General features: G+C 44.5%; 1 protein-coding gene across 4 annotated transcripts; it reads right to left on the bottom strand.

The window, feature by feature from the left end:
* Positions 1 to 1,007: 1,007 nt before the first annotated feature.
* FMNL3 (formin like 3) lies at positions 1,008 to 112,387 on the bottom strand. Of its 4 annotated transcripts, XR_006388183.1 has the most exons (28): positions 112,140 to 112,387; positions 43,136 to 43,219; positions 41,283 to 41,363; positions 40,357 to 40,433; positions 22,938 to 23,021; positions 22,434 to 22,586; positions 21,667 to 21,778; positions 21,503 to 21,579; positions 17,953 to 18,046; positions 17,583 to 17,657; positions 17,391 to 17,501; positions 17,148 to 17,297; positions 14,066 to 14,167; positions 13,403 to 13,700; positions 11,863 to 11,928; positions 11,660 to 11,784; positions 10,752 to 10,954; positions 10,175 to 10,409; positions 9,613 to 9,681; positions 9,439 to 9,519; positions 9,215 to 9,344; positions 7,296 to 7,456; positions 6,601 to 6,702; positions 5,635 to 5,727; positions 5,418 to 5,541; positions 5,113 to 5,223; positions 4,583 to 4,629; positions 1,008 to 3,734 (listed from the first exon to the last, which is right to left on the bottom strand). XR_006388183.1 is itself a non-coding variant. In XM_044284535.1 (27 exons), exons 1-26 carry the CDS (start codon positions 112,245 to 112,247, stop codon positions 5,132 to 5,134), a joined length of 3,087 nt encoding a protein of 1,028 aa, XP_044140470.1. In that variant the 5' UTR covers positions 112,248 to 112,387; the 3' UTR covers positions 1,008 to 3,734; positions 5,113 to 5,131. The 4 variants fall into 4 exon arrangements, 3 of the variants coding, with proteins under 3 accessions (XP_044140470.1, XP_044140471.1, XP_044140472.1); XM_044284535.1 differs by lacking the exon at positions 4,583 to 4,629; XM_044284536.1 differs by lacking the exon at positions 5,113 to 5,223.
* Positions 112,388 to 122,329: the final 9,942 nt, after the last annotated feature.

Here is a 122,329-nt window from a genome sequence, read left to right as displayed (position 1 = left end):
TTTAAGATGACATCACTTTTAGCTATTTTGCGGCTCTTGTGCAAAAGTGGCAACTCAGGAGATAAATATAGAGAAAAAAACACCTTGTGCAGGACGTATCAGTAAAAGAGTTTGTTTTATTCGGTTTTGTGAGTATAACCAAATGTATACTGTTCATATTATATCAGATTCCACCTTTCATTTTTCACAGCTCCTTTGAAAAATGAAAGGTGGAATCTGATAGGTTGCTATGGGCAATTAAGCCAGTTCTACTTTACCCCAGTTTTATAAATCTTCCCCAAAGGGTCTAATTTATCATAAATATATGCCAGTTTCTAGCGTGACAAATTTGCAAACGGCATCCAAGGGCACAAACCAGTGCTGACCATAAACAAAAAGGCTTGTACCAATTGCCAAAAAGCATCTAGATGACCCCCCCCCCCCCCCCCCCCCAAGACTTTTAAGATAATATTCTGTGCAATGAAGAGCCAAAGGTGGAACTTTTTGGAAGACATAGCTCCCACTACATCTGGCGTAAACCCAACACTGCACTCCAGCATATGATCATCATACCAACAGTCAAACATGGTGGTCAAGGGATGGTCTGGGGACTGCTTTGCTTCTGTAGGGCAAGGACAACTTGTCATAATTGATGCAACCAGGAGTTCTGACCTCTTTCAGAATATCCTAAAGGAGAATTCTCACCTGTTAGATTATGGCCTAAACCTCAACAATGATCCTAAGCACACAAGTCCACCACTGAATCGCTTGAAAGAAACAAAATTATTATTATTATATAAAATTATTCAAATTTTTGGACTGGCCGAGTAAAAGTCCTGACTGGAACCCATTTAAGATGCTGTGGCCCCCACAATATACCTGGAAAAAAAAAAAACATCTTGCAAAGTTCCATTGGATAACTTCTTGTTTCTGGAATATCCCTTTAAACTATTGTATCTATTGACTTTTTACCTAGGGTTGACATATGGTGATGATACAGACAGGTGCACACAGAGAGGGACACACAATAGGGCTCTGCACATTTATTGTCGACAAAATAAAACACAATAACATAAGAGAGCTAAATAATTTCCTGAAATCTGACCAGATGTGAAATGAAAAGAAAAAAAAAAAGACCTGTAACAGACAAGTACTGGCATCTAACATACTGTACAAGATTAATACACTGAGAAAAGGCACTGGAACCTCTCCATAGCCAGAGCGGCTGCACCGCAATGGAGGCGGCTCGGAATGTATTTCACATGCACAAGTTACAGTTTTATACCATGGAATGATTACAATACATGCTGGATGACACAAAGGTATAGTTGGCCGCCGGCCTTTATGGCTTGGCTACATAGTAGTGAGTTAACAATTATTTCAACTGTCATTTCTGGCCAAGGAGACAATGCCAAATCTGATACAATATTATAAAAGGTTTTATAAAACAGATTCCAGATGATTTACAATGGTGTAAAATATAGGGCGACATAAGGCGGCCCTAGGAGCAGATAGACTGTCTAGCAGGAGCATAAGGTGCATGTCTACATGGCTCCTACCACCATCCTTAGTCAGCAGGGTTTGGTCCCTAACCAACATTTGCGCATGGTGCTGGCCTAACTTCATATACCTTGACATATATGACCTAAACCTGCTAAAAGCTTGACAAAACATAACTAGATAAAGCAACTAACACATAGTAAGCCCAACATGACAATGTGCTCGCTGCTGGTGACGGGACGCAAATATGGAATGTCACAGAGACAGGATGAGAACGTCCTGGCTCTTTACTATAATTTGGCCCCTTAACCTTACTACAAATCGCTGCTTCACCTTACCCTCTTTCTTAAAAAGCTAAATGTGTCACTTAAAAGTCGTAGCCCCCTTTTTCTTCACCTATTAAAATACCTCTCGCTTAGCGCTATATTAAAAATACAATTCTTTTTAGGAACTGAGCAAACTGAAAGAAGACTTTGGCAATTAGTGTCACTGACTGCCTGATGTCCAAGAAAAGCTCCAGGCAATTACAGATCACATTCTGTTCTAAGACTGTACATATAAAGCTCCAGGTTTGGACAATTTAGAAATAAATTAACTTTACCAAAATTAAAAAACAGGGTAACGCTACTGCCCCCTAGACACAGACATAGGGTAGCACATCAAATCATAACATCCAAATCCCAAACCTACCGAAATATAAAGAAAAACTTCATTGTGAAGTATGTATGGGTAGGAATGGGGCAGCATTGCTAGATACTCAGTTCAGCTAAAGCTAAAATACATATATATAGATTTTGATATATAATTATTAAAATGTGTGCAGACTGGAAATATCACTGTGTATAGGTCTGAGGTCTATGCATCGTGGATTCTAAAAGATAGATGTCCAATTTACTAAACCTTCTTAGCATTGCTTTTATTCCCAAAGGTATAGTAACAGGGTGCCATGCATTGTCTCCCCAAGTGACGGTAATGGTGGGCTACACTGCCAGTGTCAGCAGGCAGGATCGCGCAGAAGCATGAAGACCTGAAAAAAGTCAGGCAGGACACATATACAGTTACATCTGAATGGGGGGCAATGGTATTTCCTGTTTTCATAAATCTTTTGATATGTCATAGAGCAATGAAAAGTTTTGATGGGTGGAAGTCTGAGTACTGAGAGCCCCATCGATCACTTAAAAGAGGAGAGAGAAGTGCTCTCATAGTGCACTCTCTCTCCTCACTGCGGGCCCATAGGCTTTCTATTGAATCCATCTTGCGTCCTCTCCTGCACTGAGGAGAGAGAGCATGATATGTGAGCCCCTCTCACCCCTCGTACAAGTGATTGGTGGGGGTCTCAGCACTCGGAACCCCATCAATCAAAGCCTTTGATAAGTCTCTATGTCAGTGACCCTTCGAGGGTTATAAAAACAAATGCTACGTAATGATAGTAAAGTAGACATCTATGATATCCTGATACAAGAAAGCTAGCGTGAGCGGCGTTCTAATATAAACATTCACAGGCTTGAATATACCTTATGCCATGCATATTCTGATTCTACGGTAAGGAATGGCATCTGATAGGTGTCCTCACCACCGCCTACTTACTATTATCGCCATTCCCCTTAGATCTTCATGTGAATTTCTACATCTGCCTACTTGCCACACTTGATAGATCACCTCACAACATTCTGAAGCAATCATGGCAAATTCTCTACTTGTTCTCTACCTTCTCCAGTCACCATTACCAATTTCTTGGGTGATGTGAATCTAGTTCCAATGACCACGTCACAACCAGACCCTTATAAAACATAGCCAACCCCTCCACTACACGCTAACGCTTCAGTCGCTGCATCACTTTAGTGTTCAGACTATCCACCTGCAGGCTTAACACTTACAAGGCACTTTTTTTTTTTTTGCAACAATTATTGCCCACAGCAGCTAGGACAGATTCAGCAAAGAATATTACAAACTATTTACAGTTTTAACAATAAAACATTAAAAAAATATATAAATAGTAAAAGAAAAAAAAAAATAGTTCTATAATACTGTAGCAATAAGGCACTTTTCTCCTCTCTAAAGTGTCCCAGCTTCTTCATTTCCCTTACAATGTGGAATGGCGGGAGGAGTGCAGCGTAAACTGGTGAGTTCTATCACTCTGACGCATCGTGGGGGCAATACACAGCCCAGCCGACTTCTGAACTGGAAGTGCTAGATCCGTCGCCAGGCGTTCCGGAGGACCGCGTCTGCTCTTCTGTAAGGCTGATTGCGGAGGTCTAGAAGATGGAAAGCAACAGCTGATGAGTCCAAGAAAACACTTTTGAAGATGGAGGAAAGCAGATTGGCGGAAGCAGTTAGTGGCGGTTATTAAGTATTCCGCAATAGAATGTGCTTAAGTGTCCGAAAAAGTGGGTTAAGGGGGAGGAAATATTATATACAATGACAAGCAGACCTCAACCTCCTTACTAGTCATATACTGACCTCTTACCCAGTGCCCTCTAGGCTGGGTTTGTGTACTGGGGCAATAGTTATAGCAATTGCTGCAAAGCCAGCAAGTTAGTCCTGCAATATAGTCGCAGGCATCAGGTTGGTGGTATGTGGTACTGTGATGCAATGCTATTAGACAACCGGTATCCTTGTCATATGTGCTATATTCTTTATCCCACAGAAGATGCCTACACAGATAGCACTTTCATTAAGTGGTCATATTATCGGCCTGCTCTACTTATACCTAATGAAGGACCACCAGTGCACTAAGTGGCATCTGTTTCTCTGTCAGCGCTGGTATAGTCGCTCAAGGCGAGATATGTTCAAGTACGACTTATTTTCATTTTGACTCCTAGGGAGTCACTTCCACAAGATGGGGCTAGCGAGATTGTTCTCCTTCCTTGGGAGATACCTCTTTACATATTCTTTTCTCATGGAGCATTGCCAATATGTCTCCATACCATGGAGCAGTTCCAGTAGGTCTCCATACATAGCTGGTCTCTTTTAGGAGATCCAGCACCCCGCCTAAGCCGAGTACCCAAATGAAGTAAACACAGAGTGAGCCCTCTCTTCAAGCAGAAGCAGCATAGCCTGCATTAGCTGAGGCACATAGAGCTGTGGCTGGACCGTTGCTTACCCTCTACCATAGGAGGGATACTACAGATGAATCTTCATGGGTCTAATCTGAGAGATAAAATGGAACATGGGTGTGTATATGTTCAAGAACAACCCGTTCTGGTCCTAAAGTCGAGACCATCAGCATGCAGAGAGTTGTCGTCACCACTGAAATGCAGCATCCCGTAGAAGCACAACATGGAGGGAGACGGTTCAGATACACTAACGCTGCACTTACCTTGTCAAACTGTGCGGCACCTTCCCTCATCCTAGCTGTGCTTCACATTTTGAGAAGGATAAAAGCCAGTGTATATGTAAGACATCGTAGACAGTTACATATACATGAGGTGGCTACAGAACATAATGGATATGTTCTCACAGGTGGAAATCTCCAGGTAGGAGAGTCACATGCAGTCAGGTGCATTGCAGATGATTAGTAAAGTGGCTATAAGGTTAAAGCATAGAGCCTGGGCATGCATTCAGTGCTGTCCAAGAGAGCCGGCCATGGCCGAACAATGCATGCAGGAGGAGAGGGCAGATACTTTTACATACTTTTTAAAGGGCACTGGGCTTAACAGTTTGAATCCTCAAAAAGGGATGTATCACAGAAGAACCGAGAGCCTCTCTTGGCCGTTCTGGCTGTGAAGGGGACACTCTTCAGGACTGCAGCCATCAATATGGGTTGGGGAGACAGAGAAATACACATACATGGTCAAATAAGAGCAATTCTAAAAAATCTATTCACAAGGAGTAGACATCCCCAAGAGTCTGCGGTAGGACACGGAAGTAAGTCCATGGGGTGTCTGAGATTGCTGTAAAAAAAATTGTACAGAATTCATTGTGTAAAAGAAGCCCACCTGTGATTATGTCCTCAATGGTTCCATCCTTTCCTTCATACACCGGGCGATGGTCCTTGGCCTGCCGCCGCCGCAGCTCAGCTATCAAGTCTTGTTGCTGACGCTTATTTTTTGGCACTGGAGCCTGAAGAAAGAAAGATTTGCTGAGTTGGCCACGGACTACATATAACTATATACATGGCTGCTGTATGCACATGAACTGAGAATCTTTCCATACCTTAGGGTCCATCTTCTTTGCCTCCTGAGCTAGTAATTTCTCTCTCATTACCTCCTCCTGCTTCTTCCGCATCTCATTCCCTTGCTCGGCATCCTAGTTGGAAAACAGTGCCTTGTAAACCAGTTATACCATCAAGCATACGACAATGAACACCTCACAGGACCCTCACTCTCCATATTGGTTAGGGAGCCATGTGCAAAGCTAAACCAGGCCGTAAAGGGGGTCACTCCATCATTAATTAAAAAAATATATATTAAAATTAGACATCATATAGTACATGACAATACCTTTCCAACAAAGCTACAACAGCCATGTACTACACATGGAGCCAGATATCTCCCCATTCAATGCTGGAAATGCTCTTCTAATTTAACTTTAGGGGGCGACTCCTTTCTGCTGCAGTGCTCTCCCCATCACAGTTCACTTTCTGCTGTTAATCTTTCCCTGTAACTGCCACAGGCTAGTAACAGTTGAAGATTAAATCAGAGTGTGTGCGACCACCTCAGTGAGGTGGACAGAGAGATAAGCAAAAAAACTAACAGCAGGGGGCGCTATACAGATACATTTTATTGAATAGCTCAGTGGTTATACTAAAATTTAAATTATATGCAATTGCAAATGTAGTCAGGTCCAGGTGCTGGTTTGAAAAATGCAGAGTACTGTACTATAAGTGCTCAACATGCCTGTATACCATGTCATGACGCACGGTATGTACAGTACGATTTGTACACTACATTCATTCTGTAGTAGAATTATCAATGGAGCAATATGTTGTTTGTCTATTCTGAATGTAGTCCCACTTACGGGACAAAGCCGTTACTGCGCAGGTGACCACACCCTAAAGACCTTTTCCTGCTGGAACAATCACAGGAAAGAGCTTTTCTTTTGGCTTTTCAGGACACACATTAAACCCACAGGTGCTTCGGCAGCGTCCAACAGGCTTGCACACTAGGTTCATTTCTGTACCTTATATGATTTGATGAATCTGGCGAACACTGGAAAGAAAACAGAGGGTGGCGTTGTCTTTGGACTTTCTCCAAAATAATGCACCACAGCTGCGTATGCTTCCTGCAGAGGAGAAAAAGAAGAGATCTGGAGATACTGTCCTCTTCTAAGAGCACACAGAACTTCACAAGTCTATGTTTCCTGCAGGCACAGAGGAGGGAAGGGTGGGAGGGAGGAATCACAGTGGGATGGATAGCTATAAATACCCAGGCAGAACAGTCACATAAAGCAGGAAAAAACAGCTGATGGAGGAAAACAACACAAAAAGTGGTAGAAAACAAGAGAAGCAACACTGGAGCCTAGCGCCACAGACAAGATGGACATTCTGGCTGAACTGTGGCCAGAGACAGCACTTCAAAGTCAATTATTGGTGCTGCCAGAGCAGCCAGACAAATGCAAACAATCATGTACAAGATATTCTCTAACAATGCCCACAGTAGTGTCATAAATATGGATGCAACCAATACAGTGGGCGTCATGTTGTTGGTATTCCCTAGCAATGCCCACAGCAGGGTCATAAATGTGCATGCATCCAGTACAGTGGGCGTCATGTTGTTGGTATTCCCTAGCAATGCCCACAGTAGTGTCATAAATGTGGATGCATCCAGTACAGTGGGTGTCATGTTGTTGCAGTCACCTTCTCCTGATGTACTTACCTCCGCAGTCCGAGCATCCTTCTGAAGCTTGTCCAGTTTCCCTTCATTTGTGCTGACAAAACTCTTCAGTACGCTGTGATCATGGTGGCTGCTCTCCTTGCGGATCAGGTCCATCCCCTTCCCCAACTCTCGGACATCTAGTAGCACATTTTCTAGAGACACTGCGAACACAAACAGAATGAGGTATCAGAATCTATTTCTTTACAGGACATCAACCATCTGCAGTAAGTCTCAGTGCTGCATCTGCTACTAAGTCATCAGACTTATTCTGTCCTGTCTTATTCTGTTGAAATGAAACCTGCTCAGTCCTTCTTTCTCCCAACATGGGAGATTTGGGACACCCCCATACACATCAAATTGACAGCTCCCGGTGGATGCTAAATGAATAAAACATCGTTTATTAATCTATTATAATCATAAAACCTCGATAGATTCCAATTTGTGTATCAGTAATTAATAGGGCCCGTGGTGTGCTCTGGTATGTCTTTTTCCATTAAAGCCTTGCCCTTAAAGGGAACCTGTCACCGGGATTTTGTGTATAGAGCTGAGGACATGGGTTGCTAGACGGCTGCTAGCACGTCCGCAATACCCAGTGCCCATAGCTCTGTGTGCTTTTATTGTGTAAAAAAAACCTATTTGATACATATGCAAATTAACATAAAAAAAGAGTCATATCTTACTTGTGTGACCAGAGAAGAGTCATATTTTCAAGCTCTGACTCGGTTTTATACACAATAAAAGCACACAGAGCTATGGGGACTGGGTATTGTGGATGTGCTAGTGGCCATCTAGAAACCCATGTCCTCAGCTCTATACCCAAAATCCCAGTGACAGGTTCCCTTTAAGGAAAAGAATTCACTGGCATAAGGTTGCCCTTTATTCGATTTTACAATAACAGTAGCATAATCTCTTCATAATAGACGGATGACTCCTGATCAAGGTCCTACTGCCACAAAGGATTCCTGTATGCCTCAGGCAATTGTAAGAGAGAATGGTCTACACAACAGAGAGCAAACAAAAAAATGTGATCCGATTGTTAGACAGTAGGCATAGAGATCAAAGCAGCCGCAGCGATGCAATACATGTGCAATACACTGAAGAGTGAAGATTGGACCTAATGACCTGTCCCCTCTTCTGCCATGCCTGTTAGTATTTGTCTTTACCATGAAATAACAATTCAGGAGCATCTTTTCATATAAATCTATGTTGTTCCGTTCCTCAGTTATTGTTACTAGAAATATATTAATGATTCTGTAACTGGTTGTTTCGGGGGTGAGTCTGACATTGGCAGCACTGATTGGACAGTGTCAGGATCCTTTTACATGGACCGATGATGTGGCAGATTACTGGGGATAAGCTTTTGTATAAATGCTTGGTCTCGATAATCTGCCAGTGTAAAAGGTGGTGTTCGTTGTGTGATGGCGTCATTCTGCCGGCACCGAAAATCTGTGTTCCTGTTCAGCAGATCGTGCTGTTCAAACACCGATCTGCTGAGCTGGAACTATGATTTTCTATGGGGACAATCGATTGCTGTATTAATCTGTTGTCCCCATACAGCAGAGGGGATTGCTGCACGTAAATGCAGCCCTCATCTCCGCTGATGATCTGGCAGGTATTGGGATTGTTTGCTTGGTTCCCAATAATCTGTCAGATCATCGGTCCATTTAAAAGATGTGGAGGGACAAAACCCCAAATGGTATCATTAATAAACCTTTAGAAGCAATAACCAAGGAAACATAACAACATACACTTATATGAAAAGATGATCTGGAATCATTCCTGGAAAATAATTCAGTAAAAAAAAAAAAAAAAAGACATAGCAGGAATGGCAACAAATCCCATTTAATTAGAACTACAGATATAAAAAAATCTGTCTTCTTCTTATTTCAGAGATGAGGTCATCAGACCGATGTTCTCACCTGCTGCTGCCTTCTCCACAAAGTGAAGCTCATTGTAGAAAGTGGCCACCTCTGAATACTTCTCCTTGCAGATCAATGCAATGTAGTTTAACAGGGTCATCTTCCTGTCCGTTGACTTTGTGTCTTGCAGCTAGAGCAAACACATCATTAGACATCAGAATATCATACAGTAGTAGACTCCGGTTCAGTGCTAGTCAGATCTTCAGGGAGGACAACAATCTTACCAAGTCCAAGCTCTGCAGTTTGAACCCGTAAACGGATCCTCTTTTGCTGCTGTTCATGTAATTGCCTAGAGCGAGGATAATCTGATCAGAAGGAAGACACAGAGGAGTTAGTTCAGCACTTACATCACAGCGCATTTAACACCGTTTACACTTTGTCCTAAGGCTCTCACCCACCTCCAGCATTTGCTTCAACTTTGGAGAGGATTTCACTGAAGCAGACGCTGCAATCACCGCATTAAGTTGCTGTAAAAGTTAGAGAATATATCAGTTGAAGTAATCTATAAATGCATGACCATCCATGTGTACATTGTGGAACTCTGTATCTAAGGCTCTATTCAAATCTGCGCTGTGGTTTCCATCATAAACTGCAGCGACTGATGGACCCCACTGACTTAAAACAGGGTCTGTCTGGTTCTGCTGCAGGTCTGTGTTTGATGGGAAAAGACAGCACAGCATCTAGTGCTATCCTTTCCATCAAAAACAAGGGAATCTACAACATTAAGTGAACCTCAAACAAAGATGTGAACAGAGCCTAAGAATACTGAAAGGGAAAAATGTTGAGGATTAAATAAACTCAGTTATAAAAAGTATCATGTTATAAAGGTAAAGTATTTCTGATGGACCCTTGAGTCTCCTCTGGAATTATGTGCTTAGTCACCAACAGTCAATAATGATCGGTGAAATGACCGATCATTATTGATGCTGAACTATGTTGTGATGTCTACTGTCTTCATACCGGTGTCAGCAGCTGCAGGTTCTCATTGAAGTTGCCCATGAAAGTCATGATGGACATTCTCTGGGAGAGACGTTCCACTTTGCTGAAGAGCATCATAAATCGATCTTCATCAGAAAGGTCCTCCAGAGGCTTCCGCTCCCTCTCATACTGTCTGAGTAACTTAACTTCTGCTTCTGTGGGAAGGAAGCGCACCAGACACTCCACAAAATCCACAGGGATTGTCCGCAAGTCGAACCTGTAATGAAGCCGAACCGAGGGAATTATTTTTTGAATTTGTAAAAAACCCGAATAAATACAAAAGATTTTATGAAAAAAATGTTTAGGATTCATATAAAAGCTAACAGGAGATTGTTCTAGATTTGCATGGGTATGTTCCTGTTGTTCACACAGCTGTCTACGGCTCCATTCGGTGCCTCCCTTGCCACATTTCACTGCAAGAATGGCGCAGTACTACAGAACTATAAGTCAATTGGGTCAATCAGGATCCGTTGGTATCCGGTGTAAACGGCAGACATGAACAAAACCTGAAATGTAGATGATCAGGCGCATCATATTATGAATGAAATGAGAATCTTACGTTTGGATGGCTTTACAGATCTCTTCCGATGTCTTTCCAGCTTTTCGCAGAGTGATGGCCAAGTTCTTGGCTCGGTTTGCTTCTAGAAGAGTCACTTTGCTAACAGATTTTTGAGAAGACTTGTTCTTGGAGCAGATCAGGTCTACGGGAGCCCCCTGTGCTTTGGTTTTGAAGATGTCTTCAAATTTATCCATATCCAGATCCTACAAAAGACATGAAGTAGTTGATAATGAAGCCTGGGACCAGTAAACCTACCTCCTGAGTGAGGTGTATCAAACGGCTTATCTTATTTGGTTAGAAATTATCACATTCATTTGGAAATATCTGCAGCCAGAATACAAATAATCTTCACTCTTTGCCAAATGGGTCCCATTTTGTAATACAACTAACCTCACCTGCCTCCTCCATACGTGGAGATAAGGAACAAGAGTCGGGCAACGAATGGAGGACTGGAAGATGGTACAGGGGGTTACAGCTGCTATTGGTTTATAAAATTAAATCGGTAAATGGGCATACTAATTACAGGTTGTAGGAAGCTACTGGTCTATTCCAAACAAGTGAAGTATAGGCCCAATGAACTGGGGATCTCCATTGGTCTACATAATATCTGCAAATTAAACAACTCACAAAATAACTGCATTGAATAACTCAATTTTCTCTTAAGCAAGGAGAGGCCTCCTTTGAAGCGCAGAACAATCAGCAGTCATATTACCTGTCTGGATAAAATGCATAGAATAAGGCTACTTTCACATCCGTAAGGAACAGCCTGCTGGAGTTCACCATATCCGGCATAGCTAGATAGGGCCATGCACCACCGGATCCCCATTGACTACACTGGGATCCAGCAGGGATCCGGATGGTTTCTGGTACGAATGCAAGGTTTCGGCTGGACAAAATCAAGTTATCACCTGTAAAATGCGCTCATCATCAAGATCGCTGAACACCGTCCCACTAATCTGGTTGGGCTTGAGTGCCGTCCAATTGAACACAGGCAGGCGAAATTTAGTTTTTATTGGCTTCTTGATTCTGATCGCTGAAATAAAAATGTTTCAATAAATCATAGTGTCAGATCTGTGATATAGCCATATAATATTCTGTCCACTGTGCTTACCAGATAATCCAGTTGTGATAATGACAGGACAAGAGGATGGAAGTGGCGGTGGGGGAGGACATTTGTCTAGGAGGAGTAAATTAAACATACTTTCAAATTAATATATCTACACAATGTCATTAGAAAATTTCTAGAAGACTGGCTGAAATTTCACATATAAATGACATCTTGATAATGGACACAATCATTATCAGAACTGAAGAAAAATGCAGGCGGTCTTGGGCTTAAATAGTTTCCTAGTTTTGTATATTATGCAGGATAATCACAGTACCGTACTGGGAATCCAACATATTGAGAACACTAAAAATGAATGAGGAGGGGGGCACTGCAGTGGGTTTTGCAGTATATAACTGTTTCCAAAGAGTTTTACACTTTTTGAAACAAATATCTGCAGAACTAGGTATAGAGTGTTTTCCCAAATAAAACTAATACTTCCTCACACATGCGTTGGCAGAAGCTTCCAGGGTTTGTAAACGATACTTATTGCATATAGCTATCACCTCTGGACTGGTTTGTGTTCCTTGGTACCCATCTACTATGCCAGGATTAGCTGCTCCTGCTTCTGCCTACTCCGCTCAGCTAAGAAAGCCGACATGCAGTTCTCTAAGCTGAGCGGAGCAGGCAGAAGCAGGAGCAGCTAATCCTGGCATAGTAGATGGGTACAGGGTACCCATGTGCTATGCCAGCAGTTAGTAATAGTCCCGGGAGCACAGGCAGGAGCAGCAATATGCGCTCCTGCCCATACTCCCTGCGCTGCTGCGGCCCCATTCATAAAAGGAGTACTCCGTACACGGCTGACAGCTCAGCGGTGTAGGGAGAACTGAGTTTTAGCGCACCAGTGAATGGTGCGCTTTAGGGATGAAAAAATATGGTAAAAATAGAAAATGAATAAACTATATTACAAAAAGATTTTTTAGGGGGTTAGGGACAACATATTAAAAGTTAGTGTAAAAGTTTAGTTACTCTTTAATGTTTGAGGGTAAGAATTGTTCTAAAGCACATCCAGATCCGTTCATGTTAATATGGAAAAACTTCCATTCTCCTGCATTAGGCCTCATGCACATGGCCCCTATCCAGTTGAATGGGCCTGGATCCGTCTGCGGCAACCGCACGGATGTTGCCCGTGCATTGGGGGCCGCAACTTGCGGTCCCCAATGCACGGAACAGCCAGCACACGTTCACACGCATGAGGCCTTAGGAAGATCTAATAAGTAGTAGCTGATAATAAGTGCAGAATCATGTCATAGAGACATATCAAAGGTTTTGATCGTGGGGGTATGAGCACCGAGACCACCACTGACTGCTAGAATGAGCTTCTCTCACCTCACCGCAGGAGAGGGAGCGAGACCGACTCAATTCTGTCTCCCGCAGCCAGTGCTTCTCTCTTGGTTCTAGGGTTCGGTGGGGGTCTCAGCACTCAGACCCCCGCCAATCAAAACTTTTGATATGTCTGTATGCAAAATCCCTGGTTATGTTGAGAACAGCATCAAATGGATATGCAAATGAGCAGTCATATTTTCAATAACATTTGCACCCTTACTTTGCATAAGTGGAGGGGGTGGGGGAGGAGGAGGAGGCGGAGGTGGAGGTGGAGGCGGTGCTGCTGGAGCCGATGCAGGAGCAGGTGGTGGTGGGGGAGGTGGAGGGAAATCTGCAAACATGGACAAGTCTCCACCAGAAACCCCGATAGGTGCCAGCACAGTGCCCGTAGAGCCCTGCTTCTGCTGCTGCAAAGCGTTGGCCTGTTCCAGCTGGCGAAGATGTTGAACTGCTTCCTCCTTTTCTTTTACGATTTTCCTTAGTGTGTTCACCTGGTGGCTTGTTTTCTCATACGTTTCCTACAGAAATTGGCAGAATGACATTAACAGGAAGCCTTCATTCAGTCCTACGTTAGTTGTGGCATTTGCTGACTAATAGGCTTGGATCAAGAATCTATTTTCATTGTAAAAGTGCCATTCAGGACATCAGCTGGGGCCGATTCCAACATAAAAGCCATGGGAATTCATACATAATTTGTATTCTGTGTTATAATTGTACAATGTACATAACGTACGCAGTGTATCTTGCAAATATAAATGATGGAAAATAGATGGAATACAAATCCCTAGCCCTCACACTTGTACTGGAAGGGCACAGAATTTACTCCATTACAGATCTATCCAGGAAAACATCCCACGTGCAGTCATCATCCTCAGTGTCTCACCCTCATGAGCTCCAGGTCCTTTTCCCGTTGTAACAGCGTTTTCTCAAGTTCGGCCACCCGCATCATATTCTCATTCTCCAAATCCAGCAGCTTTTCAGTCATCTGGTGGAAAATCATGGCTTCAATAATTAGATGTGCAATGACTACTATTCAAAGGCAACTCCGTTCTCCCCATCACAAACTGAAACTTAAAAGAGGTCTCCGTTGCTTTTTTTTTTCTTTTTCCTCGACAAGATAATGGAAAAAAAAAAACACCCTTGAAAATTACCAAACATTCCAAAGAGGAACGGTGAGATCACGCGCACGGCTTTCACTTTCACATGTGTAGTGCTGAAAACGACAAGCGCTGTGAGGATCACCCTGAGTAATCGCTAGACTACCGTGTGGTTTCCAGAAATCTCATCATGAGGACAGTTTAAGAAAGGAGAAACAATCACATAAACTGCAACCAAAATAATGGAAATGGTACACAGACCCCATAATGAAGAGCATGATGAATACAAAGTACACATTCCAGCCAGAGGACAAGGTTGCATGAATGGTAGGACCCTGGTCATTATTCTTGTTACAAAAAAGTCAAATTAGTTTTTTTTAGTACAGACTCAAAAATTCTTCACTTGCTCCAAGAACCTAATGCTGGCTGTAAACATGAGATTTATTTGGTGGAACCACTGAGAACTACATGTCTATGGGGGCAGCTTCCTAATGTCTGCCATTGGGAAAAGCTGAGATCAGACAGGTTGTCCTTCAGTCCATTCAGTCATATGCTTGCCCTGAGAAAAGTGGGGTCAGAAGAAGTCAAGTAGCCGCTCACCCCGTGCTTAGAAGCAATTTGGCTGAGGAAGAGAGATGTTGGCTGACTTAAAGAAGTTATGCCATGATTGATGTAAACAATTAAAATCAGACATCATTTACATGCCAGTCTAATAATTACATGCCACTTTCACACTGGCGTTTTGAATTCCGTTGGTGAGATCCGTTTCAGGGATGTCACAAACAGTTCAAAACGGATCAGTTCAGCCCCAATGCCTTCTGAATGGATAAGGATCCACTCAGAATGCATCAGTTTGCCTCCGTTCCGCCTCCATTCCGCTCAGGATGCGGACACCAAAACGCAGCTTGCAGCGTTTTGGTGTCCGCCTGGCGATGCGGAGCCAAACGGATCCGTCTTGACTTACAATGTAAGTCAATGGGGATGGATCCGTTTTCACTGACACAATATGGTGCAATAGAAAACGGATCCGTCCCCCATTGACTTTCAATGTAAGTCAGGATGGATCCGTTTTGACTTAGACTTAAAAAAAAAAAAAAAGAATAATGCAAACGGATCCGTTCTGAACAGATACAAGTGTTTGCATTATAGGTGCGGATCCATCTGTGCAGATACCAGACGGATCCGCACCTAACGCAGGTGTGAAAGTAGCCTAAGGCTACTTTCACACTAGCGTCTTGGCTTTCCGTTTATGAGATCCGTTCAGGGCTCTCACAAGCGGTCCAAAACAGATCAGTTTTGCCCTAATGCATTCTGAATGGAAAAGGATCAGCTCTGGAGGCGGAAACCAAAACGCTGCTTGCAGCGTTTTGATGTCCGTCTTACGAAATTGAGCCAAACGGATCCATTCTGACACACAATGTAAATCAATGGGGACGGATCCGTTTTCTATGACACAATAGAAAATGGATCCGTCCTTCATTGACTTTCAATGGTGTTCAAGACTGATCCGTCTTGGCTATGTTAAAGATAATACAAACGGATCCGTTCTGAACGGATGCATGTGGTTGTATTATCTGAACGGATCCGTCTGTGCAGATACATGGCGGATCCGCACCAAACGCGAGTGTGAAAGTAGCCTTACAAAGCTAGAACTAGTCCTGTACTTCACATGGATCTCCCCATTAATGTTGTTCTACTAGATTTATTTCATGGATGTCCTTTCTCAGGGGGTGTGCCCAGGGTTACCCACCAGAATGTCTTTTTCTGGACAACTTATCTCAAAATCACGGATGGCCAACATTTTTTACAGACAAAGTGGAAAGCCGTAATGAATGATAAAAATTATAAGGAAAACCTGTCTACAGCTCAATATACTGATCAGAGCTCATTATCAGTATTTACTGTGAGTTGTGAAATGATGATAATAATTACTACCAAAGTAATCTAGTCAAGTATCACCAGCCTCCAAAAAATTAAGAAAAGATCTATCATTTTTTTTTCACGTGGAAAAAAGTTGCCTATTTCTGGACGGCTGGCAACCCTGGGTGTGCCCTTTCTCCTGTATCTCTTTCCCTGTAACTGCCATAGCTTCTTGCAGAAGATATGGCTGGTAACAGTTGAAGATTTAAACTGAGCACGTGCCACCATCTCAGTAGGGTGGACAAAAAAATATGGAAAAGAGCAAACAGCAGGTGGCGCTATACAGCTACATTTTATTGAATAGCTTACTGGCTATACAAAATTTTTAATAACATGCAATTACAAAAATAATCAGATCCACATGCTGGTTTTAAAAATGTTGAATATTTTTCCTGGCACAACCCCTTTAAAGGGAACCTGTAACATGTTGTCTGAGCTGTAGGCAGCATGTTATAGGAAGAGCTGAGCAGACTGATATATAGTTTCATGGGAAATAATTCAGTTTAACTTTCTGGGCTTTGAAGTCAGGTAGGTGGTCCTGTTAGTGACTGACAGCTATATGTGTATGCACCGTCATAGAAGGAAGGCTGTCAGTCACTGATAGGACTGTCTATTTGACCTCAAAACCCAGAAGCAGGAATTTAAATATCTGAATTACAAGTTTTATTGAATCTTTTCCCATAAAACTATATATTTGCTCAGCTCCCCCTGCTCTATACCATGATACCTGCAGATTATTTTGCATTTTCATGGTGACAGGTTCCCTTTAAGAAAATTCACAGTGAAGTTTATGATGAGGAACACTGTATGTGTGTACAAGTCCATATTTCCATTAAAAAATGATAACAGATGGGTGAATGTCTCCACCCGGTAGAAGTCTCCACTACTGGGCACTAAGGTAGGTATGTCCTTTATCAAAAAGAAGACGACCTGCATCGATTTACTCACATGAGACAAATGTTCCTCCAACTCTTCCACCTTCTCAAGTGCAACATTCTTGGTTTCGGCATCTTCCAGTAGACCCCCAACATCAAATACATTGTCCAGGTAGGCCTGAATCTGAACCAAAAGCTTCTCACTCTCTGTGTGCTTAGATTTCTGTTGAGAAATAATAAATCCGAGTTTGACATCAGATCAGGAGGGGTCCGTGTCCTCTTGATGGGCGTCCAGAAAATACACTTTCGTCCTTACCTCCAGAAATTCTTCAAGGCCCAACTTGGTGAACTCATATTGAAGATGCACACGGAAATTCATGTCTTCCACAGAATGGACAACAATGTTAATGAATTGCATACAAGCGACCTGTGGGGACAACAGTTTATTAGCTTCATAACTAAACTGATTTGGTATCACAATAAGTCAGAGAATAGCTCCTTCACTTACCATGAAATCAATGTTGCTATCTTCATTCCTGAAATATTCCATGAGCTTCTCAAAACGATGCTTCTCCTTACAGACCTGTAAAGAATGGATGAGATTCACTACAGCCTTGTGTTATCATTAGACAATCCAATGTATGATTAGCTCAGATAAAGAGAAAAAATATGGTAATAAAAGGAGGGGAATTTTGGAGCACACGTGTTTTAACATAAGGAGTGTCACCTGAACAGCCTCCAGTATGTGGCATGAAATGACAGACTAACATATAAAGCAGAACAGCTTTGACATAAAACTGCTAAAAATGTGTTTAGGGGTCTCCATACAGAGCACACTGAAGACCCCTCTTTCTAATATTTAGAGTCTTTATTCTAACCTCTTTAAAGTTGTCAAAAGCAGAGAGGATGATTTCATGACCTCCTCGGACAAGACACACCGCCGCCAGTAGTTCTAAGACCAGTGCTTTAGTCCTAAGTAAAAAATAAAATAAAATAATAATAATAATAATAATATATATATATATACTTTAAGGCACTAAAAAGTAAATGTCAAGTATTACTACAGTGCAGTACAGGGAGTGCAGAATTATTAGGCAAGTTGTATTTTTGAGGATTAATTTTATTATTGAACAACAACCATGTTCTCAATGAACCCAAAAAACTCATTAATATCAAAGCTGAATATTTTTGGAAGTAGTTTTTAGTTTGTTTTTAGTTTTAGCTATTTTAGGGGGATATCTGTGTGTGCAGGTGAGTATTACTGTACATAATTATTAGGCAACTTAACAAAAAACAAATATATACCCATTTCAATTATTTATTTTTACCAGTGAAACCAATATAACATCTCAACATTCACAAATATACATTTCTGACATTCAAAAACAAAACAAAAACAAATCAGTGACCAATATAGCCACCTTTCTTTGCAAGGACACTCAAAAGCCTGCCATCCATGGATTCTGTCAGTGTTTTGATCTGTTCACCATCAACATTGCGTGCAGCAGCAACCACAGCCTCCCAGACACTGTTCAGAGAGGTGTACTGTTTTCCCTCCTTGTAAATCTCACATTTGATGATGGACCACAGGTTCTCAATGGGGTTCAGATCAGGTGAACAAGGAGGCCATGTCATTAGATTTTCTTCTTTTATACCCTTTCTTGCCAGCCACGTTGTGGAGTACTTGGACGCGTGTGATGGAGCATTGTCCTGCATGAAAATCATGTTTTTCTTACCTTGCAGACTTCTTCCTGTACCACTGCTTGAAGAAGGTGTCTTCCAGAAACTGGCAGTAGGACTGGGAGTTGAGCTTGACTCCATCCTCAACCCAAAAAGGCCCCACAAGCTCATCTTTGATGATACCAGCCCAAACCAGTACTCCACCTCCACCTTGCTGGCGTCTGAGTCGGACTGGAGCTCTCTGCCCTTTACCAATCCAGCCATCTGGCCCATCAAGACTCACTGTCATTTCATCAGTCCATAAAACCTTAGAAAAATCAGTCTTGAGATATTTCTTGGCCCAGTCTTGACGTTTCAGCTTGTGTGTCTTGTTCAGTGATGGTCGTCTTTCAGCCTTTCTTACCTTGGCCATGTCTCTGAGTATTGCACACCTTGTGCTTTTGGGCACTCCAGTGATGTTGCAGCTCTGAAATATGGCCAAACTGGTGGCAAGTGGCATCTTGGCAGCTGCACGCTTGACTTTTCTCAATTTTGAATGAAACGCTTGATTGTTCGATGATCACGCTTCAGAAGCTTTGCAATTTTAAGAGTGCTGCATCCCTCTGCAAGATATCTCACTATTTTTGACTTTTCTGAGCCTGTCAAGTCCTTCTTTTGACCCATTTTGCCAAAGGAAAGGAAGTTGCCTAATAATTATGCACACCTGATATAGGGTGTTGATGTCATTAGACCACACCCCTTCTCATTACAGAGATGCACATCACCTAATATGCTTAATTGGTAGTAGGCTTTCGAGCCTATACAGCTTGGAGTAAGACAACATGCATAAAGAGGATGATGTGGTCAAAATACTCATTTGCCTAATAATTCTGCACGTAGTGTATAGTTAAAGGGGTTATCCGATTTCTCAAATATCCCCCCAATGCCCAGGCCCCTTTTCTGGATTATACTCACCTGCTTCCCGGCACCTGCGTCGCTCCGGGCCGCCACTCGGAACAAAACATCCGGCAACTCGGGGGAGCAGCCAAAAGCAGGCTGCCACAGTGACCAGCCTCAAGGAGGCTCGTCCCCGTCGCAACCTGCTGTTGACCGCTCCCCCCATCGCCAGATGTTCTGATCCAAGCAATACGGAAATGCAGCGGGGATCAGGTAACTATAATCCATAGAAAGGCCCGGGAATTGGGGGGATATTTTAGAAATAGGATAACCCCTTTAAAGGGATTGTGCAAGAATGGGGGGGTGTGGTGCAACCGGGAGGCAACCCCCCCCCCCCCCCCACACACACACACACACACACACACACACATACACACACCCACCTACCCATCTGGCTGAACCTGTAAAGGAAAATTACTTACCTATTCCTTCTTCCCCAGACCTGCAATCCTCCGCTGGGCTCCCTTGCTGTAAACATCTGGTTTGAGATCAACACAACCAATCACTGGCCGCAACAGAGACAGGATCTCCTTGAATCATGTGACCATCCAAACTGGATGTTTACAATGACGGAGTCCAGTAGAGCATCGCAGGCCTGGAAGAGAAGGAGTGGGTAGCCAGCGCTGAAAAGCAAGTAAGTAATCTTTCCTTTAGGGTCCATTCACACGTCCGCAAAATGGGTCCGCATCCGTTTCAAATATGTCCTATTCTTGTCCGCAGCCATGGACAAGAAAAAGCATTTCTATATAGTGCCGGCCATGTGCGGTCTTCAAAACGCAGAACACACATGGCCGGTGTCCGTGTTTTGCGGATCTGCACTTTCATTATACTGCAATATACAAATACAGTAGCACTGCGAAAAAGGGATCTTTGGCTGTGTGACATGTGTCACAGTCAAAGTCACCATGTAGTCATGGCCTAAAGGAGAGTAAAGAGAATCTCAGGGCAGGATATGAAGACACAAAGTATAAAGCAGAGGCAAGACATGGTCCACCAAGACAGGGATAGCCAAGCACTTCTCTTTCCAAACAGAAGCCTACCTATTCTTCTGAAGCCCCAACGACCAGGCTCAGACTGGCCCACAGGGGAACAGGTGAATCCCCCGGTTGGTCCCTAGTCCCTCACCTCCTGGCACAGTAGACTGCACTGTATGTAGATAAGCAGCAGACAGCACCTCAACCATCCTACCTTCATGTAAAAACTTGGTAGATTATTCAGCAAACTACCCGGTGGCTGAGATTACTGTTAGGTATAGCTGCAGGTCAGCCAGCATCCTCTATACCCAGGGACCTACCTTCTCAAAATCAGGGACCCACCTTCTCAAAATCAGGGACCCCTATAATCAATCATTTTGTAGCATCTGGCTGTAGCAGTATTGGGCCCCCAGAATGAGTCCTGTTGGACCGTAGGCACCCCAGTACAACACTGCCAATGACATTTATTCCAGCATGTCTGAATGAACCCTGGGCTTCAAAGTGACAACTTGTGCAAAACGAGTTTTTCTGAATACAAAAGTGGTGGAAAACAAAAAAAAAACCTCCTACCTGGCACTGTTTTAATGTCTGAATATGTTGTACTCTGAACTTGCGGAGAAACTGGCGCACAGCTTGAATGGTGCAGTAACCCAACCCCCCATCCCTCGTCTTTTGCGCCAGTCCCATAGCTCACCATTTCCTGGTGGAGGAACTGCTTATGGCACATTTCACTAAATGAGAGTCTCAGCTGCTGCTTAACATTCTCTCCTTTATGCACAGGTTACTGGGAGACTGAAATATAAAAAAAACAAAAAAAAACGGGTGGTCTGCAGGTTACCTGGGATTCTTGTTGTTCAAGCTCAGAGCGATTTCATTGACCGCATGAGGATGAGACATGACCAGATTGAAGCCATACTAGAACAAATGGAAGAGAGGACAAGTCAGAGCCCAGACGCCCAACTCAAGACAAGACGTGGGCATAAAGAGCGTATTCTTTCTTACCTGGTAGTTCATAATGGCGCGGAGGCACATGATGCACACGTGGACGTCGTCCTTCTGACTGACCAGCCTGGAGTTTTTCAAAGCTTTCTTTCCAGGCAATGTATTGTAGCTGCTATTGGGAGAAAGTAATTTGACAATAACTAAGTGATTTTGGCTTAGTCGACCATCATCAGGACATGTTTCAGCCTTCTCTAGCCGCACAAGCCTACAACAGTAAATGAGATTACAGAGAAGTGCTGGTTAAAACATTTTCATGGTATTTAGCTTCCAACGATGGCACAGCCTGAAGAAAGGTCATGATTATAATGTGGTGGGTTTCTTGTGGCAGTAACACCCAAAAAATAAAAGGAGTTCTAGGATGTAAAAAGAATCTGCAGCATCTGCATACAATATTTTTGATCAATTTATATAAGGAAGGAGGGACGTGGGGAGCACTGCTCACCATCCGGATGGACAGCACTGTGCATGTGCCACTTTCAATCCCGCTATTTATTGGTCTGCCAACAGGGGGACTAGGGCTGGGTTGGAGGTGAATGGTGACCCATGCACACAAGAGGCAGACCAGTGCTAAATACAATGAGGACGCCAATAATATAACCTGCCCACCATTAAGGATGTGGAATGGACAAAGACCCTTTTTATTTCCAGGTGCTACGTGCTCACATGTTCATGAATGGATCAGATATGGAGGGGGGGGGGGGGGGTCACAAACACGGCATATTGACAGGCTAGTTGCAGGGACAAGGAGCTGGCACACAAATACATACCGGAGCACAGACTGGCGGGCAGAGCGAGCGAGGCCGTTGGTGAAAGGGGCAGGGAGGGCGTTGGGATTCTGCAGATCCTCGATGGATCTGCTCCACGATTTTGACTTTTCAACCAAGCCATCCTCCCCGTTTTCCAGGCCATCAAAATCAAACCTACATCAAAAAGGGATACAGAAGAAGCTTGAGCGGCCGGGGAGCACAGACGGGACTGGATAAAGCAAAGCTACAAAGCAGCAGAATGGTTTCCAGACTGAAAATGTGCAATGGCTGGAGCAGCTGGGACCAAAAACATAGACAACTGCAAACTCCAGATGGAAGGCGGTGCAGGGTGGGAACGGTTATTGGGAACACATGCTTCTACTTCAGCACTGGGAGACAGAACTGTACAATGGATCATCATCGGTGGTCAAGGGGTAGAGATCGCCTCCTCATTGTGACACCTAAGTCTAAACCCTTCTAACTTCTCCCCCATGAATATCCCTGCAAGGTAAAGTCTATACTTACATAACCGCACACTGGGCAAACGAGAGATACTCCACCAGCACATCCAGGCCCTTGTTGTCATTGTTCAAAAATTCTCGAACCCATCTGCAAAGGAAATCATGAGCCTGTGTCATAAAAGAGAATATGCATACCCAATTGTATTAGGCTTTGGTCAGAAAGGCTTCTATACGGTCACATTAAGGCTTCATGCACACGGCCGAATGTATTTTGCTTTTCTGCAAAATAGAGACACTGTCCGTGTTGCATCCGCATTTTGCGGCCAAGTATATGACATGCCCTATCCTTTTGCGAAATGGGCATACGGATGCAGAAAGCACACAGATCATGACTGGGCTTTCCATATCCGTATGTATGTTCCGCAAAAATAACAGAATAGCTCTGAAGCCAAATGCAGGCGTCAATAAAAAATACATGCAAATTACTGCTGTAAAATAGTATTATTATTATTTATTATTATTAAAGCGCCATTCATTCCATAGCGCTGCACATATGATAAGGGGTGCACATACATAATACAGGCAATTGCACTAAGCATGAACAAGACGAGCTACAGGAGAGAGGGCCCTGCCCGTGAGGCTTACAATCTACATGGTACGGGAGAAGGATAAGTCTATACACCGTACACACAGATCACGCCGTATTACTCACATCTGCAGGTTACTTTTCAACTGCAGACACTCAACTTAGTCCCTCTATGAACGGATTGTATAGCCGCATAAAAGCTACATAAAAGGGTCTCTTACAGGGCTCGTAATACAATAAGGTTCAGTGTTTGACACCTCGGGTAGGACAACCCCCAGTCTGTGCACGGACGGGGGTGATAGTACATGAGGGCCTCAGCTATGCCAGGAACGAAAATAAACAGACGTGAGCGCTTCTTGCCTTGTGTTTTGTCTGGGAGGCTCCATAATTACCCGGCAGCTCCAGTCACAGGATTAGTCAGCAGTTCAATAGCATAACATAATGATACCAGTATGCTTAAAGGGGTCATCCAGGACTAGAAAAACATGTCTGCTTTACTACAAAACAGCCCCACAGTCCATGAGTTGTGCCCGATGCTGAATCTCAGCTCCAATAAAGTGAATGGGGCTGAGATGTAATACCGCACACAACCTGGAGGTAGGAGTGGGGCTGTGTTTCCCCCCAGTTCTGGTCACCGTTCTGTCAATGTAGTGACACAAGAAGATTTCTAGACTTTCCAACAATTTGTCAGAATAACGGCTCTGCTGGGTTTATGGATAAATTACTATACGGGAAGTCTTCAAAGAGGTTAGACCAGGAAAATGATTCTTCACCTAACCATGGGATTGTGGATAACGTATTGTAAGGAGTCCGACTGCTGGGATTTCCCTGAGAATGAGGGGTCTCTGAGTCCCCTCTCTGAAGGGAGCAGTAGTGTGCACGTCAGTCCACCGATGCATTCATTTTTATGGGTCAGACGGAGCGCCATCTACTTGAGCCCTTTAAAAATAAATGGGGCGGTGGATGGACATGCACACTACTGCTCCATTAAGAAAAGAGATTCAGAGACCCCTCGTTCTCAGGATCACGGAGGGTCACCAGCAGACCCCCCAGAATCCATCCTTCATCACCTATCCTGTGATAATTTTAATAACTTACCAGCAGAGGAAAACTGGAAAATGTCCATTTTATGGGAGAATTCTTGGGACACATATAGAGAATATGACTTCTAGATGGGTTTAAAGGGCATCTGTCAGCAGATTTGTACCTACGACACTGGCTGACCTGTTACATGTCCACTTGGCAGCTGATGACATCTGTGTTGGTCCCATGTTCATATGTGCCCGCATTGCTGAGAAAAATTATGTTTTATTATATGCAAATGAGCCTCTAGGAGCAACGGGGGTTTTACCATTACACCTAGAGGCTCTGCTCTCTCTGCAACTGCTGCTCCCTCTGTACTTTGATTGACAGGGCCAGGCGTGATGATGTTTACACTGCCTGGCCCTGTCAATCAAAGTGGAGAGGGCGCAGCAGTTGCAGAGAGAACAGAGCCTCTAGATGTAATGGTAACGCCCCCGTTGCTCCTCAAGGCTCATTTGCATATGTGCATGCATTTTCTCAGCAATGCAGGCACATATGAACATGGGACCAACACAGATGCCTTCAGCTGCCAAGCGCACATGTAACAGGTCAGCCAGTTTCATAGGTATAAATCTACTGACAGATGCCTTTTAAAAGACTGGTACTAATTTATTCATAAACCCAGCTGATGTGCATGAGAACAAAAACAAGAACACAAAGTAAACCAAGTGAAGAACCTACGAGCACCACAACATCTGACATAATTAGTAAAGTTAAGTACACAAAGAATGAGATTCTACAAAAGGAAAAGTCATGAGGGTGAAAAGTAAGTGTAGGTTAAAGGAAACTCGGAGGCAGGAGGAAGGTGTTCACACCTTGTTCACCTTCTGACAAGTCACTATGGGGGCTGCGGTGGGGAATGTACGCAGTAAATTTGTGACAAGGATTGACATATTAGTCATCTGTTGATGTTGGGGTGGATGTCACCTCTGTAGGATGATCCACTGGTTATTTTATACAAAAGGACAGTTTCACACGAGTGTATTCGACTCCAACTGACGGCTGCATCTCCTGGACTGAACCAAAGTCATAGGATCATGGTGACTTACGATGCTGTGAGTTCCTTGCCTGGAGGTCTACGGTACTGATATAATACTGTGAGTACAGTGCAGTAGAAGCAGGTAATGCACCTAGCATTTGCTTCCCAAACCAAAAATGCTCATGTGAAACTGGCCAAATCCCTATTCATGAGATTTCAATAATAATGTCAAAAATGCATTTTAGTAAGAAAACCATAGAGCAAACTAGAACAATGAGGTTAGGTTCAGGTTTTAAAAAAAATGTACATCAGTCGCCAAAGAAAAACGCCACCAGATGGGAACATAACTGTGGTCATGGCAGGGAGGATAAATGGTTAAGTGCAGAGGGAACATAGGAACATGGCGGATGGAGTGTATACAGGCTTGTGGGTACGGGAAAGGAGCCAGTAATGATCAAAGTCGGGGGAGAAAGGGATCAGGCATGTTGACTTTTAATGCCCAATCGTTTGGGTTCTTCTGGGACATAGACCACCACCAGAGGTGTCTGGCAGCAGCCTTCACATCTCTCTCCACCGAGCATGTAGGTGTATGGGGGAGTCAGAAGAGATAGCTGCTGGATGTACAAGTGTTTGGCCAACAACTATTGAAGGAGTATGGGCACCTTTTTATTCACAGGTCAATAGGCAGATTCTGCAGTATCAAAAATCATCATTTAAATAGAAGATTAAACCAAATAAAACATTTCATTTAGTCATAAATCAGCTGAGAACTTTTTCCAAGCAGCAGCTCTCGCTGTAGACGGCTCCTTGACTTTAATAACCGGTGTCGCTGAAGATTTCCATCACGTGTCTATGGCCAGCCCACCACCATTTTTGCACAGATATGCATATATACCATACTTCCTAACAGTCCCTCTTTGCTCCTTAACTGTCCTTTTTTTTTTTACTTTGGAAATAGATATACATAAATACACTTATGATATTGCTCCATAACTAGTTCCTAAATATATATATTGGACCCCAACTAATATATATAATTTCATCATTTGGTGTTGTTTGAATAGAATCTGTCACCACTATATTCACTGTTAAAGGGGAATTCTACTTATATAAAGTTATCCCCTATCCACAGGAAAGGTGTTAACTCTTAGATCAGTGGGGGTCCTGCCGCTATGACACACAGTGATCGGGAGAATGGGGGTTCCATACACTGTGAAGCGCCCCCCCCCCCAAATAAACGGAGCATGCACACTGCCACGCCATTCATTCCTATGGGACTTCCAGAGCTAGCCTAGTACAGCGCTCAGCTATCCCTGGAACTTCTGTAGAAATGAATGGCGCGGATGCGTGCAGGTCTGCCTGGCCCGTTGCTCCTAGAGGCTCATTTGCATATATTAAAACATACTTTTTCTCAGAAATTCGGGCACATATGAAAATGGGACCAACACAGATGCCTTCAGCTGCCAAGTGACATGTAACAGGTCAGACAGTTCCATAGGTACAAATCTGCTGACAGATGCCCTTTAAACATGTCTATATTCAGATTATTTTTATTACTGTGTCCTTTTTATTGTGTTTAAAAAATGATTTTATAGATATGTAAATGAGCCTGGTAAGGAGCCCAAGGGGCTGTACTAACCTTCTTGGTGCCCATCCACGCCCCCCTGTGAAGGAGTCCAGCACCGACCGGGGCCTCCGAATCTCGTCCTTTCTTCACAGTTAGATTGCCAAAATCTCACGATGTGCAAGCTCGCGCATGCGCAGTTTCTTCCCTGAGGCTAATGCCAGCACAGGGAAGGAACACTATACCGGCACTGCACATGCGCGAGCTCGCACATCGCGAGATTACGGTAATCTAACTGTGAAGAAAGGAGGAGATTCAGAGGACGCAGGCGGTGCTCCTTCACAGGGGGGCGTGGATGGGCACCAGGAAGGTTAGTACAGCCCTTACCAGGCTCATTTACATATCTATAAAATCATTTTTTAAACACAATAAAAAGGACACAGCTTTATGGGACAGGTATATTGCAGACATGCTAGCGGCGATCTAGCCATGCATGCCCGCAGCTCTATAGGCTAAAACGAGGCGACAGAATCTCTTCAAGCATGTGGATATGCAAGATAAAATACAGCTCTGGAAAAAATTAAGAGACCACTCCAATTCTTTTCTTAAACCAGCATCTCCACGTGTATGGCAGCCATTCCATTCCCATGTTTGTTGAGTTCCATTATAGGCACACCTCATTCCACTTACTGAGGTGCCGATTAGGTAATCACCTACACCAAATCTTGTTTAACGAGCAATAGTATAAAAACCACTCCAGTTGCCATCACTATTCTCTTGTTATAGAACCAGCTGGATGGCAAAAGCAGTGCTAGTAGTACCCAAAAGTGTGATCAAGACATGACTACAGACCATGCCAAAAGAGTTGAAAAGAAAAGTTCTGAGTGAGGAGAAGGAGGGTTTAATTCTAGCTTCACTTGCAGAGGGATACAGCGAGCGTCAGGTTGCTTTCATCCTTAAAATTTCAAAGACAGCTGCTCAGAAGAACAAAGTCAAGCACTACAGCCTGGCCGAAGGCGGAAACGGCTCTATTCTGACCGTGATGACCGCCACCTCATTCAAATCTCACTTAGGCTACTTTCACATCTGCGTTTTTCCTTTCTGGTATTGAGATCTGGCAGAGGATCTCAATACTGGAGGTAAACGCTTCCGTTTTGTCTCCATTAATTGTCAATGGCGACAAAACTGAAGTGAACGGAATGCACTCTGTTCCATTTGGTTGCGTTGCCATACCGGACAGAAAACCGCTGCAAGCAGCGTTTTGCTGTTTGGCATGGGATGCAGAGAGTAACAGAGTACATTTTGGAGCATTCCTTTCATTTCAGTTTTGTCGCCCTTGACAATGAATGGGGACAAAACGGAAGCAGTTTCCTCCGGTATTGAGATGTCACGTGACCATCAGACTTTCCAAATAACACAGCATCTTATGTGTGGACAGGAAGCCAGTTTCCTATGGGAGCCTCAATGTCAGTCTCATAGGAATGAATAGAGAAGTAACTGACTTCCTGTTCTGTGTCACTTGGAGAGCAGAATGTTGCCCACAAGAAACAGCAGAGGATCAGAAGGGAGGTTATAACTCACTAATACATTCTCTGGTAAGAGGTTTACCTTCACTAGGGATTACATCATGTATCTTTCTAACAGGTCAGAGAATAACCATGGGATGACATCAAGTGACCTACGAAAAGAATGGCAAGCGGGAGCTGGGGCAAAATGCATGGCGAGGACAGTTCAAAACAGGCTACTAGAGGCAGGGCTGAAGTCGAAGCTAGAAAAAAAGCCCTTCATCAATGAGAAAGAAAGAAGAACCAGGCTAAAGTTTACAAAAGCAGAAACAAATGAAAAGAGAGCTCATATTACCAAAAAATATATAAATTTTATTATCATATATTTAAAATAACAAAAAGAGATAAATAAATGCATGGGATGCCGTGAAACAAGGTGATGAGGGCGGAGAAAAAGCAGAGCGCCACCCTGGGAAGAAAGGTACACACGGAATAAACATAAAAAGATCAAAGTACAATCATGTCTAACATGGGAAAGAAGAATCCTGGGTACAGTGCCCAACCCATGGAAAGAATATGTGAATAGTAAAATACAATATTAGGTAGAGCAAGGTCAGCTCCTGCATCCCCACTGGATAAAGTTGCAGAAGTAAGTAGCATGAGGGACAAAGTGTGAGTAGACACAAATGACCACAAGACCAGCGGGGGGCAGGGTGAACCAGAGCTCACCTGAGAAGACCGTGTGCAAGAAGACCCAGGGTGGCGCTACCCCAACGCGCGTTTCGGCGTACCTTCGTCAGGGGGTCAAAGTTTACAAAAATACAATTAAAATTTAAATTAGAAATGAAAATTAATATGTAAAAAAAAAATATATATATATATATATATAAGCATATAAAAAAGAGACGGATCCATGAGTATAAATGGACGAATCAATAGGTAAAGTAATTTTGTTGGGTTAAAACAAAGACGAGAAAATAGTATAAGCATAAGCATAAGTATAAGCATAAGTATAAGCTTGCATATAGAGCGTGTAAAATGATATAAAAATAAGGAATAAATGAATAGTACATTCCGCTATTCGAGCTGAACAACCCACAGCGAGAAAAGAAGACCCCCCACAGGACCCAGGCTTGGATATCACTCTACACACTGAACTCAAACCAAAATCCACTTTCAATCCCATTTACCATAGAGGCAACCACATAAATACATTCTTTTCCCTCGTTTCCAAAGAAGTCAGAACCATCAACAAAAACACCAACACCAAACCGAACCTCACTAAGAAAGAAAAAGACGCTCTGAAAGAACTAAGCACTAACGACAACATCATAATAAGGAGTGCGGACAAAGGAGGCGGGATTGTACTGCAAAAGAAATCTGACTACATCAAAGAAGCACACAGGATCCTGGAAGACACCTCTTACTACAAACCCCTCACCTTTAACCCTCTCACCGAGGAGACAAAGGAACTCGGAATACTACTAAAACAAGCTGAAGACAACCACATACTAAACAAAAAAGAAAGGGAATTCATCACCATTGATCACCCAACCACAGCAACATTTTACCATTTACCAAAGGTGCACAAAAACATCAAAAACCCACCAGGAAGACCCATCATATCAGGAATCAACTCCCTGACCAGTAACCTCTCACACTACGTCGACCTTTTCTTACAGAAGCATGTCACTAATCTCCGTTCTCACCTTAGAGATTCCGCCCAACTCATTTCCCTACTAAAGGATATCAAATGGAACCCTTCGTACTGCTGGATGACACTAGACGTAGCATCCTTATATTCAAACATTCCACACGAAGCAGGTATCACAACATCTCAACATTACCTGGATACGGATACTCAACTCTCCTCAGAACATAAGACATTTGTCACAGATGCCATCCGTTTCATCCTAACCCACAATGTGTTCAACTTCGAAAACTGTCTGTACAAACAGCAGAAAGGGACCGCCATGGGGACGCGTTTCGCGCCGAGTTACGCTAACCTCTACATGGGACGTTTTGAAGAACAACTAATCTACAATAACCACAACTGGAACGACATGATCATCTTCTACAAACGATACATCGACGACCTCATCATAATCTGGGGAGGAAGCATTAAAGAGGCAGAGGCATTCATTACATACCTCAACACCAACACCTGGAACCTCACTTTCACAGCCAATATCTCAACCACTTCAATTGAATACCTGGACCTACTCTTATTTCCCTGCAATGAAAACATACAAACCAAAACCTTTTTCAAAAAAGTAGACGGAAACAACTATCTGGACTTTAGGAGCGCGCACTACAGAAAATGGAAGAACAACATTCCATACAGCCAATTTAAACGCATAAGGAGGAACTGTTCTACCAAAGAGGACTTCATCACCCAAAGTACAATCCTACAGAACAGATTTAAGAATAAAGGATACCCGAGTAAGATCGTGGAGAACGCCTTCTCCCGGGCAAACAACCTAAGCCAAGAGGAATGCCTGACAATCAAAACCAAACCTAAAAAAGAAACAGAAACTACAAATCCATACAAAACATCACTGATCACCACCTACAACACTAACCACGAAACTTTAAGGAAGATCCTGATGAAACACTGGCACATTTTAACGAATGATCCATACCTCAAACCCAACATACCACAGAAACCACAAATCACATTCCGAAAAGCAAAGTCACTAAAAAACATCCTGGCCCCAAGCAAACTGAAAAAGAAAAAAACAGCCTCATCGAGTACTATCAGCGGGACCCCTGCCCCTGTTGGCAGCTTCAGATGTGGCCATACCCGATGTAAATGCTGTACCAACATTTCCAACAAAACACAGACCTTTAGGAGCAAAACCACTGGCGAAGACTTCAAAATAAAGAATTTCATCAACTGTGCAACATCATACGTGATCTACCTATTGGAGTGCGATTGCGGCTTACAGTACGTTGGCAGGACAATCCAGGCCCTAAGGGAACGCATCAACAAACATAGATCCAACATCACCAAGGGATACCTAAAACATAGCGTCTCCAGACACTTCCTGGCTACTCACAACCAGGACCCCTCCCAACTATCTATCACCCCCATAGAACACATCGAGGCCCATTGCCCAGACAGATACAGGACCCTCCAAAGACGTGAAATGTTTTGGATATTTAAGCTCCACACACTTGAACCCAATGGACTAAACGAGAGCATGGAAAACCAGTGTTTCTAGCACCTGCGCTGTCACGTTCCACCCCGCAATTCCCCCCCCTCACCTCCAGTTCCACACTCTCCCACCCCTGCACCACACACCAGGACACTCGGTCTGACCCCAGGACCCATCACCCATCCCGCTGACACCCGGCCTCACATCCCATCTCCTTCCCAGCTACACACCCCATCCGGACCTCCGGTCCACTCTGCACACCACCGGTCCACATCCCCATCCCAATTCCAGTCACCCCCACAACTCCAGACCACACACCAATACACCCACCTCACCACACATTTCATCCACATCAACACCCCTACACCTCCCCTTCACACCCCACACACCCCCACTTTCCCCTCCACATCCCACATAACCTACCACCACCCCCAATCATCCTCCTCACAAAAGTTTTTCCCCCCCCCACCACTCCAGAACCCCCAAAACCGAGCCAGTCCCCCCCTCATCCTCCCACATCAGTCCCCCTTCATTGGTCAACCCACACCATTCATCCACCCTCCGTCTCACATTGCAACAGCAGTCACCACTGCATCCACCGACCACTCAGCATCACCAGCCATAGGACCGCCCCCCATCACGCCGCCCTCTGGCCACCCAGTCTTATCATCTCCCATCCCGTTTCCCCCCTCCAGCAGTAACAACACACCCCAACATCGGCATCCACCAGCCCCTCACAAGGCAGGCTCAACACCCTTCCTCACTCCGGACTACCCGACCGCGTCCCCAGCAACATGCCCCGCCCATGTCCTCCACGCCCGCCCCCACCATCAGCTAACATGTATCTTCACCACACCCCGTCCAGCCCGCTGCTGCACCGCAACGCCGCCCCGCCCACCACCACCACACACACCCAGGTCCGGCTCCCCATCACGCCCACTGCCACGCCTCCGCCTGCATCGCTACAGCCAGCCTCCTCCTCCACCACCAGGAACCACCGCCCACCCTCACTCCGTTCCACACCGGCTCCCCACCATGCCCGCCCCCTCTCCACCCACCGCACTCAGCCCCGCCCCCCGCTCCAGTGCACACAGTCACAGCCATCACCACCCACCCCCTCACCACACACGCCCCGGCCACGCCCCCGTCACCGCCCCCATAACCCCTGGATAGAGCGCGCTTCTGCACACCACTGGCCACACGTGCAGAAGCATAGTGCAGAAGCGCCATCACTGGAGGACACTCACCGGCCGCATCCAAAAGGTAACCACCGCTATCCCCCACATCCCACACACGCCATTGTTCACTGCCCACCACAAATCCACACCAAGTCCGGACCCAAGCCCCACATTATTCACAGCTACTCCCCCCATGCCTGCCACTCATCCACGTCCCCCAGCATACTATTCCCCCCAGAAACATCCAACAAACTACACAGCCCAACCAGCAGACCACCTTCCCCCATTAACCCCTTACTGCACAGGTACCCCCTGCTCATCCTGCCCCCTCCATCCCTTCACATAACGCCACTGCCACCCAGCCACCACCACTATCCCCCACATCCCATGCACACCATCACTGCCCATCGATCACTACCCAGTGCCTATCGCATCCTGCATCAAACCCGGATCCCTGCCTTACATCACTCACAGTCACTCTCCCCACACCTGCCACCCACCCACGTCCCCCAGCAACCAAATAATAATAAAAACCACCACAACCCGAACAATCAATACCAACCATGCTACATAACCAAACCAGCAGATTCACATATCCTCACATTCTCTCATTAACCCCTCACTCACCCTGTCCCTCCCATCTCCACATCCAAACGCCACCCCACTAAACATAACTTTATCACCCACCACAGCAGTGCGGACCGCAACATAAAACCCCCCCCCAAATAAGGGATCTCCAACGAGAGTGACCTCCAATTAGCCTACGGTGACAAGGATACAGGTAATTATATTACATTATAATACAACTTATGACCCACACACAGCATCCCATACATGACACACTCACTCAGCAACACATTTGTCTTTTGGAAGAAAAAAAGAGAAAAAAAGAAAACAACTCTTTTTCCACACATTGATCAGTCGAAATTCAGACCATACAACCAAACAGAATCACCCAGCACCAGATACACATACAACCGCTCACATCTGTAGAAATTAATATCCGTCTGCATTATGTACTATTCATTTATTCCTTATTTTTATATCATTTTACACGCTCTATATGCAAGCTTATACTTATGCTTATGCTTATACTATTTTCTCGTCTTTGTTTTAACCCAACAAAATTACTTTACCTATTGATTCGTCCATTTATACTCATGGATCCGTCTCTTTTTTATATGCTTATATATATATATATATATTTTTTTTACATATTAATTTTCATTTCTAATTTAAATTTTAATTGTATTTTTATACATATTACATCATCAAATTTTGTGTTGATCCTTTTAGACCTGATAAAGGGGTCTGCGTACCCCGAAACGCGTCGTCTTTGCTAATCAAAAAATAAAAAATATTTCGTATCCTCAACTGGGTTGTGAATTGCGCCTTGTGTCCATCCGCTCACTGCATGAACCCAGTGCAGACGAGCAACCTCCCCATACACCACAATTCGCACCAAAGTGGCGGCTTGGCTCCCGCCCATGGTCAACTTGGACGTCAATCGGCTGCACCAACCCACAACACCCCACGTTTTTACCACCACCAGAACTGTACTACCAAAAAGTACAAACTAACCAAGGTGAGTAGCAACCACTCACCCTGGCTAAGAACAAGTAACAACATCTCTTGTCAACCACCACCTATGAGCGCCTTCTCCCCTTTTCTCTTTTGCCATTTAACCAAAGTTTACAAAAGACCATAAAGATTGGACTGTAGAGGACTGGAGTGAGGTTATCTTCTCTGACGAGTCCAATGTTTTTGGGCTTTGCCCAACACAGGTTGTATAATGGTTAGAAGGAGACCTGGAGAGGCCTACAAGCCACAGTGTCTCGAACCACTGTGAAATATAGTTTGGGATCGGTGATGATGTGGGGGTGTTTTGGCAAGACTTGAATCGGGCAGATTTGTCTTTGTGAAGGACACATGAATCAAGCCACATATAAAGTTATCCTGGAAGAAAACCTGCTTTCTTCTGCTCTGACAATGTTCCCCAACTCTGATGACGTTTTTTTTTTTTTAGCAGGACAATGCCCCATGTCACACAGCCAGGTCAATCAAGGTGTAGATGAAGGACCACCAGATCAAGACCCTGTCATAGCCAACCTAATCTCCAGCCCTGAATCCCATGGAAAACCTCTGGAACGTGATCAAGGGGAAGACACTAGGGACACACTAGTCATCAAACAAAGCCGAGCTGCTTGAATTTCTGAGCCAGGAGTGGCATAAAGTCACCCAAAAGCAATGTGAAAGCATGCCAAGACGTATGAAAGCGGTGATTAAAAATCAGAGTTATTCCACTAAATAGTGATTTCTGGACTCCAACAAAGATGAAATATTAGTGCTCTGTTGAACTAATGCTCTAAAATACAATATTTATATATGGATTTTGGGGGAAAATTATAGTAGTACAGTAGTTTATAGAATAAAACAAATAAATCAAAACAGCTCATTTCAGGCAAACACAAACCCATGACAATTTTGCAGTGGTCTCCTTATTTTTTCCAATGTTGTATATCTTCCCTCTTAGGAAGTATAAATATATATCTCTCTCTTTTAAAAGTTGATATTATCGGATTAGTGTCATAAATGACGTCACACTTTTGCCCTGATTATAAAAAATAATTGGCAAGACCTAGTTTTCTGCTGTACTCCAGCACTAGGGCTCCGGTGACCTCCTGATGGATGACACTTTTAAACAAGGAAGGCCACAGCAGCGTCTCACCAATATTCTTCTTTATTAGAACAACACCTGAGGTGTTGTTCTAATAAAGAAGAATATTGGTGAGACGCTGCTGTGGCCTTCCATTTTTCTCTACATGCCCTTGGACCGCGTTGGATCCGCGATCCCCTGCCCAGCTGCTGCGTGGCCACCATTTTCGCTCTTCATAAGCCGTTTGTGTGCTGCGCCTGAACAAACCTATCCTCTCCACTTTTAAACAAGGAAGACCAAGTAATGCCAAACATGACTCATACACTTCCCGTTCATACTTTATACAATACTTATCACGTACATGCACACCGTACAGTCTATATGCACTATGATCATATTAATATTGTCTGTAACTACTACGGCTGCCTTATTTCATGCTCCTTAGAAGCTGCAGCATCTCCGTCGTGGACACAGGCTCTGGCCCATGACTCAGTCTGACACTGGAGATGTGTAGCGACTTTTTCCTCTCTCCAGCCAGCAGCCCGCCTATTTCCTGTCTGCTGCGTCTACCGTCCCCCCACCAACTCCTGCACATTTCCTGTCTGACTACATGCTCTATTTCTGGGGTTGCTTACAGCTGACGTAGGCCTGAATCCCACCTAAATGATGCCAAGAAGCATTCTTTTTTTTTTCTCCTCCAAATTTGCTTCTGCATGTGTTCAGGTTATTTTATTCCCACAGGCTACTGGTCCGCCATGCTGGTGAATTTCCAACCTTGAAAGACTGCGGCCAAAAATCTGCTATGTAATCCATCTTTTACAGGCTGCACTACAGAAAAGCACAATACATTAGCGAGCTGGAATATTCTTGACTTAGGGCTCGTTCACACGAACGTGTGAAGCCCGTGCTGTGAACCGCAAATTGCGGTCCACAATGCATGGACACCGTCCGTGGGGCAGGAGCATGGGGATTGCAGACCCATTTACTTGAATTGGTCCGCGATCCTTCTATACCGCAAAAAGATAGAACTTGCTCAATCTTTTTGCGGTGCGGAAGCACGGAACAGAACCCCAGAAAGCACTCCGTAGTGCTTCGTTCCGCATCTCCGGATTTGTGGACCCACTGAAATGAATGGGTGCGCATCCGTGATGCGGAATGGCCACAGAACTGTACCCGTGTTTTGCGGATCCACAATACGGCAACGGACATCACACGTTCGTGTAAACGATCCCTTATACATTAACCCTTATATACGGTATATCTTCAACTGCTGCAGAACTGCTTCAAAGGAGACCGCTTCCTGTGATTACTGGCTGAATAATATGAACCACTCCAAAATGAGGTTCTGCATCAGCAGAGGTGCGTAATAAGGCTACTTTCACAGGTCATGTGGGGTCATGAAATGTGGTCCACGTGACGGCGAAATTTCCTAGACTGTCTGCCGTTCATGTGAGCCGAACTCACAGCATCATAGTGATCTATCATGCTGAGAGTTCAGGTCACATGAGCCGTGGTTGTTCTGGGAAATGCTGATGTCACATGGACTGAAAGGAGCCTTAGGCTCTGTTCACATTTCCATTGAGAGCCTCCAGCACGGGATTCTGTCCTATTGAACGGGAAGCATAGCGTAGCAGACAGCATCATAGTGTTCCCGTCTAATTGACAGGCACTGGGACGGAACCCAGGGGACCCCAATATAAGTCAATGGGATGCGTCGGGCGCCTCGTGTCTGCAATATGACAGATGCAGTGCTCCTCTGATGGAACAGAAACACGTATAACACACATACAATCCATCCACAATCAATGTGCACGGACGCCCTAATGCAGGCATGGCCAACCTGTGGCTCTCCAGCTGTTGTAAAACTACAATTCCCACCATGCCCTGCTGTAGGCTGATAGCTGTTGGCAGTCGGGCATGCTGGGAGTTGTAGTTTTGCAACATCTGGAGAGCCTCATGTTGGTCATGCCTGCCCTAATGGATGCATATAGCACTGGCAATAGGACAGGCCTGGAACAGTGTCCCATGGAAGAACAGATACGATATGCAGGAAGTGTTCCTGTCATTCTGTTTCCTTCCCAGTTGGCCCCTCTCGGTCTGCTGTGCCAAGACCCTTCAGAGAACCTCCTGTAAGTCTACATACACCTGAATCTTGTGGTCTTCTCCTATATATTGTGCAGCGTTTTTAGACAAACTTAGGTTTCAGGAGTGTGAAGGTTTTGAACAAAAATGTAACAAAATTGGTGGTACACACAGTAACGGGCCCTGCCCCTAGATAATGGCAGCCCTGTGCCCGTATACTATTATCTAGTGCAAAAGATCCATTTGTCCCCGTAAACACAGTGGGGGCAGATTTACAATCCTGTGCAGTATTCAGACCAGACAGATTTATCACACCGGCTGATGCTGGCACATCTTTAGTTTACTCTGAAATATAGTTTTGGCACATTTATGTGATGCCCCCGTCCAATGAAGCTGTACCCCTTTCCGCTAAACCATGTCCCTTGTCGGTAGAGAAGGAAAAAGTGTCTAAAACTAAACAGTTAATAAAGGTGGCGTAAGGCACACAGGACGTTTTTTTTTGCGCATTTCAATAGTAAAACTGCCCTAAAAAACCCTTTCACAAGCAGCTGAAAAAAATCTGTACAGATTAAAAAGGCATGCTACAGATTTCCAGATCCACAGTATGCCATGTCTGCCCAAATCTGCCACGGATTTCACAGACGTTGCGCAAAAGGTAAAGGGTATGGCAAAATGTGCATCAAAATCTGTGTGTTACAACTTTCAGGCAATCTGCGAGTCAGTATGATTTTAGATGAAACATGGAAGAGAGGTATCATTATTTCGGTACATTTACACAGGACGTAATTTCTGGTGGCAAAATCCGCATCATGCTGATTTGTCATGGATTTTACCTTCTGCCTTGCAAAGGGTGAAATCCGTGGTCGAATTCTGCAGCATAAATTGACAATTGTCCACAACACAGGACAAAATAGATTGCAGAATACGGTACATGCTGCAACGTATGAATGCCAGTGATTAAATCTCATCCACATTGCTGGTAGTGTAAAATGCTGCAGCCTTTGAGTCTTGGGTGGACAAACCCTTTATATTCTCCTGTTCAAGGACAACTGTATAGCTTCTCTCTCACTTAAAAGGCATTTAAGAATATGTAGATGCCATAAACCAGGGATGGTCAACTTGTGGCTCTCCAGCTTCTGAAGAACTACAACTCCCAGCATGCCCAGACTGCCTACAGTAGGGCGTGGTGGGAATTGTAGTTTTACAACAGCTGGAGAGCCGCAGGTTGGCGATCCCAGCCATAACGTGTGGACTAGTGGAATTAGCACGTAACATGACCGGAACAGAAGATTTCACTTGGACCTGGTCAAGAGGTCCAGGTTTGCCACCGTGTTTCTCTGCTTTACAGAATTGAAGCAAATTTGAGAATCCCATCGGATTGTCAACCCTACAGGACAATAACATCTCCATTGGCTTCACTCGCAACTACTTACAAGAGACAGACAGAGACTTAAAGGGGTTGAATGGCCTAGGAGCAGGCTTAAAGGGATTATCTCACTTCAGCAAGTGGCATTTATTATGTAGAGAAGGTGCATACAAGGCAGTTACTAATGTATTGTTATTATCCATAATGTTTCCTTTGCGGGCTAGACTCATTTTTCCATCACATTATACACTTCTCGCGTCCATGGTTACGACTACCCTGCAATCCAGCATCGGTGGCTGTGCCAGCGCCTGCACACTATGGAAAAAAGCACTGGCTTCTCTGGTGGCAAGGAGCATAGGAGCACACATAGACCAGCGCTTTTTCCTATAGTGTGCAAGCGCGGCCACCGTTGCTGGATTGAAGGGTAGTCGTAGCCATGGAAACAAGTAGTGTATAATGTGATGGAAATTTGAGTCTAGCCAGAAAAGGAAGCAATATGGACAATCACAATACATTAGTATTGTGGCTTGTATAAACTTTCTCTACATGATAAATGCCATTTGCTGAAGTGAGAGAACCCCTTTAACCTCTTCCAATAACGTGCAACAAAAATAATGCACCGACCTGTCTACAGTGCTGCTGTTCCAAAGCTGCAGCTCCATTCCCGTCTGGACCAGAAGTGGCTTGCCTCCATGACCCCTGCAGCTAAAAAAAAATCGCTGGCCACCGCTGTCACCGTTCAAACAATGTGACCACTGAGGTGATCTGCTCACTCGGACAACCCCTTTAATGGGCCTCTCTACCCCTTAAAATACTGCTCAGTAGGGCAACCCTGGCACTTGTGACATAGGAACAGCATTTAGACCATTTAAAGGGGTTGTGTCACCTCAAACATTGGTGGTATATTACTAGATTATGCCGTCAATGTCAGAGAGATTCGGGTTCCAGAGATGGGATCTGCACCCATCTCTAGAACGGAGCTCCCAAAGTGAACAAGAGCACACCGTGCATGTGCGGCCGCCCTACATTCATTTGTATGGGAGTGCCGAAAATAGCTGAGTGCTGGTTCGGCTATTTCCACCAGTTCCATAGAAGTGAACGGAGCGGATGGCCGTGCTTGAGCATGCCACTCGGCTAATTTCCACACTCCCATAGAAATTAATGGAGGGCAGTCGTGCATGCACAGTGCGCTCCTCTTCATTTTGGGTGCACCGTTCTAGAGATGTTTGAGGTGACACAACCCCTTTAAGAATAAAAAATAAAATAAAAATAAAAATAAAAAAAACACACACAGGGACACAGATTGCTGCTGGATGTCGTCCTCACCCTATGTGATTTGTCCTTAGAGATATTTCCAGTTCTCGCAGCACTTTTGTAGACTCTTGGACCCGTCTTCTGAATTTCTGTCATGTGCAAGGGGGGAAAAAAAGTTCTTCAGAAGGTTAACAGTTCAAATTAGAGGATTCCACATCAGAATTAATAGAATACGGATTTGAAAGTCCACATTGGAAATCTGCAACTAATTTGCAACATGTGAATTCACCATAACAGGGACTGAAAATCTAAAATAAAATAACAATTTGTATCTACTCTGGTCAATTCTGAACATTTACGGTATTTTCACACTAGTTCCGTCCTAGGGGCTCAATACCGGAAAATAACTGATCAGGCATATCCCCATGCATTCTGAATGGAGAGCATTCTGTTCAGGATGCATCAGGCAAAAGATAAAACTGTAGCATGCTGCGGTTTTGTCTCCGACGAAAAAAACTGAAAACGTGCCGGAATGCCGGATCCGGCATTTTTCCCCATAGGCATGTATTAGTGCATTCAAAATACTGCAAAGCCGGATCCGTCCTTACGGTCTGCACATGCGCAGACCGGTAAAAATGTGAAAAATATACACAACGGATCCATCTTTCCCATGACAAGCGGAGAGACAGATCCGTTCTTGCAATGCATTTGTGAGACGGATTCGCATCCGTCTCAGTCTCACAAATGCTTTCAGTCACATGCAGATCGGCGGATCTGGTGGGCGGTTCCGACGACGGAACTGCCCACCAGTTCACAGGAGGCGAAATCCAGCACGGCCTTCCATTGAAAACAATTGGAGTTTTCAAAATCCGCTGTGTGAATGGGCCCTTAAAATGACTACACATGGATGTCCATGTTTTTTATTCACCATTACTCCAAACTATCAAAAGAGGAAGAAAAAGCACAAATACAAGCATTATACTGGAATCCATCATTACCTTACGTGTCACTCCTGGGTCCAAGAAAGATTGTAGCTTCTGGATATACGTGTGCGGGGGATTTTTTACTTGAAACCGTTCCTAAATATAAAACGGTAAAAAGATAATAAGAGATAAATAACGCGGAATTACAGGTAACTTTAAAGGGGTATTCACCAGCCTGTCATGGCTGAGAAGGGCATAACCTGAGTAAGCTGGGGGTTAGAGTTACATCTGATCTGACTGCAGATCAACTCTCATACACAGCAGTGAATGGGGGGCTACGCCAACAAGGTTAGACAGAGAGCTACGATTTTTCCCGTAACTACGTAGTTTGCGCACCAACCACTCACTGGTATGAGCGCAGCACACTCGGTCACTTATTCCGATCTCGGCTATAGAAGGCTGAAGTGAAAGTAGCCCTTTAAATATAGGAAAGTTCTGTATGACAAAAGCTCATTGTCTACCCCCGGTTTATTAGGCTCTGTTCATATCTGTCAATGGCGGATCCATCACAGTGTGAATTCTGTTTTTCCATCCCTATGATGGAACAGAGAAGGGAACTGCTAATGTAGCAATATGTTCCCCTCATAGCAGTGATTTGGGGGCTCATCTTGTCTCTCTGAAGGCGAACAATGACAGCGCTGCGGACTGCTCTGGCAGGAGATCTTTCAGAGCACCCCCTGCACCGTTCCATATACCACCTTTCTCCCTCTATTTTTTATTTAGCAGAGGTTCATTTTAGATGTGAACACACTTTTCGGGATTTTTCCCAGAGTGAAATCACTTAAAAAACCACAATGAAACTGCAGTAATAACAGACACGAAACAGAAAGCCGTTTCATGAGAAGATAATCACAAGACGTACAAGTGACTAAAACTACACATCAGCACTTCTTGCTGGAGCCAGGAAGGTGGAACTTCCTATCTTAGGCCTCATGCACACACCGTTGCTCGGCCGCTCCGTGCATTGGGGACAGCAATTTTCAGTACCCAATGCAAGGGCACAAGCCGTGCGGCTGCCAAGGCGGGTTCAGACCTATTAAACTCGTGGTGTGCAGTGCCTTCATTCAAGTGAATAGGTCCGCATATCCTGGGGATAAGCCATCAATATTCTACTCCCAGAAAACCCCTTAAGGATGACAGCCATACATGTATGGTGGAAGTCCAGGGTTTACACATGGCACCCAATCAAAAGCCGAGCTAGCGTCATGGCCGCCGGGTTGCTGCTGTTTAAAACAGAAGACACCTGGAGGTAATGTCCATGATTACCGGTATTGCAAATCATGGACATTTAACCTCTCAGATGCCGTGGTCAGCTTGGATGCCTCCCTCACGCCGAGACTGAGGAAGCCGTTTGGTTGCTGTGGTAGCCTTGGGTCCACTGAAGGATCTGAGGCCTGCCACAGCTATGCTCCTATGGGCTCCATAGGAACATAATGAAACTCCCACAGACTGCCAGGTAGAATGACAATAAATGGTAACTCCTATATATACTTAACACAGGATCTCATTATTAGTAGGCAAAGGGGACAACTCAACTCCTGCTCATTGCGCAGTGACCTTTGCAAATGTCACAGAGCATGCCCACAACGCTCCCACAGAAGTCAACGGTGAGAAGACACGTGGTGAGCATACTCCTCATGAGCCACAGCACGCACGAGCATACAATGCAAGTGTGCCCACGCGGGCAGAAGGGCGGAGAAATGGCTGTGATATACAGCTGCAGCCCTGATCCAACAGTGGAAATTATGGAACGTCTGAAAGCTTGATTGTCACTTACAGATGTCTGAGATGACACAACCACTTTAAGCCCCATTCCACACTGAATATTCAATTTTGCGTCGTCAGTAGATTCAGAAACATGGCCATACCTGGTCACAGATGAGATCCCACTTTTTTTCATTGTCATACTGTCGCAGGAGCCGCGCCTTGTCGGGGGGAAGGTTCATGGAACTCTGGAAGAAACAATCAAGAAAAAGGAACCTGTCAGTCAGATGAAGAACCAGAATTGCACATCTCAGTACAGTTATCAGACATGAACTGGATTTCATTTCCTACTGATGCTCGTATTCTGCTGCCAACGCTCCAGAAGTCTGTATGTAAAATGATGACGTTGGTTTCTTAGTAGATGGCTGTGCCCAACAAGGAGCACGTAAAACCTTTCATGCATTTTAACGCGTCTGTACACTTCTACATGTCACCAGGTTTACAGTTCAAGTGAACCTGTCCTACTGGGAATGCAATACGTTCTAGATCAGGAGGAGCTGAGCAGACTGATATATAGTTTTATGGGAAAAGATTCAGTATAACTTGCATTTTATTCATTTCAATTTCTGCTCGTTCTAGGCTTGGAGTCGGTCCTATCAGTGACTGACAGCCTGCCCTCCTATGACTGTGTATACAGAGATAGCTGTCAGTCACTGATAGGACCACCTACCTGACTTCAAAGTCCAGAAGGAGCAGGAATATAAATGAATGGAATACAAGTTTGCGCATGACTTCAAGGTTTTGGCTACACTGCGATCCTGAAAGGTGTCGCGCCCAAGTATCGCAATGTAATAGGGCAGCCATAGAAATGAAGAGCGTTGCATGTGCAACCAGCACATGTGCCGCCAACGTGACCTCAGAAATCACAAAACATCCAGCAGGTTTGGATTTTTTTGTGATTCTGGGGTCCCAGTCCCGGGAAATATGTGCAAGTTGTGCTGCGACCCCATTTATTTCTATGGCTGCCCTGCTACACTGTGATACCTGTCAGCGACACCCGTCACACAACCAAGATCACTGTCTAATCGAACCCTTACTCTACTGACTTTAATGTAAACCACGTACGGTACGCAACTCAACTGTGTACACAAGCAACAGCTGTGTGTCACGCGGCATGTCGCCTTGTGGCCGTACCCCTACATTAAGGCTACTCTGACACTAGCATTTCTCTTTTCCGGTATTGAGAAAAATGCTTCCTTTTTGTCCCCATTCATTGTCAATGGGGACAAAAAGTAACTGAACAATGCTCCAAAATGCATTCCGTTCCGTTTGGTTGCGTTCCTATACGCGGTTTTCTTTTAGACACAATAGACTTTCAATGGCGTTCATGACGGATCCGTCTTGGCTATGTTAAAGATAATACAACCAGATCCGTTCATAATGGAAAACCAAAACGAACAAGTGGAAATGATGTATAAAAGTATAAATTTATTATAAAGTATAAAGGATGGAACAAATACAGATAATGCAAGGATACGGAGAAGCGCAGGGTCACAGACACCACAAAACACCAATGTATCTGTGGGTTATAACACAGAGATACATTGGTGTTTTGTGGTGTCTGTGACCCTGCGCTTCTCCGTATCCTTGCATTATCTGTAGTTGTTCCATCCTTTATACTTTATAATAAATTTATACTTTTATACATCATTTCCACTTGTTCGTTTTGGTTTACCTTAGATGTTTTATGAGTGGTAATCGTAGCTGTCTGGTTGACAGGTGGCCTTTTGTAGGTTAATACCGTTCATAATGGATGCAGATGGTTGTATTATCAGTAACGGAAGAGGTTTTTGCTGAACCCTGCCGGATCAGGCAAAAACTCAAGTGTGAAAGTAGCCTAAGAATGAGAACATTTAGAGTTAAGTTTTTTTATAGAATAGGCTTGGCACACAATGAACACCCCACAGTATGGTTTTTCACAAATTTTCAGCATCAAAATAGCTGTGACTAAAGTAATTGTAGATGATCAGCGTAGGTCATATACACGCAGCGAATATCAAGTCCTAAATACATAAAATCCCAGCATGTAAACCCTCTCATTTCTCTTAGAATGAAGCTACGGCTAAAGGTCTGTAATAAAGAGCATGTGATAATCATAAGCGCTCCACTAAACTATGAATGGACGGTGGACCGTATGCGCCCCACACGTCCCAGAAGCAGGAGAGGATTCTTCTCCCTGGTAAAGATTACAGAAGGTCCAGCTCATCCTCAGCTCACACGCCCCAAGCCCTGCTCCACATTTAGAAAAGCGTGGTTTAGTTTGTGCCTCGCCTCGGATGAGGGATGTTATTAAGGCTGAAGAGGGAGTTTCCTGGCCGGAGCTACCGCCCAAGGTTATCAGCTCCATCACCACTGCCTCTAAAGCGGATAGGAAAGGTTCCCACACTGACACATACATGGGTTCACAGGATGAAAATGAGGGTGCCAAGCATCCTATCATCAGAACAGAATGCGTATACCATATCTGGACTAGATCCACTTTTAGAAGCTCCTGAGGTAAAGTGAAACCTTTCCACAATACTGCCTCATATTCAGAACTGAATTCCAGTGATAGATTTTCAGTTCCATCTTATATTGTGTACACTGACCATATTCTTTGTGAAGAACACTCCCCAGAAGACCACTTTTCAATGTAAGCTTGGGTGATCACCACAATGAGGTTTCTACAGGCTATAATTCAGCATGTATCTTTTTATACATCTAGGTTTGTCTGAAGGCAAACCATTGCAGGGTAAGGGCTCATGCACATGGCACGTGTCCCCCGTATCGACAAAAGTTTATCTTAGCGCGGCAGGAAGAAGAAGAGGGTTAGACACCAAACTCAACGGTGGGGACCAGGTGTGTATGATCTCCGCTGCAGGTCAGCTAGTCTTGCCAGTCTGTGTTACTCTAGGAAAGCCACTTTAAAAGCTCCGTCCAAGCTCCGATTCAGAATATGCACCAACAAAAGTCCACTGAGCCATAATGCTCTTCTATAGACCACTGATTTCATAGAGAATAAAATGTTGGCGTATTACAGAGGCATTGCTTCTAGGTAAGAATGTCTCCATAATAAAGTAACGCAGAGACTCCATTCACTGTGGACCATACATAAGAGAAATGTCTTCTAAACCTACCAATTTTGGTAGGATCGGAGGACCATCTAATGTGTATGGGAGCCTCCTGACTCTCCCCCACCAGCAGATGTTGGGAGTGATAATATTCTTGAGAAGATAAGCCACTGCCAGAGGCGTCTGGTGGTGCCAAGGGTACATGTGTATAGGGAGGTCTACCAACAGCTCTCTCATGTATATGACCATAGGAGGTTGGTGGACAGAGACTGTAGATGTACTGTAGTGAGGTGAAGCATTGCGGAGAACCTTTTAGATGTGCAACAGAGGCTTGGATATTACACTAGAGGAAACAGACCACCTTTGTAATGGCAGTGACATTAGTATGAGCATTAGACAGAAACCAGTGTATATTCTAATTAATATCACGACTGGGGGCAGATAATGTCATTATTGGGTTCGAGAACATAGTGTACAGATGAGAACAACTGATCCTGCCACTATGCATGCACACAACACACTCACGGTATAAATGTGCCAATGTCACAACATTCCTATAAAGTTATTATTGCACTTTAGGGCAGGTGCCAAACTGAGGAGTGAGCTCTCCTATGGTGCAGCCCGTCACATTTCCACACAATGGGGTGTTAAAGAGTTCTGGCTGCTAACCAGAATTGGGGAAAAATTAGGAATGAGAGCAACTTCCAACCTTTTTAGCAATTTCCAACACTATTTATAGCGATTGCTAAGTGGGTCAGTGAAACTTTATTTGAGATGGCAACAGAGATGGAAATTTAGCTTGGAAATTCTTCACACCGTACAGAATGTGACCACGTTTGGCTTAATAACCTGCTAAAACTGAAAGCACAGAGTGGTCAATGACCACATACAACTAGTACAAACGTTTGCCCCAAATAAGTGGAAAATATTCTTTGCAACCCAATTACACCCACCCTTCATCCTCAGATTTTCAATCACCTCGGATACCATATAGGGTATATATACCCTTAATGACCAGCACCATAGTGAAAAAAATAAAAAATAAAAGTTTTCATTCTGACCACTGGGCCTAAAATATGTCAAAACATCCTGCTCTTTGACAGCAGCCACACAGACACAAAGGACTGGAGGAGGCCCTATTGACTTCTATGGGAGAGTTGTGCTGTGAACTATGCAGAGATGGGAAGGGAGTAGATAAGCTGTGATATCACATATTGTAAATAATGGATTGTGTATTATCTATACAGAGGTGATATCTGTCATTGTAATCCTACTTGTGATAATTATTCAATAGCTACTGAGAAGTTACCTGTACAGAACAGGACGTCTTAGGCCGTCATATCTGCGCAGTGACCTCCAGCACTGTAATCCGGCATACATGCCGGACAAAAAAATGCTGCATGCAACATTTTTTTGTCCCGACAAAAGCCAGCATATATGCTGGAAAGCAGCGGGATCCTTTTACAGTTAATGGGGATCCGGCGGTGCAAGGTGGTATCCAGCTATGCCGGATACGGTGAACTCTGGCAGTCTGTTCCTCCGCCGGAACAGACTGCCAAAGTTCAAAGCGCAGTTTACACGTTTGCCCAACCAGAGAAAGCTGCTGCCAGACATGTCCGACCCGATCCTGGTCTCCGCTGTAGGAGGAGAATCGGGAGCTCCCCACAAATATTAGTCTGTTGGCTGAACCCGCCATTCTCAGCAAGTTCGGCCGACAAAAGACTAATGTGTATAGCCAGTTTTACAGATTATTAGGCCATAGGGTCACAATGTCAGCAGCGTGCATGCCATTTTACCATTTCCGCAGCGGCAGAAATCGATCTGTGGTGTGGATTTGAAAATCGGCAGCATGGGAATTTATGCAGAAGATTTCGCCCTCTGCAGCGAGTATGGTAAAATCTGTGGCAATACCTATCGCTAGTCCACGTGTAACACTTTCTGCTGGACCTTTAGGCCACTTTCAGACGAGCATATTGAGAATCGGTCAGTATTCTGGCTCAGGATTCCTGATGATATACCATCAGGATTTCCATGCGGATTTCTTTTTTCCTTCTTTATACACTGCACAGACTGTAATGTGCGCATTTGGAAACATGGAAATTTGGGACATGCTGCGGATTTCAAATGCTGACGGAAATTATACGCCCATGTGAATAGCTCCATTCATTAACATTAGCAGCGGATTCCGGGACAGAACATCCAGCCTATTTACACATTGCAAATACACTCGCCTGAAAGCGGCCTCTGGGATATCTGCATTAGAATCTCCATGCGCATTGGTCATGGATTTTGCTGCGGATTTCACCCTGTGCATTACAAAGCAGGAAGTCAGCAGATTTTTTTTTTCAGCATGCACCAAATTTCCTAAACTTTTATCCACTTTGTCACTACTGTAAAATGCTGGATTTACTGCACGCAAATCCACAACTACAAATCCGCGGTTTATCAGCTACGTGTAGACGTAACCCTTAGAAAGCATTGTCAGGCATGTGTATCTAATGTTTAGGTAGATGAAGAAAAATAATAATACAATTATTTAGCTTTGGACCAGTATGCCTATTGTGCAGGAGGCAAGTATCACGAACGATGGTCAGCCACCTTCAGGCAGGTGGCAGCAGAACATATTGTGCATAAGCCGTACAATATTCTACTCCTGTCATTTATAGGGGCAGGACAATGACAGCCACTGACTTGCTGATCCACACTAATCCACGCACTTCCTTTCTGCAATTATTTTGGTTTTCTTTTAATGCGTTTTAGCCTCTCTGTTTTCTAACAAGCAGGGCTACTCCCAGCCTTAAAAACCCTGAAATCTAATTTACTGAATCCCAGAAATCCGTACACTCAGTCTTTTGCTGTTTTTCACAATCTGCTTCCCACACGCTGGCTCAATCCTAGGTTGCCTTGACTTCTGTTTCTGCAGAAAATCTCTCATAAATAACCTTTAAAGGAGTTTTTCTGAGTTATAAATACTGATAACCTATCCTAAGTACAGGTCATCAATATCTGATCAGTGAGGGTTAGATTGCTGGCACCCCCACCGATCAGCTGTTTGATGGGGTCACAGCATTGTAGCCTCTTCACAATATACCAATCTTGGCGCCATACACTGTATAGTGGCGGTGCTTGGTATGGCAGCTCAGCTCCATTTCACTGGATGGCAATGGCCTGGGAAGAATCTCTGATGCTTAACTGAGCACTGCAGCCTCTTCAAACATATTGCCAGGGGTGCCTGAAGTTGAACTTCCACCGATCGCATCTTGATGACCTATCCAGAGGATAGGTCTTCAACATTTAACTCTGAGAAAACCCTAAAATATGTTATTTTCTTTTTATTGCTGCAGCCTCAAAAAAGCATACAAGGAAGCCGTTTCATCCTTTGCGGGTTCAATATGGAGGCTGAAGTCACACAGCGTCGGCAGCACCCCTCTGCTGAAGGCTTTAAGGGAAGCTACGATTGTAGTAAAGGGGTTGTGCCAAGTTTAGAAGTTATCCCCTATCCACAGTATAGAGGATAGCTAACTGATCTTAAGGGTTTGACCTCCACTGATCCAGAGAACAGGGTTCATTTTCCACCTGATCTGATGAAGCGGTAGATCAAGCATACACCATGCCGCTCCATTCATTCTGTATGGCACTGCCAGAAATAGCAGAGTGCTGTACTCTGCTGTCTCCCACAGAGAATGAGTAACTTGAAAACTTGGCCCCAAAGGGGGTCCAATAACTTTTTGGCCTCCATCAGTCTGGTATACGTTTTCAGTCTGCTGCTCTATTCCATACAGAGGCCTCCTGCAAATAAAGTATACTGCGCGGTATACTTTCTTTTTTAACATGGAAGTACGGATGACATATGCCATTGTATTGCTACAGTGTCATACGTCAGGAGATCCACCTGTTTTATATCTCAGATGTACAAATGAATTTGTAGAGCCAAGTTTCTGCGCGACCAACCAGAGCTCTATGGCGCCATCTACCCAGCAGCAATCAGGAACTGTAGCGTGACCTGTAATGCTGGTCACAGACAGCTTATTGTATTTGCACTTATGTCTGCAATGCTCCTAAGCTGCAAATCTCTTCTATACATAGCCATACTCCTGTACTGTGTCTGGAGGTTTCTGTCTTGCCTAATATCCCCTTAGGACACCTAAGTTATAGCAGCATCCCAAAGCCATGTGCCCTATAGCACGGTGAATGTATATATCATTGACTGTAACACGTAGGCAGTCACCCATACAGACAGTGGTTCCGTCCTGTCCAGCCTCTAGGGGGCAGTGAGGGACATGAGGTTCTGGGCACTGAAGACCATGATCCTTCTGCGCAGGAGGTGAATTTAGGGCTGGAATCTGTTTTTGAAATTACAAACTCTCGTGCTCACCACATCGCCCACATACAATCTACAAGGCCAGATTTTCTTTCCCCCACTAACCAACGTAGATGGCTTGAGGAAAATATTTGCTTCTACTTCTCTGTTTCTGGATAGTTTGCAGTGGGATACCCCTCATGCTACCAGGAATGGGGGCAGGGGGGGAGGTGGGACTCTGGCTAAGCTGGAGCACATCTGTGCAAGCTCCCTGCAGGGCCCAGCACTCCCTCCCCAGCTCCAGCACATATATACACACACATATCCCTGCTGCTAGGCTCAGATTGCAGATTCCCAAATCCACCTATAAATTCCCGCCCCTCTTCCACCTCAGCCCTGAAAAGTGCCCCTTCTGCAGTAGCCAGGCTACAGACAAAATGAGTTACTTTCAGGCACAGTCCTGGATAACAGGAGCCAGCTGGCCCGACACTGGGGGGGGGGCAAGGTTTGCAGGAGACACAAGCCCCTTGTGTACGGGTTTGGCCGATGCCTCTTCTCATAATGTTATGTACCCCCTGTATACTTTGCCAACTTGGGCTGCTTTCACACTCGCGTTTGCTGATGGATCTGCACAGACTAAACAACAAGTATATCAGGCAATGTCTATAGGGATACTGCGGTGCAAAGGGTTAAAGCGATGGCACGATACAACTGGATATGGCAGGAAAGTGCTCAATGTATTTAGCCATTTTAGTTCTCATTTTTTCCCTCTAGAAACAGTTCAGACCAAACAAGGGAAAGGAAAGAGGAGAGGGAGAGACAACCTGGAGGCTGCCAATGTACTAAGCCGACATATGTATCAAATCAGCAGACAGAAATTTACACCAAAGAAAATGTGTTCTAAACGTATCGAAGGCTGGACCTCCACTGAAGGATGCTGCTTGATTTCAGCTCCCGGATGCATAGGGGTGGCGGTAGAAATAGCTGGAATGAGCTTCAGCAATAGATACCTTGGGTATGAAAGTTGGTTTATATCACTGATCCTATCAGGGTCGTTACATGAATATGTCGCTTCCATTTTTTCCGACAAAAAATAAATAAAAAATTCTAGAGTAAGCTCTAGCGGATTGTTTGACCACTTGTGTTTTTTGCACACAGGAGCCCAGATTTACTAACCCTAGACCGGCACCAGGTTTATCACAGGGGCTCAGGCTGGGTGATAAATGTGGTGCAGGGACAGACACTTTGGTCTCACTCTATACCAACTATTGGTTGGCCTTAATATCCCCCTCTCCCTCCCAGCTTCCCCATATACATACACGCTCGCCTTGGGTTAACAGGTCTCTGTACGCTATGGAGATAGCAACGAAAGCCGCTGTCAGGCACTTATCTCACTGGAGAACAAAAGGATAGGGCAAAAATATTCATTTTGCCCCATCCCCGTCTCCTCTGACATCTGCCAGGGGAAAGTTGGAAGCTCACCATATACATTACACTGTCAGCTGAACTTGCCGTTCTCAAAAGTATAATGTGTAGGACCAGCTTTACATTGAAACAGAATTTTACACTAGAATTGTGCCGCTATTTTGGCATATAACGGCGCCCCTTAGACAATGCCCCTGTCCAGCAAAGCCTAATCGAAAAGTCAGAAAGATGTTGTCATAACACCTGCAAAAAACAGCAAGAGCTACAGCAAGCTGCATTCCTGAACTGAGGCAAGAAAGACAAAAAAGCCTCCTAATTATCAAACAGGCTAGTAGCAAAACAAAAAACAAAATGTCCTGCATTTCATATTTCCCATAGACCATCAGCTCACATCGGGAGATGGAATTTTTACAGCAAAAAATGCTTCAAAAACGCAGGCACAAAAAATGCTGGAAACACAAAGTGTGGAAAAAAGCCCCTATAACCCGCAAAGTTGCAGAAAAACAGCAGCAAAAGCTACTGCTGCTGTAACTGCCATTGTAGTGAACTGATGTTACACACAGTGTAGCAGCTTCTGCGACTCCCAGAATTAGGCCTCTTGCACACACGAACGTTGCGGTCCCCAATGCACAGGCAACGTCCGTGCGGCGGCCGGGACGGATCGAGACCCATTCAACTTGAATGGGTCGGTGATCCGTCCGCACCGCAAAACAATAGAACAAGTTCTATTTTTTTGCAGTGCGGAGGCACGGACAGAAACACCACGAAAGCTCTCCGTAGTGCTTCCACGGGGTTCCGATCCGTGCTTCCGTTCCGCATCTCCGTGATTGCGGACCCATTCAAGTGAATGGGTCCGCATCCGTTACGTGGAATGCACAAAAGTCAGTGTTTTGGTCAGCGATTTCAATCAGTTATTGTGAGCGAAAACCAGGATTGGAACCTCCACAGTAGTGTTGAGCGAACTTGTGTTTTAAAGGGCTTCTGTCACCCCACTAAAGTGATTTTTTTTTTTTGGGCTAGTGAAATTAGTTATATTGCGATATATGACAATATAATTGTGTTACTTACTTTGATCCAGCAGTTTCTGCAAAAAACGAAGTTTTATAATATGTAAATTCGGTCTCTACCAGCAAGTAGGGCGGCTACTTGCTGGTAGCTGCTGCAGAAATCCGCCCCCTCGTAGTGTTGATTGACAGGGCCAGCCGGGATATCCTCCTCCGGCCAGCCCTGTCGGCATTTCAAAAATCGCGCGCCTGTGTTGATTCGGCGCAGGCGCTCTGAGATGAGGAGGCTCGTCTCCTCAGAACTCCTTCAGTGCGCCTGCGCCGATGACATCACCGAAATAGAAGACGTCATCGGCGCAGGCGCACTGAGGGAGTGCTGAGGAGACGAGCCTCCTCATCTCAGAGCGCCTGCGCCGAATCAACACAGGCGCGCGATTTTTGAAATGCCGACAGGGCTGGCCGGAGGAGGAGATCCCGGCTGGCCCTGTCAATCAACACGACGAGGGGGCGGATTTCTGCAGCAGCTACCAGCAAGTAGCCGCCCTACTTGCTGTTAGAGACCGAATTTACATATGATAAAACTTCTTTTTTTGCAGAAACTGCTGGATCAAAGTAAGTAACACAATTATATTGTGATATATCGCAATATAACTAATTTCACTAGCCCAAAAAAAAAATAATCACTTTAGTGGGGTGACAGAAGCCCTTTAAGTTCGGCGTCTAAAGTTCGGGTTATCGAAGTATCCCGTTACGGATTCCGCTACCACGGACCATAACGGAATTCAGAATCCATAACGGGATACTTCAATAACCCGAACCCAAAACACAAGTTCGCTCAATACTACTCCACAGACATAAGGTACAACGGAAAGATCTGCACCTGGTTATGGCTCGAAATCACTGACCGAACACTGACAGTGTGCATGAGGAATTATGGAGGCAGCACAGCTCCATCAGCTATGCTGTTTGCAGAGTTCTTATTCACTACAATAGGACTTAACCAAAACATCCCAGCCACCTAGTCGCATCCAGTTGTGGAAATGGCGAGATGGGACAACCTTTTTAATAGGTCTATGGGTAGCCAATACACAGTAGGTGAATGTTGGCTGAACCCACCATTATCCGAGTGATCTAATGTGCAGAGGCGTGACGCGATATCTGCTGTCCGTGGTGAGAAGGATCAGGCTGTTGCCCTGTAGCATGCCCAATCTTTTATTCACATGTAGATAAGATGCTGCCAAAGGTGTCTGGCAGTGGTTTATTCTTCATGCATGCTCGGCCAAGTAGGTGTATGGGGAGGCGGAAGGAATAGTCGTCAGTCCAATGCTAGTGTGGCTTACACCAACTTCATGCACATGACCGAATTTTTGGTCTGTGTCCAATCAGCATTTTTTGCAAATCACACATGGACCCATTCATTTCTATGGGTCCGCAAAAAAAAAGCATCCATGCGGCCTGGTTGCAAATTATAGAACCTGTCCTATTTTTGTCCCTTTGCGAACAAGAATAGGCATTTTTACAGCGGATCCTGGGAAAATTGCAGGTTCCACACGGATTAGGCTACTTTTACACTTGTGTTTGGTGCGGATCTGCATCCGTTCAGAATGCATCCGTTTGTATTATCGTTAACATAGCCAAGACGTCTTGAACACCATTGAAAGTCAAGTCAATGGAGGACGGATCCGTTCTCTATTGTGCCAGATTGTGTCAGTGAAAACGGATCCGTCCCCCATTGACTTACATTGTGTGTCAGGACGGATCAGTTTGGCTCAGTTTCGTCAGACGGACACCAAAACGCTGCAGGCAGCGTTTTGGTGTCGGCCTCCAAAACAGAATGGAGATGGAACGGAACCAAACTGATGCATTCAGAATGCATTAGGGCAAAACTGATCCGTTTTGGACCGCCTGTGAGAGCGCTGAACGGATCTCACAAACGGAAAGCCAAAACGCCAGTGGGAAAGTAGCCTTACATCCATATTTAGAGGATCCGTGATTTGCGGACACCAAAATAGTTGTGTGCAGGAACTCTAATGCGTATGATCAGCTGAGTTCACGGATAATGGCAGTACCACTAAACACTATTCCTACGCAGCAGTGATAGTAGGTTTAAAATGGAGAAAATGTCCGTTTTGGAGCTTCTCAAGTACGTGATAATAAAGTGGGCAATTTCATGTTTTCTCTTCTTCTTATTGTATCCCTGTATGAATACGTTTAGGTAAGCTGAATCGCTCTTATTCACGTTGTGCCGAAACCAATAAATGAACATGTAATACAAACAATAATGATGGACGTCATGCGCAGCAGCGCTGCAGCGTCTCCTGATCCTGCCTGGAACAGTCACTGGTAATTTGATCTGTCTAAGCCATATTAGATTTATTCCTTCTACAATTGTAATTACCATTATGCACAGCACAGCCTTACAAACGCACAGTTACTGCAGCGATAATTCAGCTTTACTTCCCTTGTACTGCCTCGCAATACACGTCATAGTCAAGCCAGTATAGGCCTTGAGCCCTGAAGTTGTTAAGATACACATAGATATTAAAGTTCGCCATTATTTATATGGATGGTGAAGCAAAAAGTTTACAGCCAGCTAATCACAGAACACCTCAAGGGTTTCTCCCACAAATAATATTCTAGTTTTCCAACCAGCACCTGGATCTGAATGCTTTAGTAACTGCATTTAATTTACAAAATTGTATCTGTATAGCGCCACCTGCTGTTTGTTCTTTCCCTTACTTTTCGTCCACCCTACTGAGGTGGTCACACATGCTCAGTTCCATCCTTCAACTGCCACCAGCCATATCTAAAGTTAAAAGCTGTAACAGTTACAGGGAGAAAACTGTAGCCGAAAAGACATGCCTTCTAAGCTGCATCAAGGTAAAAGCCACAGCAGAAAGGACACACCTCCTGAGCTGCATCAGGGTAAAAGCCACAGCAGAAAGGACATGCCTTCTAAGCTGCATCAGGGTAAAAGCCACAGCAGAAAGGACACACCTTCTGAGCTGCATCAGGGTAAAAGCCACAGAAGAAAGGACACACCTTCTGAGCTGCATTAGGGTAAAAGCCACAGCAAAAAGGACACACCTTCTGAGCTGCATCAGGGTAAAAGCCACAGCAGAAAGGACATGCCTTCTAAGCTGCATCAGGGTAAAAGCCACAGCAGAAAGGACACACCTTCTGAGCTGCATCAGGGTAAAAGCCACAGCAAGAAAGGACATGCCTTCTACGCTGCATCAGGGTAAAAGCCACAGCAGAAAGGACACACCTTCTGAGCTGCATCAGGGTAAAAGCCACAGTAGAAAGGACACACCTTCTGAGCTGCATCAGGGTAAAAGCCACAGTAGAAAGGACACACCTTCTGAGCTGCATCAGGGTAAAAACCACAGTAGAAAGGACACACCTTCTGAGCTGCATCAGGGTAAAAGCCACAGTAGAAAGGACACACCTTCTGAGCTGCATCAGGGTAAAAACCACAGTAGAAAGGACACACCTTCTGAGCTGCCAGCTAGAAATACATGTAGCAGCACAATTGGAGCAATGAATGGGGAGATCTCTGGATCCATGTGAGGTACAGGGCTGGTTCTAGCTTTGTTAGAAAGAGGATGTCACGTACTATAATGTCACCCGATTTTAAATTTTTCACATCAATCATGATAAAAACTCTTTAAAAAGAAAAACATAAAAAGCTTGATACCAGCCAAAACAGAATTACAGAATCTTTTAAAAACTAAACAGGACAACTCAAGAGGGAGATGCTCTTACAGCCTTAGCAAATCCATCAATCAAGCTGGAAAAGCCCCTTGCCATAAGTAAGAGAAGCGTGATAGAAACATAGACTGTGTCGGCAGATAAGAACCATTTGGTCCATCTAGTCTGCCCAATATACTGAATACTATGATGATGTTACACTGACCATCTCGGACCAATTTGGTGAACCTTTACATGCAACAATTGTTCCTTGTGGTACATTATCTACAAGCAATGAGTCTTCAGATGCAAATTTGTACGTGATTTTTTTCCCTTTAAATCATAGAAGCATTACTTTCCAGGCCAAAAAAAAAAAATTTAGTAAGCAACATCATAGTGAAAATTAGAAAAAGAACTGCAAAGGTTAAAATATAGCAACTCTCTAAAAACACCTCCTTCCGCCTCCATTCCCAAGTCCTCTGAGGCTTGTGAAGACAATGGGGCTATTTCCTAGGCTTGTTTGTACACAGACTCATCTGTGAATGATTACACAAGGACCGCTGGAATGTAACGTTTCTAATTTTATTTTTATTTGTTTGGTGTAAATCATTTTCTACATTATGTGTATATACATATTATGTTTGTATGCATACAAGATAGGAAGCCAATGTCCTACTGGTAGCCTATTTATGAGGATGCAAATGTATCAACAGATCCACATCCTAAATACATACATATATCATATAGATATGTAAACACGCTAAATATACAAAATATTAAAGGCATCTGTCAGCAGATTTGTACCTATGACACTGGCCCACCTGTTACATGTCACTTGGCAGCTGAAGGCTTCTGTGTTGGTCCCATGTTCCTATGTGCCCGCATTGATGAGAAAGATGAAGTTTTAATGTATGCAAATGAGCCTCTAGAAGCCATGGGGTGCTGCAGTTTCAGAGAGAGCTGAGCCCATTGCTCCTAGAGGCTCATTTGCATACATTAAAACATATTTTTTCTCAGCAATGCAGGCACATATGGACATGGGACCAACACAGATGTCTTCAGCTGCCAAGTGCACATACAACGGGTCAGCCAGTTTCATAGATCCAAAACTGCTGACAGATGCCCTTTAGGCTGGGTTCAGACCTGAGCGTTTTACAGCGCGTTCCTACGTGCTGTAAAACGCTCAATAGGCAATAACCAATGATTCCCTATGGGAATGGTTCTCACCTGAGCGTTTTACAGCGCGTTCCTACGCGCTGTAAAACGCTCAACAGGCAAGAACCAATGATTCCCTATGGGAATGGTTCTCACCTGAGTGTTTTACAGCGCGTACGATCGGGCTGTAAAACGCCCGACGCCCCAAGAAGTACATGAGCTTCTTTGGGGCGTCTTGTTGCGCGTTCCCGTACATAGACTTCAGCCGGAACGCGCGACAATGGGCGTTCGCTTGTCTCTGTATGCGCGATTGCAAACGCCCGTACAATCGCGCATACAGAGCGTACGTTCAAGTACGCTCAGGTCTGAACCCAGCGTTAGGCCTCATGCACACGACAGTATTTTTTCACGGTCCGCAAAAAAGGGTTCCGTTGTTTCGTGTCTGTTTTTTCTTCCGTGTGTCTTCCTTGATTTTTGGAGGATCACCAGACCAGAAAAGTAAAAAAAAAAAAAAGTCAAGTTTGCCTTGAAAATGATAGGAAAAAAAACGGACACGGATCACGGACGTGGATGACAATCTTGTGTGCCTCCGTGTTTTTTCACGGACCCATTGACTTGAATGGGTCCGCGAACCGTTGTCCGTCAAAAAAATAGGACAGGTCATATTTTTTTTGACGGACAGGAAACACGGATCACGGACGCGGATGACAAACCATCTTCCGAGTTTTCAACGGACCCATTGAAAGTCATGAGGCCTTAAATGGATATTCTTATTTTATAAGGTGATTGCATATCGCCAGAAAGCAAAACCCTGCACTGGTCACTAAGCCTAACAATAGGTGCCAGTTCTTGGCCTGTACAGATCTGCAGTTATCTGCCGGTAAAGTTATCTGTATAGATAAGACAAGATCCACTATTCACAATAGGCGATATCACAGCTTATCTACTCCCTCCTGACCTCTGCACAGGTCACAGAGCATGCATAGAAAACTCTACTATAGAAGTCAATGACGTCCCTCCAAACTATTTTGTCTATGGACCATGGTGGCTGCTGTAAAGCATATCTCTAAATGCTGTTAACAACAGCTCAGGTGAGATGGCCGCCCCCATGAGCATGTTCATCAAAGAGAATTTAAAATGTTTTAATAAAAAACAGATCACTTTCTGCTGGCAGAAAAAAGATTGGGGTTACACATAGGTTTGAAAAGATATCACTCTCTAAACAGTAACTTTTGGCCTAAGAGGAAAAAATAAAGCATGCCATCAAATAATGAATAGTCATCTGAGCGGTCCTGTTTCAGGAGTAGTCACACAGTCCTAGCTTGCAGCGGCATCTGAGACCCGGGCCAGGCCACCCCCCTCCACTGTGCACGCACTGGATACCGCTAGAGCCAGCATGACTACCGCTGAGGGCCAACCATGTCACCGCTCACCTGTATACATTTTTTTTTTAACTTTATGGTGTAAGTGACGTCATTACAATCCTATTAGGGTCTGTAGTACGCTATAGTTTATGAGCTACATATGTGATACCAAGTAAGCCCATCAATAAGCAAGACCAGAGACCACAGGGAAGTCAGCGCATTGACACACATTCCCTTTACAGATTTATTTTCCTTGTACATGTATTCAGTATCATTTCCATAAAGTGTTTGATTGGGCTGCTTCCTGAAGGATGGATCTGCAGTAAGCACTGCCCGGTCCTGGTACTTATCAGAAATCTTCTATCTTCATTCAGCAGGACCTGCACTGACGTCACCGCGCTCACCGCGTGGTGAGCGCAATTACCTCATCAAAGGTCCTTTTGCAGGTCCTGAAAGCAGAAGAAAGAAGACGATGCCGTCTGCGCAAACAAGAGGATGAGGCGAGTTAATTATTATTTTTTTAACCCCTCAAGCCACCTTTTACTAAGCATTCTGTATTAAGAATGCTATTATTTTCCCTTATAACCATGTTATAAGGGAAAATAATAAAATGAATAGAACACCTAACTCAAACTTCAGTGAAGAAGTCCGGGTTTGGGTACCACATTCAGTTTTTTATCACGCGTGTGCAAAACGCATTGCAGTCGCGCGGAAAAAAATGAACATCGGAACCCAATCGCAGTAAAAAATGACTGCAATTGCGTACCTACTCGTGCGGGTTTCCCACAACGCCCCCGGAGCAAATCCGGAACGCCTGTGTGAAAGAGCCCTAATAGGGGTGCCTTTTTGAATGCCCCAGACTTATGACCTGAACTAACAGTATCGCAGATCCCTAAATGTAACACACGCAGATTTTGCCACACATTCAGCATGGATTTTAGCCCGTTTGACCGTATCCTTTAAAGGGACACTGACAGGCCTTCTGAGGATAATTAGCTCTTTATATGCCCCCCCTAGGTCTTATAATAAGTTCCCAATTCATATAAGTATTATCCCTGTGCGCATTGTTAAACGTGAAAAATCATCTTTATAATCACCTCTCCTTTCTGCCCAAGGGGCGTTCTTTGTGCCGCATTTGTGCCCAGCCCGCGCCCCAACTGCCGGATCCTTAGACACGCCCATCTCATTAGTATTCACTTCGCTGGGCGGTATTTTCCTGTTAACAATGCGCACAGAGATAATACTTATATGAATTGGGAACTTATTATAAGACCTAGGGGGGCATATAAAGAGCTAATTATCCTCAGAAGGCCTGTCAGTGTCCCTTTAAGGGACACTTCCATCAGAAAGGGGTAATTTTTTTTACTCCATATTCATAGAAACCAAAATTTGTTTTTAGAATTATTGGTTTTTCATTTCGGCAGTACTATACCACTGAAAATGAATTAAAGAATATTTTCCTGCTGTAGCCTGGTGATCCATTGTCAGTTGATTGCTGCTGTGAGGGGAAGTGGTTATCTGTGAGGGTAGTCCTCATGATAATAGTATGTGTAGGATTGGGATGACAGTATATCAGCTTTATTGTTCTCCTTGTAGGCCTAGATAAAGAGGTCCACAGAAGAGCATTGCAGTGATCAGTGAAATGTCTGATGCTTCAGGGGGTCTCTCTTACCAGAGTGATGGTCTGATTGAGAAAATGTTTCCATGCTAAAAGTTCAAATAAAAATGAAGTTATAGAACCAGGACAGGAAGTAGAATAGATGTATATCCAGAAAACCATCCACTTGTTCGGTTATAAGAAACAATGACATATAATATTCACATATAGGACACCTGATCACTACTGGGCACTTAGGAGATCATTTCCAGCTTCCACATTGATGGAGCATCCACACAGCATGCCATAAAGGTCTGAGCTTTTGCAGTTACATGCTGATTGGGCACACGAGGCGCCAATGACTAGCTGAGGTGGTCACGTGTCCATGGACATATTGTGGTCCAGAAAGGACCAGAAATGATGGAGACAAGAGCTGCAGTGCTGGACTTCCAAAAGGTGAGGTTTTTTACACCATTTCCTGTCGGTCATTCGTTTTTCATTTAAGTTGGACAATCTCTTTAAGAGATTCAGATCATTACCTCAATTACACATTTTTCTATAAAACTTATCTCACTTGAATCTACCTCCCTTTACCAAAGACATTCCATAGATAACTGCATAGCCCACAAGTATGTTGTACATCAACAGACCACAAACTTGGAATTTAGATTTCTTGTTCCTCAGTCGTGAATACATCCTATGTTACTTCTCTATACATAGACTTCATCATCAGTAAGGCTTTCACACGGCAGTGTTTTGGTCAATGGTTTCCATCAGTGATTGTGAGCCAAAACCAGGACTGGAGGCTTCACAGACATAAGGTGTAAGAGAAAGATCTGCACCTGTTCTGTGTTTAGAGCCGCACCTGGTTTTGGCTCACAATCCCTGACTGAACACCGACTGTGTGAATAAGGCCTCAGGCCCCTTTCAGATAGACTGTATTTCCATCTGGGTGCTTCTAATTCCGGATGCAATGATGTTGTTGGCGCGTGCGCACTGTGAGTCTGCTCAGCAAGCAGCAGCAGGTGGAGAGTATAGAGTCCAAGTTTTTGCACAACAGCGCAGGCGCCAGAATACCATGCTAGATGTGATGTCTAGCACTGCTAGTCAAAGGGCAAGAGGGGGTGTAGTGAGCTCTAGGGGTGTAGCTGTAGATGTGCTTGAAGCCCTACAGCCTGCCCCTTGGTGCTCCAACTGCTTGATTTCAATAAAGGTAAAGGTCCACATAACTCAGCAACCCTGAAAGCTACAGAGAAAAAATATATATATTTTAATCAGCATGATCAACTCTATGCAATAAGCCTGCTTTAATAAGGTTGATCACGTTGACATAGGCCCTTTACCTATTGGACTTCCATAAGGAGGTGATATATAGGAGTTGGCACTTGGCACTTCGGGTATGTTCACACGGTTTTATTAGCACGCTGAACATGTAGGCATCAAAATGCCATGTGTTTTCAAGCACTTCAGGAAATTTAAAGTTAAAGGGCATCTGTCAGCAGATTTTTATCTACGACACTGGCAGAGCTGTTACATGTGCGCTTGGCAGCTGAAGACATCTGTGTTGGTCCCATGTTCATATGTGCCTGAATTGCTGAGAAAAATGAAGCTCTAATATGCAATATGCAACTTATCCTGAAGTCAATAAAAGTGCAGAGGGCGCGGCAGTTGCAGAGAGAGCAGAGCCCTCTAGGTGTAACTGCAACGCCCCCGTTGCTCCTAGAGGCTCATTTGCATATATTAAAACATCACCACGAGACCAACACAGATGCCTTCAGCTGCCAAGTGGACATGTAACAGGTCAGCCAGTGTCATAGGGACAAATCTGCTGACAGATGCCCTTTTTGCTATTTTTATGCAATATGAGTGTCAAGTGAGTGACTGTTACATCTGTACTTGGGGGCTAATTGCATATTGGCTGATTTTATGCATTTTCTTCTACTGTTTTACATCTAAGGCTCAATGAGTGATACATTCTATAGGGTTATTTTCACAGTCATGTCCTCACAAAACTGAAATTGACTGCATACCCTTTCAGCCGCATCTTCACGTGCAGCCCTACACCATCCTATGGATATGGTTATAAATGGTGGGTTTTTATGGACCTTCATGAACATTAAAGACAAGTCAGAAGCCAAGCTTTTTTCTCCCTTGTGTTGGCGAACTTGTAGACAGTTGACCTCGCTCCCATTTGCTAGCGACAAGCTGGAGGTAAATTATACGCTTGTCTAAAGATAAAAGACTTGTCGCAGCCCCACCCAAGTATCCCATGATCATCAGACTTCTTCAGCGAAAGAGGGCCCTGGGAAGATTGCTCTGGCGAGGCTTTGTTTTTTCCACCTATTCAAAAAGGCCAGAGGATAAACTTGTCTCCGGCAGCCACTCTCTCCCAGCGAGGTCGCTCCTGAAATCAGGAGAGCAGGGACCGGCCCATAGCAGAGGAAACAGGAAATCCATTACATTGTGGCCTAAAATTAAAACACAGCATATGACTTCTCCTGATAATCCGAGGTTAAAGAAAACAAAAAGACTAATCCATCTGCTCTAGACGGCCATGACACTGATCAACGCGTGTAAAGTATTTACACAATCACGTTAGCTATACAAGTTTTCAATCAAGCTGAAAAAAACCCTCAAATAAGCGACACAGAAATAAAAACTAATCATGTCCCAAGCCATGCCTCAGCGACTTAAAGGGTATTCCGGTAACAACATCTGAGGCCCACCGGATAATGCCAAAGGGGGGGGGACTAATCATGTCTGAGCGACTTAAAGGGTATTCCGGTAACAACATCTGAGGCCCACCGGATAATGCCAAAGGGGGGGGGGGGGGGGGGGGGGGACGACTTATCATTACCCGTCTTTTTCAGTCGCAACTGACAATTTTACACTGCCCTTGCCGGTTTCTTAAAAGGGGGCGTGACAAGGGCACAGCCATCGTCCTTCACACCAGAAACTGGTCTATGTCATTATGTCACCACAACCATTTTTTTAGCGTCCCAGTGCATCTAAAATACAAAATAAATCTTTGTAAATAGCCATTTTCTTTTTCTAGCTCCTATCCATCTCCATGGTAACCGACAAGTCCTGTGTAGTTTCACCCTGAAGTCACCGCGTCTTCCCCATGTCCCCTTCTGTCAGGGGTCACATTGGCAGGCTGTGATCTTTCTTCCCGCTGTCACTTGTAGCTTCCCCTTTCCCTTAGGTCTTCATTACACCCATTTTTTTTCCACCATTTTCAAAGGCTTGTAATGCTGGGTTCACATCGCGTTTTGTTTTCCGTTCTTCTGGTCCATCAGAAGAACGGAAATTATTATTTTTTTTTTAAATGGATCCTTTATTTTCAGCATCGGTTAGGCTTCGTTCACATCACCGTTCAGCCTTTCCGTTGTCCTGCTCCGTTTAAGAGTAGGAGAACGGAAAGGGCACATAACTGACGCCAAACTGAGCCCTTAGAACCCCATAGACTATAATGGGGGCAGTTATGTTTCCGCTCAGAAGATGTTTTTTAAGCGGAGATAAAAATGCTGCATGCACAACTTTTGTCTCCGCTTAAAAATCATCTTCTGAGCGGAAACATAACAGACCCCATTATAGTCTATGGGGTCCTAAGGGCTCTGTTTGACTCAGTTTGCCGTCAGTTATGTGCCTTTTCCATCCTTTCCGTTCTCCTGCTCCGTTTGAACGGAAAGGCTGAACGGTGATGTGAACGAAGCCTTATTCTCAGTTAGCATCAGTTTGCACTAAAAATAACTGATGCTTCTTTTTTCGGAGCGTCAGTTATGATCAGTTTGTGTCACTTTTATTTTGGACAGAAGAAAAAGGACTTTTTCTCCTGTCTAGGGTACTTTCACACTTCTGTTGTTGGATTCTGGCAGGCAGTTCCGTCGCCAGAACTGCCTGCCGGATCCGGAAATCCATATGCAAACGGATAGCATTTGTAGACGGATCCGGATGTGGATCCATCTCACAAATGCTATGCAATACTGGATCCGTCTCTCTGATGTCATCCGGAAAAACGGATCCGGTATTTATTTATTTTCACATTTTTTAAAAGGTCTGTGCATGTGCAGACGGACACCGGATCCGTTTTTCCGGAACACTTGGTGCGGTATTTTCTCCGGACCAAATACAGTAAGAGTGACTGAACTGAAGACATCCTGATGCATACTGAACGGATTGCTCTCCATTCAGAATGCATAGGATAAAACTCTGTTTTTCCCCGGTATTGAGCCCCTCGGACGGAACTCAATACTGGAAAAGAATAACGCTAGTGTGAAAGCACCCTAAAAATAACGGATCTCTGATGGAAGTGACAAAAAGTTAAAAAAAAATACAAAATGAACACAACAGATGCTCAAAATAAAGGATCCATTTTATTTATTTCTGTTTTTCTGACAGATCAGAAAAACAGAAAACAAAATGGTGACGTGAACTTGGCCTAACACTTTTCAGCAATTTGTGTCAGATTTTAAAGTAATACCCCGTCACAGCACTTAAAATCGCAACGGAAACATTCCAAAAAATACAAAACCCTGTGTGTGCGAATCCAGTTTTACACTTTCATCCTCAGCCAGACCTCTAATCGTGGTATAATTTGAAAGTTAAGATTGTGGGCACTCAGGTCTACATTCTAGCCCTAGTTGTGGTCTTTGCATATCATATATGCCCTCACAGTGAAAGGGTTCATTTCTATATGAGCTGTACTTACTGCACTTTGGAAGCTATAATACAAGCCAGGTGCCCAGGGATAATAGGCTCCATTCACACTGGCGTCGCTCCTTCTCAAAGGGGTTGTCTCACTTCAGTAAGTGGCATTTATCGTGTAGAGAAAGTTAATACAAGGCTTTTACAAATGTATTGTGATTGTCCATATTGCCTCCTTTGCTGGCTGGCTTAAGGTTTCCATCACATTATACACTGCTCGTTTCCATGGTTACAGACCACCCTGCAATCCAGCAGTGGTGGTCGTGCTTGCACAATATAGGAAAAAGCACTAGCCGATGTGCGCTCCCACGGTCCCAGCCACCAGAGAGGCTAACACTATTTCCTATAGTGTGCAAGCATGACCACCACTGATGGATTGCAGGGTGGTCTGTAACCATGGAAACGAGCAGTGTATAATGTGTTGTAAAAATAAATCCAGCCAGCAAAGGAGACAATATGGACAATCACTATACATTAGTAAGTTTCTCTACATGATAAATGCTAAAGAGAGACAACCCCTTTAATGGAAGCCATGATGCAGTGTGTGATTTATCATGACAGATGCATGAAAAGTTATCTTCAATAGAAATCCCCTGTCGGAGGCTTGTAGCGCCAGTGTAAATAGCGCCATATTCACAAGAATAACCCCCAATTCGCACATCTGAGTTCACATCACGTTTTTGCCATCTGCTTAACGTATACAAAAAAAAAAAAACATGCATTAACGGATGCCTCAGAATGATGCCACATAGTGGCACCCTTCAGCATAGAGTTGAGTTCCATTGTAAAAAAAATAAAAATAATATACATTAACATATTAGTTTACCGGACTCATGTAACGTGAACCCACCGTTATTACCATAAGGAACTGATTTCAAGGGATTATCCAAATTAAACAGCCTTAGACCATATATCCAATGGACAAATGCCCTAAGAACCCATCTCTTAGGGTCAGGTCACATGAATTATTTTTTTTGCGCATATTTTGACGCGTAGTACGCCTGTAAACTGCCTCTCATTCATTTCAATGGGTGTCAGCAGTTGCTTCTTTTTTACACATGTAAAAAAGAAGCAGCATGTCCTACAGTCAGATCCATAAATACTGGGACATCGACACAATTCTAACATTTTTGGCTCTATACGCCACCACAATGGATTTGAACCGAAACGAACAAGAACAGACTGTCAGCTTTATTTGAGGGTATTTACATCCAAATCAGGTAAGGCTACTTTCACACCTGCGTTCGGGCGGATCCGCTCTGAACGGATCCGCTCATATTAATGCAGACGGTGGCTCCGTTCAGAACGGATCCGTCTGCATTAGAACTTAGAAAAATTTTCTAAGTCTGAAAGTAGCCTGAGTGGATCCGTTCCGACTTTACATTGAAAGTCAATGGGGGACGGATCCGCTTGAAGATTGAGCCATATGGTGTCATCTTCAAGCGGATCCGTCCCCATTGACTTACATTGTAAGTCGGAACGGATCCGCTCGCCTCCGCACGGCCAGGTGGACACCCGAACGCTGCTTGCAGCGTTCAGGTGTCCGCTCACTGAGCGGAGCGGAGGCTGAGCGCTGGCAGGCGGATGCATTCTCAGTGGATCCGCCTCCACTGAGAATGCATTAGGGCCAGACGGCTGCGTTCAGGGCCGCTTGTGAGCCCCTTCAAACGGAGCTCACGAGTGGACACCTGAACGCAGGTGTGAAAGGAGCCTAATCGGTGCAGGAATTACAACAGTTTGCATATGTGCCTCCCGCTTGTTAGGGAACCAAAAATAATGGGACAATTGGCTTCTCAGCAGTTCCATGGCCAGGTGTGTGTTATTCCCTCATTATCCAAATTACAATGAGCAGATAAAAGGTCCAGAGATAATTTCAAGTGTGCTATTTGCATTTGGAATCTGTTGCTGTCAACTCTCAAGATGAGATCCAAAGAGCTGTCACGATCGGTGAAGCAAGCCATCATTAGGCTGAAAAACAAAACAAACCCATCAGAGAGATAGCAAAAACATTAGGTGTGGCCAAAACAACTGTTTGGAACATTCTTAAAAAGAAGGAACGTACCGGTGAGCTCAGCAACACCAAAAGACCCGGAAGACCACGGAAAACAACTGTGGTGGATGACCGAAGAATTATTTCCCTGGTGAAGAAAACACCCTTCACAACAGTTGGCCAGATCAAGAACACTCTCCAGGAGGTAGGTGTATGTGTGTCAAAGTCAACAATCAAGAGAAGACTTCACCAGAGTAAATACAGAGGGTTCACAACAAGATGTAAACAATTGGTGAGCCTCAAAAACAGGAAGGGCAGATTAGAGTTCGCCAAACGACATCTAAAAAAGCCTTCACAGTTCTGGAACAACATCCTATGGACAGATGAGACCAAGATCAACTTGTACCAGAGTGATGGGAAGAGAAGAGTATGGAGAAGGAAAGGAACTGCTCATGATCCTAAGCATACCACCTCATCAGTGAAGCATGGTGGTGGTAGTGGTGTCATGGCGTGGGCATGTATGGCTGCCAATGGAACTGGTTCTCTTGTATTTATTGATGATGTGACTGCTGACAAAAGCAGCAGGATGAATTCTGAAGTGTTTCGGGCAATATTATCTGCTCATATTCAGCCAAATGCTTCAGAACTCATTGGACGGTGCTTCACAGTGCAGATGGACAATGACCCAAAGCATACTGCAAAAGCATCCAAAGAGTTTTTTTTTTAACAGCTTAACGACCCAGGACGGGAATGCTCGTCCTAAAATTGCCAGGCACTTAGCGCTAGAGGACGAGCATTCTTGTCCTTCCTCCCCCCTTCCCCCGCGTGCAGGTGCAGCGATCAGCGGCAGAGATCTGGCTGTTACTGACAGCCGGATCCCTGCTGCATCCACCAGCATCGGTGATTATGCCGATGGATTAACCCCTCATATGCCGCTGTTAGTGCTGCTCGCGGCATATGGGAGGTTTGCGCTCCCTCACCTCATCCATTGGTCCCCGCGCTGCTGTGGCGGGGACGCGATGGTTGCCATGGCAGCCCCAAGCCATTCCAAGGCTTGGGGCCTGGCATGTACGGAGGCTTAATAGTTGCCTTGCTTTGTAACTGGAAAAAAAAATATGGAAAATCTGCCAAAAAAGTAAAATTTTGAAATTGTATATCTATTTTCCATTAATTCTTGTGGAACAACTAAAGGGTTAACGACGTTTGTAAAATCAGTTTTGAATACCTTGAGGGGTGTAGTTTCTAGAATGGGGTCATTTTTGGGTGGTTTCTATTATGTAAGCCTCACAAAGTGACTTCAGACCTGAACTGGTCCTTAAAAAGTTGGTTTTTGAAAATTTCAGAGAAATTTCAAGATTTACTTCTAAACTTCTAAGCCTTGTAACGTCCCGAAAAAATAAAATGTAATTCCCAAAATGATCCTAACATGAAGTAGACATATGGGAAATGTAAAGTAATAACTATTTTTGCACGTATTAATATGTATTATAGAAGTAGAGAAATTGAAACTGGGAAATTTGCTAATTTTTCCAAATTTGGTATTTTTTTATAAATAAAAATGATTTTTTTTTTTTACTCTATTATACCAGTGTCATGAAGTACAATATGCGACGAAAAAAAAAAAAAAAAAAATCTCAGAATGGCCTGGATAAGTCAAAGCGTTTTAAAGTTATCACCACATAAAGTGACACTGGTCAGATTTGCAAAAAATGGCCTGGTCCTGAAGGTGAAAATGAGCCCGGTCCTTAAGGGGTTAAGGCCTCATGCACACGACCGTATTTTTTAACATCCCGCAAAACGTGGTTCCGTTGTACCGTGATCCGTGCCCGTTTTTTCTTCCGTGGGTCTGCCGTGATTTTTGGAGGATCCACGGACATGAAAAATGAAATAAAATTCTAAGTCAAGTTTGCCATTGAAATGATAGGAAAAAACGGACACGGATGACAATCTTGGGTGCATCCGTGATTTTCACGGACCCATTGACTTGAATGGGCCCGTGAACCGTTGGCCGTGAAAAAAATAGGACAGGTCCTTTTTTTTTCACGGCCTGGAAACACGGGTCACGGGCGCGGTGTAAAAGCCGAGTTTTCAACAGACCCATTGAAAGTCAATGGAGCCGCAGAAAAACACGTCTAACGGCACAACGGTCACGGGTGCACACAACGGTCGTGTGCATGAGGCCTAAGGGAAAGAAGTGGAATGTTATGCAATGGCCAATCACCTGACCTGAATCTGATTGAGCATGCATTTCACTTGCTGAAGACAAAACTGAAGGGAAAATGCCCCAAGAACAAGCAGGAACTGAAGACAGTTGCAGTAGAGGCCTGGCAGAGCATCACCAGGGATGAAACCCAGCGTCTGGTGATGTCTATGCATTTCTAGACTTCAGGCTGTATTGACTGGCAAAGGATTTGCAAGCAAGTATTAAAAGTGAAAGTTTGATTTATGATTATTATTCTGTCCCATTACTTTTGGTCCCTTAACAAGTAGGGAGGCACATATGCAAACTGTTGTAATTCCTACACTGTTCACCTGATTTGGATGTGAATACCCTCAAATTAAAGCTCTCAGTCTGCAGGTAAAGCACATCTTGTTAGTTTCATTTCAAATCCATTGTGATGGTGTATAGAGCCAAAAATGTTACAATTGTGTCAATGCCCCAATATTTATGGACCCGACTGTATATTGGGGCAGAATCAGCGACGATTTTCCTGCTGTAATTAATGGGAAGCAGAAAAATGCACATAAAAAAAAACAAAAACGAATTTTGAGGCAGAAAATTCTGCTAGGATTCAGTGCTGATTGCTTAGACATGTATTTTAGAAATCAGCCATGTGAACTGACCCCAATAGTTTCACACTAGCGTTAGACTACTTCGGCAGAGAGCAGCCTGCCTGAGACGTCTGGATCCTGCACTGCTGGACGCCACCTGAAACCCACCGGCCCCATTAACTATATTGGGGACCAGCAGAAATCCGGCCACAACCCAGCAAACATGCCAAGAATAGGCTGGACTAAAACCTCTTGTTTTAGTCCAGCCGATTCTTGGCATATTTGCCAGGTTGCAGCTGGATCTCTGCCAGTCCCCATTATAGTTAAAGGGGCCAGACAGCGAGAGATCCGGCAGGCCGTTCTAAAAGCCTAAACGGAGAAAACAGCACATCCCAGTAGCCACTGCAGGTGACGTGTGTCTACCCGTAGAGTCCCCTGTCATAACCGCTGATCGCCAGTAACCGGACCCACGCCAATCAGCTGCTAACAAAGACTTGCTTTACAAAACGGTATGTAACAGATCATTCAATAAAAGATAAAAACTAAAGTAGTTATGAACAAGTGTTCTAGAAAAAATAGATCGGTACAATAAAGTCAAACCCTCGGTGGTTTCAAATTAAGAGTTTCGAAAATTAAATTCTAGCTGTAAAAAGAGCACAACGTCCCGGAAAAAACAGGACACATGACATCTCACTCAATTATCTAACAATTACGACATTGTTACCATCCTGACTACATTACCCTTAGGCTACTTTCACACTAGCGTTTTCAATTCCGCTATTGAGATCCATCATAGGATCTCAATAGCGGAAGAAAACGCTTCAGTTTTGTCCCCATTCATTGTCAATGGGGACAAAACAGAACTAAACAAAACGGAATGCACCAAAATGCATTCCATTCTGTTTGGTTGCGTCCCCATCACGGACAGAATAATGCTGCAAGCAGCGTTTTTCTGTCCGCGATGTGGTGCAGAGCAAGATGTAGGTCCATGGGGACCGATCCGTTTTCTCGGACACAATAGAAAACAGATCCGTCCCCCATTAACTTTCAACCGGATCCGTTCATGACGGATACTTGCTGGTAGCAGCCTCATCCTCCGATCCTAAAGACGCCCCCTCCGCATGTTGATTGACAGGGCCAGGGAACGGGATCGTCCTCTGCTGGCCCTGTCTGCTATCAAGATCTCGCGCCTGCGCCGTAACGGTATTCAGTCGGCGCAGGCGCACCGAGAGGCGGCCGCTCCATCCTCAATGCGCCTGCGTCGGGTGTAGATGTGACGTCATCGGCGCAGGCGCATTGAGGATGGAGCGGCCGAGCGAGCAGCCGCCTCTCAGTGCGCCTGCGCCGACTGAATACCGTTACGGCGCAGGCGCGAGATCTTGAAAGCAGACAGGGCCAGCAGAGGACGATCCCGTTCCCTGGCCCTGTCAATCAACATGAGGAGGGGGCGTCTTTAGGATCGGAGGATGCGTCTTTAGGATCGGAGGATGCGGCTGCTACCAGCAAGTAGCCGCCCTACTTGCTGGTAGCAAGGTAATTTGCATATTTTAAAAGCACGTTTTTAACACAATCTACTGAACAAAATGATTAATTAGATTATGTAGGCATAAATCGCAGTATAGGGATTATAAGTAAACAAAAAAAAAAAAACACGGTTTAGTGGTGTGACAGAAGCCCTTTAAACTGCTAGACTCTGGATAGCAGCAGATGCTTTTTATTCTTTACGGCATTGCTGGATGCTAGTCTACAGCACAGAAAGCACAAACAGCTTATCAAACTAAAGTTCATGGTAATGAGCTCAGTCAAGAGTGAAATAGCAATGCGTGGTTATGGGAAATGCACAGACATGCAGAGTCAGCCCTGGCACACGACGCACAGGGTACAGCTGACCACAGAGTGGGGGCACCAACAAAAGAGCCTTCCTTCAGTCCTGGCTTTAATCCGCAAATCTGGCAAGTGCTAACACTGCTTCAAGCACACACCGATCCGTGTCTCCTGATGAACCAGACAGAGATCCAAAGACAAGTTATGTGAAGTGAAATTCCTGGGGTAAAGCCCACCCTCCAAGGAAATGTGACAACATAACTAGAGAAGCCCACTGGTCACTGTAAATGGGTTAATGTGAACTAGAGAAAAATTATAAAATCAGGGGCTGGCAAAGCTTTCCTGAGCTTTCATTCCAAGGAGAACCTCAGCAAAAGTACATTACACAGAACCCACTGAAACCAGCAGGCGCCCACTGTTCCGACAAGATGCTGGTGGCACTTCAGGGCTGAGTGGTATCGGCAGTAAGACACAGATGGAGAAGCCTAAACCACTGCCTACCATGAACACCACACAAGACCTGAAGAGGCTCTAAACCAGTCGTCTAGCCTTGAGAACTTGGCTTTCTGCTGAAGTCACATAGATTATGCTTGCCTATTATTCCTGCTTCCAAATCATGAACTTCAAATGCGTGCTGTTATATCCATCCATCTGACAGGTCTTCACTTCACCAGCCTTTAAAGAGGACCTCTAACCTCTCCTGACATGTCTGCTTTAGTAACCACTTGCACCCTCCTTGTAATAACAATGCTGGAACATCTCTTGTCATGACTCTGTGTTGTGCCGTTCCTTTTTTATTCCTGCACGAAGTTATGAATGAATTGCTAGCTTGTAATGAAAGTCCAGTTGGGTGTTACCAATTTGGTGTGTGCGGGAAGGGAGGTGTCTGCCACCGCTCCAGCACTGCCGTTAATAACGCTAAGCTAGTTTATAGCTCCTCCCACCCAGCTAGTTACAGAGACGCTCCCCTATCACTGCCCTTGTTGCCGCTTTGACACGCCCATGGATATGACATCACAGGAAATAACTACACGGACATGGTCATGTGACCACAGCCCAGAACGAGAGATAAGAGCAATAAAGGTAAAAGAAATACATTACAAAATGACAGCTACCTTCATAAATGATTATTTTAAAAGACATTGATGCAGACTGGAAACCCTGTATAAGAGCCTGTTCCCATATATCTGGGCAGCCGTTGCGTTTTTCCTTCTGCCAGGGAAACTGATACCAGAACTAATCTCATTGTTTTCTAGGGGATTGTTTCTGGCATTTCAGTCGTAACACAGGGTGTGCCAGAGAGAATAAAAATGCAGCATGCTACGTTTTTCTGTCACTTTATGAACGCAACACTCAAAAATGTCATCAGTTGTGCCCCGCTCCGGCATAAAACAGGCTGGACACAACTGATATATGGAGGAGATTATTACAGAAGAGTTAAGACGCTGCACATGAAGATATTTCTCCTATGCAGTAATTCACGTGAAAGCCAAGTGAAAGATCTCAGTAGCAGTGGGAGCCTCACGTAGGAAAATTAGGGATGTGGTTGAGATTAAACCTTTCACAAATCACTAACATAAGAATAGTTTCTATGCAAACCCAGAATCACGATGTAAGAGGATATGCCGTAAGAAAATAAGGCTGGAGACTACATGGCGATCTTGGGCACAACAGGTGTTGCACAACCAAAGAACACAGTGGAGCACTGCAGCCATAAAAATGAATGGGGTCGCAGTGTGACCCTGCTGGATTTTTTTTTGCGATTCTGTGGTCTCAGCAAACATTCAACCCCCGTTGCGACCCCGTTCATTTCTATGGCTTGGCTGCGCCAAGATCGTCCCATGTAGCCCCAGCCTTACTCAGCAGGAGATCTGGTCACGGTGATAATTCTAGACCTAGTAATATAATGTACTATTTCTCACGGCTTAAATCCTAAACTTGGTACTTCGACATATGTGAAAATGACAGTTAACCGAGGCAGGACAGTTTGTAGATCCCTAGTCATCTTCAGCTTTGGCAAAACCAACTTGCAAATATGTTTTGGGGCGTTTTCATTCTGTTTGCTGCACATTAGACGGCACACACCCAATAGCATCTGCTCCCAGACCACCAGCCACCGCTGACAAATTCTTCTTGTGCATTTAGGCAGCATGTACAATGTGAAACTGAAAAGACATATTTTTAAGATGCAAAATGGCCGAATCTGGACTCCTTCAAGGAAGGAAGTTATTGCAAGGAAAATATAAAAAGCAAGCAGTAGGAGATCTGTGCCCCAAAACTTCCCCCAACCTTATTGCTCATACACAGGGCGGTATTACAGCCAGGTCCATAAATATTGGGACATCGACACAATTCTAACATTTTTGGCTCTATACACCACCACCATGTATTTGAAATGAAACAAACAAGATGTGCTTTACCTGCAGACTGTCAGCTTTAATTTGAGGGTATTTACATCCAAATCAGGTGAACGGTGTAGGAATTACAACAGTTTGCATATGTGTCTCCCACTTGTTAAGGAACCAAAAGTAATGGGACAGAATAATAATCATAAATCAAACTTTCACTTTTTAATACTTGCTTGCAAATCCTTTGCAGTCAATTACTGCCTGAAGTCTGAAACGCATAGACATCACCAGACGCTGGGTTTCATCCCTGGTGATGCTCTGCCAGGCCTCTACTGCAACTGTCTTCAGTTCCTGCTTGTTCTTCGGGCATTTTCCCTTCAGTTTTGTCTTCAGCAAGTGAAATGCATGCTCAATCAGATTCAGGTCAGGTGACTGACTTGGCCATTGCATAACATTCCACTTCTTTCCTTTAAAAAACTCTTTGGTTGCTTTTGCAGTATGCTTTGGGTCATTGTCCATCTGCACCGTCCAATGAGTTCTGAAGCATTTGGCTGAATATGAGCAGATAATATTGCCCAAAACACTTCAGAATTCATCCTGCTGCTTTTGTCAGCAGTCACAACATCAATAAATACAAGAGAACCAGTTCCATTGGCAGCCATACATGCCCACGCCATGACACTACCACCACCATGCTTCACTAATGAGGTGGTATGCTTAAGATCATGAGCAGTTCCTTTCCTTCTCCATACTCTTCTCTTCCCATCATTTTGGTACAAGTTGATCTTGGTCTCATCTGTCCATAGGATGTTGTTCCAGAACTGTGAAGGCTTTTTTAGATGTCGTTTGGCAAACTCTAATCTGGCCTTCCTGTTTTTGAGGCTCACTAATGGTTTACATCTTGTGGTGAACCCTCTGTATTCAATCTGGTGAAGTCTTCTCTTGATTGTTGACTTTGACACACATACACCTACCTCCTGGAGAGTGTTCTTGATCTGGCCAACTGTTGTGATGGGTGTTTTCTTCACCAGGGAAATAATTCTTCGGTCATCCACCACAGTTGTTTTTCGTGGTCTTCCGGGTCTTTTAGTGTTATTGAGCTCACCAAACAGTTGTTTTGGCCACGCCTAATGTTTTTGCTATCTCTCTGATGGGTTTGTGGTGTTTTTCAGCCTAATGATGGCTTGCCTCACTGAGAGTGACAGCTCTTTGGATCTCATCTTGAGAGTTGACAGCAACAGATTCCAAATGCAATTAGCACACTTGAAATGAACTCTGGACCTTTTATTTGCTCATTGTAATTGGGATAATGAGGGAATAACACACACCTGGCCATGGAACAGCTGAGAAGCCAATTGTCCCATTACTTTTGGTCCCTTAACAAGTGGGAGGCACATATGCAAACTGTTGTAATTCCTACATCGTTCACCTGATTTGGATGTAAATACCCTCAAATTAAAGCTGACAGTCTGCAGTTAAAGCACATCTTGTTTGTTTCATTTAAAATCCATTGTGGTGGTGTATAGAGCCAAAATTGTGTTGATGTCCCAATATCTATGGACCTGACTGTATATCAGATAAGGCCCCTTGCAGACGAGAGTGTCTGGATAAGGTCCGGATGCGTTGTGGGTGCGCTGCGGCAAACCCGCGCGAGTAGGTACGCAGGTAGTCAGTATTGACTGCGATTGCGTTTCGTTGTTCAGTTTTTATCGCACGGGTGCAATGTGTTTTGCACGTGTGTAATAAAAAAAACTGAATGCGATACCCAGACCCGAACTTCTTCCCAGAAGTTCAGGTTTTGGTTCAAGGTTGTGTAGATTGTATTATTTCCCCTTATAATATGGTTATAAGGGGAAATAATACATTCTGAATACAGAATGCATAGTACAATAGGGCTGGAGGGGTTAAAAAAAATATATATAAAAAATAATTTAACTCACCTTAATCCACTTGTTCGCGCAGCCTGCATCTCTTCTGTCTTCTTCTTTGAGGAATAGGACCTTTGATGACGTCACTGCGCTCATCACATGATCTTTTACCATCGTGATAGATCATGTGACGGACCACGTGATGAGCGCAGTGATGTCATCAAAGGTCCTTTTCCTGTGCACAGCAAAGAAGAAGACAGAAGAGAAGCCGGGGTGCGCGATCAAGTGGATTAAGGCGAGTTATATTATTTAGATTTATTTTTTTTCAACCCCTCCAGTCCTATTGTACTATGCATTCTGTATTCAGAATGCTATTATTTCCCCCTTATAACCATGTTATAAGGCATGGATGTCAAACTCATGGCCCTCCAGATGTTGTGAAACTACAACTCCCATCATTCCCTGATAGCTGTAGTATGCCCAGGCATGATGGGAGTTGTAGTTTTGCAACAGCTGGAGAGCCACGAGTTTGACATCCCTGTTATAAGGGGAAATAATAAGTATCGGGTCCCCATCCCGATCGTCTCCTAGCAACCGTGCGTTAAAATATATAGAACATGCTGCGATTATAGAACATGCTGCGATTTTCACGCAACGCACAAGTGATGCGTGAAAAATCACAGCTCATGTGCACAGCCCCATAGAAATGAATGGGTCCGGATTCAGTGCGGGTGCAATGCGTTCACGTCACCCGCGCGGAAAACTCGCTCATGTGAAAGGGGCCTAGTACTACAGCATGGACTCCTGCTGGGTAATAAAGTAATCCTTCCAAGCACTATCCCAATGAGAGGCTGTTCTTGGCTGCATAAACACTATGGTCACACTGCACAGCCCACCGCTGATCTCCCCGTCCTCAGATCTCCACACAAACAACATTTTCTTCTTCATTCACTAGGTCCAGGAATGAAAACAACAAGTATGTGCAGGAGGCGCCTTTTATACTCCATGAAAGCAGATAGCAGGTGCAGAACACACACATTTAACACAATTACCATTATTGTGATTGGACGGATCCCCAAAACTAAAGACTACAGAATGTTTTATGACCACACTGAACAGAGCGGCTATGAAAGAGCTGACCTGGAGGACTGTGCAGCCATGGATTACATGCCTGCCCATTGATTTGAATGAGGTCCATAAAACACTACACTTCTTTGGCCCATGCAATATCTTCTAAAGATAACAGAGACATTGAAAGGTGTCAGGGTCTGGTTACTTTTTTATTTTTATTTCAAGTTTGGTATAAGTAACGGCCCCCCCCCCCCCCCTCCTAGTGCATGCCCAAAAACTGACCTTTTAGTATATGGTACTCCAAATTGCACCATATACAGGTTTTTTTTCATATAATGGGACCCAATGGCCAACATATGCCACTGTATAGGCATCTGACACTTCCATTTCGGGTATATGTCATGGAACACTCCTGAAGTACACTTCTGACACAAGCAAAACAAAAAAAAAAAGCCAAGGCAACCAAATCATGGATGCCACTTTCACAGTCAGGTCTCTTGCACACGAACGTGTGCGCCCCGTGGCCATGCTGCGGGCCACAATGCATGAACACCAATTGTGGGGCAGCCGCAGCGGATTGCGGACCCATTCACTTTAATGGGTCTGCGTTCCGCCCGTTCCACAAAAAGATAGGACATGTTCTATCTTTTTGCGGAACGGAAGTACGGGACAAAACACAACGGAAGCACTCTGTAGTGCTTCCGTGGGTTTCCATGCTTCCGTTCCGCACCATTCTGCATCTCCGATTTGCAGACCCATTGAAGTGAATGGGTCCACATCCGTGATGCGGAATGCCCACAGAACGGCACCCGTGTATTGCGGGTCCGCAATATGGCCACGGGGCGCGCATGTTCGTGTGCAGGAGGCCTCAGTGTCAAAACCAGGTGTAGCTCTAAACACAGAACAGGGGCAGATCTTTCCATTATACCTTATCTTTGTATAGGTTCTGCTTCTGGTTTTGGTCCACAATCACTGACGAAAATTATTGATCAAATGTTGGCTGTGTGAAAGCGGCCGCAGAGTTGGGTACAATGTATGTAGCCTAGCCAAACCTCTGTAAACCCATACACAGGGCACATCTCTCGGCTGTACGGTAGCAAACCCTCAGCTCTGATAGCTAATAGATGTGTACAATGTCTCAACCCAAGGAGTTAAAAAAAGGATGCCCCCATTAAAGCCAGGTTTATATCTTTAGCGGGAGCCTCTGGCAAAAAAAAAAGGCCAAAATAACAGTATTTTGACCAGCAGAATGTCAGAATCCATACCAGATAACCCAGCTGACAGATTGCAGAGAGAAGGGAAAAAACATCCTCGCTCATGACCCCAGAGGGACGATAACATGGACTTGGGTGCATGCTAACTATCCCCCTCTCCCCCATCAATTAAAAAAGTATACTTGCTCTCTGATAACGATGACTATCTATTTTTCCAGAAAAGGGGTGAAAAAGATAAGAGCTTGCCCATCTAATCATCCCTCTGTGTCAAATTAGGCCATGTATTGACACCCTAACCCACGTGGTTACCAGCGTCTGGATCCCAGCATCAGGTAAGTCACACCAAAGACTTGTAACCTGTACACACAAACATCAATAAAAGTTTCCATTTTACACTGTAACTCCAGTCCATATTGTATATTTACCACATCATGGGGGTCATTTATCAAACTGGTGTAAAGTAGAACTGTCTTTGTTGCCCGTAGCAACCAATCAGACTCCACCTTTCTTTTTGGACAGCTCCTTTGGCAAACGAAAGGTGGAATCTGATTGGTTTCTATGGGCAACTAAGCCAGTTAACTTTACACCAGTTTGATAAATGACCCCCAATATGCGGACCTCTTCTCTACTGATGCCCATTACACGCTACAGTAATGGCGATAACAATTATCGCTAGACAAATCTAATACAGGGCAAGGCAAAAGTCTGGTCACACCCTTTTATCTGGTGTAATTTGTACAAATTGACTTCCAATGTGTGAAAGTATTAATTGGGATGGTGGGCACATAAAGAAAACATGTAAAGCACTTTAGGAAAGTTTGACCTTGCTTAACTCCTAAACAGGCAAATAAAAGGTCAAAACTGACACTTCCAATGTGTTTCAGAGTAAATTCTAGCCAAAACTGATATATAACATGAGCTCCCAATTGGAAAAACCTGAGTGGCATTCAAAATGGTGGCCAAACAAGTTTCCTTCACCAAATAATGCAACTTGAATTAATACTTTCACACAATGAAAGTCAACTTTCTACAAAATACACCAGTTAATAGGGTGTAACCAGACGTTTGCCTCACCCTGTGTATTAGCCTTCACATGGTCATATCGTCAGAAAATAAAAATGTTCCGGGTCTTGGAATGCAGCGACACAAAAACTGATTACTTTGTAAGGACAAGTGTTTTTATTGTGCAAGTAACAAATCGTGGTATAAAAAAAACTACATCAATTTGGCATTGTCATAAAGCGTACCACACAATGAAAACCATAAAAATAAATCCCACAAAATAATGTTAAAATTGCTGTTTCTTTTTTATTTCCTCCCCTAAAAATAATATAATAAAAGCTGCTTAAAGCACTATATGTAACCCAAAACTGTTCCCAAAAAAAAATTACAGCTCGTCCTACAAAAATCCATGGTTCAACAGCTAAATTGAAAAAAAAAAAAAGTTAGAAACACTTTAACAAAAGTTTAGTTTTTAGTTTTAGTTTTACATTGGAGGCATATCCCAGTGATATGCCTCCAATGTCTGATAGGTGCAAGTCCCAAGAGGAGACAATCCCTTTAAGGCTAAAGTTCATTAGGTCACTAAGGGTTCACTTCGGTCACCTGAGTTGTCCGCCAACTGTATTTACGTCAAACATAATGTCAAAATCTACAGTTAAAAAAGAGGGTTTTTCCAATTTTAAAATCGGACTGTTGGGGAGTTAATTTATTTTCAGTGACAATAAGTTGGTTTTCACAGACAGAAGTTTTATGGTTTGCAATGAAAATACTAAAGAAGCCCTACAAATGGCTGACCTGGTGTGTCTCCTGCTTCTCATATTAAAGCTCAGTGTGGGGTTCGGCTCTACTGTTTTTTTTTGGACAGGATGTTTAAAAACTTACCAGATGTAAAGGAGAGCCACATGGCAGAGCAATTTATGGTTACTTTCACATACCAAAATGGCTATATTCACATAACAAAAATGGCTGTTGTCAGAACAATTGAGGCCTATCTATGTATTTCTAAATCCATGAATATTAGCCATTAAAAAAATAGGACGTCCTATTTTTGACCATTTTGACGGCCTGAGGAACTTCATAGACGTCAATGGGCACCTTTTTAACGGCCGTTCTACAGAATGGCATCCATCTAATGGGTTGCTTTGCTAGGAGACGATGAGGACAAGTGGGGAAATCCTCTCCAGAGTGTTGTCTGGAGCTGGACAGCAGACATCAAAAGGAGCCTACAGCAAGATGGCACACTCCATAGACGAAGAGCATCTCATTTTGCTGGTCCAGGAGCAGCCAGCTATTAGGGACAGAGCAAGTTAGGCCAGTGGCGTAGCGTGGGTTGCCAGCACCCGGGGCAAGCCAAAAATTGCACCCCCCCCCCCCCCCGCGCCTACCCCAGGCACGCCACTTTTAACAGATACTGTAGTAGATCACTAGCAGTCCTATGTTACACCTCAGATAACACAGAGATAACTCTCTGAGTACAGATAATGTAGTAGATGGGTGTGAGGCCCCAGAATTCTGAACACGTACAGTGTGACCTGAAGTCTGGGGCCAGAATGCGGCAGTATGGGCCAAATTCTCAATCTTCTCCCCCAACCCTACCATGAAACAGATATGTGGATGGACATTATTATTACAGTAGAATACCGCACCATACCTGTTACATCCAGTGACGTCTCCTGTGATGTAGACTCTCCTCGACGTCTTCATTCAGAGATAAGACCGCCATGATAACTTCTTTCAGCCGCTTCTCGTCTCTGCAGAGTTTCACCGAAAAAAATTTAGGTTCCTCACTTTACTATCATGCTCTCCTTCCTTCAACACTGTCATCCTGCTGCCCCCCAATACTGAGCTAGAGCCAGACAGATAGCTTTCATTCCCCCTGTATATTATAATGGCCCCCTCTTTATTATTAATGTACTGGCCCCCTCTTTAATAACAAAGAGGGGGCCATTATATTAGCAAAGAGGGGGTCATTACATTAATAACAAAGAGGGGGTCATTACATTAATAATAAAGAGGGGGTCATTACATTCATAACAAAGATGGGGTCATTATATTAATAATGAAGAGGGGCCATTACATTAATAATAAAGAGGGGCCATTACATTAATAATAAAGAGGGGCCATTACATTAATAATAAAGAGGGGCCATTATATTAATAATAAAGAGGGGCCATTACATTAATAATAAAGAGGGGCCATTACATTAATAATAAAGAGGGGCCATTACATTAATAATAAAGAGGGGGCCATTATATTAATAATAAAGAGGGGGCATTACATTAATAATAAAGAGGGGCCATTACATTAATAATAAAGAGGGGCCATTACATTAATAATAAAGAGGGGCCATTACATTAATAATAAAGAGGGGGCCATTATATTAATAATAAAGAGGGGGCATTACATTAATAATAAAGAGGGGGCCATTACATTAATAATAAAGAGGGGGCCATTATATTAATAATAAAGAGGGGGCATTACATTAATAATAAAGAGGGGGCCATTACATTAATAATAAAGAGGGGGCCATTATATTAATAATGAAGAGGGGGTCATTACATTAATAATAATAATGTACTGGCCCCCTCTTTATTATTAATATAATGGCCCCCTTTTTATTAATAATGTACTGGCCCCCTCTTTATTAATAATGTACTGGCCCCCTCTTTATTATTAATATAATGGCCCCCTTTTTATTATTAAATGTACTGGCCCCCCTCTTTGCTAATATAATGTCCCCCTCTTTGTTATTAATGTACTGGCCCCTCTGTTATTAATGTACTGGCCCCTCTGTTATTAATGTACTGGCCCCTCTGTTATTAATGTACTGGCCCCTCTGTTATTAATGTACTGGCCCCTCTGTTATTAATGTACTGGCCCCCCTCTTTGCTAATATAATCGCCCCTCTTATTGCTGTGCCAATGCCTGTGAAGCCTTTCTGCTCCAGTCCTCTCTTCTCCTCTCCTTTCCCACCCCCCATACTGCCGCCAGAGCCTCTGCAATTAGGTAAGTTAACATAAAAAAAAAATACTTACCTATCTCCATCCCTGCTTGTTCCCGCCGCAGGCGGTCACGAACGCCTCACTGTGCCTTCCTGCGCCGCGTCATCGCGTCATCTCGCGAGACCCGACGCAGGAGGTCACAGTGAGGTTATCGTGACCGAGTCCTGCGTCGCTCGCCTCTACTGCCTTATAGGCTTCAGGCCTAGTGGCCTGAAGCCTATGGGGCATAACGGAGGGGACGGGAGCCATAGGCTCCCGTAGCCCTCATTGAAATTTCGGATGCCTGGCGCCCCCTGCAATTTGGCGCCCGGGGCAACGGCCCCTCCGGCCCCCCCACGCTACGCCCCTGAGTTAGGCATTCCACCACCTTCACAGTATAGAGGTAGCCTGGGACATCATGTCACCATCCTGTGGGTGTTTTCAGGGATTGGGGGGGGGAAAGAAAAAAAAAAGGTAATGAATTTCATCTGTTTTTTTAACAGCCGGATGGTAAACAGATGATAAATGGCCATAAAAAAAAGGTTAGACAGATTGATAAAAATTTGTGGCACCTGGCTTTAAAATGGCCATGAAAAATTGACAGTTTTTAATGGCAGTTTTCGCTATAGGATTCGCTGGGGTCCTATCAACATAGAAAAGGTGTTTTCCAGGACTAATACTGTGATGACCTATATTAAGAATATCAATATCAGATCAGTGGGAGTTTGACACCCAGCATCCCACCAGGAGCCGCCAGAACTATGCAGGGCAGGAAGCGAACCCCTCCATACAACGCCTAGTGGCCATTCCTGGTTACTGCAGCACAGCTGCCATTCACTAGAACGTCAGCCTTGTTAAATGTATCCAATACAGCGTGGTGCTTTTCCAGATTAAAATATAGACCAAAGAACAAAGAAAAAAAGTCATACCATAGGAAAAACACCACAAATGGGTTTATATTGATGAACTATCCTCATGATAGGTCATCAATATCTGATCAGCGGGGTCCGACACCCGGCAACCCCACCGATCAGCTGTTTGAAGAGGACGCCGCGATCCATGCGAGCGCTACTTCCTCTTCATACACTGCCCGTCATCTTGGTAGAGAATAGAGTGAGTACTTGTAATTACACTACGCCACCTCTGCAAGTGAGAATACGGGCAGTGTGATGAAGAGAAAGCAGAGCCCACATGGATCACTACCTCCTCTTCAAACAGCTGACCGGGTGTCAGACCCCCGCCGATCAGATATTGATGACCCATCCTGAGGATAGGTCATCAATATAAAACCCCTGCACTAACCCCTTTAATGTAAGGCGACTCAGGGGTAGGTACCACACAGTCAACAAGCATGTTTGTAGGTTACACTGTGAATATCCTGAGGTTCTGTAGATTAGGTTCACGCTTCTGTGAAATTTTAACACAACCTTACAATAAGACTATTCATGAAATGCTCTAAGGAGGACATCGCTATGAGCTATTCCAAACTAAAGTATAACCCAAATATGCATTTTGTTTTACGAACTGAAAACAAAGAACACTTTTCTCTAGCTATTCTGTTGGGATTAGTAACAGCAAATGTTCTGCTGGAAGAAACCATGGGCTGCTCACTATATGAAATCTCAGCAATTTCTCCATTAATAGGACAGTCTGTCAGCAGTTACGGTAACCATGCTAAACTGCTGAGCCCACAATAGGTAGGGGCTGAGGAGAGCAGTACAAACATGCATTTTGTGTTTTCATAATCACGAGTAGTGTGAATATTAAGTTTTATTCTGTCAGCTTTAGTGGTCTCCTTGTTGGATGCTACAGCCCCAACTCAGAGAAGAGGGCAGTGCTGAAGCTCAATGCAGAGAGCACTTCACAGTGAAGCTCTGTCTCCAGTTCACATGCAGAAGCAAAGTCTGGTGGAATAAAAGTTCATATTCACACTACTAGAAAAAAAAAACTCTACACGGTATGTTTGAACTTCTATCCTCAGTCCTTGCTGTCAACAATTTAGCATGGTCAAACCTGCTGACAGATTCCCTTTAATATCCATCTCTTTCTGTATATATAGCAAGGCTATAGTCAGTAGAAATGTACAGAATCCAATTATGGCTTAAAAAAAAAAAAAAAATTATATTAATAGTTTTGTATAATTGATTTATTAAATGTTACATTTCTTTCAAATTTTCTTTCATCGGAATTTGGGCAAGTTTAGAAATTTGAATAATATAAATACAGGATATGCTATGTTCTTTCAAGCTAAGGCCCATATTTAACAAAAACAACTGCGATAACTCTCATGTCGAATCAGCAACAAAAATCAGCTATCACACCTCTGAGCACTCATTTGGCCGACAGCTATGTCTCCCAAAACTTGCATAGGTACTGAAAGGGGAGAAAGCTGCTGCCATGCTCCTCTTGGTGTGGCTTCTCTCCTCAAGAACGTCGGACAGTTGAAACCCAAAGTGTCTGACCTCAGCCGTTGGGGAGAGAGTTGGGAATTCTTTGAAACACCTGTGGGGTCAAAGCACTCACTACACCCCTCAAATTCCTTTTTCAAAATGCACTTTTTGGGAGTTTCCACTGCAGAGGTAATCTTCCCTCCAAAAACCTTATGGCGCTCCTTCCCTTCTGAGCCCTGTGGTGTGGTGCCCATACAGCAGTTTACAACCACATATGGAGTGTTGCCGTATTCATAAATGGATAACAAATTGTGGGGTGATCTTGTCCTGTTAATCCTTGTGAAAATGAAAAAATTGGGGCCTAAAGCGACAATTACATTTTTACAGTCAAGTGTTTCTAAATTCTATAAAACGTCTGTTGGGTCTTACTACACCCTTGAAAAACTGCTTGGGAAGTAGACCCCAAAATTGGGTCACTTCTTGGGGGTACCTATACCTGTAGGGGTTCCTCAGGGTCTCTTCAAATGCAACATAGCAGCCAAAAACGATTCCAGTAAAATCTGCCCTCCAAAAAACATGTGTCACTAAATTTCTGTAAATTTAGTTTTTTTTTTATTAATAAAGAAATATTGACTCCAAATTTACCACTAACAAAGTATGATTCCCCCCCCCCCCCCCCCAAAAAAAAAAAAAAAATCTTGTCAGAATTGCAAAACTAGACTTGGTCAGGAAGGGGGCATAAATGGTCCGGTCTGGAAGCGGTTAAAGAAAACCAAATTAATGCTAATAAACAAGCAATCTCCCTTGAACTTTTATTAATGGAGTAACGGCAGACGTTGATGTCGCCGTTTATAAAATGTTATCACAAATCAAACTTTGTGTATAAGGTTTATTAATCATAATTCATGCTAATTGTCTAGTTCTCCACCATAAAATATGAACGCTATACTAAAACAACAATTAGAATACACTAAGTCTATAAATAACAATAGCCCTTACACGTACAGGATGGAGATCACTGAGACTTGAGATTTTCTACAGACTTATCATCCTGGGACACATGGCGCTTAGTATCTGGGACAGAGTCCTCTCTCTGCGGTTCTGGAATTTCCTTTTCTCAATCCACAGCTTCCTTTCCAAGATGAAGGAAACAGTCAAGTGTCCACCACATAGGCCTATCGGGGAAGGTTGGGGTAAGCATCGGTGACTCGCTATCTGGTCACAGGAAGCAGCTGGACTCAATTTTTTTTTCTTATGTAAAAGCTTTTCACCAAAACTTCCTAAAGCAGCCAAGCAAAAATCTAATGATCATGGGTCTTATATTTGGTGAATGTAACCGTATGCATCAGAATGGCATACACAGAAGCTGAACCACTCGCTACCTAACCTGCAGTAATGCTTTAAGCTTGTAGTACCAGAAGGAACTCCTGTGAGTGGAACGTGGGGGCTGGCTGCAGTCTTGCAGTCTAGGCTGAATACTTGGGCTTTGAGTACTAAGGCATTAAAGGGGTTGTCCAGTCCCCAACCTAAAATTAATTACGCCGCTGGCCTCTTGCACGCAGCTCTGTGCCAGTACAGAGGGTCCTTCCTGTTCACTGTGGACGAGACGTGTAATGTGCATAGCCGCAGCCACTCACTGTCCACTTAGGTGACATGTCCCCGAGCAAAATGTGGCCACGGAGCCTCTGCTCGCACTAGCGTTAAGGCATTCTCACAGCTTTTCCTAGGCCAGTGACGATATGTTCATCTGTCATGTGGCCTAGGTGCAGCTCAGTCTCTCTGAAGTGAATGGGGCCGTGTGAGATACTAAGCACAACCGCTATACAGTGTATGGCACTGTGCTTGGTAAGCACGGAGAAGGTCGCGCCACTCACAGGTGCGTCTGTGCCTTCTCAAACAGGTGATCGTCAGGGGTCCCGGGTGTCGGACCCCCACCGATCAGATACTAATGACCTATCCTGAGGACAGGTCATCAATTCTGAAGTCTTGGTATACCCTTTTAATTTTGGGTTGGGGATTGGACAACCCCTTTAATGTGTTACTACTGAAAGCCCAATTATTCAGCTTAGTCTGCCGCCAGTCCCCCATGTAAGTATCTTTTAGTACTATAAGCTTATTAGATTACTGCAGGTTATATACCGTGTGATTCAATTGCTCTGTACGACGTTCACTAATACATATGGTTACAGTCACCAAATATGAGAAACATCATAATCGGGCAGCGCGGTGGATCAGTGGTTAGCACTAGGTTCGAATCTGACCATGAACAACATCTGCATGGAGTTTGTATGTTCTCCCCGTGTTTGCGTGGGTTTCCTCCGGGTACTCAGGTTTCCTCCCACACTCCAAAGACATACTGATAGGGACCTTAGATTGTGAGCCCCACTGGGGAGAGTTGGGTGCTAATGTCTGTAAAGCGCTGCGGAATATAGTAGCGCTATATAAGTGCATACAATAAATTAATAATTGGGTTGGGGGTCAGACAACCCCTTTAATACATCAAGTACCCATGAGGAAGCAGATGCTGGATAAATCCAGTATTGCCTCCACCACATGGGAGACCCAATGTGGCAGATAGACCTGGCCTGTTTCACATTTGCGGAAGGAGTTCTGGTAGGCTGTTCTGACAGAACATCCTGCAGGAGATCTCTGGATTATATGGGGCCGGCAGGAATTCGGGTAATGTCCGGCAATACTGGATCCAGACGGCCGGTTCCCCTGGTGAAAATGTGAAAGGATAGTAGCACTATTCTTCCATAATTCCTGTGCAGCAAATTATGTATATATGGACCAAAAAAATTTATATAAAAATTTAACTTATGTCATGATCCCACAATGGTAAATACACCCTGCAAAAGTCCGATTTGAACTTGTCACAGAATCTGCTGCAGAAGTCTGAGGCTGACCCTCGGAATTTGCGGTGGATTTTTAATTAAAATGCTGCAGATCCAACAGCGGATGAGCCCATATGGAGCGATTTGTGTCTGTCTGCCTCTCAGCACATTTGCAGAGCTAAAGCCGCATCTCCACCGGTCCCCATTATAGTGAACGGGTCTTTTTGGTGGGTCAAACCAGGACCAGAAAGTGTAGAGCAGCAGGTATTGGAGCAGTGCCAGAACAGCAGCAGATTGATGAGGGCGATTGTTTAGACCCTTTTTATAAAAATTAAAAAAATAAAATTATATTTTCCCCAGTGAAATCATTGGGGAGGCTAAAAACCATAAATATCAGATCTGTTTCAAATACACAGCATCGCCCGTTTTGTAGTGGACAGAGCTGGTAATTACTGAAGTGACAGACAGCAATGCTGCAGTTACCAGCTCTGTCCACTAGGAGAGCAGCAGGGTTAGCCCGCCTTCATACAGTCAGTGTTTGATCAGCGATTTCCAACCAAAACCAGGAGTGGAGGCTACACACAGGTCAGGTATAATGAAAAAATGTTCTGTGTTTGGACCCACACCTGGTTTTGGCTCACAATGACTGATGGAAATCACTGATCAAACACTGACTGTGTTGTGTGAAAGCAACCTTTGGGCTCATGCACACAACCATAGTTTTGGTTTTCGCACAACAGATGTGGACCCATTCATCACACTGTGTGCTGTCCGCATCTGTAAGGCTACTTTCACACGAGCGTTCTGCTGTCCGCTCGTGAGCTCCGTTTGAAGGAGCTCACGAGCGGAGCAGAACGCTTCCGTCCAGCCCTGATGCAGTCTGAATGGATGCGGATCCGCTCAGACTGCATCAGTCTGGCGGCGTTCAGCCTCCGCTCCGCTCGCCTCCGCACGGCCAGGCGGACACCTGAACGCTGCTTGCAGCGTTCGGGTGTCCGCCTGGCCGTGCGGAGGCGTGCGGATCCGTCCAGACTTACAATGTAAGTCAATGGGGACGGATCCGTTTGAAGATGCCACAATATGGCTCAATCTTCAAGCGGATCCGTCCCCCATTGACTTTACATTGAAAGTCTGGACGGATCCGTCTGAGGCTATTTTCACACTTAGCTTTTATATGCCAATATAATGCAGACGGATCCGTTCTGAACGGAGCCTCCGTCTGCATTATTATGATCGGATCCGTTCAGAACGGATCCGCCCGAACGCTCGTGTGAAAGTAGCCTAAGTCCGTTCCGCCACCTGGCAAAAAAAAATATAGAACATGTCCTGCTCAGAAAATATTTGCTAGCACAACTACACTGCCAAATGCTAATGCTGAAAATAAAAAAATGCAAAATGAAAGAAAAGATGTCCTCTGCATTAGAATTCTCAAACCACCAGAGGCTTCCGAGGTTTTCAACAGAATGGCGTCGTTTCCATTACAGCTATATATAGTATAGATTAAAAGAAAGGACATCACTGCCCCTTTAATTGGCATCTCGGCCCAGACTACAGTAGAATAGGGCAGTGATTAATAACAGGCTACAGAAAAGTCCTCAAAATTGGAGAAAGAGTTGGAAAAGACTGTTCACTGGAAGTCATCAGACTCGCAACATTTCTTCCATGAATAAGGAAAGCCACAAGAATGTGCTTCATTTCCAGGACATCACAGCGCGCATGTGTGAGCCGTTTACCATCCACTACGCTGGCTGACCGCTTTTCCACTTGGGCCATATAAAGTGTGGATCCAGATGTCAAACCTCCGCACTTTATGCACAAGATGGGACAGGGAGGGGGGACTGACCTCAAAGAGAACAACTGCTAAATCTATAGAGCAAACTACTTCTGTCGCAACATATTGAAATACCTGTGATGTCATTTACTGCAACAGGTATCCGGACTATCGCTTACATCACCGTATGTAAATGTTCATATACATGACACGCATGGAGGGCACACATCACCTCATTTATGTTATAGAGGAGGTGAGCAAAATACAACACCTTCAGGCCTGACAGTGAATACAGCAATCATTCACTACTCCAATATACACTATACCAGGCATGCTCAACCTGCGGCCCTACAGCTGTTGCAAAACTACAACTCCCAGCATGCCCGAACAGCCTACAGCTATCAGCCTACAGCAGGGCATTGTGGGAGTTGTAGTTTTACAACAGCTGGAGGGCCGCAGGTTGAGCATGCCTGCTCTATACAAAAGCCACTATAATGCCCTACAGAACAAAGCAAAAAACGCAGAAAATACTTTGATACAACTTATGTAAAAACACAGTTTCCTCAGATATAGACACATCAGAATTTAGCAAGAAACTAATGGGGTCATTTATCAAACTGGCTTAAAAAGAACCTGTCACCAGGATTTTGTGTATAGAGCTGAGAACATGGGCTGCTAGATGGCCGCCAGCACATCCGCAATACCCAGTCCCCATAGCTCTGTGTGCTTTTATTGATCCATATGCAAATTACCTCGAGAGGAGTCCTGTCCTGGAGATGAGTCAAGCGTAAAGGAGCCCAGCACCTCCCCGCTTCCTCAGAATCTCCTCCTTGCTCCCCAACGTCAGAAAGCTAGAGAGCCGTAATCTCGCGATGCGCCAGCTAGTGCATGCACAGTGTCGTCATAGTGTTCCTTCCCTGTGCTGGCATCAGCCTCAGGGAACGAACTGCGCATGCACTAGCTGGTGCATCGTGCGATTACGGCGCTCTAGCTTTCTGACATCGGGGACTAAGGAGGAGATTCTGAGAATGCGGGGCCGTGCTGGACTCCTTCACGCTGGACTCATCTCCGGGACAGGACACTTCTCAGGGTAATTTGCATATGGATCAAATCGCTCAAAAATGAAAGGTGGAATCGGATTGGTTGCTATGGGCAACTAAGCCAGTTCTACTTTACCCCAGTTTGATAAATGACCCCATTAGTTTCTTGCTAAAGTCTGATGTGTCTATGTCTGAGGAAAGTGTATTTTTACATAATAAGTTGCATTAGAAGTATTTTCTGCGTTTTACCCCATAGGTAGAGAGGAGGGGAGTCCTCTCCTGCATAACGGAAATGGGAAGGATCCGTTATGCAGCCTATAGACTTCTATTATGGCGAAATGAATGCATTCCGTCGTAGAATTGCGTTATGGTCCGTGGTAACGGAATCCATAACACAATTCTGCATTTTCCAGTAAACGAATCACAAACTAATTTCAAAATATGAAATTCGCTCATCTCTACCAATAGGGGTACTATCCATACAGGACGTACAGTACTGATTTTGTGCCACAGAATTACAGGTGGAAATTCGCAGCATTTAACAGTAGCAGCAAAGTGGGATCCGTGCGGAGATTGATGTCTTATGCTCCAGGTTTCCCCCAGAGATTGCACCCTTTGCAATGCATGAGGTGAAATAGGCAGCAAATCTGCTGCAAAATCCACTTTTTACAACCTCTGTGCGCATACCCCTAGGGTTGTCTACATCCAGAATATTAAAGGGGTAGTCTCATCTTAGACATCGGTGGCATACCGCTAGGTAATGCCACCAATGTCAGGTAGGTGAGGGACCCGCACCTATCTCCAGAAAGGGAGCCCTTTCTGCAGCCACTCATTCATTTCTATCTCTGTCAGCCCCAAAGAAATGAATGGAGTAGTGGCCACATGTGCGCAATGCACTCTACATTAATTTCTATGGGACTTCCTAAATAAAAATAAAAAAAGCCTTTACTTTCTGGGGCTCATTCTAGAGATACAGTATATGCTGAGTCCCAAAGGTGGGACCCGTATCTATCAGACGTTGGTGGCATATCCTAGAGATATGTCACCAATATCTAAGATGAGACAAACCCTGTAAAGGGAGCCTGTCAACATGAAAATACAACATACTCTACAGACAGCATACTATAGAGCAGGAGGAGCTGAGCAGACTGATATATGGTTTTGGTGGAAAAGATTCAGTAAAACCTGTAATTTATACTTTTAAATGTATGCTCATTCTGGTCTTTGATGTCAAGGAGTAGGTCCTATCAGTGATGGACAGCTGTAGGTGTATGTACAGTCTCTTAGACGCAAGGCTGTCTTCACTGATAGACTAGAATGAGCAGGAATATAAATGTAAACATTTTCTAAATCTTTTCCCACAAAATTATAGAGCAATCTGCTCTGCTCCTCCTGCAGATTACTTTGCATTTTCATGGTGAGAAGTTTTAAGCTGATCACACACCCTGGGATTGAATGGACTGTGACCCTCAGTGGATTGCCGTGACTTTTTTGTAGTTTTACCTACCATAGGGTGGTGTCACATAAGCCGGAAGGCGATCCATCAGGAAAGAGAAGCATAAGTCCTTCCTTTATATTTTGTATTCCCTTGTAACCCACTTCTGGCTTTGGCTCAAAAACTACATCAAAAGCTGCGAAAAAAGCTGCGAGTGACACCACCCTAGGGTACGTAAAACTACAAAAAGGTCACAGCAATCCACTGAGGGTCACAGTCCTTTCAATCCCAGGGGCTTGATGGTCTACTCTATAGAAAAATTACATTAGTATCTTGGCTTCTACATCCGCTTTAACATTCATGAAATAAACACAGCAATGTCTTTCTCATTACTGGTGGATGTCCTAGAAGTCAGAACACCACCGATCACCTATGTGACAGCAGATAAATGTTGCTGTAGGGCCAAAACCTTTTAATGCCAATGAGCATAGACATGCAAGACAACCTCTACAACATAGTGCCAGCCATGGTATCCCATTCCTTGTACTGATGAGAGCTAAGAAGTCTGGCATTGCTGGAGGCAATGGCTTTAGATCAGGGGTACCTATGCTGCCCCCAACCATTGGTTCTCTTTTACGCGCCGACCCTCAAGCCCTACACTAGGCTTAACACAAAACATCATTTTTTTGCAAAGTACTCCATAAAAAAAATGTGTGCAGCCCTTGGGGGTGGTACAATATAGCAATGTGGTTCTCGAACCATGAAAGGTTTTGCATCTCTGCTCTAGACGAACAGCTGGCTATAAGGGCATAAGGAATCTATTTCCATGTTTGCTAATCCTCTCCGGTCTAGGAAGGCCTTACCACGTAAGCTGATGGTATATAGGCCGATGGGTAACAGGTGGTGAAGGGGGGGAAATAGTCTGAATAACAACTGATGAGGTGTCTACATAGACAAGCAGGTAAGCAGAGAGTGCAGAGATGAGCACAATGTGAAAGAAGACCCAGAGTAGAAGACATCTCCATTATAGCAAGTGATATGAGAAGCTGGCTTTCCTCTGAACCCAACTCCCTCATGGATTCCTGGAGGTGAAGGAGTTTCTGTGATTTTTCGTCTGTCACTTAACCAGCTGCTAAAAGGCAATGTCAACATTATTATTCTCTATCTTGAATCCACAACCTGAGAGAGATCTCCCATCTGGCAGTGGGAGAGTCCGTATGAATCACAGCCAAAACATTCATATCTAGGAGGATTTATTTGGAAACCTTCACTTCTTGTATAAACTGGAGGTGTAATTACAAACCTTTTGCAAATGATGCTCTGGGTATTGCTATTGGGAAATTATAACTAGACATTCTTGTATTATTTTTTTCTAGCAGGTATTAAATTTTCCAGAAAGTCTGCATTGGCCTATCACAAGTATAGGCAGCACAGCAAAAAAAAAAAAATATATATTAATGATACAAAAAAAAAAAAAAAAAAAAAAAGGAAAAAAATAACACCTAAAATATACGCACACATATGCTGACCGTGACAAATGCAATGTTTTTTTTTTATGGCAATGGATACCTTTCAAATAGAATTTTTATTTTTTTACATATGTTACTGCTTACTTTCAGTAAAAATCTGCACTAAGTTTCAGGCTGTAATCTTTAATAAGTCATGAATTTTCAGACCAATCTGCTGCTAGTTTCATACATTTCTCATGTGGACATGTTCCGCCCTGTAATACATGCTTGATGTTAAGTTGGTGCGTCCAGGATGCTGTTGCCTTTACTAGCTCTCATGTATCAGCAAAGCTTCATTCCTGGACTGATTTTCATTCTACAGCTCATGTGAGATTTGACGAGTGTATGATTCCCCCTCCCCCTGTAGAGGCTGCCATAGGTGGTCTGCTTTCTCTCTACACTTACACACCATGTTGGATATGCTTCTCTCAGTATCTAAACGCCAATACTATCAGCCTGTGTGATCTACCCTTCCTGAAAGCTTGGAAGCTTTGTCCCTTCTCTACTCTCTGATCTGTTGTCTACATCCTCTTCCCCCTCTCTGCTGCTTTCACTAAAGGTTGTCATACACAAAAGATAAATGACAGCTTAATCTTCCAACTGCTACGCAGCCAGCTGCCCATCTACTGTATATGGGGGGTGCCAGATTCTCCCTCAATGGAAGATGTCCAGGAAAAGAAGGGTTAATCTTCGGCACATTGTATTTCACCTTTGTTCTCAATAAAGATAAGTCACCATCAGAGGAGTCTGATGGCCGCTTTCTCCCCTCTCTCTATTGAGAGCACATGCACACTAGGAATCTGCCCTGAATCTAAACATCTACATTGGAGGCTCCATGAGGTTGGGAGGATGTTGAAAACCTGAAATGGGATTCAACAAAATGGCTGCTGCCATAGTGAAGCTCCATGGCTGGGACACCACAGCAGAAGAACCTCATGTGACCGGAATCTATGCACTTCTACTTCCTAAATCAAGGTCGGACACTGGAAAAGGAAAAAAGTCTGATGGAATCAGGAAGACATGGGGCGGGGGGCCTACAGGGAGACTGACCGCTCAGGAAACCCCCTCCTAAATATGCTGAATGGTGATAAAACTGCAATAAGCCACATCAGAAAGCGGATGCGCTGAGACAATTATAACTTACAAAGGCAGAGACTTCTGGGATTTCTATTCCATTCTCAATACAAGTCTCCGGTGCTAAGTCTGGATTCCTAAACAGGAGGACACCGTATTATCACCTCATTCAAAGGGGATTTTCTGGTCATATGGTCATGGGCAATGCAAAACTTCAGATTTTACCGCTAGTAGGGGGGCTGGAAACTGTAATAGGGTTTATGAGGTTATAACAAATGTCAGACTAATAAATCTGAAGATTTGCCATTGCAAAGAGTGAAATCTGTGACTAAAATCTGTCGCATGTTGAGCAAGATGAGGGCTTATACATTTGCTTCATACCCACACAGATCTTTTCATTTAAAGTGTAAATGTTTTATTTTTTACGTTTTTCTTTGACCCCTTTCACTTGCATTATACTGTGTGTATTATTGCAGATTTTCAGTGCAGAATTCTGCGGTGAAAATCTGCAACAATTAGGCCTCTTTCACACGGGCGTCATGTTTTTGGCCCGGATAAGATGCGGGTGCGTCGCGGGAAAGTGCACGATTTTTCAGTGCGAGTGCCAAACATTGTAATGCGTTTTGCACGCGCGTGAGAAAAATCGGCATGTTTGGTACCCAAACCCGAACTTCTTCACAGAAGTTCGGGTTTGGGTTAGGTGATATGTAGATTGTATTATTTTCCCTTATAACATGATTATAAGGGAAAATAATAGCATTCTTAATACAGAATGCATAGTACAATAGGGCTGGAGGGGTTAAAAAAAAAAAATAATAATAATAATTTAACTCACCTTAATCCACTTGTTTGTGCAGCCCGACTTCTCTTCTGTCTTCTTCTTTGAGGAATAGCACCTTTGATGACGTCACTGCGCTCATCACATGGTCCATCACATGATCTTTTACCATGTTATAAGGGAAAATAATAATGATCGGGTCTCCATCACGATCGTCTCCTAGCAACCGTGCGTGAAAATCGCACCGCATCCGCACTTGCTTGCGATTTTCACGCAGCCCCATTCACTTCTATGGGGCCTGCGTTGCGTGGAAAACGCACAAGGAGGAGCATGCTGCGATTTTCACGCAACGCACAAGTGATGAGTGAAAATCACCGCTCATGTGCACAGCCCCATAGAAATGAATGAGTCCGGATTCAGTGCAGGTGCAATGCGTTGACCTTACGCATTGCACCCGCGCGGAAATCTCGCCCATGTGAAACGGGCCTTAAGGGCCCATTACACGGGCAGAGAATCCGTCAGATAATGGCTAACAAGTATTCATAGGAAAGCTTGTTGGCGATTATCTAGCAGTGTAAAAGTTCCGCCGATTACCCAATGAATGAGCTAAATGCTTGCTCATTGGGTAATAGATCATTTGTGCGGACACAAAACACATTGTTTCACGGCAGCAGATCGTTCCGACTAAATGCTCTCTGCTGTCGGCTATGGGGACGATGAATCACTCCTTCCCATACTGTGGAGGAAGTCGCTGCATGTAATTTTCAGCAGTCTTCTCATTATCATCACAAGCAAGATTACAGTGACAGATTTCACCTATATACAGATAAGGCTGCTTTCACACTAGCGTTCGGGTGTCCGCTCGTGAGCTCCGTTTGAAGGGGCTCACGAGCGGACCCGAACGCAGCCGTCCAGCCCTGATGCAGTCTGAATGGAGCGGATCCGCTCAGACTGCATCAGTCTGGCGGCGTTCAGCCTCCGCTCCGCTCGCCTCCGCACGGACAGGCGGACAGCTGAACGCTGCTTGCAGCGTTCGGGTGTCCGCCTGGCCGTGCGGAGGCGTGCGGATCCGTCCAGACTTACAATGTAAGTCAATGGGGACGGATCCGTTTGAAGATGCCACAATGTGGCTCAATCTTCAAGCGGATCCGTCCCCCATTGACTTTACATTGAAAGTCTGAACGGATCCGTCCGAGGCTATTTTCACACTTAGCTTTTTTTTGCTAATATAATGCAGACGGATCCGTTCTGAACGGAGCCTCCGTCTGCATTATTATGAGCGGATCCGTTCAGAACGGATCCGCCCGAACGCTAGTGTGAAAGTAGCCTAACACAGAATCTATCTTTTCATTTAAGTGTAAATGTTTTTCTTTGACCCCTTTCACTGGCATTATACTGTGTGTATTATTGCAGATTTTCATTGCAGAATTCTGCATTGAAAATCTGCAACAATTAGGCCTCTTTCACACGGGCGTCATGTTTTTGGCGTTTTCTATCACTCACAATAGGGGATATCACAGCTTGCCTTCTCCCTTCTCTGCGCAGGTCACAGAACATGCCTATAAAACTCTCCCAAAGAAGTCAACGAGGCCCCTTCCTGTCCATTGTATCTATGTATCTATCTATAATAGCAGGGAGACGGGGCAGACATTTTTTTTTTTTTATAGTAATAATATACAGTATAGTCTGTTCTATTACTATACATGAGGGAGCAGTGAGTTCAGCGTCTACACAGTTCAGTATTGCGCAGTGCTGTGAAGATGGATATTCAGTCTGCTTCCCATTGATTTCAATAGGAGGCTGCACTGCACTTCATGCAGCCGTGGTTTACAGGCATGACCACACCAAGATAGCAAATAAATACTGTCCATGCCAATGCCACTGGAAACCGTGGCAGGTGTTCGCTCGCAAGTCATACTCCATTCAGTGGGGCTAAACCGCAAGTAGGTCCGTGGACTGAAAAAACGCAGCAAAATGCAATGTGTTAATTAGCCCTTAAAGGGGTATTACCATCACATACAATGGGGGCATAACTTAGACCCTTAGGACAAACTCTTAAAGGGAACCGGTCATGAACTTTATACTGCCTGCACTCAGAGCGGCATAAAGTAGTGACAGACGTGCTGATCTCAGCGGTGTGTCACTCATGAGCTAAGTAAGTGGATGACGAAAACCTGCATCATAATCATTGCAGCCCAGGCCTCGAGAAAAGTCCAATCTACCCGAGAAGAGTCAGAGTCAGAGTCATTCATAAGCTCCTGCTCTCCCCGCCCACCTGCTGATGATTGGCAGGTCTCTTCTTAGTAGAAAAGTAAGGAGAAGACTGTCAATCATCAGCAGATGGGCGGGGAGAGCAGGAGCTTATGTATAACTGACTCTTCTCGGGTATTTTTGACTCTTTTCAAGGCCTGCGATTATGATGCTGGTTCTCAGCAACCACTTACTTTTATCTCATGAGTGACACACCGCTGAGATCAGCACGTCTGTCACTACTTTATGCTGTCCTCATTTAGCTCGGCATAAAATTGATGACAGGTTCCCTTTAAGAAAAATGAAGGGACGCTAATAAAAATTAAAAAAAAGCTATACTTAAATGTTTCAAAACCCTCCGATCCAGCACCACATCTCAAATGCTCCCTGCCACGGCTGCCATAACTTCATGTTTTTTTGGGCTGCAGCGATGAGGAGCAGTGCTCAGCAGGGAGGATTGGAGCAGTGGTGTTTGGAACAGAAGGGGTTAAGAACGGTGAGTCTAACTTTTGTAACAGTTTCCTTTCTATTTGCTAAAAGCTAATTTTAACTCTGACAGCCCCTTTAAGATCTCCTTCCCATTTTAGTCATTCTAAAATCAACAGCCTCCAATTATATAACCCATCTGCGAAAACAGATACTTTCTGATCTATTTTGACAGTGATATTCAGTTTCGTTGGACAAACCCTATGTAATTATACAGTGCGGGACCACCATTTTAACCTCTGCAGGGAAAAAAAACTCATGTTATAAAAAAATAAAAATAAAATCCATCAATAATTGTAGAATCCACACAAGGACTGATCTCTAGTTATCAGATAGTGGACTCCATGGACTACTCCTTAGGTCAGAATAAGCGGAGACATGTTCCCTTTAAACCTATAGAATGTTCCTAGGTGTTCATTCTAGATGAGCCACGAAGGAACTAGCGCTGGTAATCCAGGAAACCCTCTGGAGTAACAAAATGTCCAAAGTCTTCACCATGATTAATCTACATAAGAAATAACTCACAAACTAGAAAGTCCTCACCCGCTCATGCTATAGCTTCTAGCAAACACCGTGCCACAATGCAGATTTCAAAGAGTTTAAAGGGGTCATCCAAGTTCTCCAGCCAATGGCAGGCAGGGACGAGCATTGCGGGTGACGCTAGGGAGGCCCGTCCCCCGCCTGCCATGCGAGCGGCCCGGCACATGGGGGGGCTGTTGAAGAACTTGGATAATCCCTTTAAAAATGTTGATATACATTACCGGGTTATTACATAAAGTCGTGTATGGATCCAAAGAACCAGCGAATGAAGGAGAATGGAGAAGATGGCCCAAATCACTCCATGGCTGTAAGGGTGGGTTCACATCACGTTTTATGCCTCCGTTTGACGTATGCGTTACAAAAAAAATTAAAATAAAGGATACAAAAATGCAGCACACCATGTATTCTGCAGAGTCCAGTAAAAAATAAATAAAAAAAATAAAAATAAAAAAGTATACTTTTTTTCCTTTTACAATGGAACTCTATGGTGAATGGATGCCACTGTATGGCATCAGTCCGAGGCATCCTTTTAACATATACATTTTTTGTATATGTTAAAAGGATGGGAAAAACGTGATGTGAACCCGCCCTTAGTCACTCACATAATGTTCTAATATCTAACAGACTGCCGGTCTAACCTCAGTGACAACAACTGGATAGGATTGTACCATAAGAAAGGAAGATTTGCTGATACAAAAGTAACCTCAATGGGGCAGAGTTACTAACATGTCTAGGGTGCTTTACACTGCCCGGTGGTTGGGCAGATTATCGTTAACAAGCGCTCGTACAAATGCTCATCAGCAATAAGATACCGCCAATGACCGGATGAACGAGTGAAACACTCGTTCATCAGGTAATAGGATCGTTGGAGCATTAACCTAAATCGTTGTTTGCCGGCAGCAGATTGTGCCGCCTAAACAGCCTCTGCTGCCGGCAAACAATGATTATGTATGGTGATGGTCCATGTAAATGCATCAGTCCCCTCCACTGACAAGCAGGTTATTGCTGGGAAGAAGCGCTTACTTCCCGACAATCGTCTGCTCCATTGAGCAGTGTAAAGGAGCCTTAACCCCTTAAGGACCAGGCTCATTTTCACCTTAAGGACCAGGCCATTTTTTGCAAATCTGACCAGTGTCACTTTAAGTGCTCATAACTTTAAAACGCTTCGACTTACCCAGGCCGTTCTGAGATTGTTTTTTCGTCACATATTGTACTTCATGACACTGCTAAAATTGGGTCAAAAAAGTTAATTTTTTTGCATAAAAAAATACATTTTTTACCAAAAATTTTGAAAAATTAGCAAATTTCAAAGTTTCAGTTTCTCTACTTCTGTAATACATAGTAATACCCCCAAAAATTGTGATGACTTTACATTCCCCATATGTCTACTTCATGTTTGTAGCATTTTGGGAATGATATTTTATTTTTTGGGGATGTTACAAGGCTTAGAAGTTTAGAAGCAAATTTTGAAATTTTTGAGAAATCTTCAAAATCCCACTTTTTATGGACCAGTTCAGGTTTGCAGTCATATTGTGAGGCTTAGATAATAGAAACCTCCCAAAAATGACCCCATTCTAGAAACTACACCCCTCAAGGTATTCAAAACTGTTTTTTCAAACTTTATTAACCCTTTAGGTCTTCCACAAGAGTTGATGGCAGATGGAGAAACAATTTTGAAATTTCTATTTTTTGGAAAATTTTCCAATATAATCAATTTTTTCCAGGAGTAAAACAAGGGTTAACTGCCAAACAACACTCAAAATGGGTTGCCCTGATTCTGTAGTTTGCAGAAACACCCCATATGTGGTCGTAAACTACTGTTTGGCCGAACGGTAGCACATAGAAGGAGGGGAACACCATATGGGTTTTGGAAGGCAGATTTTGCAGGACTGGTTTTGTTTATACCATGTCCCATTTGAAGCCCCCTGTTGCACCCCTAGAATAGAAATTTCAAAAAAGTGACTCCATCTAAGAAAGTACACCCCTCAAGGTATTCAAAACTGGGTTTACAAACTTTGTTAACCCTTTAGGTGTTCCACAAGAGTTAATGGCAGATGGAGAAACAATTTTGAAATTTCTATTTTTTGGAAAATTTTCCAATATAATCAATTTTTTCCAGGAGTAAAACAAGGGTTAACTGCCAAACAACACTCAAAATGGGTTGCCCTGATTCTGTAGTTTGCAAAAACACCCCATATGTGGTCGTAAACTACTGTTTGGCCGAACGGTAGCACATAGAAGGAGGGGAACACCATATGGGTTTTGGAAGGCAGATTTTGCAGGACTGGTTTTGTTTATACCATGTCCCATTTGAAGCCCCCTGTTGCACCCCTAGAATAGAAATTTCAAAAAAGTGACTCCATCTAAGAAAGTACACCCCTCAAGGTATTCAAAACTGGGTTTACAAACTTTGTTAACCCTTTAGGTGTTCCACAAGAGTTAATGGCAGATGGAGAAACAATTTTGAAATTTCTATTTTTTGGAAAATTTTCCAATATAATCAATTTTTTCCAGGAGTAAAACAAGGGTTAACTGCCAAACAACACTCAAAATGGGTTGCCCTGATTCTGTAGTTTGCAAAAACACCCCATATGTGGTCGTAAACTACTGTTTGGCCGAACGGTAGCACATAGAAGGAGGGGAACACCATATGGGTTTTGGAAGGCAGATTTTGCAGGACTGGTTTTGTTTATACCATGTCCCATTTGAAGCCCCCTGTTGCACCCCTAGAATAGAAATTTCAAAAAAGTGACTCCATCTAAGAAAGTACACCCCTCAAGGTATTCAAAACTGGGTTTACAAACTTTGTTAACCCTTTAGGTGTTCCACAAGAGTTAATGGCAGATGGAGAAACAATTTTGAAATTTCTATTTTTTGGAAAATTTTCCAATATAATCAATTTTTTCCAGGAGTAAAACAAGGGTTAACTGCCAAACAACACTCAAAATGGGTTGCCCTGATTCTGTAGTTTGCAAAAACACCCCAAATGTGGTCGTAAACTACTGTTTGGCTAAACGGCAGGACATAGAAGAAGGGGAACGCCATACGGTTTTTGGAAGGCAGATTTTGCTGGACTGGTTTATTTACACCATGTACCCTTTCAAGCCCCCTGATGCACCCCTAGAGTAGAAACTCCATAAAAGTGACCCCATCTAGGAAACTACGGGATAAGGTGGTTGTTGTTTTGGGACAATTTTTGGGGTAAATTAGATTTTTGGTTGCTCTATATTACTCTTTTTTGAGGCAATGTAACAAAAAAATTTAATTCTAAAATTGTTTCTACATTCGCTATTTAGTTTTGTGGAACACCTAAAGGGTTAACATAGTTTGTAAAGTAATTTTTGAATACCTTGAGGGGTGTAGTTTCTTAGATGGGGTCACTTTTTTGGAGTTTCTAGTCTAGGCTACATCAGGGGGGGCTTCTAATGGGACATGGTGTAAAAAAAAAAAACTGTCCATCAAAATCTGCCTTCCAGAAACCGTATGGAGTTCCCTTCGTTCTATGCCCTGCCGTGCGGCTATATAGCCATTTACGACCACATATGGGGTGTTTCTGCAAACTACAGAATTGGGCCAATAAATGTTTAGTTTTGTTTGGCTGTTAACCCTTGCTTTATTACCGGCAAAATGGATTTAAATTTAAATTTTGCCCAAAAATAGGTGTTTTGGCACCGTTTTTATTTTATATTTTTAACACCGTTCATCCGAGGCGTTTGGTAAAAAGTTATTTTTATAGCGACGACTTTTACGCACGCGACGATGCCCAATATGTATGGCTCTCAGACTTTGGAGACACTAAGCAGGCATCCTAAAACTGCGGCCCTCCAGATGTTGTAAAACTACAATTCCCACCATGCCCTGATGATGGCTGTAGGTTGTCTGGGCATGCTGGGAGTTATAGTTTTACAACATCTGCAGGGCCGCAGTTTGAGGATGCCTGCACTAAAACTAATATTTTTTGGGGAAAGAAAAATTGTTTTCGTGTCTCCAAAGTCTGAGAGCCATAGTGTTTTATGTTCTCTAGTGAACTGTTGGGGATTATAAAAATTTAGTACTCCATGGAAGTGTGATACTGAAGCAATCGATAATGCAGAGGCCCGGATGATCGGGGCACGTGTCACATTGAGTTGTGGTGTCCTTCCGTATCCCCCTCTTGTGACACACTCTGCACTTTTTTTGGGTTCGTCCCTTCTTTCCAGTATGGGGGACCACACCTGGAAAGTGTTGGCCAGGGACGATCCGGGCGCCTCCAGTTCCCGAGGTACTCCGGCCTGCTCTTTCCCGGTCCGAAAAGATCAGGTCTTTGAGGACTGCCTCATAGAATTGGAGGAATGTCCCTGTGCTGCCAGCGCTTCGGGATAGTACAAAAGAGTTGTACATGGCAACCTGCACCATGTAGACCGCAACTTTTTTGTACCATGCCCGGGTTTTGCGCATGGCGTTATATGGCGTGAGGACTTGATCAGAGAGATCAACTCCTCCCATATACCGATTGTAGTCGACGATACAATCGGGCTTGAGGACCGTTGCCGCGGTACCTCGCACAGGGACTGGGGTGGTGCTGTTACCGTGGATTGTGGACTGCATAAGGACATCCCTCTTGTCCTTATACCTGACCAGCAACAGGTTTCCACTGGTAAGTGCACGGGTCTCACCCCTGGGGATAGGTACCTGGAGGGGGTAGGCAGGGAGGCCGCGTTGATTTTTCCGCACGGTCCCACAAGCGAACGTGGATCTGGCGGCAAGGGACCTGAACAAGGGAATGCTGGTATAAAAGTTGTCCACGTACAAGTGGTAACCCTTATCCAGCAGTGGGTACATAAGGTCCCACACGAGTTTCCCGGTAACACCCAGAGTGGGGGGACATTCTGGTGGTTGAATCCGGGAATCTCGCCCCTCGTACACACGAAATTTGTAAGTGTACCCTGAGGTACTCTCACAAATTTTGTATAGCTTCACGCCATACCTCGCCCGCTTTGTGGGAATGTATTGGCGGAAACTGAGTCTCCCCTTGAACGCAACGAGAGACTCATCAACCGCGACCTCCCTTCCAGGTACGTAGGCCTGCTGAAATGTGGCCCCAAAGTGATCGATGACCGGCCGTATCTTGTACAGCCGGTCATAGGCAGGATCACCTCGGGGTGGACATGCTGCATTATCGGAATAATGCAGACATTTCCGGATGGCCTCAAACCGGTGACGTGTCATGACCATACTGTACAGTGGGGTCTGGTACAGGACGTCCCCACTCCAGTATTGCCTGACACTGGGTTTTTGGACTAGACCCATATGCAGCACGAGGCCCCAAAATGTCCTCATTTCGGCTGCACTGACCGGCGTCCAGCCACCGGGTCTAGCCAAAACTGAGCCTGGGTTTTGAGCGACGAACTGTTGGGCGTACAGATTCGTCTGCTCCACCATCAAATTCACCAGTGGGTTACTGAAAAAAAAACTAAAAAAGTCTATTTCAGTAAACCCCACTGTGGGAATCTGGATTCCAGGATTGCCAGCGAAATCCGGAATCTCAGGCTCAAAGTCCACTGGGGGACACCAGCTAAGTTCATCGGCAGGGGGCTCCGGTGAACTTATTTGGTGGGCCGGGAAACCAGTACGAACCCCAGGGCGGCTCGTACTAGGGTGGGCCACAGGATCCCTAGCATGTGTGGCCCCTGGCTCCGCCTGGCGGCGTCTCCGCTGCCTTGGTGGCTCATCGTCATCCGATGATGATGAGGAGGATGCGGATGACAAAAGGAACGTGGGGTCATCCTCATCCTCACTGGGGCTCTCAGAGTCGGAGGCAATCTGGGCATATGCCTCCTCGGCCGAGAACACCCGGCGGGCCATGGGTGTGTGTGTGTGCGTGTGTATGTGCGTGCGTGTAAAACTTTATTCTATGTGCGTGTGTGTGGGGGCACGGGTGTTCACGTACTAAAAAGTCCAGGCAAAAAAAAGTGTTAGGAAAAAAAAAAAAAAAAAAAGTTCAAACTTGCTGATCTGCGGTTCAACGCTGATCAGCGGTCGGTGGGGTGGTGGGGCGGGCGATGCGCTAACAGTGGACGGACGCTAAAAAGTGCCGGCCAGTCAGCGCACGCAGAAAAAAAAAAGTGAAGGGTCTGGTGGTGGGGGGAGGGGGTTGGTGGGTGGGGGGGGGGCTGGTGGTGGGGGGGGGATGCGGGGGGGGGCTGGTGGTGGGGGGGATGCGGCGGGGGCAAGTGGCAGGGGGGGTCTGGGGTCTGAAAGTTGAAAAAAAAAAGTTTGGAATAAATGTGCTTTTTTTTTTTTTTTTTTCTAACTTTTCCCTTCTATCCCTGCCTAAAGGTGCCTCTCCCTCACTGACCCTAACCTACCTGGGTGGCGATGGGTGCAGGAGGGTGATGGATGCCGATTAGGGGGACACAGGAGCTGGTGCTGGACGATGCTGCACGGTCAGGGTGCTGGACAGGAAGAGGAGGGGAGAGAGGAGCGCAGGAAGTTTGAATCTCGCGCCTCTCTCCCCTGCACCAATCAGCACCCTGGACAGCGGCGTTCAGCACCAGGGCCAGCTCCGCCTCTGCAAATCCTCGGACTGCGATTGGTGGTGTAAAATTACGCCACCGATCGCAGTCTTTTTCCGGTTCATCGGGTCACAGGACACCCGAATGGACCGGAAACGCAGAAAACCGCAGGTCTGAATTGACCTGCGGTTTTCTGCGATCCCCGATACGGGGGGGTCCAATGACCCCCCCCTGCGTTGTTACGGGATGCCGGCTGAATGATTTCAGCAGAAATCCCGTTTCGATTAACCCCCGCGGCGCCGGAATTCAGATTTTAAGTCAGGACGTACCGGTACGTCCTCGGTCCTTAAGGACTCGGGAAATAGGGCGTACCGGTACGTCCTCGGTCCTTAAGGGGTTAAGATTCAGATACTGTAAACTTTTTATTCCCCCCCAACAACAGATACAGATCTGATATAAATGTTGCTTGTCCCAGGCGCTGACCCACAATCCAGAAAAAAAAAGAAAAAAAAATCTCAAAATGCAGTGATAATGAAGTATTATCGTAACATACAATAAGAATATATATTTTTTATTTGATTTACATTTTCCTCTTTGGTAGCGCCACCTGCTGTTTATCCTGCTGGTCCACCTTCTCCTGCATTCAGAGGTGGACTGACATGCTCAGTAGCTTCCCTGCTCTCTCCTAGTCCCCGCAGTGCTAGTGATCTCCTGGAGAAGCAGGGGAAGTGGTCCTCCATTCATACACATATATAGCTATATCTCTAGACAGCAGAGAAGGAGAAGGTGGGGGCATTACATACTACATGTATCTCTGGGGCTATACATCATGGAATATTTTGTATGCAGGGGAGGAAGGGGTTAACAAGAGCTAATTGCAATGCCTCCTGGAAGATGCAGCACCTTGATTCGCTGCTGCCCATCCGCGGAAAGGTAAGGCAGATAATGAAAGAAAAACTGTTTGTGGGTTCCCCCCTTTAATTCAAGCATCAGAAATCCCCTCATAAAAAATAAAAAAAAAATTACATTTTCAAAAGGGGAACCCCCCCCCCCCCCCCACACACAAAAAAAAAAAAAAAAAAAAAATCAGGCTAACTTCCTCTTTGTGGTTTGACGGAAACTCCCTATAAACAATGATATCATCCAGCACCCGCCGTACTCCGAGAGGCCGTGTCAGTACCCAATACCAGGTATAGTGTAGGTTTTTCTCAAGAGGTACACAAATTCACATTTTCTCCGAGATTGAGCAAATGGGTGGTGTGTGACCCAGGTAAGTACTTCCAAAGGGATGATGTACAATCACTTTTTCATGGACTTTCTCTCGAGTACCAATTTTCCAAGACTGGAACTACCCCTTTATGTCAATTACAGTAAACTAATGACTAGATTGATATAAAATGTGGCGCACAACTGCAACAATTCCTACACAATTCTACAGCAATTTGCACTAATTTCCTGTCTCTCAAGTAGCCTAAATATGAATACAACACAATAACATGAAGCTCCTGCCCCAGGACCCCCATAATCGCCAGAGCCGCCAGACCACCATAACAATGATAGCAAGAGTAACTGAAAATATAGTGCCAGTTACAGGCCCCCCAGAACTCTGGCAACCACAGGACCCCCACAACAGTGATAGCAAGAAAGACCCTACACCAGGAATACTCTTTGCAGCTTTAGGCTACTTTCACACTCACATTTTGTGCGGATCCATCATGGACGGATCCATTCAGATAATACGACCGTCTGCATCCGCTCAGAACGGATCCGTTTGTATTATCTATAACATTGCCAAGATGGATCCGTCTTGAACACCACTGAAAGTCAATGTAGGACGGATCCGTTTTCTATTGTGCCAGATTGTGTCAGTGAAAATGGATCTGTCCCCCATTGACTTACATTGTGTGCCAGGACGGATCCGTTTGGCTCAGTTTCATCAGACAGACACCAGAACGCTGGAAGCAGCGTTTTGGTGTCCACCTACAAAGCGAAATGGAGACGGAACTGAGGTAAAACGGATGCATTCTGAGCGGATCCTTTTCCATTCAGAATGCATTAGGGCAAAACTGATCCGTTTTGGACCTCTTGTGAGAGCCCTGAACGGATCTCCCAAACGGAAAGCCAAAATGTGAGTGTGAAAGTAGCCTGAGGCCTCATGCACACGACCGTGCCATTTTTGGCGGTCCACAAACCGCGGATCCGCAAAAAACAGAAGCTGCCCGTGTTGCCTTCCGCAATTTGCGGAACGGAACGGGCGCCGGCAATTTTAAATGCCTATTCTTGTCCGCAAAGCGCAGACAAGAATAGGACATGTTATTTTTTTGGGCGGGCCCGCGGAATGGAGCCAGTGGACAAGTTTAGGCATTCTCTATATAGCGCTGGCCATGTGCAGTCTGCAAATTGCGGAACTCACACCGCCGGTATCCGTGTTTTGCTGATCTGCAAATTGCGGACCGCAAAACACCTTACGGTCATGTGAATGCACCCTCAAGCTGCAAAGAGTATTCCTGTCGAGTGCCGCATTCTTTTTTTTTTTTTTTTCTTTCTTTCTGCAAATACCACATGTCTTCATGCCGAGCACCACCGTTACTCACATTTGACCAGTGCAGCACCAAATTAAATTCCACACCTACAGCAGTGCCGACCATACTCCACAGAGTATTTTCAGTGACACCTTCCCTTTAACTCCTATCACTCACAAGGACAAGCAAATCTAATACACGACTCCCGTCCTATTGTCAGGTGAACCACGAAACCTCCCATCACATACAAGAAATTCAATGTCCTGTGCACCTTTTCATATGCATCAAAGCAGATACTCGAGAAATACCACCTACTGAGCAGCTGCCGTGATGGTTGGAACAGGTTAAGTCTTGTAGGAGGAGAGCATTTCCTGTGTTTTACATGGTCATTTCTCCATTTCATTACCCATTGTTTAGTGGTCTTCCGCTGGTGAATGCGCTTTACCCCTCCCTGTTGGAGACTTCAGACTTTTGAAGAAAACACGTTTTAGGCAGGGTGCCGACTCTCCTTAAAGAGACCATGTGTGTATGGAGACTTGGTAGCAGCACTCCCTTGTATGGCAAAAAGGTATCTCCCAGGGAAAGAGAACCATCTCGCTAGCGCCACCTTCTTGAAGTGGCTGACTAGGAGTCAAAGCCTTCAGACATGACAAGGGAACATAGCCAAGCCAATTATCCACCCACAGACAGCTGTTTCAGGGTGCTTGCCCCTCATCAGAACAGAGCAGGATTCTGGCTGGGCGCGATGCCTTGAACGGGTGCTGGCTCTCCTTAACGTTTTAGCAGTGAGAAAACACATTAAAGGGGTTGTCAGGACAGGTCATCAATATCAGATCGGCCAGAACCATGAAGGATTATTCTCGTAGTCCACTAACCTGAATAGTGATGGCCATGCTGCTGCCAAATTAGCGTCGTGCAGTAACGTTTTAACAACCCAATGACCAATAGATAAGAACCACAAAGTTGCTATAAGGTCACATTTCTGCTGAAAATGTAATCATATCTGGTGGGAAAAAGGCGAGTATGCTGCGATGCAATTCCCATCTAAATAATGGACACCATGAAGGAAACCGGATGAACCCATAGACAATGGTGTCCGTCAGGTGCCCCCATTGGCGATGGAGAAGAAAAAAAAAGAAATTTTACCGGATGTATGAACAGAGCTTTAGGCTGGAGTCACACAATGCAGTTTTCAGAACAGGACACAGGAGTAGACCCAAAGGGGACAAGAATGATCACCCTTTATGCTTTTAATTGTTTTTGGATCCCCTTCTGGCTTTTTCGTCCCCCCAAAAAAAGATATCAAGAACTATGTGTATGATTCCAGCCTAAGAAGTTCCATCGGTATTGGCTGATTTACAAGACCATAATCGGTCTGGGAAACACGGTCCATGCGTCAGCCTCATCTTCCGGTCCGACCGCAGCTTCCCTGACCCAAATTGGCTGCATCATGGTGACTTATGATACTGTCAGTTCCTATCTGATCGCGGTTCTATTGAAAATGTGAGTACAGTACAATAGACTTGGGATCAGATGCGAACTGACCATTATAAATCACCATGATGAAGTCAGTTCAGGCCAGCGAAGCAGCGGCCAACACATGGACCATGTTTCTCGGGCCGATCCCAGTCTTGTGAATCAGCCCTGATGCAACTTCTTGCAAAGGTGCAGGGTGACTACCCTAGAATTATGGTCAATTTGAAATGAACAAGATGAAGGCAGTCCACGTTCCAGCATGCCCTGTGCTACTCACTGCTGTCACCATGGATCAGGAGACCATTAGCAAGAACTCATCCTCCTCTTGTCTTATTTTATTTTCTGTCAGCTCCCCATAAGGCGAGAAGAGTCGACTAGTCGGAAAATGAACGTATTTAGACAACACCGAAAATTGTTCCCTGAAAGTGGAGCATCACTTTAACAAGAAAGCAATTAACTTTCAGTCACTAAGCAGTTAATTATGGAATCCTAAATCTCAGACAAGATTAAGATGGACAATCCTGGATAATCTGTGATGGCCTCATGTCAGCCACCCCCTGCACCACTTGTAAAGTCTCATCTATCTATACTGGAAGCAGTCAGGTAGAGAAGACAGCTGATAGACAGGTAGACAACTGACAGCTGTTCCCCACCGCTCTAGAGATGTGTCTTCAGCCCCATCAGAAATAGTCATCTACTGGAGCCGCCTTGTAACCGCCCCCTCTATAGAGTTATGCACAAATTCCTCAAATCCCAAAAGAGACTTCAGTCCAGCAAGGAAAAAACTTCACTGAAGAGGAAAAAGGGGAAAGAGAGACAGGACTTGGTGAGATCTCCAGACCTAAACAAACGGCCAGCCTATAATGAGCCTAGAGACAGCACAGGCCAGATCCAGAGCGAGAGAGGGAACCAAAACTAGAGCGAAAACTCCAGACAGGGAGCACAGCCAGACATCACCGTCTGATACACGTCCAAGGCCTGGCTACAGAGAATGGGGGGAACCGAGTCTGGAGGAGAACAGAAACTCTACCCTGCTAGACCTATAGTCAAAACTGAAGTATAATCAGGGTGTATACCGCACAAGACACGTCCCAAGTCTGACCTAAGCCTTAAAAAGGTGTCTTGTTCTGCTGGATGCCCGAAGACCAGTGTGAATTACACTAAACACTAGAGAAACCCTGGCACCAGCTGAGCCGTTTCAGGTAAAAAAAGGTCTCTAATGTCATAATCTGACCTTCCAAAGTTCAATAAGACGGTAAAATGGACAACCCAAATGAAGAATCTAAATATGCCCATGTCTAGGATACAGCACAAACACTCCCTTCACTCTGGGCAGTACCAACCCCCCTGCCCTCACCATGGGCAGTACCAACCACTCTGTTCTCACCCTGGGCAGCACCATACAGCCAGCCCTCACGCCGGATATAACCCAGCAGTTATCCCTCACCCTGTGTTACCAACCAGTCAGCCCTCACCTATGGTATCATTATAATCATTTGGGGTACATCCAACCACTCAGCCCTTAACCTTGGTATCCTCATCACGGGTACTATGGTATTCATCATCCAGGGTAGTGCCAACCACTCAGCCTTCACCCATGGTACCATCATCATCTAGAGTACTATGGTATCATTATCCAGGGTACTCCCAACCACTCAGCCCTCTCCCATGGTATTATCATCCAAAGTACTATGGTATCATCATCTTGGGTAATGCCAACTACTGAGCCCTCACTCATAGTATCACCATTCAGGATAGTGCCAACTACTGAGCCCTCGCTCATAGTATCACCATCCAGGATAGTGCCAACTACTGAGCCCTCGCTCATAGTATCACCATCCAGGATAGTGCCAACTATTGAGCCCTCACCCATAGTATAACCATCCAGGATAGTGCCCACTACTGAGCCCTCGCTCATGGTATCACCATCCAGGGTGCTGCCAACTACTGAGCCCTCACTGATAGTATCACCATCCAGGATAGTGCCAACTACTGAGCCCTAACTCATAGTATCACCATCCTGGATAGTGCCAACTACTGATCCCTCAGCCATAGTATCACCATCCAGGATAGTGCCAACTATTGAGCCCTCACCTATAGTATCACCATCCAGGATAGTGCCAACTACTGAGCCCTCACCCATAGTATCACCATGCAGGATAGTGCCAACTACTGAGCCCTCACCCATAATATCACCATGCAGGATAGTGCCAACTACTGAGCCCTCACCCATAGTATCACCATGCAGGATAGTGCCAACTACTGAGCCCTCACTCATAGTATCACCATGCAGGATAGTGCCAACTACTGAGCCCTCACTCATAGTATCACCATGCAGGATAGTGCCAACTACTGAGCCCTCACTCATAGTATCACCATGCAGGATAGTGCCAACTACTGAGCCCTCACCCATAGTATCACCATGCAGGATAGTGCCAACTACTGAGCCCTCACCCATAGTATCACCATGCAGGATAGTGCCAACTACTGAGCCCTCACTCATAGTATCACCATGCAGGATAGTGCCAACTACTGATCCCTCACCCATAGTATCACCATCCAGGATAGTGCCAACTACTGAGCCCTCACCCATAGTATCACCATGCAGGATAGTGCCAACTACTGAGCCCTCACCCATAGTATCACCATGCAGGATAGTGCCAACTACTGAGCCCTCACCCATAGTATCACCATGCAGGATAGTGCCAACTACTGAGCCCTCACTCATAGTATCACCATGCAGGATAGTGCCAACTACTGAGCCCTCGCTCATAGTATCACCATCCTGGATAGTGCCAACTACTGATCCCTCACCCATAGTATCACCATGCAGGATAGTGCCAACTACTGAGCCCTCACCCATAGTATCACCATGCAGGATAGTGCCAACTACTGAGCCCTCACCCATAGTATCACCATCCAGGGTGCTGCCAACCAGTCGCCCTCTCATGCAGATGGTTACAGCCCTCCCTCCTCCTGAGAAGAGCGGACCCCAGTGAGGAGAGGGTCGGGGCGCCCCAGCTGCAGGCAGCACTGCCGGCCGGCGCCTCCATGACTTCGGTGCGGACATCCAGCCTCTCCCCCGGACATGTGGAGCGGATATCCTCGCCGCCTCTATTGTCCCATAGAACGTAAGTTCACAACTCACCAAGACCATAGCGAACCTCTCCTCCAGCTCCCCCGGGTCCGGCATCGGAACTTTCAGAGGTAACAGGGGGGTTCCCGGGGTTCCCCCCGCGCTCTCCGCGTTCCCCATGTTCGGGACCCCGGTACACAGCACCCCAAAAGCTGGGTGTCCCCCTTATTCCGTGCGCGTCCCCGTTACACCAACACAAAGTCCCCGGGACCCATCCTTTGTACTAGAGAGTCCCGCCTCGCAGCCCACACTATGCTCAGCTCCATTCACCCCAGCCGCACACGCTAGCCACGCCCCTCCTCACTGTAGCCATTGGTACACGGCCTGATACACTGCCCTCTCATTGGAGCAGAGGTTGTCTGTGGAATTCCAGTCACACAGCGCCCTCTAGTGACGTCGTGTGACAGGAGGATGCAACAGTTGTTTCAGCGTAAACTTTTCCCAAGCTATTGGACGGCCCCAGCGCTGTATACATTCAGTCATCACTGTAATCCTCGTGCTGTGACGTCACTCACCAAGGTCCCCAGGCGTCACTCCTCCCCTATCACTTAAAGGGGTGGTCCCTCGGGGACAATTATTGATGGGATATGCCATAAATGTCCGATAATGGAGAGTATACGTCCTCTCTATTCACTTCTATCTATATCGGAAAAGAACTGATCAGTTTTATCCCCATGCAGGGCCGCCATCAGGGGGGTACAGCCAATACCCCAGTAAGGGGCCCAGACCCTGGGGGGGGCCCAGCCAGTTCCAAAAAAAAAAAAAAAAAAAAAATTTTTTATTTTTTATTTTTTATTTCCCCCCCCCTCCTCCCACTTGTCAGTGACTTTAGTTGAACTTTATTGCATCGCTAGAGGGGGGCAATTGATTATTCCTTGCTAGTGATGTCCGGTTCATGAACGAATCATTCATTTGAATCGATTCAGTTCACTGAACCGGAGGAGTCGATTCCTCTGACTGAGCTGATCCGAGTGAAACAGCTCAGTCTGACCCAGCGCACAATAGCAGAGCCGCTGGCAGCAGGGAGGGGAGGGGCTCGGGAGGCGTGTAATCTGATCCTAGAGTGGAAGCTGCTGCCGCCAGCCCCTCCCCTCCCCGCCCACCAACCAATCGGAGCTGAGGAAAGGTAAGCACTAGCAGCTCTGAGTCTGAGTCACTGACACAAGTACAGGGAGTCTGAGAATGGAATGAGTCACAGGTTAAAATATTTTAAAGATCCGACTGCAAGCAGCGTTTTGGTGTCCGCCTCCAGAGCCAAACGGATGCATTCTGAACGGATCCTTATCCATTCTGAATGCATTGGGGCAAAACTGATCTGTTTGGGGCCGCTTGTGAGATCCCTGAAACAGATCTCACAGGCGGACCCAGAAATGGCAGTGTGAAAGAAGCCTGTGCCGCATACTGAGCTGAGATATTTCAGAGGCTCCAAATTATTTATTTTCATATTGATCCTTATGTTGTCTACTTGGCTAGGCAGCTCTATGTTGTGTGGTCTTTGCTCGGGGGTAAAATGCAAAGCTGTTTTCTGGATTATCCCACAGGGCCAGGATCCTCCATCATTTATTTTTATTAACCCCTCCCTTGCCAGCCCACCCAGCTCTATTTAGCTTTGTGTTCTCCTTTGAAAAAAAATGTTTAGGCCATGAAGGGGTTAATTAAGTGTTGGAGGCGGTGGGGTGTGTTATTGTGCATATTGTGTTTGGGATCCATTTAACAAGTTTGACCAGTTGGGTTTGAGAGTGGTTGAGTGTCATCCACAGATCCCCCATAAAAGTGTCATCCACAGATCCCCCATAACAGTGTGTCATCCACTGATCCCCCATAACAGTGTTCGTCATCCACAGATCCCCCATAACAGTGTTCGTCATCCACAGATCCCCAATAACAGTGTGTCATCCACAGATCTCCCATAACAGTGTGTCATCCACCGATCCCCCATAACAGTGTTCGTCATCCACAGATCACCGATAACAGTGTTCGTCATCCACAGATCCCCCATAACAGTGTGTCATCCACAGATCCCCCATAACAGTGTGTCATCCACAGATCCCCCATAACAGTGTCTCATCCACAGATCCCCCATAACAGTGTCTCATCCACAGATCCCCCATAACAGTGTGTCATCCACAGATCCCCCATAACAGTGTTCGTCATTCACAGATCCCCCATAACAGTGTTCGTCATCCACAGATCCCCCATAACAGTGTTCGTCATCCACAGATCCCCCATAACAGTGTTCATCATCCACAGATCCCCCATAACAGTGTGTCATCCACAGATCCCCCATAACAGTGTGTCATCCACAGATCTCCCATAACAGTGTGTCATCCACAGATCTCCCATAACAGTGTGTCATCCACAGATCCCCCATAACAGTGTGTCATCCACAGATCCCCCATAACAGTGTTCGTCATCCACAGATCCCCCATAACAGTGTTCGTCATCCACAGATCCCCCATAACAGTGTTCGTCATCCACAGATCCCCCATAACAGTGTTCGTCATCCACAGATCCCCCATAACAGTGTTCGTCATCCACAGATCCCCATAACAGTGTTCGTCATCCATAGATCCCCATAACAGTGTTCGTCATCCACAGATCCCCATAACAGTGTTCGTCATCCACAGATTCCTCATAACAGTGTGTCATCTACAGATCCACATAACAGTGTGTCATCCACAGATCCCCCATAACAGTGTGTCATCCACAGTACCCCATAACAGTGTGTCATCCACAGATCCCCCATAACAGTGTCATCCACAGATCCCCATAACAGTGTGTCATCCACAGATTCCCCCCATAACAGTGTGTCATCCACAGATTCCCCCATAACAGTGTGTCATCCACAGATTCCCCCCATAACAGTGTGTCATCCACAGATTCCCCCCATAACAGTGTGTCATCCACAGATTCCCCCCATAACAGTGTGTCATCCACAGATTCCCCCATAACAGTAAGTCATCCACAGATTCCCCCATAACAGTAAGTCATCCACAGATTCCCCCCATAACAGTAAGTCATCCACAGATTCCCCCATAACAGTAAGTCATCCACAGATTCCCCCCATAACAGTAAGTCCCCCACAGATTCCCCCCATAACAGTAGGTCATCCACCGATCCCCCCATAACACTGTAACAGTAAACCTTGTGCTTTTAAGGTGTTTTTTCTTAAATGTGCCAGGGGAAGATTGCTAGGGCAGATTAGAACAGGTAGTGTAGTTAGTGTTAGTGTGGGGTCCTGCTTAAAAGAGTCTACCTTGTCGTGGTAGCGGCTTCATATTATTTGGTCAAAAATTAATTCCTTACTGAAATCGCTGATTATCACTTTTTACTGTCTTTGTAGTTTAAAAAAATAATGAAATTGGGGGTAGGTCCTTGGGGGTGGAGGGGAGGTGGAGTCAGGACGGATTTTGAAGGGTAGGAGGGGGGGCCCAGGCCTTGAGCTGGGGCCCCAAAATTTCTGATGGCAGCCCTGTCCCCATGCATTCTGAATGGAGAGTAATCCGTTCAGGATGCATCAGGATGTCTTCAGTTCAGTCGTTTTGACTAATCATAAAAGATAAAACTGCAGCATGCTATGGTTTTATCTCCGGCAAAAAAAAAAAACGGAAGATTTGCCTGAATGCCTGAATTTTTCCCATAGGAATGTATTAGTGGCAAATATCGGAATGCCGGATCCGTCATGCGCAGACCGGTAAAAATGTGATAAACGATACAAGACGCATGACAAGCGGAGAGACGGATCTGTTCTCGCAATGCATTTGTGAGATGGATCCGCATCCGGATGCGTCTCACAAATGCTTTCAGTCACATCCAGATCGGCGGATCCGGCGGGCAGTTCTGACAAAGGATTACACTGCCGCAAGTGTGAAAATAGCCTATTTACTAAGTATCCTATGGTTATGCTATAAATGTCCAGATAGGACATACTGGCCACACACATAAGCCACGTTGTCAAATCGGACCATTGTTAGAGAATCACACGTGAATGACGGCCATCCATGGCTGAGCGATGGCAGGTGGCCAACTACAGTTGTCTGCTGAAACTATATGTAGATGGCATGATTGTCTACAGGTACAGTGCCTTGAAAAAGTATTCACACCCCTCAATCTTTAGACCCACAAACCTAAATGTATTTTATTCAGATTTTATTTGATAGACCGATACAAAGTAGCAAGTATGTGTGAAGTGAAAATTAACCATCCCAGGACCGCCGCACGCAGGATTGCGGCCCTGTTATTCCTCCTAGACGCGCCGGTGCATCATCTCGCGAGAGGCGAGATTTCCTGTGAACGCGTACACACAGGAGGGCACGTTCACAGGAACCGAAGGAAAACCAGTTGATCTACAGCCTGCCAGCGGCGATCATTCGCTGGCAGGCTGTAGATGCGATTTTTAACCCTTGAAAGGTATATCAGACGCTGTTTTGTTAATAGCGTCTGATATGCCTGCTACCTGGTCCTCTGGTGGTCCCTTTTTCTTGGATCGACCACCAGAGGACACAGGCAGCTCTGTAATAAGTAGCACCACACTACACTACACTACAGCCCCCCCCCCCTGTCACTTATTAACCCCTGATCACCCCCCTGTCATTGATCACAACCCTGAAAGGCTTCATTCAGACGTCCGTATGTGTTTTGCGGATCCGTGAATCCACGGATCCGCAAAACACGGACACCGCGTATCTGCAAAACACGGACACCGGCAATGTGCTTTCCGCATTTTGCGGATCCGCACATTGCCAGAACTATATAGAAAATGCCTTTTCTTGTCCGCAATTGCGGACAAGAATAGGACATGTTCTATAGGCTCTACAAAAAACGCAGTGTTCGCCCGATCAGGCCTGATCTTGTGCGCACACTTGCGTTCAGTCCGCCCCACCGCAGTGACAGAATATATTTTTTTCTGATCACTGCAAAAACACAGTAAAATCGCTGCGGCGCTATAAAGATCACTTTTGAGGGGTATGGCGAGTTCATAGAAGATTTTTTTTTGGCACAAGTTAGCGGAAATTAGTTTTTTGTTTTTTTCTTACAAAGTCTCATATTCCACTAACTTGTGACAAAAAATAAAATCTCTCATGAACTTACGGAATCCAAATGCATTACATTTTTTAGACATTTATTTCACTAATTTTTTATTAGAAAATCATAGCATACATCATCTTCCACAATGTCAAATTACCGTACAGTACAGTATAATTTGCTCATCACATTGCAGGATAAAAGACACTGGATGTAAAGTTTTCATTTATATTAAAGAAAAAAACAAAAAAAACAAGGCCATAAGAGAACGACCAACAAACAAACAATAATAAACACTGCGCCACATTTAAAATCAAGCAGTAAAATTGAGGTATGTATCTTCTACACAGATCTGGCAAAGATGGATAGTGTTTGGATATATAAGACGCCCATTTTCGCCACCTTGCACTGACACATGATAATCGGCAAAGCTGTTTTGCAATCAGTAGTTCCATGACATAATTATAGTGGACTTTAGCAATGATTTCTGGTATGGTTGGGATGTCCCTACTCTTCCACCTTTTAGCTATTGCAACTCTCGTTGCTGTTAGTATATGAAAAGCAATAGTGAGGTCCGCTAACTCTAAACATTCCAGCTGAAAGGAGAGCAATGCTAGTTCCGGGGACATGGGGAGCGCCTTCCCTATTACAGCACCTATAAGTAACAATATTGTGGACCAGAAACGGTGGACAGCAGGGCAGGTCCACCAGATATGCATTAAGTTGCCAACTGCTGATAGGCATCGCCAGCAAACATTTGAGGTGGTTGGATATATAATGGATAGGCGATAAGGGGTATAATACCACCTATAAAGGAGTTTTCTTGAGGCCTCCAGGTGGTCGACACACTTTGAGGTTCTAGAGCTCAGGGAGAAAACAAAGGCCCAACGTGCTGGCACAAAAGATTTATTTAAATCTGTCTCCCATTTAGTCTGGAACGGGAATTTTGATATAGCAACTGAGAGCTGCAACCCCCTATAGGCCTCAGAAATACCTCCCTTCCGTATTTTGGGGTTCTGGAAATATGCAGCATACAAATTTTTTAGACATTTATATTCCAGACTTCTTCTCACGCTTTAGGGCCCCTAAAATGCCAGGGCAGTATAAATACCCCATAAGTGACCCCATTTTGGAAAGAAGACACCCCAAGGTATTCTGTGAGGGGCATGGCGAGTTCCTAGAATAATTGTTGGGCACAAGTTAGCAGAAAATGTTTTTTTTTTTTTTTTTCTCGTACAAAATCATTTTCCGCTAACTTGTGCCCAAAAAAAAAATATTCTAGGAACTCGCCATGCCCCTCATGGAATACCTTGAGGTGTCTTCTTTCCAAAATTGGGTCGCTTGTGGGGTATTTATACTGCCCTGGCATTTTAGGGGCCTTAAAGCGTGAGAAGAAGTCTGGAATCCAAATGTCTAAAAATGCCCTCCTAAAAGGAATTTGGGCCCCTTTGCGCACCTAGGCTGCAAAAAAGAGTCACACATGTGGTATCGCCATACTCAGGAGAAGTAGGGCAATGTGGTTTGGGGTGTCTTTTTACATATACCCATGCTGGGTGAGATAAATATCTCTCTAAAATGACAGCTTTGTATAAAAAAAATGGGAAAAGTTGACTTTTAGAGAGATATTTCTCTCACCCAGCATGGGTATATGTAAAAATAAGCCCCAAAACACATTGCCCTACTTCTCCTGAGTATGGCGATACCACGTGTGACACTTTTTTGCAGCCTAGGTGCGTAAAGGGGCCGAAAGTCCAACGAGTACCTTTAGGCTTTACAGGGTTGCTCACAATTTAGCCCCGCCCAAAATGGCAGAACAGTAAACACACCCCACAAATGACCCCATTTCGGAAAGTAGACACCCCAAGGTATTCGCTGAGGGGCATATTGAGTCCATGAAAGATTGAACTTTTTGTCACAAGTTAGCGGAAAGGGAGACTTTGTGAGAAAAATAAAATATCAATTTCCGCTAACTTGTGCCAAAATAAAACTTCTATGAACTCGCCATGCCCCTCACGGAATACATTGGGGTGTCTTCTTTCCAAAATGGGGTCACATGTGGTGTATTTATACTGCCCTGGCATTTTAGGGGCCCTAAAGCGTGAGAATCCAAATGCCTAAAAATGCCCTCCTAAAAGATACTCATTGGAATTTGGGCCCCTTTGCGCACCTAGGCTGCAAAAAAGTGTCACACATGTGGTATCGCCGTACTCAGAATAAGTAGGGCAATGTGTTTTGGGGTGTATTTTTACATATACCCATGCTGGGTGAGAGAAATATCTCTGTCAAATGACAACTTTGTATAAAAAAAAAGGGAAAAGTTGTCTTTTAGAGAGATATTTATCTCACCCAGCATGGGTATATGTAAAAAGACAGCCCAAAACACATTGCCCTACTTCTTCTGAGTACGGCGATACCACATGTGTGACACTTTTTTGCGCAAAGGGGCCCAAATTCCAATGAGTACTTTCCGGATTTCACAGGGCATTTTTACGCATTTGGATTCCAAACTACTTCTCACACTTTAAGGCCCCTAAAATGCCCGGGCAGTATAAATACCCCACAAGTGACCCCATTTTGGAAAGAAGACACCCCAAGGTATTCCGTGACAGGTATGGTGAGTTCATGTAAAATTTTTATTTTTTATCACAAGTTAGTGGAATATGAGACTTTGTAAGAAGGAAAAAATAAAATTCATTTTCCGCTAACTTGTGACAAAAAATAAAAACTTCCATGAACTCCCTATGCCCATCAGCGAATACCTTAGGGCAGGCATGTCCAAACTGCGGCCCTCCAGCTGTTGCAAATCTACAACTCCCAGCATGCCCTAATAGCTGTAAGCTATCCAGGCATGCTGGGAGTTGTAGTTTTGCAACAGCTGGAGGGCCGCAGTTTGGACATGCCTGCCTTAGGGTGTCTACTTTACGAAATGGGGTCATTTGTGGGGTGTTTCTACTGTCTGGGCATTGTAGAACCTCAGGAAACATGACAGGTGCTCAGAAAGTCAAAGTGCGTAAATTCACATTTTTGCACCATAGTTTGTAAACGCTATAACTTTTACCCAAACCAATAAATATACACTTATTGCATTTTTTTTTATCAAAGACATGTAGAACAATAAATTTAGAGAAAAATTTATATAGAAATGTAGTTTTAATTGAAATATTTTACAACAGAAACTGAAAAATATCTTTTTTTTGCAAAAATTTCGGTCAATTTCCATTAATATCAAAAAAAGGAAAAAATGTCAGCAGCAATGAAATACCACCAAATGAAAGCTCTATTAGTGAGAAGAAAAGGAGGTAAAATTCATTTGGGTGGTAAGTTGTATGACCGAGCGATAAACGGTAGTGTAGTGCAGAATTGTAAAAAGTAGTCTGGTCATTAAGGGGGTTTAAGCTAGGGGAGCTGAGGTGGTTAAATAATACATGTTTTTTAAAATTTTTAACAAATAAAAATCTGAAAAGTGTGGCGCACATTTGCCCCCCTGTACTCTGATACCCCTAAATTAAATCTAGTGTGACCAATTGCCTTCAGAAGTCACCTAATTCGTAAATAGAGGACATCTGTGTGCAATTTATTCTCAGTATAACTACAGGCCTAAGAGGTTAGTTATCAAACAGCATCATGAAAACCAAGGAACACACCAAACAGGTCAAGGATAAAGTTGTGGAGAAGTGTAAAACAGGGTTAGGTTACAAAAATTAAAAAATATCTCAGGCTCTAAACATTTCACGGAGCACTGTTCAGTCCATCATCCGAAAATGGAAGGAGTATGACACAACTGCAAACCAACCAAGACTATGCCATCCACCTAAACTAGGTCAAAAAGAGGGACTGGGTCAAAATAGGGACATTTGGGAGGTCTGTCGATGTGAGCCCCCCCCCCTCCCCCCAATGCTTCTGCTCCAGGTGCTCCAACCACTATTACCCCTGCACTAAGTGCCTCTGCTCCAGGTACCTAAGTACTATTATCCCCACTCTAGGTTTGACCCCAATGCCTCTTCTCTAGCTGCTCCCCCACGTTCATATTAACAACTGGATAGATTATTCACTTCACACATACAGTAGCCAGTAGCTTCTTGCCAGCCAATCAGATTGGATTACTGAGAGACACGCCTCCTGACTCTGAAGCCTAATGCAGTCATGCAGTGTGGAGGACCACCCCTCTGTCTTCTGTTTACATTAAGTTGAAGACAGAAAAGCCCTAGCAACAATCTTTTAAACCCTCCTCGACCAGCGCCCAACACCGCTGGCCGGGTCTTTAAAGATGGCGGCCGCTCCTGAGCAGATTGGACACCATAGCCACGGAGTGCCTGCTGTGTCATACAGCAGACACCTGCGGCTCATGTTCGCAACAAGCGATAATGCTGACCACGGCATCTGAAGGCGCAAAATACCGGAAGCGCATGCTTCTGGTAATGCTCATTCTCCCCCATGTCGCGATCGGAGGGCCTGGCGGTGTTCGCAGCAGCCTCTGCCATACAGAATAACAGAAGGCTGCTTCACAGTGTTTCCTATGGAGTCGTTATCTGTAGAAGGGCTCCATAGGAAACCAGTAAAATCATCATAGACTCCCCAAAATAAAAAATACACATCATGGGTATTACCACATGCAAAAAAGCCCATACTATAAAAATATATTCCCCACATGGTAAATGGCAAAAAAAAACATCAAAATGGCCAATTCACCATTTTTGGTCGCTTTATTTCCCACAATTTTTTTTTATGAAAAGTGATCAAAAAGTCGTACGTACCCCAGAATAGTACCAATGAAAAATAAAGATCACCCCATAGAAAAATGAGGCCTCACACAGCTCTGTTCACATAATTACAAAAAAGTTATAGGAGTCACAATATGGCGACGAACAAATAAATCAGATTTTTTTTTCAAGTTTTTTTTTATTTTATCAGTATCAAAACGCAAGAAAACTAAACATATAAGATATTGCTGGATTCGTATTGACCTGTAAAATCAAAGTAACTGGTCAGTTTTATCGCACATTGGACGTAAATAAAAAACCCGTAAAACTGTGGTGGAATTGCTTTTTTTTCCAATTTCATTTTTTTCCTGCTTCCCACTACATCATATGCAATATTAAATGGTGGTATTGGAAAGTACAACTTGTCCCGCATTAAACAAGCCCTCATATGGCTATGTGAAAGGAAAAATAAAAAAG

Source organism: Bufo gargarizans, chromosome 3 (genome assembly GCF_014858855.1).
Source record: "Bufo gargarizans isolate SCDJY-AF-19 chromosome 3, ASM1485885v1, whole genome shotgun sequence".
In the NCBI taxonomy this organism is placed as follows: domain Eukaryota; kingdom Metazoa; phylum Chordata; class Amphibia; order Anura; family Bufonidae; genus Bufo; species Bufo gargarizans.
This window is presented reverse-complemented; position numbering and strand designations above follow the sequence as displayed.

What these genes read in the sequence shown, in the direction of transcription:
- FMNL3 (XM_044284535.1), bottom strand. Translation starts at nt 112,247, where the DNA reads ATGGGGAACGCGGAGAGCGCGGGGGGAACCCCGGGAACCCCCCTGTTA. An exon ending in ACCTGCAGCTGCTGACACCG is followed by an intron (nt 9,682 to 10,174) that starts GTATGAAGACAG and finishes TAACTTTTACAG; the next exon opens with CAACTTAATGCGGTGATTGC. An exon ending in CATTGAGGACATAATCACAG is followed by an intron (nt 5,224 to 5,417) that starts GTGGGCTTCTTT and finishes TGATGGCTGCAG; the next exon opens with TCCTGAAGAGTGTCCCCTTC.